The 106,717-nt window shown below is 42.6% G+C and overlaps 7 protein-coding genes, 1 long non-coding RNA gene and 1 pseudogene across 13 annotated transcripts in view; 5 read left to right on the top strand and 4 right to left on the bottom strand.

Annotated features, from left to right (window-relative positions):
- Positions 1-5,280: 5,280 nt before the first annotated feature.
- LOC109864794 (phospholipid-transporting ATPase ABCA1) lies at positions 5,281-45,203 on the top strand. Of its 2 annotated transcripts, XM_020452744.2 has the most exons (37): positions 5,281-5,426; positions 9,698-9,808; positions 11,320-11,413; positions 13,771-13,912; positions 14,134-14,252; positions 19,344-19,465; positions 23,434-23,631; positions 27,860-27,949; positions 31,235-31,478; positions 31,613-31,752; positions 31,855-31,971; positions 32,275-32,469; positions 32,924-33,129; positions 33,357-33,533; positions 33,652-33,874; positions 34,131-34,352; positions 35,778-35,982; positions 36,131-36,244; positions 36,396-36,570; positions 36,694-36,825; positions 36,981-37,258; positions 37,358-37,905; positions 38,028-38,079; positions 38,195-38,708; positions 38,874-39,158; positions 39,276-39,414; positions 39,521-39,765; positions 39,898-40,075; positions 40,208-40,468; positions 40,629-40,752; positions 40,852-41,165; positions 41,271-41,377; positions 41,475-41,751; positions 42,307-42,410; positions 42,762-42,854; positions 43,278-43,521; positions 43,719-45,203. In XM_020452744.2, exons 2-37 carry the CDS (start codon positions 9,743-9,745, stop codon positions 43,872-43,874), a joined length of 6,900 nt encoding a protein of 2,299 aa, XP_020308333.1. In that variant the 5' UTR covers positions 5,281-5,426; positions 9,698-9,742; the 3' UTR covers positions 43,875-45,203. The 2 variants fall into 2 exon arrangements, with proteins under 2 accessions (XP_020308333.1, XP_031652894.1); XM_031797034.1 differs by having other exon boundaries at positions 40,852-41,377.
- nipsnap3a (nipsnap homolog 3A (C. elegans)) lies at positions 44,876-49,983 on the bottom strand. The gene is made up of 6 exons (XM_020452745.2): positions 49,736-49,983; positions 47,638-47,845; positions 47,214-47,375; positions 46,350-46,499; positions 46,140-46,226; positions 44,876-46,017 (listed from the first exon to the last, which is right to left on the bottom strand). Exons 1-6 carry the CDS (start codon positions 49,808-49,810, stop codon positions 45,941-45,943), a joined length of 759 nt encoding a protein of 252 aa, XP_020308334.1. The 5' UTR covers positions 49,811-49,983; the 3' UTR covers positions 44,876-45,940.
- Positions 49,984-50,650: 667 nt separating this feature from the next.
- Positions 50,651-52,774, top strand: LOC109864793 (probable pancreatic secretory proteinase inhibitor). Its single transcript, XM_020452743.2, has 4 exons — positions 50,651-51,637; positions 51,844-51,878; positions 52,046-52,158; positions 52,485-52,774. Exons 1-4 carry the CDS (start codon positions 51,580-51,582, stop codon positions 52,528-52,530), a joined length of 252 nt encoding a protein of 83 aa, XP_020308332.1. The 5' UTR covers positions 50,651-51,579; the 3' UTR covers positions 52,531-52,774.
- A 129-nt stretch (positions 52,775-52,903) lies between these two features.
- On the top strand, positions 52,904-55,483 carry exosc3 (exosome component 3). The gene is made up of 4 exons (XM_020452742.2): positions 52,904-53,247; positions 54,059-54,208; positions 54,486-54,637; positions 54,829-55,483. Exons 1-4 carry the CDS (start codon positions 52,930-52,932, stop codon positions 55,034-55,036), a joined length of 828 nt encoding a protein of 275 aa, XP_020308331.2. The 5' UTR covers positions 52,904-52,929; the 3' UTR covers positions 55,037-55,483.
- A 3-nt stretch (positions 55,484-55,486) lies between these two features.
- LOC116354943 (uncharacterized) lies at positions 55,487-62,138 on the bottom strand. Of its 4 annotated transcripts, none has more exons than XR_004204119.1 (4): positions 61,435-62,134; positions 61,052-61,155; positions 56,316-60,576; positions 55,487-55,894 (listed from the first exon to the last, which is right to left on the bottom strand). It is a non-coding gene; the product is annotated as an uncharacterized LOC116354943 (long non-coding RNA). The 4 variants fall into 4 exon arrangements; XR_004204118.1 differs by having other exon boundaries at positions 55,651-55,894; positions 56,316-56,374; positions 60,473-61,155; positions 61,435-62,138; XR_004204120.1 differs by lacking the exon at positions 55,487-55,894 and having other exon boundaries at positions 59,107-59,663; positions 60,473-60,576; positions 61,435-62,126.
- Positions 62,139-62,163: 25 nt separating this feature from the next.
- On the bottom strand, positions 62,164-79,492 carry LOC109864789 (beta-1,4-galactosyltransferase 1). Its single transcript, XM_020452737.2, has 6 exons — positions 78,473-79,492; positions 76,985-77,220; positions 69,095-69,282; positions 66,905-67,027; positions 65,067-65,171; positions 62,164-64,433 (listed from the first exon to the last, which is right to left on the bottom strand). Exons 1-6 carry the CDS (start codon positions 78,768-78,770, stop codon positions 64,301-64,303), a joined length of 1,083 nt encoding a protein of 360 aa, XP_020308326.1. The 5' UTR covers positions 78,771-79,492; the 3' UTR covers positions 62,164-64,300.
- Positions 79,493-85,298: 5,806 nt separating this feature from the next.
- Positions 85,299-93,459, top strand: rest (RE1-silencing transcription factor). The gene is made up of 4 exons (XM_020452736.2): positions 85,299-85,478; positions 87,194-88,110; positions 88,209-88,292; positions 88,654-93,459. Exons 2-4 carry the CDS (start codon positions 87,204-87,206, stop codon positions 90,633-90,635), a joined length of 2,973 nt encoding a protein of 990 aa, XP_020308325.1. The 5' UTR covers positions 85,299-85,478; positions 87,194-87,203; the 3' UTR covers positions 90,636-93,459.
- Positions 93,460-93,597: 138 nt separating this feature from the next.
- Positions 93,598-96,743, bottom strand: LOC109910158 (nitric oxide-associated protein 1-like; annotated as a pseudogene).
- A 1,487-nt stretch (positions 96,744-98,230) lies between these two features.
- polr2b (RNA polymerase II subunit B) overlaps positions 98,231-106,717 on the top strand; it is a 10,928-nt gene continuing 2,441 nt past the window's right edge. The window contains exons 1-19 of one of the 2 annotated variants that reach the window (XM_020452733.2): positions 98,231-98,402; positions 98,799-98,871; positions 98,979-99,129; positions 99,237-99,349; positions 99,462-99,681; positions 101,092-101,250; positions 102,478-102,642; positions 102,750-102,946; positions 103,138-103,257; positions 103,421-103,607; positions 103,731-103,874; positions 104,070-104,209; positions 104,364-104,475; positions 104,620-104,973; positions 105,191-105,359; positions 105,489-105,585; positions 105,668-105,762; positions 105,933-106,183; positions 106,562-106,651. In XM_020452733.2, coding sequence (XP_020308322.1) covers positions 98,384-98,402; positions 98,799-98,871; positions 98,979-99,129; positions 99,237-99,349; positions 99,462-99,681; positions 101,092-101,250; positions 102,478-102,642; positions 102,750-102,946; positions 103,138-103,257; positions 103,421-103,607; positions 103,731-103,874; positions 104,070-104,209; positions 104,364-104,475; positions 104,620-104,973; positions 105,191-105,359; positions 105,489-105,585; positions 105,668-105,762; positions 105,933-106,183; positions 106,562-106,651 — 2,856 coding nt within the window. In that variant the 5' untranslated portion in view covers positions 98,231-98,383. Of the gene's footprint in view, positions 98,516-98,798; positions 98,872-98,978; positions 99,130-99,236; positions 99,350-99,461; positions 99,682-101,091; positions 101,251-102,477; positions 102,643-102,749; positions 102,947-103,137; positions 103,258-103,420; positions 103,608-103,730; positions 103,875-104,069; positions 104,210-104,363; positions 104,476-104,619; positions 104,974-105,190; positions 105,360-105,488; positions 105,586-105,667; positions 105,763-105,932; positions 106,184-106,561; positions 106,652-106,717 lie in introns of both variants that reach the window. The other variant, XM_031797031.1, reaches the window with a different exon arrangement.

The raw sequence follows: 106,717 nt of genomic DNA, 5'->3' as shown, positions 1-106,717 counted from the left end.
CACTTCCTCAGGTTATATAATACCTACTGTTAATTCCTCCTGGGGCCCGCACACTCAATGTGGAATGGATCATGAGTCTGCATTGACAAGGGGGGCCTCTGTGTTTACAAGTTTCAGACAAAATGGCAACAGTTCTCTACAGAAAAATGTTCTCTTGAATCACAATCTATGGTAATGTACACTCGAGAAGAATAAGGTTGAGTCATTTTGACTAAATCCACTGACTTGAATCTTACAATTTACATTCTTGATAGGAATTGCTCATATAGTGCAAATCTTTCACTATGAGCCTAAAACATATCCAAACTTAGATAAGGTCTATAAAGTTTCACGTTTCAACTTTTAATGTCACATGCACAAGTACAGTGAAATGCCTTTTTTGCAAACTCAAAACCCAACAATGAAATAATAACAATGTAATGCAAGAAAAAAAAAAACGAGAAATGAGAAGAAATATGAAGAACACAATAAGTAAGCAAGCATGCTATGTACAGGGTCAGTTCCAATACCATATTTACAATGTGCAGGGATACTGGAGCAATGGAGGTAGATATGTATAGGGGTAAGGTGACTAGGCATCAGGATACATTGTATGATAAACAGAGTAGCAGCAGCTTGCATGTGAGTGTAGAGTCAGTATAAATGTATGTGCATATTATGTGTGAGAGCAGTTGATAGAGTGTGTGTGTGTGTGTGTGTGTAGGGCCCTGTGATTGTGCAAAAATACAAAAAGGTCAATAAAGATACAAGGTTAACTCAGTCCGTGTATTTATTTTGTTAGCTATGTATCAGTCTTATTGCTTTGGGATAGAAGCTGTTCAAGAGCCTAATGTATATATTTAAAGGCTTTTCTGATTAGATGTGTCTTTTCCATACTGTCTAAACTTTTTGCTGACTCATCACTTGCTATTACATAAGTTTAGTCACTTTGAGCTGGAACATCTGGGTGGGGGCAATTGCAGCCAGGGTCAGATGACATCAGTTCACCTTTCACCTACTTTCACTGAGCAGGGGCCAAGTTACTATAGTATGTCTGAAACATCCTGTGAAAAAGGCCGAAATCGATAGCAGGTAGCCTACCCAATTAATACTTAACTCTTAAAACATAGTCGTTACGCTCCTCTAGTCTAAGGTAGAGCTTTTACACATCTATTCTGTGATTCAGCAGACAATGAAACCACGTTATTACCTTTTTACATGCTCTACCTCATCTTGTCTTATAGCCTATGTGGTTTTGCAAAAGTCAGGATAATTATTTAAATGTACCTCAACGTCACAAGCGATACTATATGTAAGCTGCTATAGTAAAACATTGCTTTTGTAACCTTTCTGATTTAGGGAGCTCCGTCCAGTATTTTCCTTTCACCATATCGCCTACCTGGTGTTGCAGAAGTCATGAGAATTGTTTAAATGTATCTCACAGGGCATACTATATTGACAGTAGTAGGCTATTGTTTTTCGTGCCTTTCTTACACAGGAAGCTATGTGTTAAATTTTTATTTTACCCTAAGTGATCATGAGAATTCTTTAACACAGACCAGTGCACTCCAAATGTTGTTTTTCTTCACCTTTATTTATCCAGGTAGGCCAGTTGAAAACAAGTTCTCTTTTACAACTGTGACCTGGCCAAGATAAAGCAAAGCAGTGCGACAAAAACATCAGAGTTACACATGGGATAAACAAATGTACAGTCAATTACACAATAGAAAAATATATGTACAGTGTGTGCAAATGTAGTAAGGTTAGGGAGGTAAAGGCAATAAATAGGCCATAGTGGCGAAATAATTACAATTTAGCATTAACACTGGAGTGATAGATGTGCAAGTGGAGATACCTGGGTGCAAAAGAGCAAATGAATAAATAACATTATGGGGATGAGGTTGTTGGGTGTGCTATTTACAGATGGGCTGTGTACAGGTACAGTGATCGGTAAGCTGCTCTGACAGCTGATGCTTAAAATTAGTGAGGGAGATATGTCTCCAGCTTCAGTAATTTTGCAATTCGTTCCAGTCATTGGCAGCAGAGAACTAGAAGTAAAGGCAGCCAAAGTAGGTGTTGGCTTTGGGGATGACCAGTGAAATATACCTGCTGGAGCGCGTGCTACAGGTGGGTGTTGCTATGGTGATCAGTAAGCTGAGATAAGGTGGGACTTTACCTACCAAAGACTTATAGATGACCTGGAGCCAGTGGGTTTGGCGACGAATATGTAGCGAGGGCCAGCCAACGAGAGCATACAGGTCGCAGTGTTGGGTAATATATGGGGCTTTGGTGACAAAACTGATGGCACTGTGATAGACTACATCCAATTTGCTGAGAAGAGTGTTGGAGGCTATGTTGTAAATGACATCGCCGAAGTCAAGGATCGGTAGGATAGTCAGTTTTACGAGGGTATGTTTGGCACCATGAGTGAAGGAGGCTTTGTTGCGAAATAGGAAGCCGATTCTAGATTTAATTTTGGATTGGAGATGCTTAATGTGAGTCTGGAAGGAGAGTTTACAGTCTAACCAGACACCTAGGTATTTGTAGTTGTCCACATATTCTAAGTCAGAACCGTCCAGAGTAGTGATGCTAGGCGGGCGGGCAGGTGCAGGTAGAAATCGGTTGAAGAGCATGCATTTAGTTTTACTAGCATTTAAGAGCAGTTGGAGGCCACGGAAGGAGTGTTGTATGGCATTGAAGCTCGTTTGGAGGTTTGTTAACACAGTGTCCAAGGAAGGGCCAGATGTACTGTATACAGAATGGTGTCGTCTGTGTAGAGGTGGATCAGAGAATCACCAGCAGCAAGAGCAACATCATTCATATATACAGAGAAATTAGTCTGCACGAGAATTGAACCCTGTGGCACCCCCATAGAAACTGCCAGATGTCCTGACAACAGGCCCTCCGATTTGACACACTGAACTCTATCTGAGAAGTAGTTGGTGAACCAAGCGAGGCAGTCATTTGAGAAACCAAAGCTATTGAGTCTGTTGATAAGAATGAGGTGATTGACAGAGTCGAAAGCCTTGGCCAGGTTGATGAAAACAGATTAAAACCATAAAATGTTTTCTACTGTTATTTCCCAGTACTAGGCTTCCATTTTTCACATTAATTAGGGACTGAGGCCTGCACTGCAGAGTTCTCCTATTGACTAGAATGAGATGACATCAGCTTGACTTTAGACCACTTGAGGTATGAAAGCGTCTGGCAAACTTTGAACTGTTCCTTTTCTGATTAGAGTGTTGGAGATGGTATTCTGAGGATATGCTCTGCCTACAGTTATAAATCCTACTGTGTTGATAAGTTATTGAGCTTTGAGTAGTTGAACTTTGAACCGGCTGAGTGTCCCATTCAGATTGGCAGAATGAAAAGGTCATAATTGATATAATTAAAAAGAGCTACAATGATTGGTTTCATGAATATGCATAACCTAATAGTGTAATTATTTAACTATTTCATGGGCCTTATAATTTCCATCTATAAACATATTTATTTGCACTAATCCAATTCATAGGTGAGAGGCTACGCCATTTCGGGGGAGCAAATTACTGTATTGTCATCAAGGGTAACTTGCTGACTGCATCTCTTCAAATCTTTCCTTTCAATGACATTTGTGTTTTTGTCATCGTCACATTGCTTTGAGGAAATGTTTTCAGTCTTTTAAAAAGAACACCCCCTCGGCTGAACTCATTGTTGTTTCCCAAGTGATGAGTCATTAATCATCAGCCTATTTCACAGACAGTGTAGTGAAGAAGGTGCAACAGGAGGCTGAAGAAATTTGGCTTGTCCCTAAAACCCTTACAAACTATTACAGATGCACAATTGAGAGCATCTTGTCAGGCATTATCACCATCTGGTACGGCAACTGCACCACATGCAACCACAGGGCTCTCCAGAGGGTGGTGCGGTCTGCCCAACACATCACCGTGGGCAAACTACCTGCCCTCCAGGACAACTACAAGCACTTGATGTCACAGGAAAGCCAAAGAAATCATCAAGGACATCAACCACCCGAGCCACTGCCTGTTCACCGAACTATAATGCAGAAGGCGAGGTCAGTACAGGTGCATCAAAGCTGGGACCGAGAGAATGAAAAACAGCTTCTATCTCAAGGCCATCGGACTGTTAAATAGCCATCACTAACCGGCTTCCACCCGGTTACGCAACCCTGCACCTTGAGGCTGCTGCCCTATTTACATAGACTTGGAATCACTGGCCACTTTAATAATGGAACACTAGTCACTTTAATAATGTTTAAATAATGTTTACATACAGCTTTACTCATCTCATATGTATATACTGTATTCTATTCTACTGTATTTTAGTCAATTACACTCTGACATAGCTCTATATAATATTTATATATTGCTTAATTCCATTAGTTTACATTTAGATTTGTGTGTATTGTTGTGAATTGTTTTAGCTACTTCTGCACTGTTAGATACTACTACACTGTTGGAGCTAGGAACACAAGCTTTTCGCTACACCTGCAATAACATCTGCTAAATATGTGTATTTGACCAATACAATTTGATCTGATACATGCAATCTGGAAGTGATTGGAAGAAATCAGGGGAAATATCTAATTAATGGTTGAATCTCATGAAAGGTAAACATGACCAGATTATGTTTTGACAGTAAATTATGGGGTTTAATCTAAATCCATGGAAAAACATATTCAGCGTCAGTGATTGTTCGTTTTCATTCTGAATAATGTGCTTCTACACCTGCATTGCTTGCTGTTTGGGGTTTTAGGCTGGGTTTCTGTACAGCACTTTGAGATATCAGCTGATGTACGAAGGGCTATATAAATAAATTTGATTTGATTTGAATAATCCGAATGAAAATGCGGTTAAGAGCATTGGGCCAGTGACCGAATAGCCGAGCTGGCTGTCGATGTGCCCTTGAACAAGGCACTTCATTAATCCTAATTGCGCCTGTAAATCTCTCTGGATAAGAGGGTCTGCTAAATGACTAAAATGTCAAACTAAAATGTACAGAATTTGTGGAAAGACGATGGCGTATAGGCCTATAAACCCAACTGTTTACCCAAACGATATGTAGTCCCGGGAAGGTTAATTAATACTTTAAATACATGTAGGTCTATTGTTTTTATTTCGATTATCATTAGTTCCAGATGTTAAGGAGGTCGGGGAGTGCGAGTAGCCCCGAGTCTACATGTGCTCCACTAGGGGGATTTAATCACGGAACATCTCCATGACCGAGAGTAACCCCTGTAGTTCTCCAAGCGGATGTAGCCAAGGTTCACTCCATATAAAAGCTTTTCTAGATCCAGATGATTCTCCTCCTCTGTGTACAGGTCACACATGCCTGGATAACAAGCCAGGATAAAAAATTATTTCAAAAAGTGGTGAAGAAGTGTGGTTTAGCTTAGGAGGAAACACAATTGATGCTGAAAGGGTCTGATTTCGTGCCTTTGGGAAAAGGTATTTCGATTTTCCACTGATTAATTGTCTGTCATTTGTTTATTCTCTTCTTTTAATGGTAGTCCTATCTGCTAGAAAGAAAGCTGAAAATATAACGGAGTTATATGGCAAACTTTTGCTATTTTTCTTTTCAACAACGCATCACTTATAGATATTTTGTTTTATAGCAAAAAATGTGTTCGTTGTAGTTTTTGTTGTACTTAATTATAAAACACGATGTAGACTAGTCTTCCGTCACATTTACAACCACATTATGTATAGTTATGTAACAGTGATTTACTCATTTAGGAAAAAGGACTTCATATTAGATTTTTCCAAGCATGCGGAGAACACGGCATGGCACGAATCTTCTCACCCATTGTGATAAACTGACTTTTAAAAACGATCCCATATTTTCTATTAAATTACATTCTTTGCAGAGTTATCCCTGTACTTGTTCTACAACATTTTGCCACCAAACAAGTTAATAAACAACTTAGAAACAAGTTACTTTGTTTTTAATTTACAGTAAGGGACGTCAATGTGAAGCCCAGCAAAATAACTTGTTATTGAGTCATTTATATTGTCCTATTACCTGCGGGAGTTATCACACAAACAGCCCACCTGGCTCTTGTGAGTACAAAAGACAGGGAGACAATAGCCTAGACTGAGCTTGTCACTTCAAACACCGGTAGAGAAGCTGATAGTAGCGTACGGTAGAGATAGAGGATGCAACATTGTATATTTCCCGTTATGGCGTCTGTGCGAGCATGGGCAACGTCATTGAGGCCATCTCAATTTTAAAGTAGTACATTTTCTTCTTCTACTACTTCTATGGTAAACAAACTGAAAGGTTACATAGTGCACACTTAAATCACATTTTATTGGTCACATACACATGGCTAGCAGATGTTATTGTGAGTGTAGTGAAATGCTTCTAGATCAGACAGTGCATCAGGATCTAACAGGTAATATCTAACAAATTCACAACAAAACCTAATACACACAATCTATTAAAGGAATGGGATGAGAATATATAAGTATAAAATATATGGATGAGCAGTAACAGAGCGGCAAAAATGCAAGAGATAGAAAATAATAGATAGTGAAGGATATAGTATATACATGTGAGATGTAAACATTCTTAAAGTGGCATTATTAAAGTGACTAGTGATCCATTTATTAAAATGGCCAATGGTATCAAGTCTGTAGGTAGGCAGCCACCTCTGTGCTGGTGGTGGCTGTATAACAATCTGATGGCCTTGAGATAGAATCTGTTTTTCTATTTCTCTGTCCCAGCTTTGATGTACCTGTACTGGCCCTGCCTTCTGGATGGAAGCAGGGTGAACAGGTGGCTCAGGTGGTTATTGTCCTTGATGATCTTTTTTGCCTTCCTGTGACATCGGGTGTTGTAGGTGTCCTGGGGGGCATGTAGTTTGCACCCGGTGATGCGTTGTGCAGACCGCACCACCCTCTGGAGAGCCCTGCGGTTGTGGGCGGTGTAGTTGCCGTACCAGGCGGTGATGCAGCCCGACAGGATGCTCTCAATTGTGCACCTGTAAAAGTTAGTGAGTGTTTTCGAGTGACAAGGCACATTTTTTCAGCCTCCTAAGGCTTAAGAGGCGCTGTTGTGCCTTCTTCACCACACTGTCTGTGTGCGTGGACCATTTCAGTTTGTCGGTTATATCTACACCAAGGAACTTAATACTTTCCACCTTCTCTACTGCTGTCCCGTCGACGTGAATAGGGGGGTGCTCCCTTTGCTGTTTCCTGAAGTCCACGATCATCTCTTTTGTTTTGCTGACATTGAGTGAGAGGTTATTTTCCTGACACCACACTTGGAGGGCCCTCACCTCCTGTAGGCTGTCTCGTCGTTGTTGGTAATCAAGCCTACCTCTGTAGTATTGTCTGCAAACTTGATGATTGAGTTGGAGGTGTGCATGGCCATACAGTCGTGGGTGAACAGAGAGTACAGGAGAGGGCTGAGAGCGCACCCTTGTGGGGCCCCAGTGTTGAGGATCAGCGGAGTGGAGATGTTGTTTTCTACCTTCACCACCTGGGGGCGGCCCGACAGGAAGTCCAGGACCCAGTTGCACAGGGCGGGGTCGACACTGCAACCTAGGTTGTGTTTGAACAGGTATAAAGACAAGATTGATGATTTACTGCCACCTGCAGTTATGGAATGTTTTCTCACAAGTATAATTCATTGGCTGATCCCTCCTGGTGACCTGGAGGAATTATGCGATCCTTCCTTAACCCATAGGAAGTCTCACCCAGTTGACTTCTTCAAAATGTTGAATGTGGTGCACATGCTAAAACAGGCTTTTGTGCACTAGAGTCCTCTATTTCTGTGTAGCCTACTCACTCATTCACTTATACCCATGCTCCATTTATTGGGTTCATGCTGAGACACTTTAAAAAACAATTATTTTACCTTTATTTAACAAGGCAAGTCAGTTAAGAATTTTTTTTTATTTTACAACAATGGCCTACCCTGGCCAAACCCTTCCCTAACTACGCTGGGCCAATTGTGCGGCGCCCTATGGGACTCAATCACGGCCGGTTGTGATACAGCCCGGGATTGGACCAGGGTCTGTAGTGAGGCCTCTAGCACTGAGATACAGTGCCTTGGACCACTGCACCACTCAGGAGCCCTAATGCGCCACTCAGGAGCCCTAATGTGCCATGGTGGAGGAAGAAACTGTCCAGACTAATCCGTTCAGTTGGGTTTTTATTTATTCGTTCCCTCAATATAAACATTCATTCAATCTATTTATTAATTAATTCTCTCCGACCAAATAAAATTGTATTTGTCACACATGCGCAGAATACAACAGGTGTAGACCTTATTGTGAAATGCTTACTTATAAGGCCCTTAACCTACAATGTAGTTTGAAAAAAGTAAGTAAGAAATAGGAACGCATTCTCCTTCTGTACCATGACGGTTTCATTCCCACTTAGCCTACAACAATTGCAGCCTAAATGTAAGTAAATATATTTAGTTAAATTACATGCTTCAAATGGTGATGATCACTGATCATTCAATAGTGTTTCCAGTTTCAGTGTTTTCATATGCCTTTTAACCATAAGGACAAATAACCCTTGTGATTTGTAATTTCAATATCCTGAAAAGCCAGGAGCCTCACTAGCAGCAAAACTGAATGATGCATGTTTACGATGCAAACAAAACTCCGATTCATGCCACTTGGACAACATAAACAGTTATCCATTTTGCGCGAATTTCATCCCTGTGACCCAGTGTTTTATCCCTCGTCTATGAAGTTAGGGCCATATATGTCCAGTAAAACATGGTGCAGCCAAACGCCTGGATGTATTTATGTTGTTTACAATTGTGCATGTGAGGAAAGGCATGCTTCGGTGTTTAACCGGTGCAATGATGCGCTCTCATCCCTAGGCAGGAATTCTGTCTGGCTCTGCTTCATGGCCGTAGATGTTCTAGTTTATACTCCGGGGGAGTTCATTAGCTAGCTACCCTGGCAATTAGCTAATATCCAGGTGAATGTATTGTCATCGCAACAAAGCAAATAGCTATCAGTTTTAGTTATGAACATAGAGCCAGAGCCGCTTTAAACCATCTATCTACCTGTGCCTGGTTGGCTAAGTTGCTACACAGCTATAGCTAACGAACAAGGTGCCTAGCTAGCAGCAGAGTCAGTCAGTCACACAGTTCATGGGAAAGGGGTCCAGAGAGAGATGGAACTCCGATTCTGACTGGGGTCATAAGGTCATCTGACCCTTGGGGCATATTTTTGGTCATAACCCCCCCAAGGTGGTTTATTTAATAGTTTACATTTTTCATAAACAAATCTAAATCATGTTTTGTGTTTCTGCATGAATATGGGTCATTTTGACCCAAACCAAAAACATCTAATTCTGCCTAGAGTAATTTGATACAAAATACTTTTATTTGCATCTAGGTTTCTCTGGAGATATAATCATTATCCATACCCCAGAGGGTGGAGGAGGGCCTGTATCAGTGATTCTGACCAGATATAAAGAACATCTGCAAAGACTCCATCAGAACCACACGATTTGTACTGACAGAACCACTAATAACCTGTAAATACGTCCCCTCAATCCATCCTCACTCTCATAAAGTCTGCTTGGGAACTGAGTGGGGGACACAGTGCAGAATAAGTTCCCATGTGAGGAGGACCTATTGGAGAGATGTTGTCAACTAGACAAATGATCCTTGACCTTGTACCTTTGAGCTGTGTGCTGGCTGGCTGGACTTTTTACCCACAGTCACCACTGCCTGTGTGTCATTTCAGTTTGGAGCTGGAGGGAAGCTTGAGTGGAAGAGGTCCAGAGTAGAGATGTCCATCTCAACTCAGCTGGGCTTGTTGTTGTGGAAGAACTTTACCTACAGGAGAAGGCAAACGGTAAGCAGAACATCTTTAAATCAGATTGTGTGAATTGGTGAAATAGGAATTGGGACTTTTTCCCGTGGCTTTGTTTGATAGGACAATTTAAAAGAGGATGTATAATTATGTTCTTCTGTTATAATGTTTACAGTGTATTTCAAACAAATGTATTTACTTTATTATTGTCATATACCAGGTCTACAGTTTTTAAATGCTTTCTTTGTAGCAAATCATACTTTACACAATAGTTCAATAGCTGTTTAGTTTCAAAGAGGGGTCATGTCCTGTTCTCCTATTATAAGAGTAAGATCAGCACTGTGATAGGCCCAATACATCACTGGGGGCGATCTCCCTGTCCTCCAGGACATCTACACCAGCCGGTGTCTGAGGAAGGACCGAAAGATTGTCAAGGACTCAAGTCATCCGAGCCACGAACTGTTCACTCTGTTACTGTCTGGCAAGCGCTATCAGAGTATCGTGTCCCGGACCAAAAGGCTTCGAGACAGCTTCTACCACCAGGCCATCAGACTGTTGAAAAGCTTATGCTAGTCGTCTCCCTGGACAGACCTGCACCTTAGAGACTATTTGCACCGGATAAATTATTTGCACTGACAACCCACACATCCAACCCTAACACACAAACACCCATAAACACACACACGCACAAACACAGTCAACGCTGCTGTTCCAATATATACCATTGATTCCACTACCCACTTTATATTTGTAAATCCAGTCCATTATTACTGTGCATACTACCTCTTCTATTACTTGTTATTTTTGACTTGACTCCTTTCATTGTTATTATTGATTAATTTTCTGCATTGTTGAGGGAACTAACAAGCATTTCACTGCACCTTTTATACCTGCTGTAAACTGTATGTGAAGAATACATTTGATTTGATTTTTACAATAACTATTGTAAGCAATTCCCTTAACTGGAGGGAGATTTTACGGTGTATTAGATGTGAGACGTAGGCTCCTTTATTCAAGTAGTCAAAAAAAAAAAGTTTTACTGGAAAGTAATATGCTACATGCCCAAAGGGACAGAGCTGTATCTTAGCAGTGTTCGCTTTAATTGCTACTACAGCTTTGTCTCCCACCTGTGCTAGAACCCTGCCTCTAGATGGCTTTACGTGTGCTGGAGTAGCATCTCTCTCCATCTCCTAATCCAATCAGCATGCACCTGATAACCCTTGAACAGAGATGACTTCTGTTGCTGGATGTGGGTGTGCAACATTGGCTATTTTGAAGTGGGGGTTGGTTGTATTGATCGCTTTGCGTCTATTAGGAATGCAGTCCTAATAGACGCTGTCTTATGACAGCTACATCATCCCTGCGTATAGCGTTGATGCAGACCTATTATATGGTGTAGTGAGGGAGCCATTTTGAATGGCAGCTTTTAAGCGCTCCAGACTATTAGCTGACAAGCTAGGCTTATGGTTATAAATGGGGGGGTTGTAATGGTTACCATGGGCCACGCTCCTTGTAAAAAATGCTAACTGGCCTTCTCTTGTTTTCTTCTCTAGCTCCAACTGCTGATTGAGATAGTATGGCCCCTGTTGATCTTCTTCATTTTGATATCAGTGAGACTGAACTACCCTCCGTACGAACAACATGAATGTAAGTATGATGCACCCCCCTCGTCATTGTTTACACACAGACACATTTCCACAAGACACTCAACTGAATTCCCCACCCCACACCTCAAATGGCTGTTCAACCACTCCTGTTGTTGTGGCCACGGAGGCATTTGTATTTGTACTCTGTGGATGAACTATGTTGTCGCATGTATACATATTGTACACTGCCAAAGATACAAGCCATTGATGCTACAGTATACAAGCTAGCAATACCATGCACTAGTTTGCTACAATGCCATGTGCAGTCATTTATTCAGAAACTGCTACGTGCTGGCCACTCGAGTAAACCCACTATGGAGAAAAAAAAGACATACATTTTCACAGTCCAACAGCAGCCTAATCGTGTTGAACTGTTTATGATAGGTCCTTATCGGGTGTGTATGCTGGGTGTTTTATGCGTTAACTGTTATATGGGGAATATTCTGTCCTGCTAATCAATTTTCTGGTATGGGATGGCAGATATACTCCTGTTAATGGGTTTTTATCTAAAGCCTGACAGAAGATTTCTTCCCACTGGGCATGTATCCCTTTACTTCTCCTGCATGAAGCCTCCGATACGAACATCACAACAGATCCAATACTAATCACTGGAGCTTTTTTTTACAAAACAAAATGTCTCTTTGATTAGTCAAAACTGTACAAATATAAGTTTGATTGTTTTCTGTTTGATTGGACAGTTCGTTTGTGAGGTGGCTCAGATTGCCTGTGGACATATCAGTGACTTTATGAGGGGGTTAGAGTTTACGATGCCTTTATTACTGCTCTAATCTCATTATCAAGGTTCTATATGTGAAAGCTGATAAAAGTCGCAAGGCCCTCTGAGACTATCTTTGGCACGGGTATGGGAAAAGCTTATATAATGGAAATGCACTTGCTGAACCAAAGCCTGTTTTCCCCGGAATGATACGCTAGAGAATTCTTCAGTTAATTATATCACTGGGGTCAGTTCACAGAACAGGATCAATGAAGCTGCCGGTTACCTTCTCTTTGCTAAAGCAATTATTGTTTCTTTGTATGGGACTTGCATTCTTATTGATCCTACTTTGTGTAATAGCCTACAAACCTGCTTCAGGATACAGTTGTGTGGGACAAAGCATTCGTATAGCTACTAATAACTGTTATCAATGGGATGAACACATCTCCTGAGAAATCTTTGTCTACGTCAGAATATCCGCTTTCTTTCATTCCCGGAAGCCTGCGCTTTGTCCATCTGCCAGAAAGCAGAAGCATTAGGGGTGAAATGCTTTCAGTTCTTCCTAAAGTCTTGGTTAGGCACCAGGCACAGGGATACTTATGGTGTGAGTCATACAGCACGTGGGTCTGAGCATGTTGTAACTTCTCCTACACCCCATAGGAAAGACAGGGTCTTCCTTGCACAGGGCCTAACCTATTGCTTTTGGGGATGGATATTAACCATGAAAGAAATGTGACCGTGCAATAAGACTCCAAATACCCATTGCTCTTTTTGAAGATTTCAAAGCATTTGAGTTGAATATGGTGCTAGTTTGGAAGATTTCAAATGGTTTCAGATTAATGTGGTGCTAGTTTGAAAACTGCCTAGCTAAATTGCATTTAGGATTCACATTTATCACCCACTAGTTCATTAATTCATAATCTTTATAGGCCGTCGATGACGATCACTCTGAAAGGCAATATGGCTGCCCTGAATCAGCTAAGCAATTGGCTATGTGGGGTTATCTCTTATCTCTGCTTTTCTTAGTAATGGGCCAGTTGGCAGGCCACAGGTTTACTGATAGCGGGCCTACTTTTTTTAACTCATCACACAAATAAAGGCAAGCCTCTCGGGGAGGGAGGGATGGCACCTTAGGAGGGGACAAAGGTTGTACATTGTACTTAGGCAATCACTCCCTCACATTGATAAGGGCTGAGGCAGCAGTGAAGCCTTCAAGATGGGACAAGACGTGGTTACGCTGATGCTAGCTCATCCGCCACCAGCTCGATAAGTTAATCTGAGAACACACATCAGTTAGGTGTCTTTTGCGTAGACAAAAATAGAATTTTGAAACTCTGTAGGTGATGTTCAAAGACCACCTCAAGTAGTTCTGTCGGGTTGATTTAGAGGCCATTTAAGTGTCTCAGTATCAGATCCAACGTGACTGGAATTACCCTGTGTTCTCTGCAGTCCATTCTCTGTAGATAGTGTATTGATAGACTAAATATGTCAAAAATGTCCCCCCAAAAGTGTTTTGCTATACAACCAGAGATGTGGTTTTGAATGTGCTATATAAATGATTGAATTTCAAGCACCACAATTTGTGTCTTATGACGACTGTACAGTGACGTTACTGATGGTATCTCTCCCGGTGTCTCGCTCAGGTCATTTCCCCAACAAGGCCATGCCCTCGGCGGGCACCCTGCCCTGGATCCAAGGCATCATCTGCAACGCTAACAACCCCTGCTTCCGCAACCCCACTCCTGGAGAGTCCCCCGGAGTCGTGGGCAACTTCAACGAGTCCATGTGAGTCCCACCCCAAGCTGCATCTCTGTATCTGATTTGTTTTTAAAATATAAAAACATGAATACACTTTATTTTATGATTCATCCGCTTCATTGGATTAATAACATCATTGTTTCCAAATAAAGAAATTGGTCACTTTAATGTTTCCTGTAAATATCCTGTTTATAACTTGAATTGAACTGATTCAATTTTATTCTGTGTTAATCTGTGGATGTCTGCAGAATCTCTCGTCTGTTCTCCGATGCCAAGAAGATCCTGCTGTACAGTCAGAATGACCGGAATCTGGATGGCTTTAAAGGCCTCATCCAAGCCCTGAAGACACTACAGGCCAACACCAATGGTAAGAGTCACCTCTATATAAACCATTGTTCACTGTACACATTACTACATTCACGGGAAACACCAGGGGCCTATTCATTTGAGCAGAATGTTCATGAACGCAAAGCCTAGAATAGACAGTATTTTCACTGAAGCTGAATCAAGACTCATTCCAGGTCTACATAGTACATCTCTGTCTGCCCTGAACTTTACGCCCTGTTGGGCGTGCCCCGGAGAGTTACTGTACGCCCACGTCTGGGCAGAAAAAAGAGGGTTTACACTAATTCCCTTACGCTGTGCTGACTCACAGCGGGACTCCCCCATCCCCTTTTGTCCTGTTCCAACCTGCCTTCTGGATTCTCCTCCTGTGCCTGTGAATGGCTGTGGATGGATAGTTATAATTTTAAAACTGATTGAATATTATACCACTTCAATTTCACACCCAGATTTCTTCTATAATGACATTTTATTTATGAGCACTTAGACAATGCTGTGTTTAGAGTGACAGTGGTGGCGATATGTGAGATGGTTTGAGGCAGTAGATGGATGAAAGCCGGCAGAGCCTCTCCCAACTGACAGGTCGTGGCAGGCCATTGGGAAAAGGCAAAAGGGGGATACCTAGTCAGTTGTCCAACTGAATGTATTCAACTGAAATGTGTCTTCCGCATTTAACCCAACCCCTCTGAATCAGAGAGGTGTGGGGGGCTGCCTTAATCGACATCCACGTCTTCGGCGCCCAGGGAACTTGGGTCAACTGCTTTGCTCGGGCAGATCGGCAGATTTTTACCTTGTCAGCTCGGGGATTCGATCCAGCAAACTTCCGGTACTGGCCCAACGCTCTAACCACTAGGCTGCCTGCCGCATGGCTTGAAGGTATTCTCATATGCCATTCAAGATAGGACAGATTTTACGTACTTCCATACTTACTGTGTGCTGGGTTAATGGTGTGTTTCGCATTAGACAAAATAAGACTGTGCTACCTTAGTCAGGTGACCTTATATTACATTAGCTTGGGTAATGGACTTTATAAAAGGATAAGCCTTTCATTGGAGTAGTATATCAACATACAGATAATACTTACATTTCAAGGCAAATACAGTACTACTGTAATGAATTAGGTATTTGCCATGCCTGTGTATCCACTTTGGCTGATGGTAGAAAATGTCTGCAGAAGTATAATAGGTATACGCTGAGTCCTGGATAATTAGGTATACGCTGAGTCCTGCATAATTAGGTATACGCTGAGTCCTGGATAATTATGTATACGCTGAGTCCTGGATAGTTAGGTATACGCTGAGTCCTGGATAATTAGGTATACGCTGAGTCCTGGATAATTATGTATACGCTGAGTCCTGGATAGTTAGGTATACGCTGAGTCCTGGATAATTAGGTATACGCTGAGTCCTGGATAATTAGGTATATGCCGAGTCCTGGATAATTAGGTATATGCCGAGTCCTGGATAGTTAGGTATACGCTGAGTCCTGGATAATTAGGTATACGCTGAGTCCTGGATAATTAGGTATACGCTGAGTCCTGGATAATTAGGTATATGCCGAGTCCTGGATAGTTAGGTATACGCTGAGTCCTGGATAATTAGGTAAATGCCGAGTCCTGGATAAATAGGTATATGCTGAGTCCTGGATAATTAGGTATACGCTGAGTCCTGGATAATTAGGTATACGCTGAGTCCTGGATAATTAGGTATACGCTGAGTCCTGGATAGTTATGTATACGCTGAGTCCTGGATAGTTAGGTATACGCTGAGTCCTGGATAGTTAGGTATACGCTGAGTCCTGGGCTCCATAACACCCACCCACTTAACCCGGAAGCCAGCCGCACCAATGTGTCGGAGGAAACACTGTTCACCTAACAACCGAAGTCAGTCTACAGGTGCCCCAAACCCTCCCCTAAACCGGACAGCGCTGGGCCAATTATGCACTGCCCGATGTGACTCCCGGTCACGGCCGGTTGTGTGAGAACCTGGGATCGAACCCAGGTTTATAGTGACGCCTCAAGCAGTGCCTTAGACTGCTGTGCCACTCGTGAGGATTTAACAGGACTGAGCAGGGGTGCAGCCTTGGACACCACCCACTGGGAAGCCAGGCCCAGCCAATCAGAATCATTTTTTTCCCACAAATGGACTTTATTACAGACAGAAATACTCCTCAGCAAATCGATATCAGCTGCTTGATATGCCACACCTGTCAGGTGGATGGATTATCTTGGCAAAGGAGAAATGCTCACTAGCAGGAATGTAGACAAATTTGTGCACAAAATTTGAGAGAAATAAGCTTTTTGTACATATGGAACATTTCTGGGATTTAAAAAAAAGTTTGATTAAACAATTCAGAGACTTAAACGAATACATTACATGATAAATATTTAAGGAGAGCGAATCAATATACAATCCCGAAATCAACTGTAACTGTCTATAGTAAAACAAAGATTAAAACGATGTTTGGGTGAACCTGAATCAAGAAAATGAATGGTGAAGTCGCTTCCAATCACAGTAGACGACTACTCCTCACCACGCAATAGAGACCAAAAGAGGAAATTCCCCCCCCTCCTAGTTGTGCCATGTCATGAGGACACCTGGACCACCTATTGAGATGTGCCTTTTGTTAAGCAAATCATGTGATATATGAGCTGAAAAGTAGACTGGAGTAGGACTTTAATTAAGAAGGTAATCCAGTGATATCTGATTTGAGCCTTTGCGAGTGGCAATAAAGATGAACGGTTATGCTAGGTCTTTCTCTTATGACATGGCTTTCATGTTGGTGGCCACCTGTTTTAAAACACTCCCATTCATTTATTTGATTTTGCTAATCAGTTTGTGCTTCAGTCCGTCCTATTTACAAGTCTAAGCATGATATTGATAAACCAAGCCAGTGTAGTTTGGTGGGGCTGGGGGATATTTTAATTGTGACTCATACCAACATGGCTTGGTTTATTAATATGTTATGTGGAAGTATGAACAGTGATGATGTAACATCCCTTCAGTATTGGTTGTTGATAATGTTCAGGCTCCTGAGTTCACAGTGCATGGACTATATGCCAATGAAGCACTTTTGCACAGCCACGGGTCTGATCAAGATACTCCTGATAATCCACGTTGATGATATCTGTTAATCAGTCCTTTCTGAAAACCTGTCTGATGAGGCCAGGGGGGTTCTTAGAATATAGTTGTTCGCTTGTACAGTAAACATTTCAGCTTCTTTGTGCGACTGGGGTCAAGTGGTTAGAATGGAGGATAGATAGTTGAACAGTTTTAACAGAGATCTGAAGCTGAATAAGCAAATTCCACAATAAATCTGATATCAGCAAGTGTTTGCATGACCAAAGTGGACTCTTTGAAAGGTTCTGCCAGGTATTGTGTGTTTCCCTCTTTTTATGCTACTGGTTGTCATTGAGTTTGTGAACAGAGCTTTGACCGGACTGTGCTCTCCACAAAGCCCTCACTACCACAGCTTTCACATGGACAAAAGAATCAGATATTTTTCCATGTCATGTTTTTAAATTTTTTATCTGAACATCATTTATTTTTGGCAGTGACGTCTTACTTTTTGGGTTCAATGTGGACCCATGGCTTAGTTGATTGAATTTGGCACTGTAAATGGTATTTATAATGGAGCCATCTATCTAAAAGAGTAGATCGTTAGGTCTCAATTTCTCAAAACAATGCTTTTGTGGGTTTGCATAATCTTGCATTGACTTTTGAAATTGCTTTGGATCCAGTGTATTTCAGGAAGTCTGAACTTTGATATGTGGAAAATATCTAGATTGATTAATCTCACAATTAACAAAAGGAGCATGAACAAGACCTAGGGCCACCAATGTTTTGTCAGTCCGTCATGTAAAAACCAAGCCAATGGCTTACTTCCAGAGACAAAACAGGAATTCACAAAGCCAGTCAATACACTGAAGGATTTGTCCAAGTGGATTTGATTCAATTGTCTGTCACTAAATTCTAACGCATGTTCATGGTTCATTGGCGTAAAATTTGTTGCTAATTTGTAACTCCTTTTGACAATCGTTTCTAATGATTTACAGGGGTTCTAGACAGTAAAACAAAATGGAGTCTGTCAGCTTTTGCAAAGGCTCCAGATTTTCTGAGACCCAATTTGACCCCCACCCCCTCACCTCGTCTGTCTTCAAACGGCCGTCTAGCTAATGTTCCAGGAATCTGCCACCTACTGTCCTTTTGTCCCCCTAACCCCCCACTGCTATCAGTACTAGTGACTGGACTCACTTCCAGCTTTTGTTCTTTGAAAGGGCCCAGGAGTTGAGGGAAGTAGCCAATGAGTGAGGGGGGAGGGGCAGTTAGCAGACAATTTGCAGACAGTTTGTGTATGATCCAGTGTTTTTCAGTGTGAATGTGCTAGCGGAGCGTTACTTTGGGGCAATTCCATGGTAACGGAGTAACGCTGAGACTCTAAAATGTATAAATCTATATCAAACACAAGCCATGGATTTAAAGGTTTAACAAACCATACAACTATGCACAAGGACAACTTTGAACAATTTTACACAGAATATGTTGCGTTGTATGGTTTGTTAAGCTTTGAAAATGTTTTTTGTTTGGCATACATTTTAAAGTGAAAAACCGGAGACTCAGCGTAATTCCGTGACCGTGGAATTACCCTGTGATTGAAGATGTGAAGTGTGTCACTTCCTTCTCCACAGGTCTACGTCAACGGTTGATTATTTTAGATAACATAATGATGGAAATGGTGTATTCTGGCACTTCTTTCCAACCTCTGATATAGACCCAACCTTTTCTGGGATGTTTTATTCATTTCCAAACATTCTTTTGAACTTTAAAAGACAACAAAAAAACGTATCCAAATAATCCTAAACTCCTGCGCCAAGCGTTTTCGAGTTGGTCACCTGAGTAACTAGCAAGCAAGCACATGCTCCATGACAACATTTAATGAGGTTGAAAGCTAATGCAGTTCCCACGACTATGGAAAATAGTATGATTTGGCAGAAGGAACAACCAACATTTGCTAAATAAGTCTACTAAAATAAGACAATTCCGTACACACACATCTAGTAATGTCAGGGTATAGGAGAGAGCTGGTTTGAACAAGTTGTTGTGTTTGTTTCCCACAGGATTCAAGCTGAAGGATTTCCTCCACAACAATGAGACCCTGTCCACTTTCCTTCTGCGAAACGCCTCCTTCTCGGAACACGCCGTGCGCCAGATCATTGAGGCCGACGTGAACTTGGAAAAGGTAAGAGGAAAAATACCACCTTCCCAAAGTTCTATGACATATACATTTGAGTCATTTAGCAGATGCTCTTATTCAGATCAATTTACAGGAGCAATTAGGGCTAGGTACCTTGCTCAACAGATGTTTCACCTATTTGGCTCTGGGATTTGAACCAGCATCCTTTTGGCTACCTGCCACCCCATGAGGAATATTATGAGGCATATTACTAGGATCAGTTCACCACATCCTGGACACCATGAAAAGCAGTGTAGTAGTTCTTCAACATGCCCATGGCCCATTATTTCCCTCCTAGCCTCCCAGCAAATTAGGTCCCATGTTGTCCATTATTTCCCTCCTAGCCTCCCAGCAGATTAGGTCCCATGTTGTCCATTATTTCCCTCCTAGCCTCCCAGCAGATCAGGTCCCATGTTGTCCATTATTTCCCTCTTAGCCCCTCAGCAGATCAGGTACCATGTTGTCCATTATTTCCCTCTTAGCCCCTCAGCAGATCAGGTCCCATGTTGTCCATTATTTCCCTCTTAGCCCCTCAGCAGATCAGGTCCCATGTTGTCCATTATTTCCCTCTTAGCCCCTCAGCAGATCAGGTCCCATGTTGTCCATTATTTCCCTCTTAGCCTCTCAGCAGATCAGGTCCCATGTTGTCCATTATTTCCCTCTTAGCCTCTCAGCAGATCAGGTCCCATGTTGTCCATTATTTCCCTCTTAGCCTCTCAGCAGATCAGGTCCCATGTTGTCCATTATTTCCCTCTTAGCCTCTCAGCAGATCAGGTCCCATGTTGTCCATTATTTCCCTCTTAGCCCCTCAGCAGATCAGGTCCCATGTTGTCCATTATTTCCCTCTTAGCCTCTCAGCAGATCAGGTCCCATGTTGTCCATTATTTCCCTCTTAGCCTCTCAGCAGATCAGGTCCCATGTTGTCCATTATTTCCCTCTTAGCCTCTCAGCAGATCAGGTCCCATGTTGTCCATTATTTCCCTCTTAGCCCCTCAGCAGATCAGGTCCCATGTTGTCCATTATTTCCCTCTTAGCCTCTCAGCAGATCAGGTCCCATGTTGTCCATTATTTCCCTCTTAGCCTCTCAGCAGATCAGGTCCCATGTTGTCCATTATTTCCCTCTTAGCCTCTCAGCAGATCAGGTCCCATGTTGTCCATTATTTCCCTCTTAGCCTCTCAGCAGATCAGGTCCCATGTTGTCCATTATTTCCCTCTTAGCCCCTCAGCAGATCAGGTCCCATGTTGTCCATTATTTCCCTCTTAGCCTCTCAGCAGATCAGGTCCCATGTTGTCCATTATTTCCCTCTTAGCCTCTCAGCAGATCAGGTCCCATGTTGTCCATTATTTCCCTCTTAGCCTCTCAGCAGATCAGGTCCCATGTTGTCCATTATTTCCCTCTTAGCCTCTCAGCAGATCAGGTCCCATGTTGTCCATTATTTCCCTCTTAGCCCCTCAGCAGATCAGGTCCCATGTTGTCCATTATTTCCCTCTTAGCCTCTCAGCAGATCAGGTCCCATGTTGTCCATTATTTCCCTCTTAGCCTCTCAGCAGATCAGGTCCCATGTTGTCCATTATTTCCCTCTTAGCCCCTCAGCAGATCAGGTCCCATGTTGTCCATTATTTCCCTCTTAGCCTCTCAGCAGATCAGGTCCCATGTTGTCCATTATTTCCCTCTTAGCCTCTCAGCAGATCAGGTCCCATGTTGTCCATTATTTCCCTCTTAGCCCCTCAGCAGATCAGGTCCCATGTTGTCCATTATTTCCCTCTTAGCCTCTCAGCAGATCAGGTCCCATGTTGTCCATTATTTCCCTCTTAGCCTCTCAGCAGGTCCCATGTTGTCCATTTGTTGCAGGTAGCAGCAAATACAGAGCAGGTCAGTAGTGTCTTTATTTCAGTGACATAAACTTCACTGCAATCCGCCTTGAAACTTCCTGTAGAGACTATAAACAAGGTGGCTTTCCACCGAATGCACAGACTTGGAGCTCGGAGTGACAAGACTAAGGGTCCCCGACCTGTCAACGCAAAATTTGAACACTACCAACGAAAGGTCTCATTTACCAATTTCCCCGGGACATAAACAAACGTCGCAAGAGTCTGTATCCTGTACAGAGGCAACATAGTGAGAGGGGTAAGCATGCCTTTCTCATTGTGGACAAACTCTGTAAAAATATCTGAACACTATGAAGTTGACATGAGCACACACACACTCAATTACACGCTCGCTTACACATACGGACACATACATACACACACTTGATCTCTCTCGTTCTCTCTTTCTCTCCTCCCCTTCTCTCCCTTCTCTCTATTGTTGGGAACTTTTCTATCATTTAATGTTTTTTGTTTGTCTGTCATTTGTTTGTCTTTGTCTACATGTTTATATATGTTAACAACAAGCAATGGGAAGATATCAGAACAGGGACGTTGGGGAATGATAACATATTGTACGGGATACATTTGTACTGTAGTGAAGCCGTCTCTAGAGCAATGCAAGGTCTCTTTCATAATCATGTGAAACGTCAATTGCTATGGAAATTCTGGGATGTGTTTTTCTATGAAAATGATGTTAAATGTAATTATAATGCAACTATGATGGTGATAAGATTATGGGATTACAATTATCATTCTGAATATTAAGGCGATACTCACTTCATGTTACACACATAGACACTCAACCATACAATTTATCTGGGTTATTATTTATTTGGACATCACACATTATAGTATTACTCTTATCCAGATATCATACACACTCACTAAATCACATCCATTATCACACACATCAACCTACTCAGATTTACTACACACATAATATCTTGACTACATTTTCTAACATCTGTGGCATTGGCAAACAGGCAAACAGGCAAACAGGCAAGGGAATAAAACACATATTGCTAGAACCTGTTTCTTGAATTCTAAACATCAGACATGTGAAATCTCTCATTTTGACTGTCTTAATAACTCTTATGGCAGTAACTTTATAGGCACTAATTATGGTAAATTTAGACTGAGAATAGTATATAGATATGGTATTGGGTATAGCCAGTTATAATTGTACTGGTTTAGTAGATTATAAAAAAAGAAGTTCAGTCTTTACGTGGCTGAAAGAAAAGGAATATAACATATACTGTTTACAGGAAACTCACTCTATATCCTTAGATGAAGTTGCTTGGAAAAAAGAATGGGGTAGTGAAATAATTTTCTGTCATGGACAAAATAACTCAAAGGGTGTGGGGTGGCAGGGTAGCCTAGTGGTTAGAGCGTTGGACTAGTAACCGGAAGGCTGCAAGTTCAAATCCCCGAGCTGACAAGGTACAAATCTGTTGTTCTGCCCCTGAACAGGCAGTTTACCCACTGTTCCTAGGCTGTCATTGAAAATAAGAATTTGTTCTTAATTAACTGACTTGCCTAGTTAAATAAAGGTATAATAATAATTAATTAACAAAAATGTTCATCTGAATTTGCAAATAGTCAGGAATGATTTGCGAGGAAGGTGGATCCTTTTGTGTCGCATTAATCTATATGGTCCAAATCAGGATGATCCATACATTTTTGAAAATATTTATACCAATCTATTTAAATTACAGGCAACAAATGATCAAATCAATATAAATCAATTATAAGTCAAATCCAAAGTAAGATTGGATTTGACTTATAATTGCCTGGATTTTTTTTACAAGTCGGTAATTCTCTTTTAAAATGGGTAAAAGTAATATATAAGATAAATACAATTAAAATAAAATAGTAAATAGCGGCTACATCACAGAGTTTTGAATAGTCAAGAGGCATTAAACAAGTGTGTCCGCTGTCACCATGTCTACTCGTTATGAAATGCTAGCTATTAATGTGATGAAGCAGGGCTACCCCTCTGGACTAGCAATGTAACCTGGAGAATGTTCAATACTAGACGTTATTCTCGACTCTGAAGAAATACTGGGTCATTTCTACATTACACACTGACCTTTCTCCATCTCCAGGTGCTGGTCAAAGGCTTCGGTGTCCACCTGAGGGACTTGTGCAGCAGCAACGGCACCAGAGTAGAGGACTTTGTGACCATCACAGACAGCAAGGTGTCCAGTCTGGTCCAGAAGATGCTCTGCGTGTCCCCAGGCTCCTGGCTCAACCAGGCAGAAAGCCACTTCCTCCACAACCTGGACTTCCTCAAACCCATACGGGTAAGAACAAATGGTCACTAGGCGGATTATTGTTTTTCTCCTTAAAGACCAAATCCAGGTGACTTAATCACTGACATGCACAGTGTCGAGAAACAAAGTGTAGGGGGGAAAGCAGAAGATCAGAAAGAAAGTGATACGTGTAGATGGAGGCATGTTGTTGCTTGTCCCTGTCGACCTACCTCTAGTTGTAGCCTGGTGATATGTTTCAAAACTAACTGCCATCAAAGAGAGGATTTTGGCCCCTCAATCTTAAAATGGTAATCATTTATTAGTATCACTTCTCTCTGAATCATAGTTTTATAAAGGTCACTTCCAATTCCACACCTTAGCACCAGTGTCAGGGAATTATATCATTAACATCCTTGCCCAGACATTAGATCATGAATTGAATTCAAAAATGCAGAAATTGCACGTCAACAGCATATTTTGTAACGTTTATAGATGGAAAACAAGGTTCCTAGAAACCAGACAGAGAAGTTAGTGTGATTTCTATCTATAAAAGTGCTGCAGATTGTATCACCTTGTCAGTCAGGTACAGTTTGACTGCCCACAATGATAAACATTAAGGAGTCAAGGGCAACATGTTCTTCTCTGACCCCTGTCCCCATTCTGACATGCCACCAAGGGTCAGTTTCCTTATTCTGATGATAGTTTTATACAAGAAACAGTGTGTTTGTGTCCCTCTTTTGGTTCTTCTTTTTGTAGCCTTTAGGGAACAAGACATGTTAAACAAGACCTTAGGGCATATACGGTGCTATTAAATCGAAATCGAAACAATATGTTTTTATTGTCTCACTCTGGAAAGTTGCAGTGAAATGTGTTGTTTTACAGGGTCTGCCATAGTAGTTTGGCGCCCCTGGAGCAAATTAGGGTTAAGTGCCTTGCTCAAGGGCACATTGACAGATTTTTCACCTTGCCGGCTTGGGTATTGAAACCAGCAACCAGTAATTGACTATTCATTAACATAAACACGTTTAGCATCTCCTTGCTTCCACGCATAGCCGATAAGCCACTTGAAACATCTACATTTTAAGAAGTTAAATAAATATATTTAATATAGGCTACATTATCTCAATAAATCCATTATTTATTTTAGACAGGTCTAAAACAATATATATGATGAAAATGTAGTCTATTTCAGAAGAACAGAGTAGCATATTCTGAGTTGTCCTTATGTTAGGCCTTGATCTGGCTATGTCGTATGGCTGTGGGCTACACTAGTTAATTTAGCAGACAAGATTTGCTTAGAATTCCGTGGCATTATTTAATTTCATTTTATAATATGAAGTATAAAACTGAATAAAATAGCAAGGATATTTTCCCCAAACGGTCCTCCTATATGCTTAATTTAGAGTTATTTATTATGCAACTTTAGTTGTGAAACAAACGTTAGACTAAGTGTTTTGAGGATACATTTTTAATATGCAAGCATAGGCAGCTAAGCTTTTCCTAAAGTAAACTGAATTAAATTAACACAATTATATAGCCTAATTAGCCTACTACTGTCTCTACAGAAATAAATACAATTATACAAAATAGGCTACTAAAGCATGATTTAGCCAGAGGATCATGTAGCTTTTACATTGTGGAAAGGCACATTTTGGGCAGATTATTGTTGAGTTGTGACTTCTGTGGAAGGTAGAGAGGCCAAGCCAGGCATATCGCAAATATTTCAAAATACAAACGCAGGAATACATAGTTTGGAAAGCAAATGGTTATTGTTGTAAATAGAAGACGATGAAAAGAGGAATCTTTCATTTAGTTATCAAAAATCTCTGCCTAATCGAATGAACAACACTATAGCCTATCTAATTGGCAATATCCTAACTGTGCATATTCACTATTTAGGCCTACAGTATCTGCAAATGTGCAGATGCATGGACTGCTTTATTATGAAAGTGCATTTTTATGGTGACAATTTGCTTCCCCAAAGCTTGAAACTGCAAGCACCTCCTATGTCTGCCAGGTTCTAAAGCCGATTCATGTGCTTCAGAATTTAGCAGTAAACATAGCAGCACAAGAAACCTGGGATCCTCTTTTAAACAGTGGCCAGTCAACTCTGTTTTCACATACGATTGCACAATGACTGGGCTCCTAAGAACACATGTTTCACAAAGGCTCTGTAGGCTATGTGCTCTCTAACCGTGTTCCCAGGGTTCTCGGCCTGTGGGCTAACCTTTTGGAGTTATTTGGCCACTTCAATTGTGATACAAACATTAATATAACGTAAAGATCTACTATGACTATGATTTTTTTTTAATCGCAAAAAAAGTCTGTTTCTTACCTTTCTGCACACGCTGGGCATCATTCACAATTGATAATATATCGTTCACAAGGGATAATATTGTCACTCATCAGACTATTCTTAATTTAATGTTGTCTTTACATATACTAAATAATATATGTGTGGAATTAGTTTTGATTTAGAATGGACCATTATCATGCACCTTTCGGAAAAGGGGTCTCTTTCTTGCCAGGTAGGCTACTCCTGTTGTAAAGCAAAGCAATGTGCTTAATATTAGGAAAGCTGATAAATAAATATAGTAGGCCTAGCCTATAGAAATCTGATGGGATCCTCTTTTTAATAAAGGCCATCAGAACTCAGTTTTCTCAAGCAATTTCATAGCCTATAGAAATGTTGCGCAACATGAGCTCATGGGCCCTCATGAAGTGTTTGATGTGATTTTCGATTGCATTTACATTGATGTCAGAGTGATTAGCGGGACAATAGATCGCTGAGTACCAGGCCATTAGCAACTGGCAGTTAGCAAGTTTGGTAGGCTACTAATGACCATCAGCAGCATCAGAGCCCAGTTTTGGAGAAGCCTAGTTACCGTGACTAAATGATCATCTGGAATTTGACTGCAGTCACCACGTGACAGCTAGTGTGGCGGTAATACGGTCGAAGTAACAGCCCTAATCACCACTGACTTCTCCAAGGCCTTTGACAAAATCGACCACACCATCCCCATTGAACGCGTAATCCAAATGGGTGTCAGACCTGCCCTCACAACATGGCTCTGCAGTTTTATGCCCATCCGCAAACAACAGGTACACTTCCAAGACAGCCTCTCAGACTGGTAGGAGCCAACGGGAACTCTTCTGGGTCCTCTCATCTTCCTTCCGGTCATAGATAGTGCAGCCCTGGATGTCGACAGCAGGTGGAAATATGTTGACAATATATATGGTCAACACGTGGACAATAGGAAACATCAGCACACCACAACAGCCCTGAACAACTTGGACACGTGGGTTCATGCAAGCAAAATGTTACTGAACCCTGCCAAGTGCACGGTGACCTTCACAAGAAATCCACCTGTCCATGCTCTCTCCGGATCGAGGGTCAGGATTTCAAAGTGTGTGATGGTGTGAAGATTTTAGAGGTAAAGTTACAGAAGGACTTACAATGGGGTGAGCAGGTTGTTACTATGGTAACCAAGAGCAACAGAAAATGTTGTATCCTCCAACCGCTTTAAAAGGTTCCATGTGCCACAGGATGACCTGGTGAGCATTTACACCAGCTACACATGCCACACCCTGGAGTATGCTGCTTCTGCTTGGAACAGCTCACTGACCCAGGCTTATCCTGATGACCTGGAGATTATTCAGAAAAGAGCGTGCCGCACCATCCTAGGAGGATACTCCAGTTATACTGAGGCACTTCAGACCCTGTCCTTACCCCGGTATCATGAAAGACTGCACTGACCTCGCTGTCAGCCTCCTAAAATGTCAATTCAGACTGGCTACCCCACTGACCGAATCGCAGTGACAGGCAGGAACACCCACAGTCAAAACAAACCAAAGTCTAACTAATGAGTCACCAATCCCTAACTGAATGGGTCACTAATAAATAAAGGTAAAAAAAATAATTAAAAAAAATTACATGTAATATTTCTGCTCATTGCATATTAAAAATGCTTTAAAACTGCAGGACATTATTGATAACAAAATGTTTACTCTTATGTTATTGTTGTTACTTTCACCCGTTTAATATTATTGTATAGATATCAAATTTTATTTGTCACATGCGCCGAATACAACAGGTGTAGGTAGACCTTACTGTGAAATGCTTACTTACAAGTCCTTAACCAACAATGCAGTTTTAAGAAAAACAAGAGTTTTCAGTCTGTATTGACTGTTATATGAGTGTAATAATTCAAAGTTGAAAACAACAGTCACTGTTCTTCTTTTCTATATGTGTGTGAATTGACACTTCTTCCCTCCACAGAAGGATGTGAGGACTGAACCTGAAGCCGTCCAGCAGGTGGCCAAGGCTACAGACAAACTCCTGGAGAGCCTGGGCTCCCTGGCCTTGGAGGTAGACAATCACTGTCATCACTGCAGTTTATTACATGATGAAAACTATAAGGTTTTCTGTTGCCCCCCCCCCCTCCCCCATTATGATTGCCCAGTACATTTCTTGTTTATAACGATGTTTCTTTTTATCACTGTCTTAACGAACACTCCTGCCTAAGATCAACAGTTTGCTGTTGGCTGGACCACAGACAGAAAAGGCCCTTAGATGTACACTGAGTGAACAAAACATTAGGAACAACTGCTTTCCAAGCTATGATTCCTTATTGATGTCACTTGTTAAATCCGCTTCAATCAGTATAGATGAAGGGGAGGAGACTGGCTAAAGAAGGATTTTAAGCCTTGAGACAATTGAGATATGGATTGTGTATGTGGGCCACTCAGAGGGCGAATGGGCAAGACACAATTTTTAAGTTCCTTTGAATGGAGTATGGTATTAGGTGCCAGGTGCACCGGTTTGTGTCAAGAACTGCAATGCTGCTGGGTTTTTCACTCAGTTTCCCGTGTGTATCAAGAATGGGGTGCAACTCAAAATTAGGAAGGTGTTCCTAAAGTTTTGTACACTCAGTGTACAGCAGTTTTTTTCTCCCCATCATTACAAAATGGCCACCACATATTTCTCACCCCACCCCAACCTTTCATCTAGTCTTATTTGAAGTTTCACAGCATACAGGAGGAGAGGTTGGCTTAAAAACAGCACGTGGCATTGTGCTGTCCCCCTCAACTCCCTGCAGTATTTGTTTGTTGCCTGATAACCTGACCCAATTTGTTTGGTTTGCTAATACATGTAGCTAGAAAGTCAATTGGAGAGGCAGTTGGTCCCTAGACGTTTGAGCAACAGCTTAATGTCGAGGACAACTGTTGGCCAATGTTTTAATGTGATGATAATCACAGTTTCCTCCTGTGAAAGATATGAGAACAGAAGAGGAAGGAGGCATTCACCTCTTTCAATGAAGTCAAGTACTGTAGGCCTGACACATATGTTGAGGATATCTCTTATATTGCGAATATCTCTTCTCGTTGTGTTCTTGCTATTTTCTTGCTTTGTCAGTTATACTGTCCTCCACAGCAATAGAAAACAGCCTTGTAAGTAACTTGGCAGTAACTGTATTGGTATCAAGTGTCTCTGAGCCTAGATTTCCTCAGGAGATAGATGACTGGGAACAGCTGAACAAAGAGAGAAGGGTTTCTAAACAAGTTAGCAGGCAAGTCAGCATTTACGCAAAGGAAAGTTAACTTTAGCTGACAAGGTGAATGCATGCCCCTATGACAACAAACAGGAGGCAAAAATAAGACTGGCTCGATGGCGGGCCTGACTACCCAAGTGTTTTGTCTGTGTTTTCTCAACCAGTCAGTGCTCTGTTGATTACTCTGCTTACAACAATAAGGATAACCCCCTATAAGTATACATAGATTCTTATGTCCGCAAACACATGGTATGTTGCAGCTGCATACCCATGTCATAAACATTTCGCTACACCCGTGATAACATCCGCAAAATATGTGTATGTGACCAATAAAATTAGATTTGAGCTATGTAGAACTGCTATGTGGTGTTTATGAAGGCCCTTAACTACAGTATAGTGTACAGTCTTTAGGGGTTACTAAAACAACCCCAGCGCTTCATAGACACACTTTGTTGTACGTTGTTGCCCTCTAACCCCAACAATGTATCTGAAGATGTCAAGAAACTCTAAGTCACTAAATATTACTTGGTTTGGCACATTACCCTGGAGTTATGTAGTGGTATGGCCACTCGACCCCAACCAACGCCCTAGAAACAACTCAGGGGTCCAGAGCTCCTGTTGTGTGGTTATGACTTATTGTGTGAGAGTTCAGTATGTACAGCTGTTTCCCCCGTGTCTCTCTCTCTCTCACACACACACACACACACACACACACACACACACACACACACACACACACACACACACACACACACACACACACACACACACACACACACACACACACACACACACACACACACTGTTCCAGGTGCGCCACCTTGGCTCGATTGGAACCATGTGACTGCCTTCTTGCTGTCGTGGCTGGGCTGAGTCAGGTCCGTCTATATGGAGAGGAGGGAAGGAGAGGAGATGGGAGGGCCTGACTGGCATGTATGTAACCACATTGTCAAATAGGCTCTGGGAGAGTCAACAGTCGGGACCACGTCTCCTCCTCCTCCCCAGTGATGAATGACCAAGAGTAACCTTTTCCCTTTGGCACTTATTTTCTTCTCACTCCTGACTTTCTTTGTTTTCCCATACTGGGTGAGGAAACCAGCTTTGGAGAGCGAAGAAAAAGAAGGATAGAAATAGATAGTGAGAGAGAAGAGGTCAAACATAGAATGGCAATTCTGCCACAAAAGGTCTAGCTTTTCTGTGCAGACATAACAGGACACATTTGTTAGCACTGTATTGTGCGAATGTTGTTACAAGGCGTTGTGCATTACAAGGCATTAGGACAGTTAGCACACACGCTTTACAGGCTTCTTGTGAGGTCTGTTGTTGTGTTTTGAATGCTAAGTCTGCTCCTAGTCTACTCTGAGTCTCGCCTTTTTATTCGGTATGAAGATACATTTTTGACCAGAAATGCAAGGTAGCAAAATCAGGATGTTGTAAAAATGCGCTGGTCAGCCAAGGAACCATTATTACCAACCCCATTATTTTTATTTCTACTTTGCACATTCTTCCACTGCAAATCTACCATTCCAGTGTTTTATTTGCTATATTGTATTTACTTTGCCACCATGGCCTTTTTTTTCTCACTTCATTTGCTCACATTGTATATAGACTTGTTTCTACTGTATTATTGATTGTATGTTTGTTTTACTACATGTGTAACTCTGTGTTGTTGTATGTGTCGAACTGCTTTGCTTTATCTTGGCCAGGTCGCAATTGTAAATGAGAACTTGTTCTCAACTTGCCTACCTGGTTAAATAAAGTCGAAATAAATAAAAAACCAAGGTAGTAAAATACCATAATAGCTTTAAAAATAAATAATAATAATAATGAACAATAAGGCATTAACACACAAGGGGCGTGTATTACTGTGGTTTTAGCATGGCTGTGCTGAGGTCATAGGTACAAGGCGAAGACTAACACACAGTCATTACAACACATTTACAAGTTGCCTTATAACAATATGTATCCATCTCACCATGTCAACAAGCTGGTCTTGAATCACAATGAATTGCTCCAAGTCCAGGTCACATTCCCATTTGCATCCTACAAGATGACCCCCTGACCCCATTTGCTAACATCACACTCATTTGTGTCCCAAATAGCTGGCCAGCATGAAGAGTTGGAGAGACCTGCGTAACGAGATCATCTTCCTCACGGAGAACGCCACATCCTCCCCCAGCCACATGTACCAGGCTGTGTCGCGCATCGTCTGTGGCCATCCCGAGGGTGGCGGACTAAAGATCAAGTCCCTCAACTGGTACGAGGACAACAACTACAAGGCTCTGTTCGGCAACCACAACACAACCAACGGGGAGGAGCCAATCTCTGCCTACGACAACACATCCAGTAGGCAACTTCTCCTTTATGTTAATGTATTTCAGTGATATTCAAACATTTTTTAGCGGGGAACCAATTTCTTTGCTAGTTGTGACATTCTTGTCTGGACCTGACATCATTGTTCCTTCTGTGACCCCCTCCAGCTCCATACTGTAACGCTATGATGAGGAACATGGAGTCCAGCCCCGTGTCCAGGATGATCTGGCAGGCCCTGAAGCCTCTGCTCATGGGCAAGATCCTGTACACCCCTGACACCCCAGCCACACAGAAGATCATCCACGAGGTGTGTATCAGTTATACTATACCTCTTAGTTACAGTACATCACTGGTCCCAGTAGTAGTTTTAGCAGAACACCAACAGTCCCAATCTTGCCCTCTCCTTCAGGTGAACAGAACATTCCAGGAGCTGGGGGTCCTCAGAGAGCTGGGGGGCATGTGGGAGGAAATTAAGCCCAAGGTCTGGACCTTCATGGAGAGCAGCGAACACATGGACCTAGTAAGGGTATGTCTGACTCATCTGTTGTCTCTACTACAGCCAACATCACTTATGTAGAGCACCATTGTAGAATACCTTATACAATATTTTCTTTTCAGTTTTGAAATGCTTTTGGCTTATAGAATGGCATCTGTAATAATAACTCAGAGACAACACCCAGGACATGACACAGTAACAGAGCAAGTAGCAATACAACAAAATACATGATGGGAAGCAGCCCCTCAACACTGGCATCCTGTGGAGAGATGCGGGACGGTACCACAAAGTCCACTCACAGTCACTCTCCTGCTCTTCCTTCCTCTCTCCCAGACCCTATTGAAGAACAATGGCACTGGCAGCTTCTTCACCTCCCAACTGGCGGGCTCAGAGTGGACTGTGGAGGACGTCTCCAACTTCCTGACCAAACATTCGCAGGACACGCATCCCCACGGTACAGCCTTCACCTGGAGGGAAGTCTTCAACGAGACGGACCAGGCCATCATGAGCATATCCCGCTTCATGGAGGTCTCGCTCTCTTTCATTGTCTCTCTATGTGTCGCTCACGCACACACACACAGTCACTTGGCCCCTTTCTTAGCCTCAGTTAAATTTTGTTCTCTTTCTGGTAAAGTCCCCATTCAGCACCTTCTGCAATACATACCAATTACATAATTGCAGGCGTTAAAACATCAAGTGAAACACATCAAGGTGCTTTGGGCCTGAGAGTTTTCATTCCAGTCATTGCCCTCTCTTTGTGGAAACAGTAGTCAATTGCAGCCATTTTACTTTGCCCCAACCTCTTCCACTGTATAATGGGAAATGGCAAAGAAAAACACAGCTGGACCAAGTTAGCCAGGAACCTGATGAACATTCCATTTAAAGCCCCCCCCCCCCCTTACAGCATGTGAATAGATCTGCTAGTCCTGGCCAAGACCAGATGAGGATAGGCCTTTAACAAATGCGTTTTGTTTGCTTACAGTGTGTAAACCTGGATAAGATGGAGCCCGTGGCCAATGAGGAAAGGATGGTCAACAAATCCATGGCGCTCCTGGACGATAGGAAGTTCTGGGCTGGGATTGTGTTTCCAGATATTGAGGCCAACAGCTCTGAACTGCCGGCCAACGTCAACTACAAGATCCGCATGGACATCGATAACGTGGAGCGCACCAACAAGATCAAAGACGGGTATGTTGATTCAAAGCGCCCCAATATATCTACTAGATGTATTGGACAGTGTTTTATGCCTGTGTCATTGGGGTCATTTTGAACACTCACTTTATTTTTTTGTGAAGGGGGATCACTTTCAGCTTTTTGGTAAAATTTGAATTTGTTGTGAACCTTGCTCCTTGGGACGGAATTAATAGGTTTACAGGAAGGGGGGTTTATGCGTTGCTTTTTTTCTCTCTTAACAGATATTGGGACCCTGGTCCTCGTGCTGACCCATTTGAGGACCTGCGCTACATCTGGGGTGGCTTCTCTTACCTCCAGGACATCATCGAGCATAGCATCATCACAGCAGTAACTGGCGTCAAGGAGAAGACGGGAGTCTACATCCAACAGATGCCCTATCCCTGCTACGTGGACGACATGTGAGTCACACCGAGCAGGATTTGACCTTATTCACCTGGGATCTGTGTTGAGTGGCTAACTGCAAGGCTTTAAAATGGCTTCCATTTCCTCCTTTGACCTATGACCTCTGTCCTCCAGCTTCCTGCGGGTGATGAGTCGCTCCATGCCCCTCTTCATGACCCTGGCCTGGATGTACTCTGTGGCCATCATCATCAAGAGCGTGGTGTACGAGAAGGAGGCAAGGCTCAAGGAGACCATGAGGATCATGGGATTAGACAATGGCATCCTGTGGTTCAGCTGGTTCATCAGCAGCCTCATCCCCCTGCTAATTTCTGCCGGCCTGCTGGTTGTGCTGCTCAAGGTATTGCACTGTATCCCAGGATTTAGGATGACAATGATCCTTTTTCGCATCACAATATTTCAGTGATATCAGTATTTCAGTGATATCAGTATTTCAGTGATATTGGTATTTCAGTGATATCAGTATTTCAGGTATCGTGACAATAACTTGTCTTAATATTTTATGTTGATGTGAGAATGTTTTTGTTTTTTTCTGATGTTAATTGACTTCCTCTCTATTTACCAATGAGAATCCTCCCTCTCTCTCCTCTAATCAGATGGGGAACCTGCTGCCCTACAGTGACCCCGGCGTCATCTTCCTGTTCCTGGGTTCCTTTGCCGTGGTAACCATCATGCAGTGCTTCCTCATCAGCACAATGTTTGCCCGTGCCAACTTGGCGGCGGCATGCGGGGGCATCATCTACTTCACCCTCTACCTGCCCTACGTCCTCTGTGTGGCCTGGCAGGACTATGTGGGCTTTGGGGCCAAAATAGTCGCTGTGAGTCATGCTTTTATATGTACTAGACATTTTGAGTTGATGTTGGTTGTCCACATGTGACATTTTATAAGAGGAGCCACTTTCATTAAGTTATTAAGTGTAGTGCCACTACAAACAGGGCAGCTTTTTCTTTGAAATGTGTTTGTAATGTAACTCTTTTGTCACATCATTGTTTTTTCTGCTGCTGGTTACCTCCTCAGGCTCATCATCTTATTGGCATTGTTGTTGTATATGATACACTATATGTACAAAAGTATGTGGACACCCCTTCAAATTAGTAGATTTGGCTCTTTCAGCCACACCTGTTGCTGACAGGTGTATAAAATTCGAGCACACAGCCATGCAATCTCCATAGACAAACATTGGCAATAGAATGGCCTTACTGAAGAGCTCAGTCACTTTCAATGTGGCACAGTTTGTCACATTTCTGCCCTGCTTGAGCTGCCCGGTCAACTGTAAGTGCTGTTATTGTGAAGTGGAAATGTCTAAGACCATCAATGGCTCAACCGCGAAATGTTAGGCCATACAAGCTCACAGAATGGGACTGTGAAAATCATCTGTACTCTGTCGCAACATTCACCACGAGTTCCAAACTGCCTCTGGAAGCAACGTCAGCACAAGAACAGTTCATCGAGAGCTTCAGGAAATGGGTTTCCATGGCTGAGCAGGCACACACAAGCCTAAGATCACCATGTGCAATGCCAAGTGGTGTAAAGCTTGCCGCCACTGGACACTGGAGCAGTGAAAACGTGTTCTCTGGAGTAATGAATCACGCTTCACCATCTGGCAATCCAACGGGTGAATCTGGGTTTGGTGGATGCCATGAGAACGCTACCTGCCCCAATGTACAGTGCCAACTGTAAAGTTTGGTGGAAGAGGAATAATGGTCTGGGGCTATTTTTCATGATTCGGGCTAGGCCCCTTAGTTCCAGTGAACAAAAATCTTAATGCTTCAGCATACAATGATATTCTAGATGATTCTGTGCTTCCACCTTTGTGGCAACAGTTTGGGGAAGGCCCTTTCTTGTTTCACTATGACAATGCCCCTGTGCACAAAGCGAGGTCCATACTGAAATGGTTTGTTGAGATCGGTGTGGAAGAACTTGACTGGCCTGCACAGAGCCCTGACCTCAACCCCATCGAATGCCTTGGGGATGAATTGGAACGACGACTGTGAGCCAGGCCTAATCACCCAACATCAGAGCCCGACCTCACTAATGCTTTTCTGGCTGAATGGAAGCAAGTCCCCGCAGCAATGTTCCGACATCTAGTGGAAGGCCTTCCCAGAAGAGTGAAGGCTGTTATAACAGCAAAGGAGGGACCAACTCCACATTAATGCCCATGATTGTGGAATGAGATATTTGACAAGCAGGTGTCCACATACTTTTGGTCATGTAGTGTATTAACATCTCTCCTTCTCTACAGAGCCTGCTGTCCCCAGTGGCCTTTGGCTTTGGCTGTGAGTACTTTGCCCTGTTCGAAGAGCAGGGCATCGGCATCCAGTGGAACAACCTGTTCAATAGCCCCATGGAGGAGGACGACTTCAGCCTGACCACCGCCATCATCATGATGTACTTCGACTCCTTCCTCTACATGGTGATGACCTGGTACATCGAGTCCGTCTTCCCTGGTAGGTGTCCTTGAGCTGAACTATTCCACTGTAATGGATCTGTTTGGGTACCATTTTGTTAGGCTTATGTTGAAGCCACTTGCATTGTATTGTATTGTTTAGTTGTTTGCATTTTCTGAATGCATGTGTTTTTTGTGGTCTCCTTCAGGTCAGTATGGTATTCCCAGGCCCTGGTATTTCCTCTTCTCCAAGTCCTACTGGTTTGGAGAAGGGGACAACAGGAAGACTGACTTCAGTCAGAACAAGAGAAGGAGCTGTGAAGGTAAGACCCCGATTTAACTCCGATGCAGAATAACTGATTATCCACATGGTGGGCAAATTAATTTGAGCAGTTGTGTGTTTATTCAAGCAAAAGAAAATGTGATGGTCATTGTACCCCATTTGAATTACATTATGTTGTGTTGTGTCTTCAGCTGTCTGTATAGAGGAAGAGCCAGCCCACCTGAAAACTGGTGTCTTCATAGAGAACCTAGTCAAGGTGTACCGGCACGGGAAGAAGCTGGCTGTGGATGGGCTGACTCTGGGCTTCTACGAAGGACAGATCACCTCTTTCTTGGGCCACAACGGAGCAGGGAAAACCACCACTATGTAAGTGCAATGACATACAACTGGTGCCATCTGTGAACAAGAGCCCATGCAAATTTAGTTGACAGTTACATTTATATATTTTAAAAGGAGTTCATCTGGTATTGACATCTTTGTATTTGTCAGGTCGATTCTAACGGGACTGTTTCCGCCTACCTCTGGCACTGCTTACATCATGGGAAAAGACATCCGATCGGAGCTGAGTGCTATTCGACAGAGTCTGGGCGTTTGTCCACAGCACAACGTTCTCTTCAGCATGTAAGTGTTCCCAGTCCATCATATTAGCAACCAGTTTTAACAGAAAGTTCATTATAATGACCAAAAACAGGAAATATTTATGTCAATAGTTACATTGGTTTGTTATGAGCAGTTGTTATATGAAGTCTAACGTGTTTGTTTTTGGGTTTGACCAGGCTGACCGTTGAGGAGCACATCTGGTTCTATGCTCGCCTGAAGGGTCTATCTGAGGAACAGGTAAAGTCTGAGATCGAACAGATCCTGATAGATACTGGCCTGCCGCACAAACGCACTTCCAGGACCAGCACACTGTCCGGAGGGATGCAGAGGAAGCTCTCTGTGGCTCTGGCCTTTGTCGGGGGGTCAAAGGTTGTGATTCTGGACGAGCCCACTGCCGGGGTCGACCCCTACGCCCGCAGGGGCATCTGGGACCTCTTGCTCCAATATCGTCTAGGTAACCACTAACTCCTTACCTCTTTTTAGCAGCAATGCATAACAAACTACTGGGGGGAGTCCTGTGTGAGAACTCACTGTTTTCCCTTCCCCTCTCCAGGTCGTACCATCATCCTCTCCACCCACCACATGGACGAGGCGGACATCTTGGGCGACCGCATTGCCATCATCTCCCACGGCAAGCTGTGCTGCGTGGGCTCCTCCCTCTTCCTGAAGAACCAGCTAGGTACAGGCTACTACCTCACCCTGGTCAAGAAGGGCCCAGAACCTTTCCTAAGCTCCTGCCGCAACTCCTCCAGTACCGTCTCCTTAACTAAGAAGGAGGAGGATTGTCCCTCTGAGAGCAGCTCTGACGCAGGCCTTGGCAGCGAACACGAGAGCGAAGTAGCTACCATAGAAACTGCTCAGGCAGCTTCCATCTGTGAAAGTACCTTCGTGCCCCCCGACGTCTCCCTGATCTCCAGCCTGATCTTCAAGCACGTCCCGGCCGCCCGCATGGTGGAAAACCTTGGCCACGAGCTCATCTACGTCCTACCCTACAGCGCCGCCAAGGACGGAGCCTTCGTGGAACTCTTCAAGGACATGGACAATCACCTCCCTGACCTGGGCATATCCAGCTATGGTGTCTCCGACACCACCCTGGAAGAGGTACAACTACAATAGATTATTAAATGGATAACGGGATGGATATCTCGTTTCTAGATGCTCAAAGTGCTTTACATTGCATTGGGGAATAGTGTTTGATTTCTGTCTTTTCTATCTCCTCATAGATTTTCCTGAAAGTGGCAGAGGACAACGGAGTTGACACAGAAGTTCCCTCAGGTAAGAACCCTTTAGAAATCGCCTGTGGGTATGACTCGGATTATTAAGTCTTGAATGGTTCTCGAACATGTCAGCATCTGTTAATTGTTGTTATTTTGTATGTGTTTTTGCCTAGACGGTACACTCCCCCTGCGCAGACGTCGTAGAAATCATGCCTTTGGTGGAGGAAATGCCTTCGGTGGAGACCACCAGAGCTGCCTTAGACCCCAGATTGATGACGACAACAATGAACATAACGACTCGGACGCAGACCCAGAATCCAGAGAGACAGACTTCTTGAGCGGCTCGGACGGTAAAGGCTCCTACAAGGTGACGGGATGGAGTCTGAAGAGGCAGCAGTTTGTGGCCTTGATTTGGAAGAGGTTTCTGTACGCTCAACGCTCCAGAAAAGGTTTCTTTGCTCAGATTGTACTTCCTGCTGTGTTTGTGTGCATTGCCCTGGTCTTCAGTCTCATCGTCCCGCCTTTCGGAAAGTACCCCAGTCTGGAGCTGCAGCCATGGATGTACGAAGAACAGTCCCTCTTCATCAGCGATGACGCCCCTGAAGACGCTAGCACACAACGGTTATTGAGTGCCCTCACCGAAGGACCTGGGTTTGGAACGCGCTGCATGGAAGGACAGCCCATACCGTGAGTCTCAATATGCCAGGGTCTAACAAAATGGTTATTTCCATTTGTACAATTTCTCCTGTCTTTGAGGAATTAAATATGACAGATAGGTGTATGATAAGGCACATATTTTCAATGTTCTTTAGGAGATAATGACTCAATCTCTCTCTCTCCCTCCTCTCTCAGTGACACTCCCTGTACGATGGGTGACGAAGACTGGTCCATACCGGAGGTCCCAGAGACTCTTCTGGAACTCTTCCGCACAGGTAACTGGACCATGGAGGAGCCGTCCCCTGCATGCGCCTGCAGCTGTGACGGCCGCAAGAAAATGCTCCCTGAGTGTCCTGCTGGAGCCGGAGGACTGCCACCCCCTCAGATGAAGATCAGTGAGACAGACACCCTGCAAAATCTGACCAACAGAAACATCTCTGACTATCTGGTGAAGACCTATGCAGAGATCATTGGGAAAAGGTATCACCTTCATATATATATATTGCATATCTTTTATAACAGTGGTATGATATCTTATGTACAATGATTGAGTTTAATTGCCATTAAATAATTATGCTTCTTTTTTTCTTATCACAGTTTGAAGAACAAAATCTGGGTAAATGAATTTAGGTACGGTGGCTTCTCATTGGGTGCCAGGAGCACCAACATCCTCCCCGCAGCTGACGAAATTGACGACGCCATCGCTCGAGTGAGGAAGATTTTTGAATTGGAGAAGGTGAGACTTCCATTCATTAATTTCCACATTCACTATAACTCAGTTTCTGCCACTGAACACAACATCACTTTCACCAATCTAAACCATTGTTATTATATATCTTCAGGGTGCAGCCGCAGACCGATTCCTGGAGAGCTTGTCTAGCTTCATCAACGGTCTGGACACCAAGAACAATGTCAAGATTTGGTTCAACAACAAGGGATGGCACAGCATGGGAGCCTTCCTCAACGTGATGAACAACGGCATCCTGCGCTCCAACCTGCCCCCTGGCAAGGACCCCAGCAAGTTTGGCATCCGCGCCTTCAACCACCCGCTCAACCTCACCAAGGAGCAGCTGTCCCAGGTGGCACTGTAAGTACCCACGCCACAGACATCTTGGAACAATGATATCATTAAAGTAATTGACCTAGTAGAATGTAGAGTTTGTAAAGTGTGCCAAGCACAGTGTACTCTCCTTAACACCCAACAACCCCATCTCTGTAGGATGACCACCTCAGTGGACGTCCTGGTGTCCATCTGCGTGATCTTTGCCATGTCCTTCGTCCCAGCCAGCTTCGTAGTCTTCCTCATCCAGGAGAGAGTGAGCAAGGCCAAGCACATGCAGTTCATCAGCGGCGTGCAGCCCCTGCTTTACTGGACTGCCAACTTCATCTGGGATATGGTGAGAACTCCTAACCGCCATTTTGAGAATTTCTTCTGAGCATTTAGCAGCTGTTTTCTACTAGTGTAAAGTGCTACATGAACAGAATTTGTTTGATCGATTGCTAACCTTGTCATCTCGTTTGTCTTGCAGTGTAACTACATCGTCCCGGCAACGCTCGTCATCATCATCTTCGTCTGCTTCCAGCAAAAGGCATATGTGTCGTCCACCAACCTGCCAGTGCTGGCCCTGCTGCTGCTCCTCTATGGCTGGTCTATCACTCCCCTGATGTACCCGGCATCCTTCTTCTTTAAGATCCCCAGCACGGCCTACGTGGTGCTGACCTCCGTCAACATCCTCATCGGCATCAACGGCAGCATCTCCACCTTCGTCATGGAGCTCTTCGGAGACAACGTAAGGGACACCACACATTGGCTGCATAATGTGGTGTGCTCATCCTTGCCTAAGGAAGCCATTTCATTTTTTTTTTAGACAACAGAGATAATTAACACAATCTTTTGTTAATGTTCCACTTATCTGGTGACATTAAGGGTTACATATTCTTCCTCTTCAGGAAATTGGGGGTATCAACAACATCCTGAAGAACGTTTTGCTGATCTTCCCTCACTTCTGTCTTGGCCGAGGTCTCATTGACATGGTGAAGAACCAGGCCATGGCCGACGCTCTGGAGAGATTTGGTAAGAACTGCATTTCCCCATGAGCCATTTTTCTATGTAATTCAGCGCAGAGGTGTCTCTTGAACATTTCTCTAAACCCACTCCTCCTGCTGTTCACAGGTGAGAACCGCTTCCGATCCCCTCTGGAATGGGACATGGTGGGCAAGAACCTGTTTGCCATGGCCGTGGAAGGAGTGGTCTTCTTCATCATCACCGTCCTTTTCCAGTACCGCTTCTGCATCAAGCCCATTAACCTGCACACCAAGCTCCCTCCGGTGGGTGAGGAGGACGAGGACGTGGCCAGAGAGAGGCAGAGGATCGTCAACGGACTGGGACACGGAGACATCCTGGAGCTCCGACAGCTCACCAAGGTCTACAAGAGGAAGCAAAAGCCAGTTGTAGACCGCCTGTGTGTGGGCATCCCTCCTGGAGAGGTAAGATTAGATTATTTAAAACAAGTAAATACACGATGCAATGACATGCAATCTCTTTCAATCTCCTTAGGTATATTTCCTCTGTTTCCTTTCTCTTTCTCTCAGTGCTTTGGCCTCCTGGGTGTGAACGGAGCAGGAAAGACCACCACATTCAAAATGCTGACAGGAGACTCCATGGTCACCAGTGGAGAAGCTTTCCTGGCTGGAAAAAGGTAAGTCAGCCATTTTGTGCCAGAGAGCTCATACTAGGTATTACAGTGGAGAGCTTCAGTAGTCTAAGTGTGAGACTTACTTGTTTTGCTTTGGTAGTATACTGCGGGAGATAGACGAAGTGCACCAGAACATGGGCTACTGTCCCCAGTTTGACGCCATCAACGAACTGCTGACAGGCAGAGAGCACCTGGAGTTCTACGCCGTCCTGCGTGGAGTGCCCGAGAAGGAAGTGTGTGAGGTTGCTGAATGGGGCATCCGTAAGCTGGGCCTAGTAAAGTATGTGGACAAGGCAGCAGGAAGCTACAGCGGAGGAAACATGAGGAAACTCTCCACGGCCATGGCCCTAATAGGAGGACCACCCGTCGTGTTCCTGGTACGTACTATGTCCCAACACACACACAGACCTACATAAACTGTAACCACCAACACAAGGGGATCAGACTGGTTGCATCAGCTTGGAGGTGACCTTGATGTGACATATCAACAAAGGAACCTCCTCTAAATCAGATAACTGGTGTTTCATTGTTCTCCCGGTGGGGATTGCAGCAGCGATGGTTGTGTAATGAGGGTTAGATTAAAACTCTCCCACTGGCACACCAGTGCTCTCAAATGGTTCCTGGAAAATCATAGGCTTATGTTTTGCTCCTATTGGGCTGGAGAGAGGGGCTGGCCACATCAGCTGTGAGCGGGATAAAGGGAGAGAGAGACAGAAACTGAGTGGTGAGACAAATGTAAGAGAGAAAGCAAGAGACATGGTGAGAGCGAAAGAGAAAAGACAAACAAAGCCAGAGAGAAAGCAAGTTTCTAATAGCATAATGCAACACTAGAAGAGCCATAATGCCTTGTACCCCCCTGCTGCTGGTCTTCTCTGTGTGTTTCCTGCTCAACCTGTGGGCCAACCTTAACCTGGCTGTGCTCTTTGTGACAGGACGAGCCCACTACTGGGATGGACCCCAAAGCGCGCAGGGCCTTATGGAACTGCATCCACAGCGTCATCAAGGAGGGACGCTCCGTGGTGCTCACCTCGCACAGGTAACCAGAAACACCATAACACCTCAGAGCTAACTGCTATACATTGAAATGCATGGTCTTGTTGTTGATTGGTTGGCAGCATAGCTTATGTACGGTATAGGCTGCGGTTAGGCAATCCTCATTAGCACAAATGTAAGCCTATTGGCTTGTACTACGTAGTTTACATGATTCAAAGTATTGCTTACCCACTTACTGTGCAGGATGACAATAATAGCTTTTGGAGTGTTAACTTTACTTTGACAAGGTATTCGCTTATTTGACATAGACTAACCTTTGCAGGGCTGTGATTTCTAGTTCATCAATTCCTTTACACTGTACCTAATGTCTGTGTCTACCATTTTGTGTCTTCAGTATGGAGGAATGTGAGGCCCTGTGCACCAGAATGGCCATCATGGTCAACGGCAGATTCCGTTGCTTGGGGAGCGTTCAGCACCTAAAGAATAGGTAAAATGACAAGTCCTTTCACTGATGCATATGAAACAAGCCAATACCTACAAAGTGTGCTCTGTGGCTTTAAATACAGTAAATTGCTCAAATGAAGTATTGATATATTTTTTATTTTTTATTTTACTATTTTTAACCCCCCTAATTCATAATGTTTTAATTTTTTGGTGTAAATCTAGATGTATTTGTTTAATTCTTAACAATACTTTTTTGTATGGTTTTGTAATCATTTGAAAGGGGAGGTGCCTTACAAGCCTCTCAGGGTTTGTTTTTTTACCTCTCCTGAAATCTCTTTGTTTGCCTTTTAAACGCTCATCTTATTTTCTTGTGAGCCAAAAGAATGCTAAAATAATTTTTTCACCTTGTCGCCCCCCCCCCCCCCCCCCCCCCCCCCCATATTTTCTCCTTCTTCTGTCTCTCCAGGTTCGGAGACGGGTACACCATCATCCTGCGTGTGGCGGGGGCGGACCCTGACCTGCCGCCGGTGATGAAGTTCATTGAGAGCGAGCTGCCGGGCAGCACCCTGAAGGAGAAGCACAGGAACATGCTGCAGTACCAGCTGCCCTCCTCTCTCACCTCCCTGGCACACATCTTCAGCATCCTGGCCAAGAACAAGGACCTGCTTCGGATAGAAGACTACTCTGTGTCGCAGACCACACTGGACCAGGTAAGATGCCATCCGTCACTGATTTAAGGCTTTGTGGTCAAGAGTTGTTTTCGTTGAGGTGTGATTGTGGATTACAGCACTATGCATGTTTGTCTTTCTGCAGGTTCTTTTATTAGTAGACTGGACATAGCATCATGTGCGCTATTGAGGATTGGGATGTACTGTGATAATAGCTTACACGCTCTCTTCTCTACCAGGTGTTTGTGAACTTTGCCAAGGACCAGAGTGACGATTACCACTCAAAAGACAATTCAGTTAAGCGTAAAGAGGCGGTGGTGGACACTACCCCGCTCAGCTCGCGGCAGGCTGAAGAGAAGCTAGCCGAGGAGAGGCTAAAGGAGAGCTTGGTGTGAGCAAACAGACACCATCTTCCACCCAAAACTGGAACCCGCAAACAGTGTTGGACTGAGTTTATGTCCTTGTATTATTACAGTAGTATTTTAATTCTTCAGCCAGGTGTTGCCCTCGGAAGGGCCCGGCTGGAAAGCTCAATGCAAAGTTTCCCAATCGTGCTGAAGTGAGTTGAGGCCCAGAGAGCCCTTCACGATAGTCATTAAGGAGAAAGAGTATTAAACTTGGAATAACTGCCATAATTCTATCCTGTGCTTCAGCAGACGTTATGCAGTGTATATTTTTAAGGAAACTGTGTTCATTTGTGTAATTCCAATTAACTGGTTTCTACCAATGATAGGAAAATAATTCATGGTCTGTTTCTTTTGGTTTTGTTCTCCAAGACCAGAATTACATGATGAAGAATCCCAATCATTTCTGTGGCCAAGGGCTGTACTGTAGAATCTGAATTGGTTTGATTTTGTTTTGAAAGATGTACCTTTTATATATATCAAGGAATAGTTTAATTTGTTTGGCTAAGTACATTGTGGCATTACTGTAATTATGAATGTTCTTCCTTGTAGTTCAGTACCTTACTATGTAGTGGACACTGTAGTGGCCATTTTGAAACACTCCAATTGCAGAGACTAAGTACACTTTTCAATGTACACTATGCAAATAACTACAAGTTTTAAAAAAATATATATATAAAAAAAATCATTTTATAGCTTTTACAGAAAACTAAAAGATTTGTTTGTGGGTTAAGACACATTATCAACATTTGCAATGAATACCTCAACACAACATACCACAGTGCCCTGCCAGACAAACTGTTAAGGATACTTCAGTATTTTCACCACCTAACCACTAGGTGAAAACAGAAACATTCCCTCCATGGGTTGATAATAGTAAATCGAGTAACATCATCATGGATACTGGAAGGGACCAACAGTGCCATGTCAGTTTTGAACTCCTGTCATAACGTGTGACCTGGAAGCTTGTCATGTATCGTTGCAGAGACCGGTGCAGTCAAGTGCCATTTTATTGTGAAATTCATTTAGTGGTCATTCGGGTGAAATGACTCAGTATTTTGAAACAAAGCTTTGCCTGAAATGAGGGCAGTTCAACATTCCAAGCACTTTATTTCTGGTGTTAATTGGAATATTGTTTTTGCACTGGAATTTCCACAGACTGTATACAATTGTTTGTTTTGATCAAAAAGAAAGAATCCTACCAAGAAAATTATTTATTTAATAGCTGTTTGTTTTTAATGTATTGAGAAAGGCTGTGGGAATGTCTGTTACTCGCCCTGTACAATACTTATTTACACAATAAAACCCAGCAAATCGTCAGTCCTGGCAAGTGTTTTCCATTCTCTTAATCTTGTGTCAACATGGCCGTAAACTTAATCCTGTCCAAAACCACATTTTAGCAGAATATTTCATTTTGAAATATGTATTTATTGGTCATACATTTTCACATAACCTTCTTATTGACAAAGGTTACAGAAAAGCGCATTCTAGTCCAGACAAGTATTCATGTGGTATGTACACGATGAATAAGGCACAATTATCTATACCTATTAATATAGTATGAATGGCACTTGTAACGCCAGAGTAGTGGGTTCGATTCCCAGGACCACCCATATGCAAAACGTATGCACGCGTCTAAATGTAATATATATCATATACATCTAATCCATTACTAACAGAACTGTTTGATTCAGGACAGAGGCATTTCATATTTAGCAGTTCTTTACAACATATAAATGCATTTCACAAGAGCCATCTATTGTTAAGACTGAACAGCCCTCAGTAGAATGAAATAAACATTGTTATAGCCAAGGTCCTAATTATACTTGGTTCTGAGTGACTTATATATTGATATCAGTATAACATTCATAATTACAATTAATACATTGTTTGAGTGCAACTGTCATCACATTTAGATGATATGATCACCATCGGTTGATTGATTTAAGAAATCTCAGTAGCATTTTATAACCTCTACTTAGGTCTATAAACAGTGTAAGACGCATATTAGATCCAGTTGAGGTTTAGTCCCTTTAATCCTGGGTTTCAGTGTGAGATCACTTGAGGGGAGAGTAGGGGCAGGGGAACATGAGTTTGCTCGTCTGCGACTCCAGATAGGTCACACTCTCCCTCACTTTGGGGAGAGAGATCATGAGAGAGATTTGGAAGAGTGCAGATAGAAACTAAAATGTGAATAGAGCTGTCAAAATTCCCTTTTCTTCTTGGATTAAAAGGGGAATAAATTGAAGGGCTTACCGGCTGCCACCACCCTGGCATCACCATGGGCTTTGTGGCGTACTGCTGCCCGTTGGTCCGGACTCTCATACCACCACAAGGCATTGACTGGCAAACAAGGAGAAATCTCATTCTGCCTCACACTCTTGCATTCATATTATAATATCAGTGTTGTTACACATGTGTTAGATCATTCCATCCTGATAATCATTGACCCGATTGTTACTGTACCTTTGTTGAGCCGTCCAAACTCACTGTGAAAGACCCCTACCAGGTGGGCATGCCCCCCGGCAGCATGGGTACTGACTGCAGCCTGGAAGGCCTCCCCCCACACTGCTGGGCCTCCTGGCCTCATCTGGAACGATGCCAACTCATATACCCCTGAAACACACAACGCCCTTAATAATATGCAACTATCATAATTTCTTAAACCAACCCCTAGCCTCTGCAAATGCTTTAAAATCGAGCTCAGTGGTTTGGCAGAACACTAATTCTAGAGCAGTTAACTGAGTGCATTCAACTGTCGAGTGTGATGCAACATAGCACTACAGATCTGTGTTGAAAGGAACTTTTTCTTCATTGGAACACAGTGGTTTTGTTTACCAAATCAATAGGAATGTCATGTGCTGTACATTTCAAAAACTCCTTTTAAATGAGGCTAAACTCCTCCCTGTGGGGAAATCACTCATTTACATTTCAATCAGTAAGCAGACGCTCTTATCCAGAGCGACTTACAGCAAATTAGGTTTAAGTGCCTTGATCAATGGCACATTGACAGATTAGTCACCTAGTTAGCTCGGGGAATTCAAACCAGCAACCTTTCGATTACTTGCCCAACATGCTAAGAAGCGAGGCTACCTGCCACAACCTCTTTGGGGTAAACATGGCTGATTTCATTTCCTGCTAAAAACACAAGGTGCTGTCCTGTACTTACAAGAAATATAACTACTCTAAAAAGATTAGTGTTGTCCAAGGAAATCAACACAAAAGGTCAATACACAAACAAAGGAGGTAGAAATTCTGTTTTTCTGTCTTGGGACAACTAAACTCAAACAGTGTCAGACAAGAGGGTAATTATTTAACTCAGCTACTCACCACCTTCCTTGGGTGGCCTGTCCACCTTGCTCCAGGGTACCAAATACGTGACCTCGTTGTCCTGAGACATGAGCATGGGCATGGCCTTGGAGATGTACTCCTCAATCCATTTGGGGTCCTGAGCCAAGGATGCGCGCACACCTGCCCGCTGAGCATAGCTGTCTAGATAGCAACACAACAACAGGAGAGACAGTGAGATATACTGACGATACAATGGCTTATTTTACATGGTTCTCTGGGCTTGAGTTCATGCAGGTTCTCTTACAGTCAATTTAGGATTCCGAAATGCAAACATGAGTGCTTGCTTATTGTAGGTGAATATCCATTCCTTTATACAATTTCAATGTACAGTATTTCCTGAGTTGACTGAATTACACATGGACTGGTCCTCAAAGCCCTAGCTTGCTCTCTGCCTCCTCCTCACCATACTTCCAGATGTGGAAGACCTGGTTCAAGCCTCCGTACTCTACACTCCAGTAGCCCAGGAGCTCGGAGTGAGCAGTACGCAGGTGGATCTTCTCATTGGTCAGCTTGAGGAAGGCAGCGTTCTTCTCTGGAAGGATTCTGTAGGTACGGAATTCATAGAAGGTCCCTTGTTGCTGCTGGGGGCCAGTGGAAATACAGTCTAGAGCCTGACAGGAGAGAAGTACAGTCACTGCTGACACCCTGTGGTCAATGTGGGTTTTTACATGAATTCTATGGTAAGCGAATTTTGCTGAGACAGATTAAAGTACACGAACAAAAACGTGTACTTTTGTACTGTGTACTGTGTAAACTGTACAAAGTAGTCCTTGTGCATAGTATGGCTTGTTAAACCTTGAAATTAATGTTTGTTTATTTAATTGTTTTAAAGAAATTGGGAGTCTCAGCATAATTCCGTTACCATGGAATTAACTGTCCATTACTGACAGCATGAAATTCTAATACGATACTATATGTATTCTAATTTCTCTCTTCATTTCATGTTTTTTTTTGCTTGAGGGACCCAGCTGGATACTTTATTCAGTGTCATGACTTAAATGTGAGTTTTAGTCAAACCTTTGATGTCGTCATTCCGCTATTTATCACGTTAAATTAATCTTAAACTAATTGCCTACTCCGATGAGCAAAACTATTCTGGTCCTGTTTCCCGATAGCGATGGAATTTAGGCTAACCGATGTTTTATTGATGCATCGTTTCTTCAACCGCCGGAGATACACGTTTCCCAAAACACCACGCAAATACATCGTTGGAGCTAGTGTTGATACTGGTATGATCGAAAGAAAGGGAGTGCTGTTCACGGGTCAGCTTTCTGAATGCAAATATAACTTTTACATTTGAATTATTTCACAATACTGACGACGGATCAGCTTCTATAGAAATATTACCGTTTACGGCTACAAATATTGATGCGTCTTATGCTTACCCAATAAAAATGCCCTAAATCACTGATTTGACACGTCATTGCGCACAGTTAGGCTACACATCATAAAATATATTGAGACAAATTACAGACAGTAGCCTGTAGCAAAACATAACTAAATTGATTGAACATGAAATGTATTTCAATATGATTTAAATAGGCCTACTGTTTATATTTGAATGCAGTCATCTCAGTTTTAATTTGAAGCATATTTTTTATACTTCGCTTGTTTGTGTCAATTGCAAAAGACATTGGTAACTTTATTTGCAGTGAACTTTATTCTTAAGTTATCTGCGGTCACAGACTGATAAACCCAATATTTAGCGGAGATATTCTCTGTAGTCTATAGGCCTAAAGTGACGCGGTAGGGCAAAAAAAAAAAAGCATATACGAAGCACTTCGAGCACTCGTAGAAAAGCTGAGGCAAAAATTAGACTACGAGCGTTTTCAAGGGCAACGTTAACGATGGTTTTGGGAAACAGCTCAGAGATTGAACATAGCTTTGAGATGCTTTTGGAAAACCGGGCCTTGGCGTTTTGGAATCAGTTTGCTACCCAACCTTTCATTCAGTTTGGTCCAAAGGTCTGTCGTACATTGGAGTTTGACTTTTTCCAGTCTAAAATGTCTGCAGTGTGCATGAATTATATTGCATAACGTTACTCGTACTCTTGCTTCGAAAATCTAAGACAATGTTACATTATTATGCAAAGTTAGATATGGTAAATTATAAAAACAAGTCACACACTGTATCCTATAGGTCCATTGGATATAAAACGTGACATGCATGACATTTTCTCATAGAATGACTTAATGAAGTTAAGGCAATAATTTGTCAAACGACGTGAAATTAATAATAGTGCCATCTGCCGACCGGTTGGGCTACATACACCGAGGGCAAATCTCTCCTAGTTTCCAAGATTTCGTAATACCACGCGGATATTGCAAAAAAAAGCGTTTGCATAGATAAACTGAAACTCAAATTGACTTTTGTCAAACCTGGTGACTGTTATTAAGCTACAAACTTGAAATTTTAAAATAATGTTTTAGCAATCGATTTGCATTGGAATTTGCCCTCACCCCACTGTCAAAATAGACCAAATTATAATAGTCCAAACTTACCACGTCACCATTTTTCAAACAAATATTTTCTATAAGCCTTGACGATCTGCGAAATGAATTTCTTACTGTAAACATTTCGCTTGAAAGTTTTTATAATAACACTAGTGTCACAAAAAGTAACCAAGACCACCTTGCGAGTTCAGTCAGAGAGGATGGCGGAGCGAGACGTTTCACTCTCATACCAAATCTGTACAAAATAATGAATTTATATGGGTTTCTTTTGGACCTAAACTCCATCGCCTGCCTTTGTTGGGCGGAGACATTAGCATGTCGTCATTATATACAAATCTCTGGTTCAGTAAACTGTTTTTGAGTTGTCCGAAGAGGCGAAGCGAGAGGATTTACTCCGCTCAAAAAGGATTTACTCTGTCCTTTTTTGTATGGACGTCTATGAGAGAGTGTCGAATATAAATGAGGCTAATTTGATCGAATAGAAGTTTAGTCTGTTACACATGTGTTAATGTATAAGTGGATGCACGTGGCCTTCCGGCGACATTGGGAAAAACAACTCAGTTATGCCTGTTTTTCACACGCCTATCTGCCCTCTCATTGGCTAGAATGGTCCCCCCTGATCTCACTTGCCTACGCTCAATTGTGGACATGTATTTCCATTGTTAGAGCGGTCACTCGGCTATCTTGTCAATATAATAGATCATCTTTGGCATTGTGCAGTTGTAGACTACGGAAACTGAGAGAAGCTCAAATTTAGAGAGCCATGAAAAAAATACTCATTTGAGCTACCTTTCACATCTCAATGATGGTCGAAGGGGAAGATAACATGTAAATTAGTAACGCATAGGAAGAATGAAATATGACATGTAATATCCACACTTGGGTGAGTTAAAATATTATGAATAATAATAAAGTAAAATTTGAAAAGAAAAGTATAATTTACTATTCCGAATATTTAATCCAACCAGATTAATACCACCCCCTCTAGAGTCTGATCCCGCAACCTTTCGGTTACTGGCCCAACGCTACCTGACCGCATTGTATTGAGCCTTCTGTGGCAAAATTATTATATAAATCATATTTGATTGACTGTACATAGTAGAAGTCATGTGAATGAGAGCCTCATTAGCATTAGCACAAAGACAATGGGTTTGTCGACGTTGCAGTCGACAGTGCAGGCGAGTGCCGACTGACTGAGCTACAAATCACCATGCATCTTTAATAACTACTCATTATTATATGTAGATCAGTCAGGCAGTCACCATTTACTCATAATGCATCATGGATTTGATGCTCTCGAACACGGCCAATATAAGTATACATACAGGTGAAAACAAGACCAGGTTATGTTGTTGTGGGGACCAAAATATTACAAAATTGGTACACATTCAGTGAACATAATGTACAGTCTTTAATTCAGTGCTTTAAAAAAACGTATTACATAGTAAGGTTTGATAGTTTCTCTTGGTCAACATGTATGCATTTCATCATCAACAACACCAGTGTCACACCCCCGTTTTTATTGGGCGCTCAGCAATATTTAGGCAGTAGGAATGTTCATCCCTTAATAAAGGCCTGGACAATAGGGGGCCTCTGCCGTAACTGTTGCTGGCGGGCTGGTCAGGTGCAATGCCGTCAAAACATCAGCTTTACCCAACACAGGGTCACATTATTTCACAGACAAACAGACGCGACCTCCACTATATGACAACGCCACTCCATCCACAGGGACTAAACCAACAGCAGACCTTGAGCAAGAGGCACATCGCAGATAATACAGTAGCAAAGGAGACATCATAGAGATTATAGTGTACTTTTGGAGCTGCATTCAGTAATTGGACCTATACCAACTATTGTTATCAGTTGAATTGGATCTCTTTTGGTCAGACCACATGAACATGATTGGGAAAACTCTTTTGCTAGTCTGCCTGGCTGTCTTCTTTTCTGCAGGTAAATACATTAATCATTTATATGAACAAATTGCCTGACTATTCTGTACATAATTCATGTTTCATTTCCATTTAGGAACAGTAGTTTGTCAAAACATGACAAAGATTGTACTGTCGATTGTACTGTTCATTAGCAGTTATGATAATAAATGATAGGTAGTAAAGAATAATAGGTTAAATTCTACTTGTGGTTATATGTCACATTAGTAGACGCAGCAGACCAGTCCAGACTCTACAGGAGGGTGAGGCTTCCATTACAATATTATCATTACAGTTCCCTTTACTAATGTGGCAACTACAAATGAATTCATGAGAATGTCCATGCATGACTATAGACAACCAGGATTGGTTTAGTCTTCCAGGTGGCAAGATGATATCATCTTGAAATGTTATTTTATTCTTTTACTAGCCATCTTGTGGGGATATGAGCCAATCCCAGGCATGCCCGCTCAACTACTCCCCAGTGTGCGGTAATGATGGAAACACTTATCCCAACGAGTGTTCTCTGTGTGTTCACCGGCTGTGAGTCTACCATATATCAGTTTAATTATCCTGAAATGTTTCCTCTCTAATTGTTTGGGTGTGCTGCTCATCTCTGTAGCACCCCCAGCGTCATCCACGCACAGTTGTACATTTTGTTATAGCCAGTAAGCACAGGGTGGTGCTACATTTGCCTGGTTGCAGGATCTGAACAAAGAGATCTGGTGACTAGGCAAGTGATTTTCTACTCCACCTATGAAAAAAGATCTATAGAAAACACAGAATTAGTCCACTGGAAAGCTTTATAAGAGACGTTTTGCTTGCTTTAAAAAATCTTACTGGCTCTTTGTTTCTGTGTCTCTCTTAAGGGAAACCAATGCAGACATCTTGATAGTGAAAGACGGAAGTTGCTGAAGAGTAGCCTACTCAAGTACAGATGATTCCGCTGTGAATGTGATATTATCATCACATTTATCTTTGATTCTTTCTGTGATTGTAGAAGTAGTTTTTTATGGAACACTCATGCACAGTACACACACAATCATTTATAATCATATTGATTTGTATTCAATCTTAACACTATCTTTGTAAAGAATAAATCGATTTTTCAGTCCCAGCTCCTGTGGAATCTTTTATCATTAAAGGTCCAGATGCTCATTATTGTGTCCACATGGTTTGTTTATTTGTTTGTTATATTGTCCTATTTTTATGTCATTATTCACGTAGTATGTTGATTGGAATACAATACACAAGATATTACACCTACAATACATTTAAGTCACATTCTTAGTAGTAGTAACTTGTAGTAACCACATGGGTGCGCTACAACAAATATACTTCCGTTTTTGCTTTTTCTTCCTAGATTTCCTGTGTCACATTTATTGTTTCCCCTATCAGAAGTGCACATTTACAGACATGCTGAGTTGTTTCAAAGATAAAGTTGGTGATGTTTTATTACCAGGAGATGTATTTTCTTTTCAAATGCCTGAAAGTATCACCGACAGCAAACCCGAGAAAGTTGTTTGTGGACCAGGGCTTCGGCGAAACGGAGATGAAGTTCTCGTTTGCAAAAGCGGAATCCTTCGACATAAACAACCGAATCTGTACTGGATAGACTCTCAGCAAAGGAGGGTATGTATCTGGAATAACTGATAAATAGCTACCTATCTAGATACCTAGCGATATCATTCAGGGTCAGATTCATTATATGTGTTTGAAGAAGAAACGCACGATGCGTTGGTAACCACGTGTTTTTACAAAGAAAGGCGCGTGCCTATGGTATTCTTGCAGAGTTTGGCTACTATATTTAGTTAGCTAACGTTACCATCTTTGTCACAGTAGACAGGCAATTCACAACCCCAATACAAATATGGTCTTGGCAGGAATGCGGTAAAAAGGTTGGTGAAATTGATGGCATGCATGAACATTTTGCACTCTAGTACCAGACTTGGACTTCCCAAGGGAGATAAGTGATTGTTCCCTGTTTTGTGACAAATCTTCCACCTGCCAGAATCCCTCCCTTCGCGTGAAAGCGCTCACACTCAATTCTTCATTGCTGCTAGTTGAGATTTCTGCTCTCTGCTCTTCACTCCGTTGTCAGTTTAGCCTACATTTCACGGATCTTAGTAGCAGAAATTATTTTTGAATTTGTGTCCTTCAAGGCAGCTGTCAATGATCAGTTAGGCTGCGTTTAATTTTATTGTGTTTTGATCGCGGGGGAGGCACTAGTAATGCCTGCAGTTCAGTTTTCAGTGAAATGTAGCCTAAACTGACAACGGAGTGAAGAGCAGAAATCCCAACTAGCAGCAATGAAGAATTGTTTGTGCGTGTTCACGCGAGGTTGGGGGAGCAGGATTCTGTCAGGGGGGAGATTTTTGGCACAACACAGGCAGTGTCCTTTTCAAGTAAGTTATGGACTCGCTGCTTATTTCCTTTTGCCCAGTATGTTCCAGGAAAGGGGGAAAGTGTGATTGGCATCATAACTGCCAAGTCAGGTGACATCTTCAAGGTGGATGTAGGGGGGAGTGAGCAGGCGTCACTCTCCTACCTCGCCTTCGAGGGGGCTACCAAGAGGAATAGACCTAATGTGCAGGTCAGTATTGTCACAAACACTTCTTTATTCTTCCAGGTCGGAAGGCTCACTATTTTACAACTTGACGTTAGATGGTTCTTCACCCTAAAAAGTAGTCTATGGGCCAAGAGAAAAGGTCATCCAGGGCTGTTCTTTAAACAGCCACTACAAACTTCAGCTAACAATCAATTTTAGGCATGTGAGCACGTAAAGAAAGTCACATTCACCTGAAATCAATTCAATTTAAAGTTTGATGGCACTAGTCTTTCTCAATTTTGGTTCTGTGGTGCCGTTGCAGGTGGGGGACCTGGTGTACTCTCAGTTCATCATTGCCAACAAAGACATGGAGCCGGAGCTGGTGTGTATAGACAGCTGTGGACGAGCCAACGGGATGGGGGTGTTTGGAGCAGGCGGGCTTCTCTTCAAGGTGTCCCTAGGACTTGTACGCAGGTATGTCACAATAATAAAACTAGTCTATGGTCATTTAGCAAGTGTTATTCAAAACAGCCTCACAGTTAACATTCAGCATATGATCTACATTTTACAAATCTATCTAAACATTCTGTAATGTTGCACCACTCAACACGACCCTGGTTGAGTAATAATTGACCCTGAATAGTAATTGTCCTCTCTTTATCCAGGCTGCTGGCACCCCAGAGTGAGATAGCCAAGGACCTGGAGAAGATGTTCCCCTTTGAGATTGTGGTGGGGATGAACGGGCGGGTGTGGGTCAAGTCCAAGACCATCCAGCAGACCCTCATCGTGGCCAACCTGCTGGAGAGCTGTGAGAACATGACAGCCCAGCAGCGACAGACGCTCTTCAGAAGGGTGGCCGACGGATCCATCTAGGCTAGGGGACCACTCTGCTCCGGAGAAGGATGTACGAGAACTGTCTGAATTAATGGGGTTTGTCTCAATCATTTGAAGGCAAGGAGGCATTGGTGTGGTCGTCTCCTTTCCTTGTCTCCTCTCCTCTGACTGAGCTAAAAGTGATGAATGAATCACAACTGAGTGATGAATGCAGTGTAGTTGAAACTTATCAAGTCAAAGGGGATTTTTACCCCAGTGTGTTTGCGCTGTGTGAATAATCAGATTTTTAAACTTTTGTTCGTCAACTACATTTGAGAAATAAATAATGAATCTCGGTTGATTAAAAATAAGTGCTCCTGTTCAAACCAGTCCACAAGGGGTCAACACTTTCAGTTACCTTTGCTAGCATGATAACTGGAACCACTGATATAGTAGCACATATTGGTCATGCCAACTGTAGAAGCATAAACAATTATTACTACACAACTTTGTCCACATTGTTTATATTTCATGCATTGATTCAATTATCAGAAAAAAAGTTATTAAAGTGCCTATGCATAGATAACAGTAGCGGGGGGGGGGGGGGGGGGGCAGCAATGCAAACAGTCTGGGTAGCCATTTGATTAGCTGTTCAGGAGTCTTATGGCTTGGGGGTAGAAGCAGAAGCCTCTTGGACTTAGACTTGGCGTTCCGGTACCGCTTGCCGTGCGGTAGCAGAAAGAACAGTCTGACCACCGCCTGGTATAGAGGTCTAGATATAGATATATGGGCAACTTGGTGTGAGGTCATACTAAGAATTGGATTATGATGATGCCATGAACTGACTGGACTGGCTACCATTGGCTCGTGCTGCCATGAATTCCAGCGATTGACAAATATCAGCCTCTTCTCTCTGTCCTGAGATGAGACACAGATGAGGAAGGAAGGTATAAAGTTAAGCTTCATGACAAATACTGGTCCCAAGGGCACTAAGTCTGCCATCTGTGGCTACACTTAGGAGGGAATTTTTTTTTCTTCCAAAAGTGTTCTTCGGCTGTCCCCATAGGGGAACCCTTTTTGGTTCCAGGTAGAACCGTCTGTGGCAAGGGTTCTACATGGAACTCAAAGGGGTCTCCTATGGGGATATCCAAAGAACCCTTTTAGGTTGTAGATAGCATCTTTTTATCTAAGAATGTGCCTCACCGCCAGGACTTTCTCTGCCTGCGAAACCGAAGTACATCATTATGTAGTAGATGGAATGGAACGCATGGAAGACATTTTATGTGAAACAGGGATGTGTATCTATTCAATCTCCACATGACTTTGTTTTCATTCTTACCTGCTGGTGTAACTCCTGGGTTTTCAAAAGGAAGATTTGCGCTAGAGTTCCTGCAGGTTCTGTACATGGAATGATAGGGTTCCATTAACATTGTATGAATAGTAGTCATTTTGGATTACAGTCATCGTCTGGTAAATGCAACTTTATTGCACTAAAACAGATTACACACAGTATCTGAAGTGTACTTATCAGGAGTCGATTGTGGAGCAACGTTAACATGAAAACATACCTAGTTTGACGTTTGTATCGCCATTGAAATTAGCAGACATGGGGCTGTTAAAAAGCAACAGGGACAAGCATACACTGAGAACACATGGAAATCTTGGACTGTGATGACGTCAATGGAAAATCTCATGACAGGGTCATCATCCCATTTCCTCATAATGAGAGAGAGTGAGAGAATAACAGAAAAATATGGAAGAATAAAGTGAGAGTGTTAGTAAGTGAGTAGGAAGTTTCCAGCTTCCTCAATCAAGAAGGACTGTCTGTGCGGTCTGTGCCAGTGTGGAGTCATGCAACGTTGCATCAGCCAGACAGCCATAAGTACATGGTTTTGGGCACATACCTCTCAGTTGCAACAAATAAAATTAGTGCAAGATCAGCTAAACTGTAGGGGGAAATTAGTCCAGTATGCTCCAAGAATAAAGTGCCAGGATTGGTCAGTATGAATGTAATAACATTATGTAACACCTATTCCTGAGTAAGCAGTGTACTTGGAAGAGAAAAGAACAGAGGAAAATATGAAGTAGCTCAGTTGGTAGAGCATGGTGCTTGCAACATCAGGATAGTGGATTTGATTCCCAGGACCACCCAAACTTAAAATGTATGCACGCATGACTAAGTCATTTTGGATAAAAGCAACTGCTAAATGGCATATATTATGTTAATATAAATACAAAATATCTGTCTTTACATATTTTTCAAAGAAAAATACTGCTATCTAGGAGTGCTTTCTTTACATCCTAAACGTAGTTCTGTCTTAACCCTTCTCTCTGATTAGTCCTTCATAATGACATTATCACCCAGCTCTGATTGGTCCTTTCATAATGACAGTGTCATATCGGTGAGAGAAAGTGTCTAGCCCTGCGGTATTCCAACCATGTCTTCCCAGTCTGCATATCCCACGAATCCATGTTTATGTGTTCTCGGGGACCAGGGCAGTAAAAGGCAGTGCACCGTGGACCACAAGCTCAGGGCCAAAGAAAATAGTCTCAGAGAGGGATTAGTATTAGCTTAAGCCAGAAATCAAAACTCACCAGCCTCAACAATAAACAAGAATATGTCAGAGTCCTCAGACTAAGACAATGGCACTCTGTGTCAACCAGTGTAATTGGGTGTTACATGAAGAAATGGACATTGGTCATGGGCTCTGTGGCTGTAACAAGCTTGCTGTTACATAAGGTTGTTATAATGTATACATAGCTGTGCTCAAATCTGGCTGTTAGAGAATGGGCTCTCCAGATTCCCCTCACAGACCAGAGGCAGAGACTCTAGAATTATCAGCAGTATTCTAAGCCAGTGAATCCTCAGAAATACACAATACACATAACTCATAGGTATGTCTATAGCTTGTCTATTCAGCATGTGTTGGCATGATACTGGATGGTGAAGCATGTAGCACAGTAAACTGCAAAAAGTAGCATCTTGGCGTAAAAATGGTTCTCAGGTTGCATGAACTTTACTAAAGTGATATTTTAACATAAAGTACTGGAAGTATAATAAATACCATGGCTTAATAATATCCCAGGTTTAAAAAAATATATGCTTGTTATATTATATAACATTTTTATATGTTAATGAAAGTTTGGGAACTGCTGAAGTGGAGTTTGGAGGAGAGGTATGTTTGAAAGGAAACATCAGTCTGCCACATGTTAGACCGCTTCAACGTGACATGGTGCTGTAGGAAAGGACTCCCAAAGAGGCAGTTACCAGGTTCTCTTCCTTTATTTCTTTCTGTGGGCCAGGCCTATAGTGGGTCACCTCATGGATCTTAAGTCCTCACTGAATTTTGACTGCAGATGAATAACACACATTATTCCCTTCCGCTCTCTCCTCATCTTGTTCCTCCATTTCATACACGGCACTCTCCTCCCTCACCCTCTCCTCCTTTCCAGAGATTTCCACTTTGGACTGACAAACCACTGGTTTTTGTTCCTCCGTTAGAAGTCTGACTGTTTCTCCGTGTTCTGGAGCTATCAGCACTCTGATGATGTAAAGAGTGAAAACAATGAGAAAAGAAAATTCTCCATTACCTCAAGATAAAGGTAGAGATACTGATTCCATCCCAAATCCACCCATACTCTCTTTGCACGTATGACAACCATAAGGTTTGGATAGGTGTAAGGCAGTAAACCGGAGGACATTCTACCCAGCCTATAAAAGAGCTAAGTAGAACCATATAGATTTTATCCATCTGATTCTTTCAGCCCTCGAAGTGCACCAATATTAGAGGCTGGGGGTTCCTTGCCCAAGGGCTGAGGGGTGTCCTTGTTGAAGCAGCTCCTCCCGCTCAGTCTCCGGTGCCGCTAGGAGAACCCCGAGTAGGCGCCTGTCACTCTCCATCAGGTTGGTCACTCCTCTGCAGACCCCAGCCTCTGTCTGAGAGACACCACCTCCATTTACAGGGACTTATTCATCTGCAGATCATCAGCCAACAAAGTGTTGTTACATCAAATCAAATCAAATCAAATTTATTTATATAGCCCTTCGTACATCAGCTGATATCTCAAAGTGCTGTACAGAAACCCAGCCTAAAACCCCAAACAGCAAGCAATGCAGGTGTAGAAGCACGGTGGCTAGGAAAAACTCCCTAGAAAGGCCAATACCTAGGAAGAAACCTAGAGAGGAACCAGGCTATGTGGGGTGGCCAGTCCTCTTCTGTTACATATGTCTTTACTGTGGCATTATTATAGAGACAACTGTTGTGTGGCTACTCACAACTGGTGTGATGATTGGTAAAACCTGACTTCTACTGGTTCACAACCCCTTTCAGTTTTCTGTTAGCCTTATCAGGTGAGGCCTGGGTTAGATACTACCGAGACGTCTGGCAAGATTACATGCTTCTGTACAAATACGAAGTGTAGAAGGAACCACCTGAATCCATTTTGGGTGTGAATCCCTGTACCAGTTTAGTTGGTCTGGTCTTCCAATGCTCCACCTGCTTGCTGCCATGTTGCTCTGCCTGTGTGGCCAGTCTCTCTCTCTGTGTGTCTCCTGGAGGCTGAAGCGTTCCTAATACAGCTGGGAGTGGAGGGCTTCCATACGGGCCTCTGAGGCATCCCTTACCTGCTCCACCAGGCCCTGCTAGGCCCTAGACTCCTCCAGCAGATGCTCAAGTTTGTCTCGCTCCTGAAAACACCAACAGTTTCTTGGGTTAGGGCCCAAACACATCAGTCAGCCTCCCAGGATTATTTTCTCATGGTGTTTACATGATCGGTGTCAGTTTTGTCATGTTATTAGTGAACAAAAGGATGAGAGAGTGATTTACTTTCAAATGTTGACCTTTGTCCACTGCTTGAGAAATAAGCTAGGTCATTGATATTATGGTCCTCTCTCTGACACTAGAGGAACGGTACCGAGTCAATTTTCCTGATTGACAGACAGAGGTCAAAATGAAAGATATCATTTCAGTGGGCATATAGTGGGCAGCTTTCATTCTGCCAATGGGAGGATAGTTTCCTATGCTTATGAAGGGTTTACAGGAATCAAGCTGTCCTTATGGGCCGATGGTCCATTCCTGGGGAGACACTTTCCCCCAGAACAGAAAACCTGGTCCAGTTGGGCGCTAATGATCTCCAAATCCAACTTTAACCTGCTCACTCTGAGGACATGAGACAGAAAAGTCCTGGGCAACATACAAAAAGAGAAAGCCCCCCCAAAAATGTTTTTATTATTATTTAACTAGACAAGTCAGTTAAGAAGAAATGTCTTATTTACAATGACGGCCTACCCCGGCCAAACCCTAACCCGGATGACGCTGGGCCAATCGTGCGCCGTCCTTTGTGACTCCCAACCACGGCCGGTTGTGATACAGCCTGGAGTCAAACTAGGGTCTGTAATGACGCCTCTAGCACAGATGCAGTGCCTTAGCCGGCTGCGCCACTCAGGAGCCCAATGATCCACTGCACTGATCAAGAAGCACCATAGTTATTCATTACCTTCTGTAAAGGTCACCACATGGTGGGATGTAGACATTCCCTGATAACAGTCTGGGATGGAGTTTTACTGGTCGTTTGATCTGCCGAAGATTCAAAACAAGTATCTGTGGGGGAGGCAATTAACAAATATGGGTCAAACTATGGCACAAGTTAGCAGTTACCCTATGAGAAAGGAAATCCACTCAGCTAGGTATTTATTTAGATGTGTCATTAGCCTAAATTCCCTTCCTTTAGAATCCCTGATACAAAATGGAACACAAACATAATGGGATGCGGCAAGTGTCATAGGGAGCTGGAAACCTACCCAGTCCATTCATAGATCAGTGGTCATGAAGTTAAGAAGAAATGTCTTATTTACAATGAAGGCCTACCCCGGCCAAACCCTAACCCGGATGACGCTGGGCCAATCGTGCGCCGTCCTTTGTGACTCCCAACCACGGCCGGTTGTGATACAGCCTGGAGTCAAACTAGGGTCTGTAATGACGCCTCTAGCACAGATGCAGTGCCTTAGCCGGCTGCGCCACTCAGGAGCCCAATGATCCACTGCACTGATCAAGAAGCACCATAGTTATTCATTACCTTCTGTAAAGGTCACCACATGGTGGGATGTAGACATTCCCTGATAACAGTCTGGGATGGAGTTTTACTGGTCTTTTGATCTGCCGAAGATTCAAAACAAGTATCTGTGGGGGAGGCAATTAACAAATATGGGTCAAACTATGGCACAAGTTAGCAGTTACCCTATGAGAAAGGAAATCCACTCAGCTAGGTATTTATTTAGATGTGTCATTAGCCTAAATTCCCTTCCTTTAGAATCCCTGATACAAAATGGAACACAAACATAATGGGATGCGGCAAGTGTCATAGGGAGCTGGAAATCTACCCAGTCCATTCATAGATCAGTGGTCATGAAGGACACAGCCTATACTACAGAACAGGTGGCAGCAGCAGCTGTCTATTACCTGGGGTTGTGCATGCCGGCTCCCTCGGCCCATTCTCTGGAGCAGTCGGAGCCTCTGCTTCTGCAGAGCACTTTCGACCCGAGCCAGACTGACTTCCAGATCTCTCCTACGCTGCTCCGAGTCCAGGAGGCCCTGAAGGTCAACTGTCCCAGGTTGGGTGAGTCGAAGTCAGCCAGGTGGCATATCGTCCACGGGTTTGGAAAGTGCAAAATACTTCGGCCTCTGCTGCCAACCTGTGTCAAAACCCCTGCCCTCTATAATACTGCAGTGTTCACGACACCACCTACAGGTAACAGCTTCAAGCTGGTTGTCTCAACTCAAAACTGCATGAGTGAGACTGATGCAACGATGAAGTAGTAGTTAACTCTCACCTGGACGTTTTTTTCCTTCACTAAATAAAATGTAGAAAGCAGTTGGCTTGTCTTTAGTTTACAAGGTACAGAGGGCTACTCTGCCCGCCCCTACACCTTTGTCCCGTCAAGTATCCCATTGCTCTGTGCATAGGACACTACTGGCCAATTCCAACACTGAACATTAACCAAGAGGGCGCTTAACAGAGTTTAGCTGGCTGATCCAATGCTTGGACAAAAATAATGGTGTGAGGGGGACTTTCAGGGACAGTTTCCCAGGCACAGATTAATATTCTCAATTGAGACTTCATTCCAGGGCTTGATCTGTGTCATGGAAACCACCCCAAGTCTTCAACCCATGTTAATGAATGAGAAGACGTTTACTTAAATATTTAATTACCTAGACAGATTTTTTTTTTTTATCGACACCAAAACATTGCTGCAAGTCAGTATACATTTTTGAATGAAAATGTGAAGAGCCAGCAAAATATTTACAAAGTCACAAGCATACACATACATGCACACATTGAATCATAATGGAAACCATGAAGAGAAAAAGGAACAGAGTAATGAAGCCCTGCAGATTAGCCAGCTAACTTTTGTAAAACAAACTGAATTCACACTTGACATACAAAATGCTGGCTCTCAATAAAGGCCATTGTCTATGGGAGGTACACAACCTGGCTTTAGCCAACCTATAAAGACCTTAGTTTAACTCTGAAAGAGCCTTTGGGTGGATTGAGAAAATGAGATAAAAATGGTATGCATTGCACATAATGCATCCCTGCATGCAAGGCATCTCCCATGTCTTTAGAGCGTTTGTGTGTGGCTACCAGAGTGAGGAGGTATGTGGTGATGACGCCTTTAAGATGTACTCAAGTTGGCAACCACTCCAAATTTAAAGTATAGAAATGTGTTGCGTAGAGCTGACACAATCCTCTAGTCACCATGATTGTACATTGTGCTCATTCTATATAAAGGATTTCTATACGCAACGCTCCACCATAGTTGAATAAGCCCACGATATTGGGTTTCCTGGCCGAGCCCATAAAGGCTTACAGCTTGAAGTGTAACCAAGTGACATCAAAATGTTGACCAATTAATTTATATTTTCAAGTTTATTTAGGTAAGGCAGAAATGGCAGTCATTTTATAGATTCTCCAGACACCAGCACTGATATAATTAAGAAGCAGTCAGGAGAGGAATGGCAAACATTTAAGCCTAAGTATGGACAGCACAATTATTCTGGTCCATCCAGTCAGAAATCTCAATGGCTTTTTTTCTCAAGATTGAGTTACTAACTTTACTTGTGCAACATCATGCCCCATGGCTCACACGCTTGAGCCATTTTCACTGTATATGAGGATTTATGAAGTACCTATGAGGAAGACATGGTGACCGTCCAGTTTAAAAACATGCGGATGTCTTTAAGGGTATTGATTACTAGGTATTGAGGATACAAAATGCTTGTTTTTCTAACCCTCACACTTCCTTAGACATACACGGACTACAAGAGGATCCTTTTCAGCATAGAACCCACTCTCGTAGACACAAAAAAAGTAGAACACCAGACACTCATGACAGACAACAGCATGGTAGCATATTACCTCAGGGCACACACACACACCAGGCAAATACATTCAGGTACCTATTTTCCACCAGGGAGAGGCCTCCTTAGAGGCTACCTGGAATGGTGCTCTTCACAGGGAAGGGAGCTTCAACGGCGACACTTTCAAGATAGTTCAAATACCCTTAAGGACCCCTTCTCTAATATAACTATCATGGGATTTGGACTTTTAAAAAATATATTTTTTGGAGTTCTAGGCCCTTTGATGCTCTATCAAAAGGTTGTGAATGTATCCAAAAGTACAACAATCTTAAGATCATTGTTTGGTTGCCTTTGAAAAAAAAAAATGAAAAAAAAAGTGGTTTGTTATGGAACTCTATAATTTGAAGTTCAATCTTTGGCCTGAGCACTTGGCATTGAATGGGTTGAAACCTTGCTCGATCAGCAAAGGAATCAAAAGGAATAGCAAATATCTCACAAAAGTGACAGAAAACTATTATGATGCCAAAACATCAACAGTACTAGAAAGAAATAGACATAAAATGAATTGAGACTCCACGATGCATAGGACAATAAATGAATCATTTTACAACCACCCGTCAAGACAAAATGGCTCACAAAGGACTTTGTCGCAGCAGCAATCTTCAAAAAGAGTGTGGAGTACGTACAAGCCCAATAGGAAACCAACAGTGTCAATGTACTGAATGTCAACGGTCATTTCTGGTGTCAATGATTTATGGATCCTATAAAGAAAAAGCTGGAATCCCAGTTCAATTCACCATCGGATGTGCAAAGGCCGAAAATAAAGGGAACGTTTGTTTGCTGATCAGACCAGTCATTCTCTGTAGTCCAAAGAGTCCAAGGCATATCATTATTTACAATGTCAAGGCACATTTGGTTACTGCATCCACCACAGGTTGTCAAGGCTGTTCATGTTTTATTGGTTCTCTCAGTCTTTTTTTCCCACGTCCACAGTAATTTTGGTGTATAATTGATCCTTCTCCACTTTGACCACTTTGTACGACAGGGTTTTGATGCCATCTTTGTTCATTGTCTCCCTGGTGTGGGCGATGCGGTCGAACCTGGAACGAAAAACCACAGTTCAACCACAATTCAATATCGTGGTTTAGGAACCATGTCTTTTGTTAAAGGTGTAGCCTATGGCAAAACATCTCTTTTGGATTTCCCAACAACAGCCACTAGATTAAACAAAAACTACACGACATCAAACAAATCAAAGTTCTATAGGGAAAAGTCATTACTATAAATATCTACATAGTGATTTCAATAGAGATGAAGGATTAAGTGGCTTTGCGTGATAATAAACACATTGCACGCCAATGTTTTCCCAGACTTTAATATTCTATTAAGGTTGCATCGGTACGGAGAAGAATGTCTAAGTTCAGAAAGTCAGCGTTAGTGAGAAATGACGTCAAGGGGAACAGTAGCGAGAGAACGGATCTTTGTGTGGAGAAGGAAAGGGGAGCCTGGGGAGGGTTCACCTATTGTTCCATCCCTTCTGCTCTCGTTTACAGATCTGGATAGGTGAAAGCAATATCTGAAACTAGGTGGACCAAAACACTTACTCCTATCAAATCCAGTTTGGCTATATTCCTGTGAAAGGAAGTGAATGAAGACAGAGGCGGTACCATTATAGATTGAAATACCGCCCCTGAGCATCGTGCAGGAGTCCTGTTCACAAGGGGGAGCCTCACCTCTGAGGGTTGTCTTCATTCCCACCGTCCCGGTTGTGGCGGATCATCCTGCATTTCCCCACGGCTCCGCTGGGCCGTGATATGGTCATCCCCTTGGAGCTCAGCCTGTTAAAAGACAGCAGCAACATGCGTCAGAACCCCCGTCTAACTAAACCACTGGACCGCAGTTGCAAAAAAGTTTAACTCAGAGGAGAAAATCTGCACTTTTTTTTTTACACTAGTGAAATAAACATTTTTTAAAAAAGTCAAATAAAAATAGGATAGATGTGAAAGGTAGTAAAACAAGTTCTTTGAATTTAATTCAGTTGCATCTGGAAGAGATGCAAATTGGCCTTGCTTATTACATAACAGGTCACATTTGTGTAGCTGGGTTCAGTGACACAGCTACAAAAGCTTCCCGAACACCGTGAATAACATTGATCGTCTCTGGAAACATCCAGTCTGCCAGTTTACAGTTTCACAATCAAAATGGATGAAGTGAATTATAAACCAACCCCTACGAAGACCTACGTAAAGCAGGAGAGACAAAAACACATCTTAACTCTATAGACCAGCCAAACTGAATTAAATAACAACTATAGGGTTACACATGCCTCAAAGACACAGGTTAACAAGGCACAGTATATGTTTTGTAGAGCTAATTTAATGCCAAATCCAGCAAAGCTTGGATCACACTACTGAACAAAACTGGCTCTGGAACAGGAGATACTGTAAATTAAGTTATGCATGGTTCTCTTTGTTTCTCTTTTCACAAAGTACCAGGAGTTGGAACTGGTTCAGAGAACAAAACCGGAAAACAGCATTTTTCAAGGAACAGAAACGTGAAGAAAGTGATGCATACTGTTATTTTAAAAGCATGTTAACCAGTTAACGTTATTTTACATTCCAGAAAAAAAAACAAAGCGCAAAATCTTTGCCAGTGTTGAGGTTACCTGCGATGCCTAGGCTAATGTACTGACGTTACAAGTGTGATTCAGAAGACAAGAGATTTTTTAATTCGCTAGAGAAAATGGATGAACTTCAATGCTAGTTAAGGACAAAAAGATAGTGCTGCTCTGCTCAAGCTTGTGAGCTAGCTAGCTAAAAGGACATTCAAAGTTCCTCCATAGAAGCCACTCCTCCTAGGTATAATTCTGTGGACCCAATTCAGATAATGCCTGTCATAAGATGCCCAGCGCTTCAAGCCTCCTCCTCAACCCTCTCTCACCACATCTGTGTCCTGAGCCATAGGCTACACTTGTCTGTCAATCACACATGTAAACAACTAGCTTGACTGCTCTAGCCACACTGATTGGTGAACTAATTTAATAAGATGAATGTTTTAAAAAAAAGTTGTTTTCACAGGTTAAGGGAACGATATAAACCGGTAATCATTTTTGGTTTGAACCGGTTCAGAACTGTATTTTTGTTCGTTGGAACAGAACAAAAATATTTATGGTTCCAATCCCTATAAAATACCCTATTAGTCTTATTTCAGGAAAGGTCAGACTGGGTCTGAAGGAGCCATAACTCTTTCAAAAGCAAACATTTCTCTTTTAACTCATTAACATTTCCTTCAAGAGCAAATGGTGGCAGTGGCATACAAAGGCACCCTCGGGGACAAGTTGGAACAATGCTGACGAGTATCACTGACGAGTGACAAGAACTAGGGCTATGTTACTATGTGATGGGGCTTCGACACTGAACAAGAAAACCGTTTCATGTGAAACCTTGGCTAACACTTTACCCAATAAATATGAATTACTTGGAGTCGTATTTCTTGCTGTCCTGCAGCTGACTTTTACATGGAGTCCTGATACACCACAGACGTTAGTCAGAGTGGGTGTGTGGACTCTGACCTGTTGAAAATGTCGTCGTCCTCCCCTCCCCAGCCCCAGTAGTTGTTGGGGAAGCCGTTGATCTTGAGGAACTGCTCCTTGCTCATTGACGACACGCCCCCAAAATACTGGTTGTACGGCAACCTGAGAGAAAGCGAGAGAGAGAGAAAGATAAATAAATACATAGTGATACTTGGAGTTTAAACAGCTCTCAAATGAAGGGGTCAAGGACTTGGGGCCCGGCAGAAATTGCAGTCAATTTCCTGTTCCAGGAAAGAAGTATATGCCTAGAAGATGCGGTGCTTCCTCTATGCATCACTGCCTTCTGTAAGTTACACACTGGCTCTCTGTACACTGTAGGGCAACGTGTAGCTGAGAGACTGAGGCTCCCTGGTTTTGCCTTGCCTCATTTTGTTGATTTTGGACACTCTACGAGTTATCCTTGGCTATAATGAGATTCTTTAAATCCCATGGCTAACATTGGAAAGGTGGCCACAATTAAGAAAATCTAATGAAAATAAAACCATGAATCCATTGTGGGATTTAGTCACCGAACAAGGGGAGCATGGCGTCTCTGTGAGCTGCATGCCCCTGGAGGAACATGACACAGTGACAGGACACAAGCTGTTGTGTGTGCAACACAGGGAGGAATTAGGTGACAGGACGCCCATAAAAGCCCAGTTAGAAGCTGAGAGACCTGTTCTATGACCTGTACACAGGGGGCACACTGCACTGATGTCACCTCTGGGAGCAACTTACTTTACTAATCTTAAAATCAGAAGCAGACAACGGAGGCAAACTGACTGTATATCAGCGCCTAGCCAAGCATAAGCCCTACAGCTGTGTAGGCCCAGAGGTGTAGATCAGAAGCTCCCAAATCACTTTATCAAACACAGACAGCCTGTAGCCTCACAAGAGCCCTTCCCTGTCTGACGTGTTACACGTGTAGAGCAACAGCTAAACCAACTGGAGTTTGCGCTACAGGTCACTGGACTCCACAAAGCAGAAAACAGTTCAAAACTCATGAGACACTCACAGCATTGCCACCTAAGGCTAAAATGATTTGCATTTAAGCCATTCTGACTGCTGACCTTTGAAGCCAGTACTGCTCATGTGAGTGTCGCTCAGTTTTGTAAGTCTATAGGCAGGCTATTCAACACACGACTCGAGGCAAATAAAGTCCCAGCAGCTAATGGGGATCCATAACAAATACAAATGAGCAACAGTTTACTACTAGTGTAGCTAGATTTAGGGCCTAATTCAAATGACATGTCAAGCTGTTTCCAACACCGCCTATTACATTAGCGATCTAAATGCTTGCTTGTCTTACCGACAGAGGTAAGGAGAAACTAGCCTTTGTGCGTTTAATAGGGAGAAACTAAATAATGTTATTCCTTTGGCATGTGATACTTTACACATAGCCTAATCTTTCTAGCCTAATTATTGGCTAATCTTTTACAGAACCTGGTTAGGATCAGTCACGTGATCAATAAGGAAGAAGGAAATCATTACCAACCATAAAATATCCTTCATAATTACATCCCCATCCCATGGGGAATGTGGTAGTCAATCAGGCTGAAGGGCTTGATTTGAAATGCCCACAGCAAACACCTATAGACAGCTATTGAGATAAAGACAGGCAGAACCAGAAACTCAACAAAACAAAAGACAAAAGTCAATTTTCAATAGGCAGCATCAAGCAAAGTCTACCGTTAGCCGTCTGTAACCGTAGTGGTAATTCAGCAGTAAATTGGTTGAAGTGAGTGACAGGGATAGAACATCATGGAATCCACAGGTGCTCTTTAAGCTTTTATGTGGCCACTCCTACTAAATGAGCTCAGTGTGTATGTGCCTTTGACAATGTGAATGCACATGTCTGTCCTATGTCTGCGCCGCGGACTGGGGAGAGGCTGAGGCCGCCGCGGACTGGGGAGAGGCTGAGGCCGCCGCGGACTGGGGAGAGGCTGAGGCCGCCGCGGACTGGGGAGAGGCTGAGGCCGCCGCGGACTGGGGAGAGGCTGAGGCCGCCGCGGACTGGGGAGAGGCTGAGGCCGCCGCGGACTGGGGAGAGGCTGAGGCCGCCGCGGACTGGGGAGAGGCTGAGGCCGCCGCGGACTGGGGAGAGGCTGAGGCCGCCGCGGACTGGGGAGAGGCTGAGGCCGCCGCGGACTGGAGAGAATGCCTGGTCATCTGTGGGAGGGGTTGACTTACCTGAAGCCAAACTTGTCCATGGAGACAGACAGGTGCCTGGGCTGGCTGAAGCACTTGTAGGTGTTGCGGTCATCCATAGGGATTAGGTCCACATCACTGAAAACAAAGCAGCCGTAGTCGTACTCCTTCAGGGCCTCTGTGTAGCCAACGTTGAGGAGCTTGGCGCGGTTAAATATCTCATCACCGTCCTAGAGAGTGAATGGAGAGAATATGGGTTTGGAATTGGAAGGTGAATCGTGGTAAACTAAATAGTTTTTGAGGGTCTAGACAGGAGTAAGCAACTCTGGTCCTCATTGTTCGGCAACCCATGTCTAATTGGACTAAAGTGTACACCAGAACCAAGGCTAAACTAAACCATCCAGTTGGCTATCTATTATAATGTTATTGGGAATACAAAACGTGTCAGAGACTGAGCACCTAGACGCTACAAACATCCTACACTGAAGTTTGGAAAGAAAAAGGTACCAGACTTGTGTAGCTAGTTGGACTGGACAACTGAAAAACATTGGTGTATACAGTACAGGACTTTGAGTCGTTGGTCTTTGATGACGTTGTGTAGTCATCTTCTTGTTTGCTGGAAAACATGCGTTTACCCTTAATATCAAGAGTGCGTGCACGTACAAACTTGAAATTCATTCTGTTGCTGATGCAGGGTCATCAAAGCTTTGCAGGCCCAGCTCTTTGTGGCTTCATGTAGCTGTTACGCTAGGTCTTTTCAAGGGTGTATAAGTCAGATTCAAATACAATTTAATAGTGCTAAAAACGTGTCAGTGGCATTTTAGGAGCTTATGGATCGTGACCGCTTTATGTAGAGTGAATGTAACTAGAGACAGAATTCTAATGGGAAGGAGAGATTTTTCTCCAAGGTGTAGGATAATTATTATGACTCAAAAACTAAGTAATGCTAATGGACATGGATAGATAAATCTAGGAGACAACCATTTCCCATTTTGAAACTTAAAGCAGTAATCGAGTTTCAGCAGTTCTTGTCTTATAACCATTGGCCTAGCTTAATGAAAGGGGACAAAATATCCTTAAATTGGGGGATTGAATGACAGAATATCATATTGCAGTCTGTACAAGCTTTAAACTTAATCCTCTGTTAAACCAACATATTCTCGGCTCTTTTCAGGGCTGGCATGTCATCCACTACTTGTTGGGTGGGTATTTTTAATGATCTTTTTGTGTTCTCGGGCTGCATACATGGTCAGTTACCAGGGCTAATGTACGTCAGTGTCCTGGCATGATTCTCTGTGTGGTGTCCTTTGGAGAAAAAAGAAATATGGGAGCATCGTGTTCTGTGTCAATGTGCCTTCAAATGACTTTCAAATGGTCACGTCTCATGTATCACTGGCTTTATCTGATGGTCCTCCTGAAAAAGTTCAGCTTGAATACCCACAGAACCAAAAGACTCAAATGGAGGCAGATGAAACCTAACAACATGCAGTCGAAACAAGAACCGAGGTTCTCAAATTAAAGAATAGTGTGGCTAGTGTTTTAATAAAAACATGTATTTCTATTTTTAAAATGACAACATTCTAAAAAGAAATGGAAAATGAGGAAGAGGGTCTGGATGCCACAAAGCAGCGAAGTTCAAGTCATCTGAAGAGGCGTTCCAACCCTTGGACAATTGATTCAATGTTCAGTAGTGTTCTCTGCTGATGCACTTCCCCGTCAGTCACATGTCACAAATTGTGGTGATATGAAACAGACATGTACACTGATTGAAATAAATGTATTGACATCTGCTACGGTCTGAAATAAATATCCGCTAAGGAGGTCTGCGAATGTGTTTATGGGAGTGAGTTTGTGTGCGTGTGTGTGTGTGTGTGTGTGTGTGTGTGTTTGCGTTTTTCTTCCACCAAGTGATGCATCCCTCTCTCCTCCAGTGCATGACAGCTTCACCTGTATACAGGATGTGGATCATTTGCAAAGATGGAAACAAGCAAGTGAAGAAGACAGCATGAGACTAAAATAGATCTCTAATTCAATGAGACAGAGAGAAAATAATCCCATATTACCAGTAGAACCCCTCAGCCCATGGGATCACGCAATTGGCCAGAGCAAGCAGGGGGCCGGTCTCACCTCTTCCAGCGACCACAGCCATTGGCCAGATACGCCTGACATGCAAAAGGACGGCGGTAGAGCAAGGGGCCAGGGAAAGGAGGAAATAAAACAAGGGAGGAAAAGATAGGAAAGGCTAGGAGAAATAGGAGAGAAGAGAGAAACAGAAAGACTAAGTATAATTTCAACAAAGACCCCATAATTGTGTTTAACAGCATTGAACGGCCCTCTAGCAATAGCTAGGCCTGTCATGACTATGGAAAAAGTCAGATTGGCCCATTAGTATAAAAGCAGCCATTAAAGCTTATTTTCTTTGCAGTGGACACCAATTTGCTACCTGTGCAGGAGACTGGAATGGAGCATAGTCAAAAAAAAGAAGGTTATATGCTCAAATAGAACCATGTATTTACTGCGTAAAGCCTAGGCGTGGCGTTTGCCCTACAACATGCTGGTTTCCCACACTTTACCTGTTAGTGGGTGGGAGGCAACAGACTCATGTCCTGGCATGAGACCTGAAAGAGAAGTAAGTTATGCCTTCAAGCTGAAACCCAGTACTGGCCTCGCAAGTGCCAATAGAGCCTACATCTGCAAAGAATCATGTCCTTAAATAGGCCATTGAACTACACTGAACTGATACATTTTTTATCAAATAGGAATAGATTTAATCTACAACATGGCCCTGTACGCTAGTATTAACTTTGGTTGTCAATAAATGTTCAAAAGTTACTTTGCTTTAACCCAGACAGTGTTGATGACTAGAAGGATATTGAGAAGAATGGATATCGTTATCCTATGTTAAGGTCTGCCTTTGCGTGAAATGGGATTAGGTGACCCAATAACTACTACATTTTCACCTTGTCAACTCTGGGCTCTGCAGTGGCATTCATACTAGTTTGTCCTTTTGCCAAATTAATTTCCAAATATACTTGAGGCCAACTTTAGTATTCCCATAAGTCAGTAAATCCCCACACCTGTGAGAATTCAGTCTAACTACTTACAGCATCACCGCACACAGACACACACACAAAATAAGTTTCTGCCCATGTCTGTGGCCTCATGTTTAGAGACTTCTACAAATGGGGAGATAGTCAGTGAGAGATGGAGAGACAGAACCTGATTTTAGGCAGGAAAGCCCTCAATTCATGAAACCAAAGTGTTTTAGGTGGCACCACTCCGGCTAATGATTGCCATTGATAATGACCAACACTGGGCAGTTTGTAGCTAGGCTATTTGTCAAAACAGAGTAGCCAACATGTTGTGGCACTAAGTGCTTATGATCACTAGTCATCGGCAGGCATACAAATGATGTGATGTCTATGGTCAACTTGTCCGTTTTCATTCAAAGGTTTTAGGTACACCAAATTGCCAAAAGTATGTGGACACACATTCAAATGAGTGGATTTGGCTATTTTAGCCACACCCGTTGCTGACAGGTGTATAAAATGGAGTACACAACCATACAATCTCCATAGACAAACATTGGCAGTAGAATGGCCTTACTGAAGTTCAGTGACTCTCAAAGTGGCATCGTCATAGGATGCCACTTTTCCAACAAGTCAGTTTGTAAAATGTCTGCCCAGCTAGAGTTTCCCTGGTCAACTGTAAGTGCTGTTATTGTGAAGTGGAAACATCCATGTGCAACAATGGCTCAGCCGTGAAGTGGTAGGCCACACAAGCTCATCGAACAGGACCGCTGAGTGCTGATGCGCGTAAAAATAGTCTTGTTGCAACATTCACTACCAAGTTCCAAACTGCCTGGAAGCAGCATCAGCACAATAACTGTGTCAGGAGCTTCATGAAATGGGTTTCCATGGCTGAGCAGCCACACTCATGCATAAGATCACCATGCGCAATGCTAAGCGTCAGCTTGAGTGGTGTAAAGCTCAATGCCATTGGACTCTGGAGCAGTGGAAATGTGTTCTCTGGAGTGATGAATCACACGTTACCATCTGGCAGCCCGGCAGACAAATCTGGATTTGGCGGATGCCAGGAGAACGCTACCTGCCCCAATGACAACTGTAAAGTTTGGTGGAGGAGGAATAATAGTATGGTGCTGTTTTTCATGGTTCGGGCTAGGCCCCTTAATTCCAGTGAAGGGAAATCTTAATGCTACAGCATACAATACCATTCTGTGCCTGTAACTTAGAGGCAATAGTTTGGGAAAGGCCCTTTCTTGTTTCATCATGACAATGCCGCCGTGCACAAAGTGAGGTCCATACAAAAGTGGCTTGTTGAGATCGGTGTGGAAGAACTTGACTGGCCTGCACAGAGCCCTGACCTCAACCCCATCGAACACCTTTGGGATGAATTGGAACACCGACTGCGAGTCAGGCTTAATCGCCCAACATCAGTGCTCGACCTCACTAATGTTATTGTGGCTGAATGGAAGCAAGTCCCCGCAGCACTGTGCCAACATCCAGTGGAAAGCCTTCCCAGAAGTGTGGAGGCTGTTATAGCAGCAAAGGGGGAGGGGGGAACCAATGCCCATGATTTTGGAATTAGATGTTTGCAGGTTTCCACATACTTTTGGTCAAGTAGCGTAAGAACATGCACCGCTAAACAATAAAATGGGCCTACTTGATTGCAATAAAAAGCCCAAATTACACCTACTAATCATTTTTACATCTGGAAAAGACAGGACATTTTGTACCCAGGCCAGGTTGCCCAAATGTTGTGCATTCACATTTAAGTAGAACCCTTGTTTAATTCTTCCATTAGTTATCTGTAACCAACTCAATACACTTTTAGTACGTAAGAGCTTTCCTTTAATAAAGGATCTTGATGAAAAGAAACAGGAATGTGTGAGGATAAAAAGAGCATTCCAAACAGGCTTGTTCTCTCAGGTCTTTAAAGTGACAGAGATAGCCCCGTCTGAAAGCCACTCTTTATTTTGTGCCACGTCCATTGGTGTTCAGTGCTAGTTTGACGATAGGGAGCATGAGTCTCTTGGTTGTGCAAACACCATGAATAAATAAAGGAAATTGCTGATGGACAAAGAACAGACGCAGAGACAAATGCTGGCACTATGTTGCCAGATCTGATTTCTTCCCCATAGATGGGAACACAAAGGATTAGGTCTACTGCAAATTGTAGGAGTTCTTTAAAGAAGCGAGGCAAGAGTTATTTGGACGCTGGCCTACTTTTTCCTCTTGACTAAAGCAAGAAATTCCTTTATGGAAAACAGATATTTGGGCAATTCCACAGTAACGGAATTACACCAAGACTCCGATTTTTCCACTTTAAAATGCATGCCAAACAAAAACCATTCATTTCAAAGTTCAAACCATACAACTATTGAACAATTTAAACAGGAAAAAAATACACAAACAACCGGTCAAAAGTTTTAGAACTACTCATTCAAGGGATTCTTTATTTTTTACTGTTGTCAACATTCTTGAACAATAGTGACGACATCAAAACTATGAAATAACATCTGGAAGGAATCATGTAATAATCAATTTCTTTGTTTAAAACCAATCTAAATATATTTTAGATTCTTCCAATTGCCACCCTTTGCCTTGATGACAGCTTTTTACACCCTTGGCATTCTCTCAACCAGCTTCATGAGGTAGTCACCTGAAATGCATTTAAATTAACAGGTGGGCCTTTTTTTAAATTTAACTAGGCAAGTCAGTTAAGAACAAATTCTTATTTACAATGATGGCCTACACCAGCCAAACCCGGAGAGTTGCAAAGAAAAAGCCATATTTCGGACTGGCCGATAAAAAGAAAAGGTTAAGATGGGCAAAAGAACAGACACCGGACAGAGGAACTCTGCCTAGAAGGCCTCTTCACTGTTGACGTTGAGACTGATGTTTTGCGGGTACTAGTTAATGAAGCTGCCAGTTGAGGACTTGAGGCATTAATTTCTCAAACTAGACACGAATGTCTTCTTGCTCAGATGTGCAACGGGACCTCCTGCTCCTCCTTCTATTCTGGTTAGAGACCATTTGCACTGTTCTGTGAAGGAAGTAGTACGAGATCTTCAGTTTCTTGGCAATTTCTCGCATGGAATAGCCTTCAGAATAGACTGACGAGTTTTGGAAGAAAGTATTGTTTCTGGCCATTTTGAGCCTGTAATCAAACCCACAAATGCTGATGCTCCAGATACTCAACTAGCCTAAAGGCGGCCAGTTTTATTGCTTCTTTAATCAGCATGACAGTTTTCAGCTGTGCTAACATAATTGGAAAAGTGTTTTCTAATGAACAATTAGCCTTTTAAAATGATAACCTTGGATTAGCTAACACAACGTGCAATTGGAACACAGGAGTGATGGTTGCTGATAATGGACCTCTGTACGCCTATGTAGATATTCCATAAAAAAATAAGACGTTTCCAGCTACAATAGTAATTTACAACATTAACAATGTCTACACTATTTCTGATCAATTTGATGTTATTTTAAATGGACGAAAAAAGCGCTTTTCTTTCAAAATCAAGGACATTTCTAAGTGACGCCATCTTTTGAACAGTATTGTATATTTACTGGAAAAAAAAGTTTGGCAACAGAATTACGATAAAATCTCCCTCAGTTTTATTGTTACCAAACTTTGTATCTGCACAGTTTTTCCTATCAATGTGTTTTTGTAAAATTTTCTGTGGAAAGTATTGAAAGTGTAGTAGTCCTTGTGCATAAAGTTGTATTTCTTGTTAAACCTTAAAATCAATGTTTTTTCTTTGGTATACATTTTAAAGTGAAAAACCTGAGTCTCAGCGTACACCGTTACCATGGAATTGCCCATATGTCTCTGTCCCAGAAGAGTTACTCAACAAGAAAACAAATCAACCAGTACATCTCTCAACTAGTCACTTGGCAACTGCCATTACAGCCTGTCATTTGGGAGCTTGATGCCCTTTTCTTTTCACATAGCTTAGTCTAACACGTATAAAACAAACCCAAATAAAATACGGCAAAAGTACCCGTACTTGTAGTTTACCGTACGAGTAAACTCTAGCTATCCTATATTTGAAATATACAGACAAACTTTCTTTGTTTCATGCATTATAACCACCTAATTAAAAAGGGGCATTCCCTGCACTAAGATTTGCTCACTGGTTAAAATCTTACTGCATTTCCCACTACTAGTGCTGAGTGATTAGCGCTTCTTGAAGCTGGTTTGATTATTTTTAAAATAATTGTATTTTTTATGTTACATTAAAAGCACGTGGGCTGAATGCTGTAACACAAAACCATGAACACCAGTCCTATGCTAGTAGTGACTGCCCATTACGGTTTACTAACCATTAATTCACATTACTTTAGTAATATGTTTCAGTTGTGTATATTACATTTGTTTTATTTGATGACTTTATTATTTCATTCCAAGCCACCATCCCATCTCTATAGAGCTACTGCCTAAGCTGTCTGACAAAATCACTTTACTGTAGTTCTTCAAAGTAAAATAGGCATACCTTTAAGACTGCTGAATACCAAGTATCAATCACTTAGATCATGCATTTTAAGGCAGTGATACCTCGCAAAAAAACAACTACTCTATATCACCTCACAATTGTGCATTGTTCTCTCTTGCATAGCAGAAACACAGACCGGACAAGTAGATGCACAATGGATTATGATCATTGTGGTTAATTACCATGTTTTATGCGCTAAACTTTGTAGAATATTGGCCTGTTGGAAACAACTGCCTACTACATTGCACAGTTCAGGCTCGATTTGATTTATCTCTAGAGAAATTGTGCGATGTGCGCATTGAGCTCACATAAAAAAAAAAAAGGGAACAAATTTGAATTCCAATAATCGCTCAGCACTACCAACTACTCCACACAGGCAGACAGAGAGCAGACAGGGGCCGGGAAGGACTCACCTGGTTGATAACGTAGATGCCGTAGTCCAGCTGCTGGCGCTGAAGGATGGGATGGAGGTAGTACAGCCAAAACTTGAGGTGCTCGTCGCGGTTGCGGAAAGGGATGATGATAGCCACCTTCTGGAGGGCCACACAGTCTTTGGGCCTGAAGCGCCCCCCATTCTGAAGATTGGGGTTCTCCTTCCTTACCACATCAAGGCTGACTGGGTTAGAAAACTCAATTCGCAGTGGGCCCACTGGATGAGAACGGGAGAGAAGGGAAGTCTTATACAATTTTGTCAGGGCTCTATTTACAATAGCCCTGATAACTGATGATTTCAGTAGAGCCAATGGAAATAGCATGTAAAATCTGTTAATATTGTAGGCCTAATATACTATTGTAAGAAAATTGAGCCTAGTTCTCCACTCTCCTGCGACTGCCTTTTCTGCTGACAATAAGCTGTTTTATTATTAAACACAATAGTGTGGCTCCTATATGCCAGTGGCTTACACAGGTAGCTACAGTAGGTCAAATTACAAAAGCAATACAAAAAAATAACAGAAGGTTAAACTGCATATATGATGTAGTGAACTTATTGTATTTTTTTCTGCAATGTGACCTGGAGGTTGATGTTCCTAGACTGCATTGCTTTTCAATTCAATCTCCAAGTCAGCTGAGGGGAGAATGTGCACACCACTTTAATCCACCAATTCCCACCTGTGGAGCAGTCAGGGTTTTGTGGCAGAGGGACAGATCAGCTCCGGCCACAGCTGCATAAACCATTTAAAAAAAAAACTGAGCTAAGAGAGAAAGGCACTGAACAACAACAAACCTTTGTGGAAACAAGCAACGCTGCTCATTCAAGAGCACTAGCCCTATGCTATGCATTAATAATGCAAGTGTAACCGGTGTGAAATGGCTAGCTAGTTAGCGGGGTGCGGGCTAATAGCGTTTCAATCGGGGACGTCACTCGCTCAGACCTTGAAGTAGTTTTTGTGGAGCGATGGGTAACCGTGCTTCGAGGGTGACTGTTGTCGATGTGTGCAGAGGGTCCCTGGTTCGAGCCCAGGTAGGGGCGAGTAGAGGGACGGAAGCAAAACTGTTACATAAGGGTGTGGGCGTGTCGCCATAGATATATCTATTGTATGAATAAGTGAAATACCAAACCCTACAGGCTAAGGAAGGGGTCATAAAATAACTAAGACATCGACTGGTGGCTAACTGGTTATACTTGGCGCTTGTAGGTTGCATTAAGATACAGATTAAAGCGACATATGTAATGCAAGCTCTACCCATTCCTCATTAGAGCAGATGAATGACTGTGTCCGATTTACATGGCCAACAACTATTGTTTGCTGATAAAAACCACTTTTGGCAAGACTACCAACCAGGCATCATATGACTATAAAAAGTACCAGTGAGTCTACAGCATACGTCAGAAATATTGATTAAATATTAATTGCCATCGACTCGTTATTAGTTTTGGCAACACATTCATAGCTACTTACCAAGCAGTGGTGAAGTGTCAAAACATTTTACAAGTTCTTTGTTTAATGTAGATGTCACGTTGTCTACAGAAAAGCGGTTCGTTTCAACCACGTCAGGTTTGGTGTCCTTTGATGTAGTTTGGTTATGCTTTTTCGCTGCGTGTGCTTGCTGATTTTGTGCAAACGAAAATGGAATATCTAACGACCTCACGTAAAAAATTAAAGTGACCGAAATATGGAGAAAACAAAGAATGACAACCAATTTGCAAGTTCTATGGAGAACACTGAAATTCACAGTTGAATCCCGCATCATTAGCATGCTATGCTAAATCAGCTACTGTAGCTAGTTAAATTGATAAACAAATCTAAAGTAGGTAACGTTGACGTTACAAAGTTGCAACACCATACCCAATTTCCACTGATGTCACTGTCAACTAGCTACCGTTAGATAATTTGCTAGCTAGGTGCTAACGGTACAATTGTTCATTTTCGCTCGAGACAACTTCAATAAAAAGTTGCCCGTTTTATCCTTTACCTTGCTTGTACTTCAGTCGTATTTCGTATAAGAAATTAGTTATCTTGTTGTAAAAGCCTCCCTCAAGTTAATACCAGCCATCACTACTAACTGTCCCAAATTACTTAAAACTATTTAGCTAGCTATATCAGGTGTTATCGCTAGGTAGTAAACTAACAGCAGCAAGTCCGAGGTGAGTCCGAAAAGTTTGAAATTATTATTTTCCCGTTGTGTTGGCCAAATTGACTTAAACTAAACTCAAACACACATATCCGATGGTATAATGCTAGTGTTATTCAAATATTCGCGTCCAGGATTAAAGAGTTGTACAATTTTGAAAAAAACGACGTAATCCCTCAGCCATTTCCTTGTGGCGACCCCAACAGAAATTCGTGACTAGTTCAAGTGACATCTTCCATGTGAACTGCAGCAGGGAGGAGCCTGCCCTACGAAGAATTTATTCTTCTTCGATGAGGTTTAACGGCGGTTGGCATCCAATATGTTGCATTACCGCCACCTACTTTTTATTTTATTTTTTTCGGCACAAAAGCTCCACCTACTAGATAAATAAATACCATACTATAACACTACACTCACAAAAAAAATCTCAAATCAAATAAAAATAACACCACCCTACTCCACTATTTAAATCTATTTAGTCCTAACTCATGCCAACAACATGAAAGAAAGGGACATCACCACTTAACAGACCCTGTAACTCTTCTGATGTCAAGTCTTGCACACCCAAATAGCTCTCTGCAGCTGTCACCACAACCTCAATTTCCTGTGACTTATGTTCCATCCCTGTAGGACAGTTGATAACCATTGCTATAAATGCTAAAAATTCAACCTTACTAAAACATATATCACTTGTTGGCCTATCCCTCTGTACTGGTACAGATCTACTACTCACACCACTCCTCTTAGGCTCCCTCCCCTTGACCCATCTTCCTCTACTTTCTTCACTGCCTCAGCATATGACAATTTATGCACTACTCTCACCCTGGAAGCCACAACCTGCCTCTCTCACACGGGACATTTCTGATCCCCAGCACCATGGGCACCCGACAACTAACACATACCACTACTTTCCCTAATGCTACACATTCCTTTGCCTCATGCCCTTCTGCACACCCAGGAACCTCCCTTTTACACACTGCTGCCACATGCCCATAAGCTTGACACCTGTAACAACGTATTCGTCACAAAAGCTCATACAGTTTAACTTATATAGCCTAACATCACTTTGTCGGGCAAAGACTCAACATCAAAACTCAAAAGAACAGACAATGACTTCAGTTTCACCACTCTCGCCACCCTGTCTGCGTCGCACCAAACGACGAGCATCACAAACACCGGGAATCTTCCTCTTCAGTTGGTCAATTTTTACATTTACTACTACCCCAGTAATCACTCCTTTCAATTGCGCCCTTTTCTTGAGAGGGAAACAATTCACATTTCTTGCCCCATTCGTTTAACACAGAGCTCCTTCTCCCTCTGACCAGCAGAAACACAACCACTTATCACAAGACCACTTCTGGTTTCCCTCACCGATTCCACAGTACCCAACTCTGTTTTCACCCACCCCGAAACCACAAATGGATCAGCCAAAAACTTCACTCCTACTGTCAGACTCATCTTTATCCTGACCCTCTGTACAAGCCTCGGGCCCCGAGAACTTCACCACACCTACCACCTCCGATATTTTGCCCTCATTCCATTTCTCCTCTTGTCTTAAGCACACTCCACTTACACTTTCTACCATTCTTCTTTAACAAACCATTTCCCTTTTTTCTGCTATTTTTAACCGACTCATGCTCACCATTTTCCTCCCGCTCTCTCTTAAACCTCCCCTGCCTATTCCAAGTATGCATCTCCTTATGATAATACTGAACTTCTCCTGACATACATACATATTGTTCTTGCTTTCTCAAGGGATGTCATATAACCAGCTATCACAATATCCGTACAATCAGCGCAAACCCCTAGGTATGTAGCGCTCAACAGTGCATCCAACTTATAATGCAGCTGCTTCGTCTTGATGATATTCTTTATCAAAAGCTCCCGCGACACTTTTCAATTCCAAACTAGCGCGCTCACAGGGTCCATTCACTGCCTGCAACTCTGCTCAAGGTCCCTCACGACGGACCCCTATGAAGGACCGAGTGTGCGTACAGTTACATGACATTACGCCTATTCTGTTGCAAAAGGTTTTTCACCAGAAAATGTTTACTCCAAAAGCAAAACGTTTTGTAACGAAAACGAGTTTCTATTGAACAAATAATTTAGGTCCCTCCCCATTTCGTTACGTTTGCTTTGTTTGCTTCCGTTCGGTTATTACACGCTAAACGGTTTCAGTTGCAAGACGTAATGAATACATCCCAAGCAAAAAAGTGCTTGTAGTAGTTATATCTTATATGATATGCTTGTAAATGTTACTGGTTGGATTTCCTTTATATATGCACGGACTAACTGAAGTTGGTCTTTCTAAACTTTTTTCTTTGTTTGAGAGATGGAAATAAAATAAAACTATGAAATTCAATTGTCAGTGTAAATAAATAACATGTGGTAGAAAGTTATTAAACTGTTTATTTAGTGTAACTTTGGTTTTATGTTACTGTCCCTTTTAATATGAAACATTTAGTCTGTTAGTAACAAGTGATTTCAAATGGAGCACTAAATTAAGAGCACGCTTTATTTCGTTGGACAATGAGATCAAGGCATATGTGACCTCCATTGATAGAATTAATCAACCGCAAAAATGTTTTGATCAAATCTGCATAAAAATCCTATTGTGTGAGACAGATATTTCACGGATGTATAAATGTGAAGCATCCTCTTGGCGTTTCGACTCACTAACGTTACCAAATGTGATAGTGAGAGGAAGCCCAGTGGCCGGCCGTGGGAGAAGATGGAACAAGATGGATTTTGTTCGACATTCTGCTAATTTTCTCATCGATAAAACATTTGATCTCAATACAGTTTTCTATTCCCAAAACTATAACCTGTTACGAACAGAGTGCACTAAGTTTTGTAGACTTTAATATATGCTAGAACGCACCAATAGGATCTCTCTAGCTCGAGGCTTGGCTCTGCCCACCTCTTGTTTGTTCTGCCCACTGACTCATTTGTTTCGAGTTGAAACGACAGTCTGTGGTTCATCTTGGTTTAATTATAACAATCTTTGTTAAAATGTTGATTGAGGCAGTGTACCCATGTCAAATATAACATACAAGCGCCACCGCGTGGCGGACGAAGATTCGTTGTGATACATTGTGTCCATGATAATTCTGTTTCTCTTGAATATTGTGTTAGCAAAAATGTTTTTTTTAAATGTGTTTTTTATTTGATCATGACCAGCTGGTGTGTGTCAATTAAATTTTTACAGGCAAACTTCCCCAAGGTAACTACCTATGCTTCTGGTGTAATTCATGACCTGGAAGCTTTGAGTTGTTTATAACACTTTCATCAAGCTGAAAATCTGTCTCTATTTGCAACAGACCCATGACTATACAGTTGCAAAGACCAAATTTCACAAGTGAGGGCACGTGTCTGCCCAGACTAGAGCCTGCTTCCTGGCATGCTCCAAAAGACTTTGGACCCAACCATGGACCCAACAGACCAAAGTTAGTTTTTGTGCAGCAGTACACTGTGGACTGGAGAATGCAGTCTGTGTGGGTTGCTCTCATGTTATATTTTTTATTTTTTATTTAGGCCTGGTAGATCCTCTCCTGAAACATTCCCCACATACAGAGGTCACACAGAAGGATGGGCATCACTTGAACCATCCCATCCAGGTATTATATTATATTGGTGTGGACAGAATTCAATCAAACCTGCATTGTGGCATTTATGCAATAGCTCTTTCCCCATGGTCAGTGTGGGTTTTCCCCAGTATACCGAGTAATAAAACACAGAAACAGGAAGATTAAGCTATTTTCTCCCCTTACACTGATCTAAAAACGACACATTCTGTATGTATATATGACACATCATGTAAACAATGTTTAAGGACTGTTTTGGGGAGATAACCAGACCAGCCAACCCAGGTATGGTGAATTAAATCATGAGACCATCTGATAATGTGGCATGGAGCTGGAGCTGTCAACTGTTTGTTGTGAAGCCGACAATGTGAAGGTTTAAAACACATCATGAATTATGCCAAAATCGTTGTACTTTGACTTGTGAAATTTCTTTATATGTAATTATAATGTTACATTCGTGATTGTATTATTGGGAATGATGTGTATAGCAGTAGACATTGTATGTAACCCAATATGTACTCTTCAGGAGCCTACCGTTACTCCTTAAGGTCCAAGGATTTAACATATTATTTTCAGAGGTAGACTGGCTCTGGCAGCCAAAACAGCCAAATACTCCATCTAAACGTGAATTGATTCTCAATACAGCCCTTTACTTTCATATCACATCAAAATAATTTCAGAAATGCAAAATATACACTTACTGTACACTGTTTAAACTGGCTTTATCACAGTTGCAGCTTACACATTTCTGGCGGCCTTCTTCCATTACACGCAGGTGTTCCGAGCATTCTAGATAGCTAATTTATATATATATATATATATATATATATATATATACAGTGGGGCAAAAAAGTATTTAGTCAGCCACCAATCGTGCAAGTTCTCCCACTTAAAAAGATGAGAGAGGCCTGTAATTTTCATCTTAGGTACACTTCAACTATGACAGACGAAATGTGAAAAAAAATCCAGAAAATCACATTGTAGGATTTTTAATGAATTTATTTGCAAATTATGGTGGAAAACAAGTATTTGGTCAATAACAAAAGTTTATCTCAATACTTTGTTTTATACCCTTTGTTAACAATGACAGAGGTCAAACGTTTTCTGTAAGTCTTCACAAGGTTTTCACACACTGTTGCTGGTCTTTTGGCCCATTCCTCCATGCAAATGTCCTCTAGAGCAGTGATGTTTTGGGGCTGTTGCTGGGCAACACTTTCAACTCCCTCAAAAAAGTTTTCTAAGGGGTTGAGATCTGGAGACTGGCTAGGCCACTCCAGGACCTTGAAATGCTTCTTACGAAGCCACTCCTTCGTTGCCCGGGCGGTGTGTTTGGGATCATTGTCATGCTGAAAGACCCAGCCACGTTTCATCTTCAATGCCCTTGCTGATGGAAGGAGGTTTTCACTCAAAATCTCACGATACATGACCCCATTCATTCTTTCCTTTACACGGATCAGTCATCCTGGTCTCTTTGCAGAAAAACAGCCCCAAAGCATGATGTTTCCACCCCCATGCTTCACAGTAGGTATGGTGTTCTTTGGATGCAACTCAGCATTCTTTGTCCTCCAAACACGACGAGTTGAGTTTTTACCAAAAAGTTATATTTTGGTTTCATCTGACCATATGACATTCTCCCAATCTTCTTCTGGATCATCCAAATGCTCTCTAGCAAACTTCAGACGGGCCTGGACATGTACTGGCTTAAGCAGGGGGACACGTCTGGCACTGCAGGATTTGAGTCCCTGGTGGCGTAGTGTGTTACTGATGGTAGGATTTGTTACTTTGGTCCCAGCTCTCTGCGGGTCATTCAAAAGGTCCCCCCGTGTGGTTCTGGGATTTTTTGTGATCATTTTGACCCCACAGGGTGAGATCTTGCGTGGAGCCCCAGATCGAGGGAGATTATCAGTGGTCTTGTATGTCTTCCATTTCCTAATAATTGCTCCCACAGTTGATTTCTTCAAACCAAGCTGCTTACCTATTGCAGATTCAGTCTTCCCAGCCTGGTGTAGGTCTACAATTTTTTTTCTGGTGTCCTTTGACAGCTATTTGGTCTTGGCCATAGTGGAGTTTGGAGTGTGACTGTTTGAGGTTGTGGACAGGTGTCTTTTATACTGATAACAAGTTCAAACAGGTGCCATTAATACAGGTAATGAGTGGAGGACAGAGGAGCCTTTTAAAGAAGAAGTTACAGGTCTGTGAGAGCCAGAAATCTTGCTTGTTTGTAGGTGACCAAATACTTATTTTCCACCATAATTTGCAAATAAAATCATTAAAAATCCTACAATGTGATTTTCAGGATTTCATTCCTTCTAATTTTGTCTGTCATAGTTGAAGTGTACCTATGATGAAAATTACAGGCCTCTCTCATCTTTTTAAGTGGGAGAACTTGCACAATTGGTGGCTGACTAAATACTTTTTTGCCCCACTCTATATTAGTTTAATATTAGTTTAATTCATATATAAGAGGAATTACATTTTTGCCAAAAACGTTTCTAAATGAAAAAAATCTACTCATAACGATTAATAAAAGCCGGATTGCTAGATTGTATGGCCATTTGGAACATTGGGATTTGGAAAGAAGAAGCCCCCGGCAGAAACACTAGCTGGCGCTGACGTCAGCCATCCATGCAAACAGACGGAGCCAGGCCGATGTGTAGGAATGTGTGGAAACTTCTTCCGTGAATAGTTTGTGTACTATTACATCGATAATATAGACCGAATACCGACAAGGAGTGGATACAGATATACGGTGAGTTGTTTAATTTAGGAATTAACAGATTTGTTGTCTATTGTTTTAATTTGTGAAACAAACTAACTTTGACGAACAGTTTTGAAAATGGAGGCAGTGTGGGGGTTGTTGAAAGGGAGAGGCGCTGTCCAGGGCTGATTTCAGCACGAATATCAGGACCATGGCTAACATAACGCTGTTCTTAACTTTCTAAGTGTTTACACGCCAAACTTAATTTATGATATATATATAAATTTTTTAAAAGTAAAACGATCAACACTCATTATCGCTACATTTTTCAAGAGTTTACAAGTTAACAACCTCGTTTTGTTCGGAGTTTGCTCTTCCGCAAAACTAGTTTTCCGAGTGAAGTTTTGAGGGCCTTGCTGGACAGCGACATTCTCTGCCTGTCGTGGCAAGTTTGCATGGCGATTTGTGGAATACTATTGTTGGTAAAAGTACGTTTTAACTACAATCGATCCATTTGTTAAATAAATAATTGTCTTCTCCACGCCCAAACCTTTACTGTAGCTTTTTTTGTTGCAACTTTCTGCTTTGTATTGCTGAGGTCAAGTCCTTGTTTACAACTATACATAGACTATAACGCAGTCAAATAAATGTTATTTTGCAAGTCATATTGTATTCAGTTTGATTATTGTAATACCAGCACGGTGACAAAGTATGTCTATACACTTTGTCTCATAGTTAGAAAGTAAAGACATGTAAAACGTTTATTTTTGATTTGTTTTACGTATTTGGTCATCATTGCCATTTAGGTCAATTATAACTATATATTTTGTTTCGCATTGAGATCATACAACCCCTTTCTTATTTTCTCTGCGTACTAGTTAGAATGTAGGGCAGGCTACTGTAGTTTTTGGGCGCTGTCGACCAAGTTGGTGGTGCTGTTTCAAAATGGCCGAACACACATTTCTGTGCATGCAAACACAGGACTAGGACACTATGGGGTTTCCCAAGGCACTGTGTTAAAGTAAAATACATGACGTAGGCCCACAATGAAGTTATGAAACATACATTTTGAAGTGGTGGGATATTCTTGGTAGTTTTTAAATATATTTATGGGGGAAAAAACTATTTTATTTTAGATTTAATTGGGTTACATTTTAAGTATGAAATAGTCTGGATAAATATTATTTTTTACAAATTAAGAATAGATACAACATTGTCATCTGTTATATACTGGTTCATCACATTGATATGTACAGCAGACTGCATGAAGACATGAATACATCTAGATAAGGAATCAATTACATGATGAAAGTGTTCTGAAATTGTATAGGTTTAGCATACTTCCATTTGATTTATTTTGACACTTGGATTGATGACATTTGTTTTTTCTTTATTGTGTCCACCATTCCTGGATTATTATAAAAACATCCTGCACTTTCCAACTATGATATGAATACCAAATTACTAATTCAGAGAAGGAACAGTGACATTACCTTACATGGTATGTTCCTGGTTGGTAGTTGCTTGGAAAACTTGCAAGCCATATCATTTTGATGGCGTGGGACTGATGTGTGACTGAGTGACCTATGTGATAAACGTTCAAAAGTCCTGAATTAAAGGCCTGTTAAAACTCATACTCTCTGTGACTACTACTACAAAAATGTTAGTTCTGTAATGAAAACAAATGTAATTTAACATATCTTATTTGAAGTTGTTTGATCAATGACCATGACCTCTGGTTCTGCTCTCCTCCCCCACAACCACAGCCCTCCCAGCATGGCTTCTCAGACGGTATATCCAATGGGGTTGGTCATGTATGCCACCTCAGCTGGCATGCCCATGGTGGAGGATGCCCAGGGGTTGGCTGAGCTTCCACAGAATGAGCTGCCGGCCCCACAGCTGGTCATGCTCGCCAACGTAGCCTGTGAAAATCCAACAGAAGGGAAGGAGATGATGGAGCTTCAAACCGTCGGCAGCAGCAGCTACTCCGATAGTGAAGACGAGAACATCATCAGATACAGTTACGATAGCCATGAGAGAGAGATGTGTATTGTAGACTACCCAGAGTCTCCACGGGTGGCCCTTTCCCAGGTTGAGGAGATTGACAATGAAGTAGAAGAGGAAGAAGGGCTGGACCTGTCCAAACCCTCTGAACAGCGCCCTTCTAGCCCTCCCACCCCTTTTACCCCTTCTACCCCTCTGGGCATGATCATGGAGTCAGCTAAGAAGAAGAAACCCTTCTTCTGTAAACCCTGCAACTACCAGGCCCAGCGAGAGGAGGAGTTTGTAACCCACATCCAAATCCACAGCGCCAATAGGATGATCGTGGTGAAACGCGTGGAGGGGGACAAGGCACGGGCAAAAGAGACTTTGGCGGGACCAGATCAAGAGGCGGAGAGCGGTGATGGTGGGGCCAACAACAAAGGGGTGATCCGCTGTGAGCGTTGTGGCTACAACACCAACCGCTACGACCATTACATGGCTCACCTCAAGCACCACGAAAAGGAGGGCGACGACCAGAGGGTCTACAAATGCACCATCTGCACTTATACCACCGTCAGCCAGTACCACTGGAGGAAGCACCTCAGGAACCATTTCCCCAGTAAGCTCTTCACCTGCAACCAGTGCTGCTATTTCTCGGACCGTAAGAACAACTACGTGCAGCATATCCGCACCCACACAGGTATGTCAAATCAGAACCTTTTCACTCCAAGAATGCACTTAATGGTCAACGTATGAGTGTTTTTAACAGTATAGCTAACTCTGTTTTTGCTGCTGTAGGGGAGCGTCCTTTTCGATGTCCGTACTGTGAGTACTCAAGCTCCCAGAAGACCCATCTTACCAGGCATATGAGAACCCACTCGGGTGAGTGTCTAACACAGGCTACATGACAAAAAAGCCTGACGGTACATATTTCTAGCATGTAGCAGAAATTACACACATAATTGATTGTGCATAGAAATAGGTCTCTGTTTTGCTTTCCTCTCATAGTCAACTTTTTCTCCTTTGTTGCATTCGCTGGAGCAGATGGTTTTGGATAAGAACGGTAAAGTGGTTTGTGATACGTGCTGTGAGATGCTTAGTGTTCGACCTGTAATTGTTGCTTGTCTCTCCTTACTCTGGTCCATCTTCCCTGCATGAAATGTGAGCCAGTGTTCCCATTGAAGTTTAATATCAGTTAAAATGTCTGTAACCTGAGCATTTTCCACATTGCTTTTCTTGACAGGTGAAAGGCCTTTCAAATGTGACCGCTGCAACTACCTGGCTGCCAATCAGCATGAGGTGACACGCCATTCCAGACAGGTTCACAATGGGCCCAAGCCCCTGTGCTGCCCCCACTGTCCATACAAGACGGCTGATCGCAGCAACTACAAGAAGCATGTGGAGCTCCACCTCAACCCGCGTCAGTTCCTTTGTCCTGTCTGCAAGTACGCCGCTTCCAAGAAGTGTAACCTGCAGTATCACATAAAATCCAGACATCCCGGCTGCCCACAGATTGCAATGGATGTGTCAAAGGTCAAGCTGCGTGTCAAGAAACCTGATTCTGATGAATTCGCTGATGAGTACACCATCGTGAATGGAATTGCAAAGTTTGAGCTGTCTGCAATTGATGAGGAGGAGGAGGACATGGAGGAGAGACCAGAGATCTCTGGAGCTGATAAACAATCAAGCCATATCAATCTCTCAACCAAGAAGAGCAGCAATCACGGCCCTCTTCAAGCTGCAGAAAGTGTAGCAACAGACAAGACCCACAAGAAATGTTGTGTCTCCCCTGTCAAAGAGACACCTAAAAAGGCAAAGGACAAGGCAGAGAAAAAGGTAACACTGAAACGCAAGAGTACAGAGATGAGCAGTGAGAATACAAAGCAGCATGTTACCCTGAAGGAGACAGCAGCTGCAGTTCAAACCACAGATTATAAAGTTAAGAGACGTCCCAAAAAACAGTTGAAGGGGAAAACAAGTGTTCAGGATAAGAGTGAAATAAAGGAAACTGTGGAAAAAGTTCAAAAGGCGAGTTTGGAAGAGGACGATGTTGAGAAGGAGAAATCGGTCAAGGAGACGTTAGAGAAAGACATGCTGGAGAGGGAGAATATGGAGAAAGTGAAGGAGGAAAACAAGAAGCTGGAGAAGGAGAAAAAAGAGCAGCTGGGAACACTGAAGAATGAGAGGGAAGGAAAAGAGAACAAAAACACAACAAAATCTAAGAAGAGTCCTTCTAAAAAAATTAAGAAAGTGGTTGATAAGACTGTTGCAAAAGCACCTCAAAGTCTGGACGCACCAGTGGAAAAACAGGGAGAGAAGAGCAGGACGAAGCCGCTAAAGAGAAAGGCTGCAGAGGCCTTGGACTTATCAATGAAGGAATCTCCTGAGGAGCCCTGCACCAACATAAAGGCCAAACGGTTAAAAATCAAGGCTGGTCACAAGTCACAATCAAAAGCCAGTATCCGCCAAAGCATGACGACTGAGCCCTGCCCAGTGTCAGAACAGGAGAACCCAGCAAACCAGATTATGAACTCGACTGTGAAAAAGAGCAACAAGACAGAAGCAAGCTATGAAGAGACCGAGGCTTCTAGTGAGAACAAGGGGTGTTCCATCATTGAGAACCCTATTAGCCTCCCTGAAAACAAAAAGGGTCCAGCTACAAAGCTTCAGCCAACAGTTTTACAGCGAGAGCAGAAGGCGTCTGACCAGGAGACTGTCCCCGCTATGCATACCTCTACATCTCAGGACACAACTCCACAGACTGAGCAGGCTAAGGTCGCCGACCATTCAGAGGAAACTCCTACTCCTGAAGACGAGTCCCCATCTCCCACAGAAATTGACGGCTCTCCCGATTTCAGACGGCCACAGGGAGAACCATCAACACCAACAACACCCTCCCTGGAGCTCCCTAGGCCAAGAGGAAAGCCTACCGAAACTGAAGAGGACGAGGGCATCCACAGCCATGACGGAGGAAGTGAGATCAGTGATAGCGCCTCGGAGGGCAGCGACGACTCGGGGCTCAACGGACTGGCCACTGCCGCCGGCAAACTGGCCAATGACCCTGAAACTCCCACAGAAGAGATTCCGACTCCAACTGAACTCAAGACTCACATGTGTATTTTCTGCGACCGTACCTTCCCCTTGGAGGTGGAGTACCGTCGGCACCTGAATCGCCACCTGGTGAATGTGTACTATCTTGACAATGCATCCAAGCTGGACCAGTGAGTGACTGCAGAGTAGGGGGCTTTGATTTATCCCATTTTAATCAGTTTCAGCAGTGTATTTTTGTTTTACCCTTTCTACCTGTTATAAAACATAATTGTCTGTGTAAACATGTTGACACTACATATTCAGTTACCTTGCATTAGTGCTCACTAGTAAGTACTGTATAAAATATTATATGGTATGCCTAAAACTCTGACAGCCATTGTAATACAGTTTTAGGCCGACTAGTTAATTTGATTATTGGTGTCTGGGCTTTCACGGATTGGTTCCCAGACATTTTGACTATTAATTCTACAGTTCTTGTTTTCAAACATGATGGGATGCCTTTAATTTAAATCATAAAGGATATGTGAGTTAATACGTGAGAGGCCCCCCCAAAAATGTAATTATTTGGCTGAAACACCTATCAAAGAAAATATGGGATATTAATTTTGTTGCTTGTAAATCTCAGAATACTTGTAAATCTCATATGGTTATTCAACTACTGGTATCTAAAATCAAATAGCATTGTATATATCTTACATATATAGTGGTTGATAGTCAAGAAATCGCTACACCTTGCCGGTTGAGTTTCTATATTAGAAGAAGCCACCAAGAGACGAGTTGCACCAGTTTTTTGTATTTTTATCCATCAGCCCTGTTGAACAACAATAGTACATCTATTATGAAAGGAAGTGGTACACTTTTTCAATTAAGTACCAAAGAAACCCCTTCATTCACACGGGGATTATATTAGAAGGACCCAGGTGGTCCTGTTGTGTGAGTCCACTCCAGTGAAGTGGTCTGTGCCCTAAATGGGGAAGAGGGCTGCATGTTCAAAGTCGGCACACGTGTAAGTTGTCCACTCCACCATTTAGGGAGCACTTGACAACTACTTTAATTTGTCTTTCTATTGACAACATCAATAGAGATTTTTTTTTAAACATTGTATAAATCAATGATCAATCTTCACAATGGACTAATTATAAAAATCTCTTAATTACAAAAAACATGACTTACACTCAAATTGATGAACTATGAAAGTTAGTTTTTTTTTGGTTCATCCGGTACAATGGTGGCGAGATGTGTATAGAATTGTTTCTTGAGTTAATGTTTGAAATATGTTGTCACTTTTTGAATATCCAAGTAAATGTAAAAATACAGAAAAACTCATACTACTCATTAATAAATGCACAACTCTGTGGAAGGTAGGGTGTTCCTAGTGTCAGCCTACTGGACCTTGACATTTGTAGCCCTCTAGAACTTAAGATATGGATAGAGTTTTTCTGGGTGGTATAAAACAGATACTATGTTGCTATCACTGACAGAATAGACAGCTAACATTGAAAACAAGTTGTGAAATGGAAGTTTGTGAACACACCATTATCAGTTTTGTATCTGATTTCAGAAAAAGTCCCAAAGATGTTTTAAATATTTTTTTTTACAGTTGTTGAGCCTGCGAAGATGCCCGTAGTTCTACATTTCTTCTTCTTTTTTTTTACTCTTCAGTGCCTTCGACAATCAGTATTTTATGTTTTTGCATATTGACAGTGTAGGTTTCTGTTAATTGAGTCACATTCTTTGTACACTGTAAGAGCTCTGATTTCAAGTATATTGTTGTTACTTCATGTCTATCTTTATAACCATTCCTTGAGGTTTAGTTGTAATTGTTTGATTTCTCTGACTGTTGCTGTTTTTATTACCCCACTCATCTGTTTTTACAGAATTGTACTTCCAAAGCGTAGCCTGTGAAATACTTCATTCATATGCATTTAGTTTTCTGTACTATGAGGTGATTGTTAGACTGAGCTAATAAATAAAAAAATGCCATGTGTACTTATTAAATTCAGTGCAATATATTTTGGGTGTGATGCCAAAGTGAGAAGATATAGAATTATAAAGATGTATGTCTTGAGTATCCTGACTATTGGAAGGAACAGACTATACCAGGGTTCCGTGGGAAACTGGTCCAATTTAGCCGATGTGCTCTTGAACCGGTCTATAAATGCAGTTTCCCAGGGAACCCTATCTAGACAGTTAGATTCCGTAGCACTGTAAATGTACACCTTTTATCTCTTTGTTCACTTACTGTATTGTGCTTGTTAGTGGATAAGAACTGTATTTCAGTCATTGTAACCATTTTGCATTCACATATTGTAATCATATGTACCGTAAAACTTCAATTAAATGCTGAGTCTCAAATTGCCAGCCGCCTGTTCATTTTAATAGCTGGGAATCGGCACACATTTCAGCAAATAAACGCATGTTTCAAATGATTTCCTGGGTCTAATGAATTGCTTACGATATTCCCATGTGCATTAATTATTTATTTTGATTCTGTCATTGTTGCTAGCCATGTCGCCACCAAAAAGAAAAAACTACATTAAATTCATGTTGCTGAAGGGTGAATTTGGGGTGTTTGATATGCAGCCTTTGCTAGTCTGATCTGCGATGGATTTGTTATGTTTATACTGGTCACAAACAGTGTGGTAGTCTTTACAACATTTTATTGAGGAAAAGCTGTGTGCATTAGGAAATAGAAGCCTGGCTCATATAAGCGCCGGTTGTGTTCAGCGATTAAAGCAAATACATGCCCAGGCTATTTTTTACTGTTAGCTTATACCTGTCATTTGCAGTTAGTGAAGAAATGTACTCTTTCAATATAATAATTGACAACTAACTTCTATTAATACCTTCACCAAAGTGGGGAGTTATTGGCCATTGTCCCTAAGACTTTTTGAAAACAATTGGCTATTTTAAAAACAATTTTGTGCAGTTTAAAACAAAGCATCCTGTACCATTTTCTGCTCTACACTTTTTAATAAAAGTTGGCCTACTATCCAGAGGTATTGTTGGTGTGTGATTCCTTCCCATTTCTTACCTTTTCAGCAGTTACTGATATGTTTAATAATATATTACACTAAAGGTGCCTGCTGTTTAAATGTAATGAAAGCAATGTAAATTTAAGCAGCCTACACATCGATAAATAACGACAGCTGTTTATGTGTAGGGTATTTACAATCATTACATTTACAATGTTACAAAACCCAGAGCTGAAAACCATCCACAAGCTTAAAGTACGGTATCAACATTAGACATTGAGTACAAAAAGCCTTTTGAAATGCACGAGGTTCCATTTCGATTTTACACACGTAATTTTTTTCTTCAAATTGAGCCTCTCTGCTCTCATGTAGGACAGGCTGGTGTCCACCAGGCCCTGGGGTTTCCTGGTCTTATAAGCAACAGACTGATGTGTTGATGTGCTCTTCCTTCAGGATTAATGATGTTGGGGAGTAGAGGTGGACTACTCAAGGAGAGCCCTGTACCCTCTGGAGCATGGGCACGCAGCAGGAAACGGTTCCCCTCCACTCCTGTCACTGCCACCCAACCTAAGAACAGAATAAATGTATCAGTAGCACCTGCCTCTTTTGAAAAAAGGACAATCTTGGGTCATCTGGTTGATCAATTTGTAATTATGTGTGTATTACCCACAGAGGACATCTTAATATCAGAGCTGGCTTTCTGAAAGCCCTGCCCCTTCAGCTCAAACTCTTTGGAGACTAGAGGGGGGGAATTCCTTCATGGGTTCTTCTCAACACATTGGTACCTATTCACACAGTTCTTCATGTTGATAACATTATTTGTAAACTTGTTTGTAGTAGCACTTGAGAAAGAGATTTTAATTTCTTAATTGAGTAGAGTAGAGCAAGCAGCATCAACTTAACCCCAGCAGGATTTGACCAGCATGCTTCTGATAGATGCGGTCAGCCTTGTCCACACTGGTGATGTGAATTGAGACTCAGTTATAAGCAATGACTAAGAACCAGCAGTTAATAATATGTCTGTCATAAAGACAAAAGTGTGCACCATTGTTTTGATGTCAAAGTTTAATAATGAAAGAAGGCATTCACCTGAAGGTAATCAATTCGTCCTAGAGGTCCCAGGAACAGCAACATTCCAGTTTTCAACACAAACGTCCTGCGTACCATGGCTTGTGTGGGCACGACCACCTTAACCTACTCGGTCAACAGATTGAGGACCTATCAAGCATGAGAGAGTGAGAAAGAGGGTGTGGGGGGGGCACTTTGCCTTGGTTTATAGCAATGACCAGAAGATTATGAGCTGAATGGTTGGCATTGTTCAACACTAGTCTGGGCTTTTCTTGTAAGAAACCCCTAACGAGAGTGGTACAATGCAATAATAAACCAGTCATAAATCTACTGCATTGACCACTTTATAGATAATTCTGTTCTATTGCAGTGTGCCTAAATGTATCATGGCATCCTGCTTGTGCAAATTATACTTTGTGGTATAGCCTAGTAATAGGATACATAGAAAGGCACACCTTGTTCCCCCAGAGGACATGCAAAGGTACTTTTTGTATTTACCAACCCTCTTGCATCAGAAGGGAAACTAAGTCGAGTGGTATTAATTAGTCAGCAGTGTTCTCTCCTAGTGCTAGTGAACAGCTACAACATGTATACACGCTGTTTCAATTAGGAAGGTACAGGGTTCCATTATGAGCTGCACTGTAATCTATGAGACAACAATTATACTGGCCACAGTGAAGTCGTTTTAGCCCGGCGTAACAGCCAGCAGTGGCGCCAAGCGGAAGCAGAAAGTAGCTCACGTCATGCTCTTTCATGATGCCGGGGGTGTCATAGAGCCAGTGGGCATCTTTTAGTTCGTTGAGCGTCAAGCCCACATCTGGAGAAGGGTTGAAAAGAGTACGGTCTTTCTCCTCCTTGTCAATCATGTCCTCTCCATAGGCCAGACTGTATCAGGCCTCTTTTGGATTCTACGACGGTCCGGAACATCCTCCCAATACTACCTAAATCAACATAGGATTTTTTAAATAATTAGCTTACATTACAATGAGCAACCATGCAAACCATTAACAACAAGGGTTGAGCTGTATGGGATGTCCATTTCGAACCCCTGGTATTTAGGTTACCCTGTGGGGTTACCACCAGTTCTGTCACCAACAGCCAACACCAATCTCTTACCCACTAGGTAGCCCTGCTTGCTGAACTGTTCCAGTCGCTTGAGCTCCTGTGGAGATATCACTCTCTATCTGCTTGGAGGCACTCTGGAGCCTCTAGGACCTCCTGAACATGCAGTACCGAATGGGGTTGATGATGGGGAACTTTAGAAGGTTCGGCATTATATCTTTGGATAATATTACATTTTAAAGTAAATTGAAGAAAATCTAAATTTTAGAGACTTTTAAATAAACAAATGTAAGTCTGATTCAAACCCTCCATCAATGTGACTGTAAAAGTGGTTGGAATGTGAAGCTCATTCAAGACTAATGATTGCAGAAACAATAGACAAAGAAGAGTGTTCCATAAATCATAATGTATCTTATAGTAACTGTGGATAACATGCAGGCTGGGCAGAGCTCCATCTTACCAGGCCATGGAGATATGGTGGCTTTGTGGATCACATCCGAGGCTCTGGATTTGCAGTAGTCTGACTCCAGTAGAGTGTTAAACAATGTGGATTTCCCCGTGTTGGCCATTCCCGCTAGATACACGTCTCCATTGTACTTCCACAATCTCTGGAGATTTGATTTTCTATGCCATATCCCGTTTTGGTTCTGAGGGGGGTATCTTTGATATTATTAGATTAGATTTTTCTTCCTTTTGCTTGTTTCCTCGAGAAGGAAGTCTATATCACGAAACTCGATGAGAGAATCGGGGCTAGCTGTCGCCACTTTGGTCCCATCTTTCAATGACCACAGCTGTTGCTCCAGAGTTCTCTGCTGCTTCTCAGAGCCTGACCTCAGTGGCAACCTCTTGTCTTCTTTGGAAATCATGGGGACAGCAATCACATGGAGCTAACCATGAAGTTGGTCCTTGTGAGTATTTTCTTGATCTATGTAGTCCAGGAAAACAAATTCCCCCTCATTTTCCAGCTCTATGGAGTTGCATTTCCCTTGAATGTTGACATTTTTACCCAGATCTTGAATTTCACCCTTTTCCCCTTGCTTCTCTTACAGTGCTGTAAAATCTGGTCGTTCTTGTATCATCCACAGTGGTGTAAAGTACTTAAGTAAAAATACTTGAAAGTACAACTTAAGTAGTTTTTTGGGTATCTGTACTTCAGTACATTCCTAAAGAAAATGATGTACTTTTTACTCCATACATTTCCCCTGACACCCAAAAGTACTCGTTACATTTTGAATGGTTAGCAGGACAGGAAAATGGTCTAATTCACACACTTATTAAGAGAACATCACTACAGCCTCAGATCGGGCAGACTCACTAAACACATGCTTAGTTTGTATAAAATACTGAATGTTGGAGCATGCCCCTGGCTATACGTAAATTTAAAAAACAAGAAAATGGTTCCACCTGGTTTGCTTTATATAAGGAATTTGAAAAGATGGTATACTTTTACTTTTGATACTTAAGTATATTTTATCAATTACATTTACTTTTGATACATAGGTATATTTCAAACCAAATTCTTTTAGACATTTACTCAAGTAGTATTTTACTGGGTGACTTTTACTTGAGTAATTTTCTGTTAAGGTATCTTTACTCAACTATGACAATTGGGTACTTTTCCACCACTGGTCATCCAATACAAAAGGGAGTTTATGATGGAACATGTTTCCTTCAAACACAGACATATAGTGCCTTGGTAGAGGTGATGAGATCGATTTGGTACTTTGGTTTACAGATAGACATGGAATTGATAGATGTCGAAAAAATGTACATGTAACTATTTCCCGTAATGGGGGTGGCATCTTTACAAAGTAACACAATTGAACCATACATTAAACAATGATAACATAACCTTGAATAACAACACGAGCTGTTGCTTCTTCTTCTTCTTTGGTGGAGTTTAACGGCGGTTGGCAGTCATTACCGCCCCTAACTGAACTATCAAAAATGTGTATAACTAAACCAAGATATATCACAGCACGTCTTTTCCAACGGGAACAAATTAGTTATCGTGGGCAGAGCAAGCAGGAGGTGGGTAGAGCCAAGCACGAGCTAGCGAGATTCTATTGGCGCGTTCTAGCATCATCTGCATATTTTCGTTAGGGAACGCATACTCTGTGAAGTGCAGTGCGCAATAATTCAATTCGTCTTTGCACTCTTTCGAAACGCGATAAGGGTAAAGTCAACTAAACGTAGTCCACTCTGTTCAAAACAGATTCTAGTTTTGGGAACAGAAAACGGTATTGAGATCAAATGTTTGATCGATGAAAACCTTTGCAGAGTGTCGGCGAAATCTAGCTCGTTCCATCTTCCCCCACTGCCCGCCAGTGGGCTAAGGGCTTCCTATCACGACCATATTTGGTCATGAGTGGAAACGCCAAGCGGATGCTTCATTTTTATACATCCAGCGAAATATCTAGTCTGTGAAGCTGTAGTTTAAATCCATTACACATGTGAGTTGCTGCAACCAAAACTCCATGTATATCCTGACGGAACTGACGTTGGTGGAAATGTTGTTTATTTACTATTAAGATTCGGCATCTGATAATAATAATAACATATTATTTATTAGATAAAATAATACGATTATCATCGTTAATATTAGAGCAGAATAGTATAAATATTTAGCTAAGACTAATTTCTAGCACGGCAAAATAACAGTTTTGGCAGGAAATGACGTTTTACGATAGACCGTCAATATTTCTTTTTGTATTAATTTAGATAGCAAAGTGTGCAACGTTGAATCCGACACTGTTGATGATTTAAACGTCGGATTCTGCTTATTTAGGCAAACACGAGAGGGAATAAGCAGTAACCATGTATGACCAAGATGAAGGTATTTCAGCTATTTTACATAATGTAGCCAACTAGCTAAGTTAGCATATAGGCTAATATATGGCGCCAGGAGCATCAACAAGAAGAGATAGCAAGCAAGCTTGCTAGCGCTATGTAGGTTGACTCGTTTGTTACATACCAAATATGGTTTCACCAAACTAAACACCTAACGTTATAGCACACTTTCAACTAGGCCTATCTATATGAGCATCACATAATGACATTATGTGCAAAAAAAAGCTGTCTTTGATATCTGCAGACCTGAAATACCTTTCTTTGTGTCTTATCAGTTGTTCTTCTGTAGAAAACTCCATGAACTAGATCCGGGGCCTAGGCTAACATTAAATCACTGTGTCTGCATTCACTTTGTTGATGTATTTTCCGTGATCTCTTGCAGATATCCAATACGATGAGGATGAGGATGAAATCACCCCCGATTTATGGCAGGAAGCTTGTTGGATTGTTATCAGGTAAAATTATGCTCTCCCTACCGATCTCTCTTTTGATCATCATGGAGCATACACTATGCAGCTTGCTTATGTTCAAATAACACTATCTTCTCTGATGCACCCTACAGTTCCTACTTTGATGAGAAGGGTCTGGTGCGACAGCAGCTCGACTCCTTTGACGAGTTCATCCAGATGTCTGTGCAGAGGATTGTGGAGGACGCCCCGCCCATTGACCTGCAGGCTGAGGCCCAGCACACCTCTGGAGAGGTGGAGGACCCGGTGAGTGACAGACAGGAACTTTCTGATATGCTGCTCTATGTAGGGCCTCTCTCTGAGGACACTCATTCATGGCCTGTTACTAATGAGCCTGTTGCTTTGATCTACAGCCACGCTACCTGCTGAAGTTTGAACAGATCTACCTTTCCAAACCCACTCACTGGGAAAGAGATGGAGCACCTTCACCTATGATGCCCAACGAAGCCAGACTCCGGAACCTCACGTAAGTTGGCCCATTTGGAGCCAACATTTTATCACAATATATTTTCCCGTGCATGTCATAGGCAATCTTTATTCCTGCCAGTGCCAACCAGGCTCACATATGTATTATACAGGTACTCTGCTCCCCTGTACGTGGACATCACCAAGACCATCATCAAGGAGGGAGAGGACCAGCTGCAGACCCAGCACCAAAAGACCTTCATCGGCAAGATCCCGATCATGCTGCGCTCCACCTACTGCCTTCTCAGCGGCCTGACGGACCGTGATCTCTGTGAGCTCAACGAGTGCCCGCTAGATCCCGGGGGCTACTTCATCATCAACGGCTCTGAGAAGGTAGAAGAAGAAAGAGTGAACAGGGGTGGAGGGTGGGATGTTCAGTTCCAGTCAAAATTTTGGACACACCTACTAATTCAAGGGTTTTTCTTTATCTTTACTATTTTATACATTGTATAATAATAGTGAAGACATCAAAACTATGAAATATGGAATCATGTAGTAACCAAAAAAGTGTTAAACAAATCCAAATATATTTGAGATTCTTCAAAGTAGCTACCCTTTGCCTTGATGACACCTTTGCACACTCTTGGCATTCTCTCAACCAGCTTCACCTGGAATGCTTTTCCAACAGTCTTGAAGGTGTTCCCAGATATGGTGGGCACCTGTAGGCTGCTTTTCCTTCACAATGTGGTCCAACTCATCTCAAACCATCTCAACTTGGTTGAGGTCAGGCGATCATCCCTTCACCTGCCCTGCATCTCACAAAGACAAGGGGGTTGGAACCAAAATCTCAAATTTGGACTCATCAGACCAAAGTACAGATTTCCACCGGTCTAGTGTCCATGGCTTGTGTTTCTTGGCTCAAGCAAGTCTCTTCTTCTTATTGGTGTCCTTTAGTAGTGGATTCTTTGTAGAAATTTGACTATGAAGGCCTGATTCACGCAGTCCCTGAACAGTTTATGTTGAGATGTGTCTGTTATTTGAACTCAGTGAGCATTTATTTGGCCTGCAATTTCGGAGGCTGGTAACTCTAACTTATCCTCTGCAGGAGAGGTAACTCTGGGTCTTCCTTTCCTGTGGCGGTCCTCATGAGAGCCAGTTTCATCATAGCGCTTGATGGTTTTTGCAACTGCACTTGAAGAACCTTTAAAAGTTCTTCAGATTTTCCATATTGACTGACCTTCATGTCTTAAACTTATGATGGACTGTCGTTTCTCTTTGCTTATTTGAGCTGTTCTTGCCATAATGTGGACTTGGTTAAATAGGGCTGTCTTCTGTATACCACCCCTACCTTGTCACAACACAACTGAATGTCTCAAATGCATTAAGAAGGAAAGCAATTCCACAAATTCACTTATAACAAGCCACACCTGTTCATTAAAATGCATTCCAGGTGACTACCTCATGAAGCTGGTTGAGAAAATGCCAAGAGTGTGCAAAGCTGTCATCCAGGCAAAGGGTGGCTATTTGAAGAATCTCAAATATAAAACATATTTTGATTTGATTAACACTTTTTTTTGGTTACTACGTGATTCCATATGTGTTATTTCATAGTTTTGATGTCTAAAGAAAAACCCTTAAATGGGTAGGTGTGTCCCAACTTTTGATTAATTGGTACTGTATGTCTGGCCTTGTTTGTTTGGGTACCAATGTTTCTTCAATACTTTTCACGAAGCACCTGAGAAACACACGCTTTTGCTTGAAGAGGAAGTTTTATTGATAACAATTGTTGTGTTTGGTGTGAAGGTCCTGATTGCCCAAGAAAAGATGGCCACGAACACAGTGTACGTCTTTGCCAAGAAGGACTCAAAGTACGCTTACACAGGGGAGTGCCGCTCCTGCCTGGAGAACTCCTCGCGGCCCACCAGCTCCATCTGGGTCAGCATGATGGCCAGGGGAGGACAGGTGAGAAACAAACAACCTTGAACACTTTTTATTTTTTATTTTTTTTATTTCACCTTTATTTAACCAGGTAGGCTAGTTGAGAACAAGTTCTCATTTGCAACTGCGACCTGGCCAAGATAAAGCATAGCAGTGTGAGCAGACAACAAAGAGTTACACATGCAGTAAACAATTAACAAGTCAATAACACAGTAGAAACCAAAGGGGGAGTCTATATACAATGTGTGCAAAAGGCATGAGGAGGTAGGCAAATAATTAAAATTTTCCAAAGAGTGGGCTATTTACCAATAGACTATGTACAGCTGCAGCGATCGGTTAGCCGCTCAGATAGCTGATGTTTGAAGTTGGTGAGGGAGATAAAAGTCTCCAACTTCAGCGATTTTTGCAATTCGTTCCAGTCACAGGCAGCAGAGTACTGGAACGAAAGGCGGCCAAATGAGGTGTTGGCTTTAGGGATGATCAGTGAGATACACCTGCTGGAGCGCGTGCTACGGATGGGTGTTGCCATCGTGACCAGTGAGCTGAGATAAGGCGGAGCTTTACCTAGCATGGACTTGTAGATGACCTGGAGCCAGTGGGTCTGGCGACGAATATGTAGCGAGGGCCAGCCGACTAGAGCATACAAGTCGCAGTGGTGGGTGGTATAAGGTGCTTTAGTGACGAAACGGATGGCACTGTGATAGACTGCATCCAGTTTGCTGAGTAGAGTGTTGGAAGCCATTTTGTAGATGACATCGCCGAAGTCGAGGATCGGTAGGATAGTCAGTTTTACTAGGGTAAGCTTGGCGGCGTGAGTGAAGGAGGCTTTGTTGCGGAATAGAAAGCCGACTCTTGATTTGATTTTCGATTGGAGATGTTTGATATGAGTCTGGAAGGAGAGTTTGCAGTCTAGCCAGACACCTAGGTACTTATAGACGTCCACATATTCTAGGTCGGAACCATCCAGGGTGGTGATGCTAGTCGGGCATGCGGGTGCAGGCAGCGACCGGTTGAAAGCATGCATTTGGTTTTACTAGCGTTTAAGAGCAGTTGGAGGCCACGGAAGGAGTGTTGTATGGCATTGAAGCTTGTTTGGAGGTTAGATAGCACAGTGTCCAAAGACGGGCCGAAGGTGTAAGCCATGAGGGCCAGAATATACCCTGTCTGAATTTGCTGGCAAAGTTGAATTTAGGTTCTCTTTCCTCTGCTACTGCACCCAAATGTTGACTCTCCTTGTTTCTTGTCCCCCAGGGGGTGAAGAAAAGTGCCATTGGTCAGAGGATCGTGTCCACTCTGCCCTACATCAGACAGGAGGTGCCCATCATCATAGTGTTCCGAGCCCTGGGCTTTGTTTCCGACAGAGACATCCTGGAGCACATCATCTACGACTTTGACGACCCTGAGATGATGGAGATGGTAAAAGTTCTACATTTTAACTGACAAATGAAACATACTCCTGTCCCCCCCCCCCTCTTTCTCATTGCCCACCCACACCTCTAATCTGATGTGCTGTGCTCCACCAGGTCAAGCCCTCCCTGGATGAGGCCTTTGTGATCCAGGAGCAGAACGTGGCCCTGAACTTCATCGGCTCTCGTGGTGCCAAGCCCGGTGTCACCAAAGAGAGGAGGATCAAATACGCCAAGGAGGTGCTGCAGAAGGAGGTGCTCCCCCATGTCGGAGTCAGTGACTTCTGTGAGACCAAAAAGGCCTATTTCTTAGGGTGTGTTTTTTTATTATGTTATATTAATGTAATAATCATAGAGATCCTATTATTCACCAGGTTTCTGTTGGAGATTCTATATGTAATTTTATGGTTATCACAGTATGATGTTACTGATTGCATAAAGACCAATATGTTGTTGTTGTGCTTGATGTATTAGCCTAACACAGTATATTTGGGTCTGTTTGTAGGTACATGGTCCACAGACTGCTATTGGCTGCTCTGGGCAGAAGAGAGCTGGATGACAGGGATCACTACGGCAACAAAAGATTGGACTTGGCTGGGCCTCTGTTGGCTTTCCTGTTCCGAGGGTAAGGCCTGAAGGAACACCTCTACAAAGCTATGCTTCACAGATGCAGGACTACTTTGTGCAAACCGCACTCCTATCCAAACTGAGCATTTGGTGAATATTTATATTTATACTAAGACTGTAACTTGAATCAAATTCTTTTTCATTTCTTTGGACGCTTTTAGAATGTTCAAGAACCTGCTGAAAGAGATCCGCATCTACGCCCAGAAGTTCATTGACAGAGGCAAAGACTTCAACCTGGAGTTGGCCATCAAGACGCGCATCATCTCCGATGGGCTGAAGTACTCTCTTGCCACAGGGAACTGGGGTGACGTCAAGAAGGCCCATCAGGCCAGAGCTGGAGTGTCCCAGGTAACACAGTGCAGAAGACACCTGGTACACATTCCTATATGTTTAAGCTCAGTTTGCCATTATGCTGCGACAAGAGGATTGTTGTCATTCCGAACCAGAACTTTTTGTGTTCTTTATCATTAGGTGTTGAACCGCTTGACCTTTGCCTCAACCCTCTCCCATCTGCGACGGGTGAACTCCCCCATTGGTCGAGACGGCAAGCTAGCCAAGCCCAGGCAGCTTCACAACACGCTGTGGGGCATGGTGTGCCCTGCCGAGACCCCCGAGGTACGTTCAAAACCAACCCAAATTACATCTGTGTTCATATCAAGGGCTATTGTTGCATCATACCATATTTTAAGGTTGAGGTTACCCTCAAAGAATGAAGCTCTCCGTCAATTAAGGCGTGTCATTGATATGCTATTGTCCCTTCTTACTTTGTTCCTGTCTTTGTGCCTCCCTCTGTCTATCTGGTCTCTCCAGGGTCATGCTGTAGGCCTGGTGAAGAACCTGGCCCTCATGGCTTACATCTCTGTGGGCTCCCAGCCCTCTCCCATCCTGGAGTTCTTGGAGGAGTGGAGCATGGAGAACCTGGAGGAGATCTCACCTGCAGCCATCGCAGAGTTAGTCCAGCAGATGGCAGCACACTGCTCTTTATCAGTCCAGAAGATATCTAAGCGTTCTCAGTCTTTTATGCTGAGTGACTTGTATAGTTTGTCAACCTGTCTTATTTGCATTTTAACAGATTTTTTTTCTTCATTAATTAAACACTAACAGTGCCACAAAGATCTTTGTGAATGGCTGCTGGGTGGGAATACACAAGGACCCAGAGCAGCTGATGAACACACTGAGGAAACTGAGGAGGCAGATGGACATCATTGTGTCTGAGGTGATTTTTTTTCCCGGAATTTCAGCTTTTCTAACATTTTCATTATTTATTATATTATTATTCATTTGAATTAACCTACAAACACAATATTCCTTATCCTGATGTGCTACGTTGTTCTGATCCGTGTTTACGCCTTGTTTCTAGGTGTCCATGATCAGAGACATCCGAGAGAGGGAGATCCGCATCTACACAGACGCCGGGAGGATCTGTCGTCCTCTGCTGATCGTAGAGAAACAGAAGCTGCTGCTGAAGAGGAGACACATCGACCAGCTGAAGGAGAGGGAGTACAACAACTACAGTTGGCAGGACCTGGTGGCCAGCGGTGTGGTGGAGTACATCGACACCCTGGAGGAAGAGACAGTGATGCTGGCCATGACCCCTGACGACCTCCAGGAGAAGGGCGTGGCCTACTGTTCTACATACAGCCACTGTGAGATCCACCCCTCCATGATCCTGGGAGTCTGTGCTTCCATCATCCCCTTCCCCGATCACAACCAGGTACGGCAAAAAAATATTACGCTCCTAAAATATATTTTTAAGTTTGCATGGTTGATTAGGTGCGGTGGCAATGGTATTGTCTATGACAAGACAAGGATATAAAACAAGGATTTTTATCAGTCTTGGTATACAGTATCACACGATTTGTCATTTATATGCTTCTGTTTTAAGTGTAATCTTATTAATGCCATTCCCCCCCATCTTTTCCCCTGTGTAGTCTCCCAGAAACACGTACCAGTCTGCTATGGGTAAACAAGCCATGGGTGTGTACATCACCAACTTCCACGTGCGGATGGACACCCTGGCCCATGTGCTCTACTACCCCCAGAAACCCTTAGTCACCACTCGCTCTATGGAGTACCTTCGTTTCAGAGAGCTCCCAGCAGGTGAGAACTGGAGCGCTGCAGAAGTAGCAGCCAAAAACACTCCTTAACTCTGACCTAAAGATTTATGCCTTTAAAAAAAAAATTTTTTGTTCTGGCTCGTTGAAATCCTCTCATTTGTGCCTGGTTTAGGTATCAATTCTATTGTGGCTATTGCGGCGTACACTGGCTACAACCAGGAGGACTCTGTCATCATGAACCGCTCTGCGGTGGACCGTGGATTCTTCAGGTTTGCACTGTGATTTGAAGATAGAAATTTGCTGTGATAATGACTCTTAAGGCGGTGGTGTAATTAACGGTGTTTATTTCAGGTCTGTGTTCTACCGCTCCTATAAAGAACAAGAGTCGAAGAAAGGCTTTGATCAGGAGGAAGTCTTTGAAAAACCCACACGCGAAACATGTTCGGGTACGTCCTAGGCATCTTGGCATCTACGAGTATAGACGAGTCGGCCAGGATATCAGAGCCTACTATTTCCATCATCTCATAAAATGTTCCATCAGCAGCTTCCATTTAAATTGGCAGTCATACAAACAGAACTGCTCAGTGAACAATCCAATGCCCCTGCCTTCCCCCAGGTATGAGGCACGCCATTTACGACAAGCTGGACGACGACGGCCTGATAGCTCCCGGCGTGCGCGTCTCCGGCGAGGACGTGATCATCGGCAAGACGGTGACCCTGCCGGAGAACGACGACGAGCTGGACAGCACCAACCGGCGCTACACCAAGAGGGACTGCAGCACCTTCCTCCGCACCAGCGAAACGGGCATCGTGGACCAAGTCATGGTCACCCTCAACCAGGAGGGCTACAAGTTCTGCAAGATCAGGGTGTGTCCTGAGTCCTCTAGCTTCCCACAATAGGCATATTGTGTCAAGTTGACAATGCATTAGTAGGCTGTAAAAATGACAAACAAACCGTAATAAATTATCCCTGTTGGCAGCTCTACCTATTTGTCAAGTTTAGAGTAGGCAGGAAGGTCATCCGTAGAATGGGCAGGTTTGAGTTGAGTTTTACGAGCATGATTGCTTCCATAGAAGCAACAAGCCCGAGATACCAAAACCGAGTTGTTGACAGATTGACTAAATTAAATATGAGCTCCACTGGTTGAATATTGCACCCTCTAACCTTGGGCCATAAGGTTATGGAGCCTTATGACCCAAATTGTGGCATGATTTAACTCAAACTCCATTTGTTTCTTCTTGCAGGTTCGCTCTGTTCGTATCCCCCAGATTGGTGACAAGTTTGCCAGTCGACACGGGCAGAAGGGTACTTGTGGTATTCAGTACAGACAGGAGGTAGCGTATTAAACACATGTTCCTCATGCATAGTCTACAGGACTGCTCACTCTTAAGTAGATTACA

This window comes from Oncorhynchus kisutch, linkage group LG19 (assembly GCF_002021735.2).
Source record: "Oncorhynchus kisutch isolate 150728-3 linkage group LG19, Okis_V2, whole genome shotgun sequence".
NCBI lineage: Eukaryota > Metazoa > Chordata > Actinopteri > Salmoniformes > Salmonidae > Oncorhynchus > Oncorhynchus kisutch.
This window is presented reverse-complemented; position numbering and strand designations above follow the sequence as displayed.

What these genes read in the sequence shown, in the direction of transcription:
- LOC109864794 (XM_031797034.1), top strand. Translation starts at nt 9,743, where the DNA reads ATGTCCATCTCAACTCAGCTGGGCTTGTTGTTGTGGAAGAACTTTACC. An exon ending in TGACACAGAAGTTCCCTCAG is followed by an intron (nt 38,080 to 38,194) that starts GTAAGAACCCTT and finishes GTTTTTGCCTAG; the next exon opens with ACGGTACACTCCCCCTGCGC. An exon ending in CGACGCTCTGGAGAGATTTG is followed by an intron (nt 40,753 to 40,851) that starts GTAAGAACTGCA and finishes TGCTGTTCACAG; the next exon opens with GTGAGAACCGCTTCCGATCC.
- nipsnap3a (XM_020452745.2), bottom strand. Translation starts at nt 49,810, where the DNA reads ATGTTTACAGTAAGAAATTCATTTCGCAGATCGTCAAGGCTTATAGAA. An exon ending in CTTCCACATCTGGAAGTATG is followed by an intron (nt 47,376 to 47,637) that starts GTGAGGAGGAGG and finishes GTTGCTATCTAG; the next exon opens with ACAGCTATGCTCAGCGGGCA. An exon ending in GTTTGGACGGCTCAACAAAG is followed by an intron (nt 46,227 to 46,349) that starts GTACAGTAACAA and finishes CTTGTTTGCCAG; the next exon opens with TCAATGCCTTGTGGTGGTAT.
- LOC109864793 (XM_020452743.2), top strand. Translation starts at nt 51,580, where the DNA reads ATGAACATGATTGGGAAAACTCTTTTGCTAGTCTGCCTGGCTGTCTTC. An exon ending in AGTCCAGACTCTACAGGAGG is followed by an intron (nt 51,879 to 52,045) that starts GTGAGGCTTCCA and finishes TTCTTTTACTAG; the next exon opens with CCATCTTGTGGGGATATGAG. An exon ending in TCTCTGTGTGTTCACCGGCT is followed by an intron (nt 52,159 to 52,484) that starts GTGAGTCTACCA and finishes GTCTCTCTTAAG; the next exon opens with GGAAACCAATGCAGACATCT.
- exosc3 (XM_020452742.2), top strand. Translation starts at nt 52,930, where the DNA reads ATGGGTGCGCTACAACAAATATACTTCCGTTTTTGCTTTTTCTTCCTA. An exon ending in GGAATAGACCTAATGTGCAG is followed by an intron (nt 54,209 to 54,485) that starts GTCAGTATTGTC and finishes GTGCCGTTGCAG; the next exon opens with GTGGGGGACCTGGTGTACTC. An exon ending in TCCCTAGGACTTGTACGCAG is followed by an intron (nt 54,638 to 54,828) that starts GTATGTCACAAT and finishes CTCTTTATCCAG; the next exon opens with GCTGCTGGCACCCCAGAGTG.
- LOC109864789 (XM_020452737.2), bottom strand. Translation starts at nt 78,770, where the DNA reads ATGCTAATGATGCGGGATTCAACTGTGAATTTCAGTGTTCTCCATAGA. An exon ending in GCATCTACGTTATCAACCAG is followed by an intron (nt 69,283 to 76,984) that starts GTGAGTCCTTCC and finishes TTCACTCTCTAG; the next exon opens with GACGGTGATGAGATATTTAA. An exon ending in ATGGACAAGTTTGGCTTCAG is followed by an intron (nt 67,028 to 69,094) that starts GTAAGTCAACCC and finishes GCTTTCTCTCAG; the next exon opens with GTTGCCGTACAACCAGTATT.
- rest (XM_020452736.2), top strand. Translation starts at nt 87,204, where the DNA reads ATGGCTTCTCAGACGGTATATCCAATGGGGTTGGTCATGTATGCCACC. An exon ending in GCATATCCGCACCCACACAG is followed by an intron (nt 88,111 to 88,208) that starts GTATGTCAAATC and finishes TTGCTGCTGTAG; the next exon opens with GGGAGCGTCCTTTTCGATGT. An exon ending in GCATATGAGAACCCACTCGG is followed by an intron (nt 88,293 to 88,653) that starts GTGAGTGTCTAA and finishes TTTTCTTGACAG; the next exon opens with GTGAAAGGCCTTTCAAATGT.